Source organism: Balaenoptera musculus, chromosome 3, assembly GCF_009873245.2.
Source record: "Balaenoptera musculus isolate JJ_BM4_2016_0621 chromosome 3, mBalMus1.pri.v3, whole genome shotgun sequence".
In the NCBI taxonomy this organism is placed as follows: domain Eukaryota; kingdom Metazoa; phylum Chordata; class Mammalia; order Artiodactyla; family Balaenopteridae; genus Balaenoptera; species Balaenoptera musculus.
This window is the reverse complement of record NC_045787.1, coordinates 93832891-93977069: the sequence shown is the minus strand read 5'-3', so window position 1 is coordinate 93977069 and position 144179 is coordinate 93832891. Positions and strand designations below refer to the sequence as shown.

The following is a 144179-nucleotide window of genomic DNA, read 5'->3' as shown; positions in this document are numbered from 1 at the left end:
GCTCAGGGGTGTACGCGGGGTGGTGGGCAGTGAAAGAAACACCCCAACATATCATGGCCGATTTGTATTTTCTTCTGCTTACTTATCTCTATCTTACCATTTTGTTACCATTAAACAAAACAAAACAGGAGAAGGTAACATGGCTGGGCAGGTTGGTAACACTATAAACTCATGATGACCAGCCTCTGCTGGATCCTCAGTCCTACCATTTTTCTCTGTCTTGCATGGTCACTGTCTACCACAACTATTTTCACACATTCTCCACTCTCCTCACTTACAACCCTCCGCCTCCCCGTTACCGCCTACTTTACAGTGAAAATAGAAGTGATCACCTGGGAACCGCTTCAACTTTCCATACCAGCCTGACTTACCTGCGCCCTCACTCATCTTTTCCTCTGCCCTCCAGACACAGCAAATAACATGTGCTTCTGATCGAAAGTCAGTCCATCCACTTATGCTCTGAATCTTACTCTCTCATGTTTCCTTAGAACTCTGGTGCTATCTATTAATCTCATTCTCTCGGTCCCACTCTCTTACCTCGCCCTGGCCGTATCATTTTTCTTCCCATTTAAACATGCTCAAGTCTGCACTTTAAAAAAAAGAGAGCTATTCCTTTGGCTTCCTGTGTCCCTGCATTTATTATGCTATCTCCTCCGCCTTAGAGCAAAGCTTCTTTTAAAAGTTATGCGCTGTCTGTATTTTCTCACCTGTTATTCACTCTCCAAATTACCTCATTTGAAATTCCAAACTCATCATCTCCTGAAACTGCTCACTCTCCGGTCACTATTACGTGCGTAGTGCTGAATCTAAAGTTCTCACCTCACTTGGCCTCTCTGTAGCAGTCGTCATAGTCGGCTACTCTCTTCCGTTGACCCCTGGGACCCAGCTAGCTCTCCTTGGTGTCCTCCTCTGTGGCCCATCTTGATACCTTTGCTCAACCTTCTCTTCTCTCCAAATATTAAATATAGGAGTTCCTCAAGCCTTGGTCCTGGGCCCTATTGCCTTCTGATTCTGTGCTCTGCCTCCCAGAGTGATGTCACTCTGCCCCATAGGTCCAAAGATCCCACATCTTTGATGAAACCTACATTTGTGCCCGGTGTCTGTCGTCTTGATCCATGTCCCCTGCTCCATCTTCACTAACTGTCTCACAGTCTCCTCAGCCTGAACTGGACTTGTTCTTTCTCCCAACCTCTTGCTCCCACATCTGCTCCTCTTCCAGTGTTTCCTGTCTTGGGAAATGACATCACCACTCCCACCCCTAGTTGTTCAAGCCAGAAAATTGGGAGTTAGCCATGCTTCCTCCCTCTTCCTCATTTCTCACATCCAATCAATCACCAAATTTGGGTAGTTATCCATGTTTTCCCTTCTTCTGCACTCCTTACATCCAAGCAATTGCCAAGTTTTATCTGTTTTGCCTCCAAAACAGCTCTCTAATTTTGTCTCTCTAATTTTCTCTCTCTATATACCCTTCCTGGCCAGGATAACATCACCTCTGACCTGGAGAACTGCAAAAGCCTCTTAACTGGTCTCTTGGTATGTGATTGCTTGTCTGAGGCGTATTTTATCCACTTGGATGGACTGTTTACTCCATAAAGGCAAAGATAAAGACTGTCTTATTCACCACTTTATTTACAATTCCTATTTTACAACTTGGCATAGTATATGCCTAATAAATCTTTTATAAAATTAGTGAAGGAATATAAGATTCTTGAACTAAAATCAACTACTACATCACTTCAAGCCAACACATCTTTCACTCCATGCAAAATCCAAACGCAAGTATCTCCCAGTTGTGATAAAAATAGGTGTCACAGATTTAGGTGCTCTGCTAGCCAGCAGCCCTATGAAGATATTTTCAGGACCTGGAGACAGAGGGGACGAGAAGCCATGTGACTGGCCTGCATCACACAGCTGGTTGGTGGAGGAGTAATTACTAGAGCTCCAAGTTTCTGGCTCCCATTCAAGTCACTTTTTTCCACATTGCCACAGACAGGACCTATTAACACAGCATCGTACATAAAATGAATCTCACTGTCCTAACAAGTTTATTTATCTAGCTTTCCCTGGAAACCCTGGAATTTTTTGTAGGTTATAACCATAGTTCATGAGGAGCAGCAGATTATAAAATGGTAGGGGTGGGAATAGAAGCTAGCACGCTGAGAAGTAAGGAGATTACAGAGCCATCAAACATCATGCTTGCAAATATTCTGGAGCAAATTAAGTTACATGCAAACAGTTCAGTACCTTCATAATTCATTTGACAAATATTTATTGAGCTCCTACTGAATGTCAGGCATTGTTGTAGTCGCTAGGGACGTAGCAGTGAACAGAATAGCCAAAGTCCTGCCCTCAAGAAGATGACATTCTGTCAGGGGAAATAGACAGTAAACAAGCAAACAAATCAATAATATTGGGTCGTAATATATGTTTTAGAGAAATAAGAAGTCAGTAAAGGAAGAGAGTGGTGGAAGTGGGGCAGCTGCCATTTTAGACAGAACAGCTAGAGAAGATCTCTCTGAAGAAGTAACACTTGAACAAGTGAGAGAGCAACCATACAAAGATCTGGGAGGAAAGCATTCCAGGCAGAAGGAGCAGTAAGGACCCTGAGGCAAGAGTGTGCTCACTGAGTTTGAGAAACAGCAAGGAATGTGGCTGGAATAGAGTGAGAAGCGAGGGGAGATGGCGCAGTGGGCTGCCAGGGCTGGATCATCCAGGGCAAGGTAAGGACTCCGGATTTTCTTCTCTTTGTGACAGGAAGCCAGTGCAAAGTTGCAAGCAGGGGAAGGATGTAATCAGGTTCTGTTTTGAAAGGATCACTCCGCTGCTGATGGAGACCAGTTAGGAGACCATCTCAAGACAACACGTGATGGTATCTTGGACTATGATAGTATCAGTTGAAAGTGCTGAGAAGTGGTTAGATTTTGGTTACATTTTGAAAGTGGAGTCAAAAGGATCTGCTAATGGGAGGACGTGTGGAATATGAGTGAAAGAGACGAGCCAAGACTGACTCCAAAGCTCTGATCTGAGAAACAGGATAAATGGAAGAGCCATTTATTGACATCCAGAATTCTTGGCAAGGATTAGGCATGTGAAGGAAAATCAAGGGTTCTGTTTAAATCATCGATTTTGATATGCCCATTGGATACTCAAATGGAGATAATGAGTAGGCTGTCTGGAATTTAGGGGAGACATGGGGACTATACATATAAATCTGGGAGTTATCAATATTTGGGATCTTTTTATGGCTTTGGCCATGTAACTGTGTGAAATAATCTAGGAAAGATGTATGCATGGAGAAGAGATTGTACACTCCAGTATTCAGACTTTTATAAGATGAGGAAAATTCAACAAAGGACACAAAGGAAAAGAGGATGTCAGTGAAGGGGAAAACAAGATGAGTGTAGAGCCCTGGAACCCAAGTAATGAAGTGTTTTGAGAAGGAGAGAGGGAACAGCTGTGTTAGATGTGCTGAAGGGTTAAGGCAGGTGAGGACATGGATTTAGCTACAGCACATAGCGTCTGAGCATAATCCTATCATTGACTTCAGAAGTAAAGGATTTCAGTTCTTGAAGAAACTTAGAAATCAACCCCTAATTTTAAATGTGAGAAAATCAAGACCCAGATGAAGTGATTTGTCAAAGTAACAGAGTTAATTTGTTATAACCAGATCTCCTGATCCCGTGCTTTTTCTAATATATCACTACTCTACCTTCCAGATATTCAAAATGATTACCCTGAGTCATCCACATCCAAGTCAAAAGAGATTTAGCTATATTCCATCTACTTGGCTTAAGGAAGCTGAAAATGTTAAGATTTCCTCACAGAAATAGTTAAGAGTTTGGAAAAAAAACGTTTTCTTGGTTCTTGCCTACAAAATTTATTTGAGTAGAGCAGCTTGTTTTCTGGCCATACCCGATAAATTACAAGGTATTGTTTAAAGAAAAGAGCTGCAAATTTGATGAACAATTTTAAACAGTTCTGCTTTTTCCTCTATGTTCCACTCTATTTCCATGGAAATTATATCCACTAGCATAGAATCAGCTTCAAGAATGTTATTACTAAGATCAAGAATAATTTCCAAAAACTAGAAAGCTGGGGAAGATGAAATTATTGTATATAACTGAAACATTCAAATACAAATCAAATCTGTCTTTCAAAATAAAACCAAAGGTCTATGATTTCCCGTGCTTTTTGGCCATGACTATGTAACCAGTTTTCCAACTATTATCCGGTGGCTTTGTAACTCCTATTATAAGGCTGACTGTTGATTTACATTGCAGGTTATTAAAGCTTTTAGGTTTAGATACTAAGGTTCATTTTACCCTACCCCATTTTCAGCATAGTATAAATTCACCATTGCGTCCAACAGTCTTTTTCTTTTTGGAACTCAGGTTAGCTTTCCTGACTGTTCAGATAGGCTTGAGTTAGCAAGAATTAAAATTGTTAGAGCTGTACTGAGGCACTTAGTCTGCCATGCTGTTTGAAAGGTGGAGGTGCATCCAATCTTACAAAAGAGATGTTCAGATACTTCTGCATTGCCACGAACACATTACATTAGAGAAATATGTTGTCTTTAAAACAACCTTTTTTGGGACTTCCCTGGCAGTCCAGTGGTTGGGACTCCGCGCTCCCAATGCAGGGGACCCAGGTTCGATCCTGGTCAGGGAACTAGATCCCGCATGCTGCAACTGACGATCCCGTGTGCCGCAACTGAGACCCGACGCAGCCAAATAAATAAACTAATTAAAAAAAAAAAACACCTTTTTTGTCATAGAAGCCTTTCTACCTAATCTTTTAACTTCCTTTACCATCTCTCTTTGCATCTTCAGAACCATTCTGCTTATTTATTAACATTGGGAAAGAACATTTCAATGAAACAAATAAAAATTTTCAAGTGCACAGAATATACTCACTTTTTGAAATGAAGGTAACTTCTCGCTATTTTCAATTCTTTCATTCTCCATGTTGATCTTCTTGAACTGATCTCAGCCTTCCTTGAAGTTATCTGATTGCATGGTCTGTCTCAGCCTTTCTCCTCTGTCTCCAGTTACAGTATCAGCTCCACTATCTGCAGGGGTTGAGTTGGCTTTCTGTCACATAGTTCATCTGAAAGGGGCAGCTTACAGTATTCTATATTACCACAAGGGGCAAGAAACATACAAATGTTGTGTTCCTTGGCCCTTATAAGGGGGACAGTAGTCTTAACCACTGAAGCCTGGACAGTAAACAGTAGCAACTGATGATATTTAAAAGGACAAGTTAGATTTTGCATCTTTTCTGTGGAAGTTTAAAAAAATTGCCTCAATTAGACAACTCATGCAGTTTGTGGGAACATGACAATGTTACTAGTGACATCATTTATGTTGGTCTTTGCCATCCTGCTTAATCCTACCCAGGATCAGCCAGCCAGCCTGGCATCATTCTATCCCAACAGGGCTGCTCCCTTCCCTCTGTTCTTACCCATCCCCCAATAGCTGCTACATGGGAAACTGATTCTCCTCCAGTTCTTCTGGGATGTAACGTGAAGTTTACAAGGAGAGGGGCAGCAGCTGGTTCAGCTGGACCATAATGAAAGTCTAGGAGAAGCAAGATGAAAATAAGAAAAATAAAATGTTTTTTGTTTTTTTTTTTTATAAAAACAAAAACAAAAGGAGAAAACATCTCAGCAGAGAGACCCTGGTAAAAAGCAGTTTGCTCCACTGGCCAATGGTATAGCTTGAGAGAAATTTTGCCACAAGCATTTGCTAACTACTGAATTTAATTAAAGTAACCTTGGTGACCAAAACCACAGTCTACTATTAAAGGTTTGTGTGTAAAGTACTGGAACGGAGATCAGTATTTTATAATAACATACTTTTTAAAAGAAGAAATTATAAATATGGGAAAAGGGTAGCTGCTGTCGTCTTTGCCAGGGCGAGTTTCCTCTGCTAACCCCTCTAAAGCGGTTTCCTTCTTTCCTTAGAACTGGAAATTTCACTAGATCTTCTTTAGATGCAACTCTACATTTACTTATCCTTTCAGAAATACTTATTGATTACCTCTTATACATACTAGATTCTGGGCTAAGGAAGTTAAGACACATACCCAAATAATTATAATACAAGACAGAAGGTGATGAAGTGCCATCAGAGAAATGTGAACTCTCCTCAAAGCAAAGAAGGTACAAATGTACAAGGCGCTCAGCGGAGAAGAGCCCTCACTGGCTGCCAGGCCGATGGCATGAGAGGGCTTACTGCACAATAGCGAAGGGCACATATTCAAGCACCAACCTGGCTCCTCTGTTAATCAGCTTCTCCCTGGGACAGTTTTCAGCCTTCTCAAAGATACAGTTTCCTCATGCATAAAAAGGAGACAAGATGCTACTTACTTCAGAGGGTGATAGGCGAAGATTAACTGAAATCATCTAGATGAAGAGATTTGCACAGTGCCTGGTTCATAGCAAGGGCTGAAGAAACATTCATACTAGTACTATTGTGCTTGATGTATCCGTTAGGATTATCAGGTTTAATCAATAAAGTGTGGCTTTGGCTAATATAGGCAAATAAACAAATGAAAAGGAATGTGTTGGTAATTTAAGGGGATAGCTTATAGCCTCAAGAAAAGAGTTAGATATAAAGCAGAAACTAACACACCATTGTAAAGCAATTATACTCCAATAAAGATGTTATAAAAGGAAAAAGAAAAGAGTTAGAGAATCAGATCATGCACGGGACAGGAATTCAAGGCTGAGTCAGGGATCTACGTCATAGGAATGAATGAAGAGTCTTTGTAGCAGACCACTGTCACCATTTTTCAATCTGAATATCACTTGGCTCAGATTCCAGGGAGAAGGTACAAGTCTGGCCTACATGTTGGACACATGACTAGCCACACCCACCTCTTGGACAGGGGAAGGAAGGGTAAAGACTCAGAGAAGACTTCTTAGAAGCTGTGGTATTTCTTGGTCAAGGGGAAGAAAAGAGGGGACATTCACAGTGAGAACTCTAAGGCCCAGGAGGTAACACTGAGCAGCAACATCACTGCTCGTGGGAGGGTGGCATCTGCCTAAAGATGTGGTCAGGGAGAGGGGAGATTGCAGTGAGGTGAATAGGTAGGGCCAGATTTTTCAGGGGTACCTGGAAAGCCAACAAGAGGGGTTCAGACTTGGTGTGACAGGAACTTAGAAGTCACTGAAGGGATCTGAGGAAGATTGAACATAGGTTAACGTACATTTCTCACATAGAGTTTGGCAGGGTTAAGTAGTGTAATTCGGAAAGGGGAGAAAAGAAAGCAGTTTAGACTCCAGAATTCTGCATGAGGTGATGAAATTCTAGACTAGGATGGTGATATTGGGAAGGGACAAAAAGGTCTAGGCCAGAAATATGCTACCTTTTCTCAGAGAAAAACGATGTTTCAAAAGTCAACAGGATAGCTAGAATCAAATAGGCAATAACAAGAGTTGGAGAGGATGTAAAGAAAATGGAACCCTCCTACACTGCTGGTGGGAATGGAAAATGGTACAGCTACATTGGAAAATAGTCTGGCTGCTTCTCAAATGATTAATCTCAGAGTTACTATATGACCCAGCAATTCTACTCCTCAATATATGCCTAAGTAAAATTAAAACATATATACACACAAACAGTTGTACACGAATGTCTGTAACATCATTATTCATGACAACCAAAAAGTGGAAACAATTGAAATGTCCATCAGCTTATGAATGGATAAACAAAATGTGGTATATCCAGACAATGGAATATTATTTGGCCATAAAAAGGAATGAAGTACTGATATATGCTACAACACAGATGAAACTTGAAAACATTAGGCTAAGTGAAAGAAGCCAGTCACAAAAACCCACATACTGCATGATTTATTCATATGAAAGTCCAGAATAGGCAAATCTATAGAGACACAAAGAGTAGTGGTTGCTTAGGGCTGGGGGATGGGAGGGACAGGAATGGGAGAGTACAGAGGTGATAGCTTACGAGAACAGTTTCTTTTAGAGGTGTCGAAAGTGTTCTAAAATTGACTGTGGTGATGGTTGCACACATATACAACTATCCTAAAAACCTCTGAAATGTACATATTAAATGGGCAAATTGTACAATATCCAATAAAACACTTTAAAAAAAGTCATCAGGATGTGGCAATTTAGTATAATGGGGAATGAAGCAGAAGAATGATCTATGATAGTTCTAAGGCAACCTACTTGGGTCAGTGGGAGACTGTAGTATAATGACAAAGAGAAGGAAGACAGAAGGAACCTGGTTGGGTGGCAGAAAGAAATACTGCATCACCTGATACACATGTTGAGTCTGCAGTGACTGTGAAAGAGCCATGGAGGTTATGAAAGTGACCAGGAAACAAAAGGTGTGAGAATGCTCTTGGGCCAGCTGAAGTCCCTATTCCTGGGGACCTGGGCTTGTTTTAGAATGACAGAGGAATGCATCAGACCAGATTTCAAAAAGGCTGCAAACTCTGCACAAGTTTAGACATAGAAGAAAGATTTTCATTTTCTTCACAGGGCTAGATGGCAGGTTATGAATAATATAATGTTGCTGTTATTACAGCAATTCTGTCTGTTGACTGCAGGTCCTGGCTGGCTCATCTCAGTGCCTGCATTCCCCACCCCAGCTAGCTCACTGTCCTGCACTTAAGGATTACTCAATAATTCTTAGTAATTTCAAATTTAGATTTTCACTTCACTTCTACCAAATATTTGAAACATAAAGATAGTCCATATCATCAGCCCATACCCACCCCAGGTCCGTCTGCATCCTCTTAGAACTCTGCACAGATGTTTTGATTGCCTTTTTGTGATTTTGCATCCTCTAGAAGATTGTCCTTGTTGATTCTAAGATATTTGTATTTGTGAAACAGTATCACATATTTTGGATGACTTCATCCTATTTCTGGCATTTCTTCCCTCCTTGTTTCTGGTTTGCCTTTTTGGTGACAAAAATCCAAGGAAAACTAACAATTGATGATACCTAAAGAGAAAGCTGGTAAGCCCCATCTGATGATCTGAAGATGCTTTTAAAATCAGATCACTGACCAACCCTTACACATTGTGTCGAACTTGAAAACACACATCTATGTCAGATTGGGCCTGATACAAGAAAGGCTATGGTCATTCTTTCTGCTGCAGTGATTAAAAACTCACTTTTCTCTCTACTGAGGAATCAAATAAATCTGCACAGTCATAAATGTTTCAGGTCTGAACCTGGCACTTCACATACATTTTCTTATTTAATGTTCACCCAGATGAGGAGATAGGCCCAGAAGAGCAAAGGGATTTGCCCACGGTCACTTAGGTAGGATTTCTATTTACAAAGACTGGCTGGCAGCTAATAAACTACAATTGCTTCGAATGTTTAATACCCACCACTCAATCCACTCAATAATGTCTTTGGACAGCGGCGGTCTCCCAACTGAAGCCAGTATTTGCGTTGCACAATAGGTCTCACAGCTGGGGATTGGCCTCAACAGAACCAAATACAGAAGCTCCTTGCTGCTTGGGGATGGAGAATCCTGAAAGCAGGCTTGGTGCTCTGCCTTACTGTTCAAATACTTTAATATTGACCACCTCTCAACTGGATATTACCAAATAATTCATTCACTCCCTTTTTTTTAAAGACCATGCTCATTTAAAAGGAAATGTAATCCATATGTTTCTGGTTTCTTTACACTCAAGTCACCAACAATATGTTCTTTTGCAATAGCTACTTCATGTCCAAATGTCTTTGGAGATGATTTTTTTTTTTCCATGAGGGCAGGAAGCTGCATTTGGACAAGAGTAATCACCAAAAGGTTTAAGTTCACAACTTGCAAATTCAAACCCATAAGGTTTAAATTGTAAACTTGCCCACTTCATATTCTGAAAGGGCCTCAAAGAGCAATAATAGCAAGGATCTGGCAAGTATTCATACATGAACATCTGGAAAAGGGGGGTGGGGTGGAATGAGAGGAGAGGACAGTGACCAATGTGGATGCCATCAGGAAGCCAGGCCAGGGCATGGTCCCTTGACGAATCCAGGAGACACTGTGTCCTTGAAGTGCTGATGTTCTTGTTGTGAAATCAGCAGCCAGAAGAACACACCAGGAGCCGTGAGGGAATTTGTGGTCGGAAACAGAGCTAGCACTTAGATCCATATATTATATAAAACCAAAAATCTGTGGCTGGGCTCTGAGGCTCTTATTTGTTCAAATGTCATATGAAAAGGTCTGTACTTCTGCTGGGATACCGGTAAAAAAGTATGTAAAGCTAATTTTTCACAGTCAGTGGATTAAACAGTAACTCTCTTGATGAGATCTGTATAATGTAGTAGCTTATGTGTTTCTTTTTATCTTGATTTAGAAAGGACCAAGGATTTTCTCAATTGTGATAAACATCACAAAATGGAAATAAAATTTGACTAGATTGAAAAAAAGGAGTAAATGAATTGTTCTTAAAATTGTTGAAATGTAAATATTTTCTATAATTAATTGTAGGTAACAGAGAACAAAGACCGAGTACTGTATGAAATCTGACCAGATGGGCATTCTCTTGGAGAAAAATTAAAATTACATGATTCCTAGCTAAAGGACTAGGGGTGGAAGTAACGATGAAAAAATGCATGCTGGGTTTCTTCCATGACATCATGAGCCTCACAGAGACACAGGCGACATAGGAGAACATGAAATGACAGTCTCATAGGCAAATTCTACATTGATGAGCCCCATCTGTTGCTGCCATAAGCATCTACCTTACCCGCGCCTGCACTTTGTCTTCCTTTGGGTCTCATTGGCCTAGTTTCTTGTCAATTCACTGAGTTAAGACGGTGATCTCCCAACAATTCTCATTTCCACAAAATGAGTCAACAGTTAGGGCAGGACATGGAAGGAATTTCCAATACTGGATGTACACACACCACATCAGGTCTGAGCTCTGATATGGAGCAAACAGGGAGCTTCCTGTCAGTGTCTCTGCATCATTTACACTGCTTCTGGATGAAGCAACATGGAAATTGAAAGGAGATGGTTCTGACAGATGCTCAATTCTCAATCACCCTTTCCACTTCCTCTTGAAAGAAGGATATATTATTTTGATTGGGAGAGTAGACTGGCAAAGAGGCTCCAGGTACAGCTAGATGGGAGGAAGAATGAACCTCCTAAGGAGAGTGTGCTGGGGTATATGGGTGCAAGGGCACATACACACGCCCTGCATGTTCTGCGTGAGTCTCATTCATGGAAGAAGGCAGGCTGTGATGCTGCACAGGGCATCCCCCTCTGATGCCACCCTACAGTGTCCAACATGAGCAAACAGAATTAGGGATTGTCGGGGAAAATAGTCTATTACTGCCTATCTCCTCAACCTCCACCACAAAAGCTTCCCACTACTCCCTAAGACACTGTAATGCTAAATGGGGCCACCCTGAAAGAGCAGAGAGGGGGGTGGAAAGAAGGACATGGGGCTCTTTGCCTCCTACCTGGCCTAACACATATGGAAGCCAGGGCATCGGTAAGTAACCCAGAGAGGAAATACAAGGGCTCAGGTATTCTACAACCATCAAATACTGAACATAAATGTACCTATATGTCCTGGCCTTTAGATATAGCCAATCTTTAGATACAGATGAGGTCACCTATATGGTAATGCCCCAAAGACACTGTTTGGTACACTTAGTGGCAGAAATTCCAGTGTTTTCTGTCCAGGAGTTCTTTGGCCCCAGATATCTACATGTGGTGTTGCCAATATGAATCAGAAATTTACTGCTGTCACCAACACCACTGCTCCTGGAATAGACTTAGGACTAGGTCCCTTGAGGCCAGTGGGGGCCAGGGGTGGGTTGTAAAAACAAGTTGCACATTCTTGAATGGCCGAAATTTTCCAGTTCATTACACACATTTGACACATGCTGGGCGTGCAATATTGTAAGCTGGGTGGGTGGGTTCTCCAGAAGCAGATGCTGAGATGGGGTTTGGGATGCAAGATATCTATTAGGAATAAAACCTGTAACAGGAAGGGATGAAGCAGGATTGGGCACAGGGAGAAGTCAAGCTGTGGCACAGGCCAACCCAGTGGGGAGCTCTGGACTGAAAATTGCCCTTCAAAATTGACCCAAAACAAATATCTGGGGCTTTATAACCCTGAAATAAATGGCCAGCCCATGTTCAGTTACCGGATGCAGACTGCCCCTGAATGGGCATGACCCTGCTCAAAGCAAATCTCTGCAGCTAAGGCAGAGCCTAAAGCAGCTGACAGCTGGAGGCTATTTACTGATTGCACTTTTCACTGCTGGTCAGCAAATGCTTCCTTGAAGAGAGATCTCGATGGTCCCTATCACTGTCTACCATAATGATGGGTTAGTCCAAATCAGGGAGGAGGGTAAAGAGATGAGAAGATAAAAAGATGTAAATGGGACAAGAAGTGAAGAAGCCGGAGCCACCTACTTGAGGTCAAATCCACTCCCAGTCTTGGGCCTGGAAAGACCTGGAGTCAGAGGTCATGTCTCCCCTTCCAGCCTCCACTACCATGACCAACTCCATGGAGCCTTCAACAACCTGACAGGCCGTGCCTCTTGCAGCTCTTGGCTTGGGCTTCAATATCCTCAATGCTGATGAGGCATGGGACCCCTCAGTGCCCACATTTGTACAATCCAGAAGGGGGAGATGTTAAGGAGGTGGGCAGTTAATGCGTTATTTGACCAGTAGGAGGCAGAATATAAATTCTTCTATCCTTCTCTTCAGTCCTGTGAGATTGAGCAATCAGTTGTGTTTGGCACCAGCTGTGGAGCTGGTAATGCACTATCATACTGGATCTCGTACCTCCCCATCTCAGTCCTTTCCCCAACTCCTTTCCTGGGATTGCACTAGATAACAAAGCACATAAGCTTCTACCTCAGGCTCCACTCACTGAAGATCCCAGGCTAAGATGATTTGTTTCTTAGGTTAGGGCAAAATGTCTCAGTATCAAAAGTTACCACGCAGCAAAACAGCCAGTCATGTGCAAATGACATGGCTGGTCCAGGACCTCAAGACTGTTGCTGTGTAGAAATTCCCCACCCCAACCCTCCTACACTGTTGGTGGGAATGTAAGTTGGTGCAGCCACTATGGAGAACAGTACGGAGGTTCCTCAAAAAACTAAAGATAGAGTTGCCATATGATCCAGCAGTCCCATTCCTGGGCATATATCCAGACAAAACTATAATTCTAAAAGATACATACACTCCTATAGTTCATAGCAGCACTGTTTACAATAGCCAAGACATAGAAGCAACCTAAATGTCCATTAACAGATGAGTAGATAAAGAAAATGTGGTATATATATATATATATATATATATACACACACACACAATGGAATATTACTCAGCCATTAAAAAGAATGAAATAATGCCATTTGCAGCAACATGGATGGACCTAGAGATTATCATACTAAGTGAAGTAAGTCAGAAGAGAAAGACAAATACCATATGATATCACTTATATGTGGAATCTAAAATATGACACAAATGAACATATCTATGAAACAGAAACAGATTCACATACATAGAGAACAGACTTGTGGTTGCCAAGGGGGAGGAGGGGTGGGGGAAGGATGGAGTGGGAGTTTGGGATGAGCAGATGCAAACTAGTATATATAGGATGGATAAACAACAAGGTCCTACTGTAGAGCACAGAGAACTATATTCAATATCCTGTGATAAACCAGAATGGAAAAGAATATGAAAAAGAATATATATATATATATATTTATATATATATATATATATATATATATATATATATAAATATATATATATATAAAAATATATATATAAAACTGACTCACTGTGCTGTACAGTGGAAATTACAACACTGTAAATCGACTGTACTTCACTAAAATTAAAAAAAAAAAAGAAATTCCCCACCCCAACCCTCACCCATCAAAGGAAAAACGTAGATTCTAATTTTGCCCCTTCTCCACTTCCCCTTGTAATTAGAGCTTTAACACATGCAAATTTGCCCCAATCCCTTGCCTTTCCCTATGACCAAAAAACCAAAAATTCAGGGAAGTACTTATGTCATTTTTTTCCCCCAACTCAAAAGGCTGGGACTATTGAGTGTGCTTGTATTTCTTCTTTGAAGGTGGGGAACTCAAATCGAGAAGATAGAGAGTAAGAAATGTTTCTATGTCCTGAACCTTCATCTGGTATCTGGTGTCCAATACAGAAACATTGCTCCCACTGCTGAGTCGAATGTCCGGCCTCCAACACACCTACAAGAGCACTTTCAGATGTGCCTTTATGAGAAATTCCTTGGGGCCACAGTGGAACTGGGCCAAAGGAAAACTGAAGTCTTTTATACCAAGCAGTGCAGTTTACAATTCCAAACAGATTATTACCAGACTGATGTGATGCACCAAATGAAGCCTCTTGGCAACAGGGCTTATTTTCAAGTGTCACTCATAGCTCCACAGTTGATTTGCATCTAAATGTACAATAATATAGCTGAATCACCTGCTACAGATTAAGTACAGTAAGTCCCCTACATACAAACCTTCAAGTTGCAAACTTTCAAAGATGCCAACGGTGCGTTCACATGTCTAATCACATAAGTTAGTTCACGTGTCTGGCATACATTGTCATGTGCATGCATCCTCTACAAGTGGTTGTGCTTTTGTGTACTTTACTGTACAGTCTGTTCATGATTTTCGTGGATTTGAGAAGGCAGATGAGAAGTCCAAAGAGGTCTTCAGCAACTTAGTAACCCTCAACGAGAAGGTGGAGCTAGATCTGCCAGAGGACGACTTCACTCAACTCCTTGCTGTGCAACATGAGGAGCTTACTAATGAAGACCTGATGGAATTGGAGGCCCAGAGAAAGGACAAAGAGAGCCAAGAGGAAGAAGTAACTGAAGAACTGAAGAGTTTCACGACACAGGAAATGGCAAGGGGATTTTCTTTATTTGAGGAGGCACTGTTAGTTTTTGAGGCACACGATCTGAACGTAGAAAGGTACACGAAGGTTGCAGCAGCCGTTCAGAATGCAATCCAGTGCTAGCATGTCTTCTATGACGAGAAAAAAAGAGCCACTACCCAGACATCACTGGATCGTTTTTTCAAGAGGGTAGATAGAAGTGAATCCAGCAAGGAACCAGAACCTGTGCCATCCACATCAGGCGTGAGTAAAATTGCAGCTTGCCCTCCGTCTCCTATTGCTGACGATCCTTCAGCTCAGCCATCTCCCACCTCCTCTCCCTCCTCCAGTCAGTAACTCTTCTTGCCTGTTGACTCGATGCCAGCCCATGTGCCAGCTGTTGTACTGTACTACTGTACTTATCAAGGTACTGTACTGTAAGATTAAAAATGTTTTCTTTATTTTTTGTTTGCTTTTTATGTATTATTTGTGTGAAAAGTATTATAAACCTATTATAGTACAGACTATATAGCTGATTGTGTTGGTTGGGTACCTAGGCTAACTTTGTTGGACTTATGAACAAATTGGACTTAACGAATGCACTCTAGGAACAGAACTCGTTCGTATGTAGGGGACATATTCGTATGTATTTTTCCCCTCTTCACGTTTAAAACAGGGGGAAGTTCTGGGGTAGCTCTCCTTGGGACAGGGTAGGGTCCTATTGCTGGAAAAGAGGGCAGGATCAGACTTTTGGTGTCCAAGGTTGTTACATTCCCAGAACACGCCAGACCACTTCCAGGTCCCATGAGCCCTTGAGGCACCTGGACACCAGGGGGTTGGTTAGAACCCGCTGCTCCCCTCAGACAGAGGTCAGGAGTCCATACTCTAGGGATGAGCTGGGACCCAAGGGACAGAAAGCAGGACTCATCGGGACGGCCTGAAGCTATGCAAACCTTAAGCTCTGTTAGCCAACCCTGCAGTCCTCCAACATTGCAGAAACAGAAGCTTCCCCAAAGAACTCAGCATGAGGCTCAGAGGAAATAATAAGTGATCAAGAGAGCTTGTCAGAATTTTAGGCTGTCATTGCACGAAGGCAGAGGCCTGAGACAGCTGTCCAGATGTTTGAACTTAGATGTCTCTTTACTCTGGGCTCCCTGTGTTCTCTTCTTCTGCAGCCACAGCTACTTGCAGGATTCTGTGAACCTTATTTTGAAAGGACAGCTCTGCCAAACAGGTAGAAGAAATAAAAAGATAAAATGAAAAAGAAGAGGACTAGCTCAATTTGAATTAAATGGGGCTGGAGTAAGAGACAGTGTGGTGTGGAAGATTTCTGGGCTAAGAAAGAGGCCACTTGAACCCAGGCCATTGCTTCCCAGGGAGAGACATCTGCAAGTGCCACAGTAAGGCCCAAACCTCTTGGAACCACAGAATTCTTGTCTCTGAGAAGGAGGGTGTTAGCCTATATCAGAGATTTTCAAGCTTGTTTGTTGTGAAGCGTAACACTCTTTATTCAAAACAGACTTTCGTTTTTCTTTTTTTAAAGAACTGGTCTCGCTAAACTTGGAAACAATTGAAAACTCCTGGTCTAAAGGATTGCTGAAGGCCCTGACTGAAAATGCCCCCAGTACTCCTCCCTCACGTCCTGCACGTTCACCCACACAGATGATGTCTTGTCGTCCACACACATGCAGCAGAAATCCCCTTGAGGGAATGTTAAAGTTGCAAAGTGATATTCAAAGAGCAGAACTGTTATTATGTTCTGGCAGAAAAGAAGGTAGATGAAAAATGATCTCGGCCACACTTGTGACAGTTATTTGGAAATGGGAACAACCCTCAGTGACCTGGAAGAGAAAATATGTTGAGGAATTTTGTCCAGGTTGGTAGATCCTAGATTTGCCTGGGAGGAAATGGGATCCCAATAAATGGCCCTAGAGTCGAGATCCTTAGTTTGCTCAAGTCTTAGAGGGTTACCAAGGCCTTCCCTGCTCTGCAAGAGAGTTCTTTAGTCCCTGCAGGCCTCCTTTCTACCATTAAATACACCTTCACTCCATCCTGGCTCATCCCAACAGATCAAGAATTCAAAGACCCTCATAGCTGGATGTCAAACATCTCTAGCCTGTAAGAATCTCCTTTAGGGCTTCCCTGGTGGTGCAGTGGTTGAGAATCTGCCTGCCAATGCAGGGGACACGGGTTCGAGCCCTGGCCTGGGAGGATCCCACATGCCACGGAGCAACTGGGCCCGTGAGCCACAACTACTGAGCCTGCGCGTCTGGAGCCTGTGCTCCGTGCAACAAGAGAGACCGTGATAGTGAGAGGCCCGCGCACCGCAATGAAGAGTGGCCCCCGCTCGCCGCAACTAGAGAAAGCCCTCGCACAGAAACGAAGACCCAACACAGCTAAAAAAATAAATAAATAAATAAATAAATAAATAAATTTATATATTTAAAAAAAAGGTTAAAATGGTAAAATTTATAAATAAATAAAAAAAAGAATCTCCTTCAGCATGCTGCCGTTAGCTTCTGAGGGTCTGGTTTTCCTTAGACCCTGGGGAAGGGGTTAGGCAGATCCATTTGGTGCTCTTCATTCACCAGCTGATATTAAATACAGGTAGAATTCTAAGCATGCAGCTGGCTTGGAACCACTAATATACTAATCTGTAGCATTCCTAGTGTTATCCAAATGTGGAACAAAAGTTTTATACACACTTCTTGGGAAGTCAGTCAATCTGTCAGCACTGAATGAACTTCTTGGGAGCAAGGAAATATCCAAAATATTTACCAACTACTACCTCACATGAATGGACTTATCAGAATGGGTGAGGGACTGGAGTGAGTCTTGGAGTCCTCCTGTTGTGCCAGGTGTTGACCTTTAGTTGATAAGTTATCTTAGGGGTTGAATTGTGTCCTTCCCAAAATTCATATGTTTAAATCCTAACCCCCAGTACCTCAGAATGTGACCTTATTTGGAAATAGGGTCATTATAGATAAAATGAGATTATACTGGAGGAGGGTGGGTCCCTAATCCAATATGACTGGTGTGCTTATGAAAAGGGGACATTTGAACACGGACACTCACACAGGGAGAACACCATGTGTCACGAGGTAGAGATCAGGGCAACGTGTCTACAAGCCAAGGAATACCAAAGACTGCCAGCAAACTAGCAAACTCCCAGTAACTGGGGGAGAGGCCTGGAACAGACCCTTCCCTGAGCACCTTCAGAGGGAGCATAAACTCGCCAACATCTTGATGTCAAGACTTCGAATCTAGCCTCCAGAACTGTAAGAAAATAAATTTCTCTTGTAGAGGCCACCCAGTCTGTGGTCTTTTGTTATAGCAGTCCTAAGCAAACTGATGTGGATGGTGAGAGGGCCTGGGAGTTCCCGGGGCGGAGCCTGGGTGGCAGAGGGAGAACGTTTGAAGGCTTGCGGCAGTGCCTATTTTCCAGTGGGTACGAAAGCATTTCAGTATTTGAGCAATCAGTGTGGCTGTGCATCAGTTTACATACAAACTGATTACCAGGCCTGACTAGATGGCGGGGCGCTCACCGTCTGTCACTTCCGGTGATGTATAAGAGGAAAGAGAACTGTCTGTTCAGGAGAGTCAGAGAATGCACCTGCTTTAATAGGGGGTTGGAGAAGAAGATTGTTATTTAGGTCTATCTCAGCTGTGTGAGTACCTCAAGCTCCATTCTGTGTTGGGTACCTACTATGAGTTGCTTAGGTGGCCTAAGCATTGACAGAGGAAAGAGAAGTGTAAGATTCAGTCTCTGACCTACAATTTACAGTCTAGCTGGAAGGACAGGATTATGTCACTCGAAAGAGAAGCTTATATAAAGCAATCAAAACTAGAGTGCACTATGACACATACAAATTGTTTTTCTTATTATTACTAATAATTATGGTTATTTTAAGAACCAGCTCAGATGACTACACTAAATTAAAGATTCCCATCAGTCCGAGAGCTCTTCTGTGAGATGAATGGCTATGAAACGCTCACACTGATAGTTCACATCTTTTCCTTTTCTCCTTCTCCCCCTGCTCCAGCATACAGGTTGCTCCGAACGTTGAGATGTGAGCATCTCTCTTAGACTGTGGGCTCCTTCTAAAAGAATTGGAATAGATCCCCATGCTTTCCACATATAATGTCAATGTTCTCCTGACAATTTTTTTAGTCTCATTCTTGACATTTTAAGTCATTTTACATTCGGTTTCTGTGTCCATCCTGGTTGTGAAATGTGAGCGTGGTTAATTTGTGTTTCATTAACCTGCCCTCAAGCGTATCGAGATTTCTAGTCTGCTTAGGGCATGTGGATGTGGGCCAGACACACAAATAAGAGCTGTGCACTGACCCTTTCTAGAAAAAGCCAGGGGAAAGTTCTCCGTGTGGTGAGGAAAGCAGGTCTGACTGACAGGAAGAGGGAGGGAATGGGCGAGGCTGATCAGCAACAGGTCTTCCCAGAAGTGGCAGAATTCGCCAAGGGACATCCTGGGGTCCAAGGCCTGCCGCGAACACGGTGCCCTTTTTAACCCCATTTACAACAGGAGAGAGCACCACCTCAGCGTTATCACCTCTGAATGAGAAGGTGCATGAATGGAGATGACATGAACAAGTTCCCATCTCTCAGAGAATTATGGTTGGAGATTCTAAGGGATATAAGTCTGGCCACGCAATCCAGGAAGAAGCTCCAATATCTGCTCTGTCTCTGAGCCCAGTCTGGAGTCCACGAAGCCAACTGGCAAAATGTGTTATTTCCTCTGGCCAGAAACACAGTATCTTTAGAAATCTAAATTCACCTTGACTTTTCTTCCCTTTCCTAAGTCGCTTTTGTTATTGGGCTTTGTTTTTCTTCCAGTCTGATTTTCTTCATAACTACTTCAAACTTTAAACTTGGACACCCACTCAAAAAGAAAAATGCTGTCACTGCAGATTCTGTGAGGCTGGGAGACAGGAGATTTCGGAAGTGAACTGGGAACAGACGCATTTTGAATATCTGCTATTTAGAAATGTATCTAGGTGTTTTATAAACATTTGAATTGAATCTCCATGAAACTCCTGTTGGATCTGTCTGGATCCTTCCATTATCATAACTGCCTCAGGGATGACACTGGTGTGGTATAAGTAACGCTTTACTTTGATCATCTCTACCCCAATTATCAACCCTTTACAAATTATAACACTGAGGTGCACACGGCTGTGTTGCTGCTATAAACAAAGGATTAAATTATGTTTCCTTTTCATTTTAGTCCTAGTCCTAGAGTTGTACTATTGGTTACAAATTCTCCAAGAACTCTGTCAACCTGTGACTGTCTACAGGCAAATACCTTCTCCAGGGTGGAGCCTTCAGAAGAGTGTTGACTGATACTTAGGTAGGCTTTAACACTTCACTAGTAAAATCTTAACATGCTCCTTCTAAGAAGACAAACAGCAGACTCATGTTTAAACCTAGAATGTATCAACTTCAGTTATCTGGGTGAATTAAAGCACTAAGACACATACCTACCAAAAAGTAGAACTCCAAAATGAAGGCCAATTGAAGAGTAAAAGATTTAGATGAATTTTAATATTTTCTCCTTTCTAGTTCATTTCTGTGTAGGTTGGTTTATTTCCTTGGAAATCTACCTAAGTAAACACTTGATTTGTTCTAGCCAGATGTTTGTGGGCTCTTGGCCTGGTATACAGAAAGCAGTGATGGGGAGAAAGCTGGGGAGGAAGATGAGGGCACAAGGGAATGGAAGTGAGACTCAGACTGGGGTAGTTGCTGCTTGTCACTGGACTCTGATGATTTCTGAAAAATGTTTCCGTTTTCTATGTTTACTGAGGAGCGTCAGTTTCCAGGATAAATGTTTTCTTCAAGAACTTCTATTACTTCATAGTGGAGCTGGGGTCTCTTGCTACACTGCTTGTGGTGCCTAGCACAGAGCCTTGTACACAGAAGACATTCCAGGAATGTGTATTTGCTAAATTTACATGAATTCCTAAAGGTTGTGGGTAAATTCCATTTTTATAAGTTGAATCATACTTTAAGAATATATGGGGAACACATTTAAAGGAATACTGCATTAGATCATTTTGTAAAGTTAGTATCACCTCCTGATTTATTTGTTTCATAAGCAGAATTGTGTTTATCAGGTTTCCTTAAAACTGAGCACGCAGATCCTCTGTTCCTCATCTGCAACGTGAGGGGGTTGGACTCAGGGACTTCGAATATTTTTCTGTTTATTGAATACTTCTTCCAGTGCTAAAGTTTTAAGGTTTTAGAACCTACCTCCAAATAACATTAAATTTTAGAAATTGAGAGATTTGGCTGTCTTTTCTGTTTTGGGGGATAGGGAGAAAAAAGTCAAGTGATTCTTCTCAAGTTTTGTCTTCATTTATTCACAATCAACTCCTTATTGCAATTATATTCACCTGAAATAATTATTTGTATTATCCCAGCCCTACCTCTCCTATTAGGCAGAGCTCTACTCTGGATTAAATGCACTGTTTGCTTTTAGATATGCTTTACTTCTTGGCTACAGAAGAAATGAGCTCTACTGGATTGAAGTGGGAACAATTGAGCATTCCTCCCCCCTGTAGTGGCTGACTGTAAAAGACATGTATCTTAAAAGCAAAATCACACAATTAGGATCCCTTTTTTTTTTTTTTTTTTTTGGTGGGAGTTTCCACAGGAAAAAAGTTTAAAACATGCTATTTTTTTTTTAAGATCATATAACTAACGACATTTAAATGTACTGATGGATTATGGTAATTTAGCAAGCTCTCTCTTGGGCCAAATATCCCGTAAATTCTTACAAAATGAAAACGTATGTTGGTTCCTATCATAACTAGAATATTATCAAGTTCTTGAGGATTGGCACGTCTCTCTCCAACTCCATTTAAAAAAACATAGTGACTTTAATATCTTGATAGGAATAATACGATTATTAAGTAATTCAAGCAGTTCAGAACATCACCACAATTTTCACTAGTCAGATACAGTAATCCTTAAAATGTGGTGGACAAACCCTTGTGCACTGTTGGTGAGAATGTAAATTGGTGCAGCCATGATGGAAAACAGTATGGAGGTTCCTCAAAATTTGAAAATAGAAATACCATACAATCCAAAAATTCCACTCCTGGGTATTTATCCGGAGAAAATGAAAACACTAATTCAAAAAAAGGTATATGCACTCCCATGTTCATAGAAGCATTATTTGCAATAGGCAAGATATGGAAGCAACCTAAGTGTCCATCAACAGATGAATGGATAAAGAAGTGACATACATATAAACACACACACACACACACACACATATATATATATATATATATATATATATATATATATACACACATATACATACACACAATGGAATATTACTCAACCAAGAAAAGAACAAAATTTTGCCATTTGTAACAACATGGATGGGCCTGGAAGGTATTATGCTTAGTGAAATAAGTCAGAGAGAGAAACTCAAATACTGTATGTTTTCAGTTATATGGGGGATCTAAAAATAAAACAAATGAACAAATACAACAAAACAGAAATAGACTCACAGATACAGAGAATTATATAGACAGCCTCATAGATACAGTGGTTTCCAGAGGGAAGAGGGGTGGGGGAGAGGGGCAAAATGGTGAGGGGGGTTAAAAGGTACAAACTACTAGGTATAAAATAGCTATTACAAGGGTGTAATGTATAGCACAGGGAATACAACCAATACTTTACAGCAACTTTTTATATGGAGTGTAATCTATAAAATATCAAATTACTATGGTGTATACCTGAAACCAATATAATATTGTAAGTCAACTATATTTCAGTTTTTTAAAATGTGGTACACTGGTCAGAATGGCTGTCATCAAAAAGTCTACAAATAATAAATGCTGGAGAGGGTGTGGAGAAGAGGGAACCCTCCTACACTGTTGGTGGGAATGTAAATTGATGCAGCCACTACGGAGAACAGTATGGAGGTTCCTTAAAAAACTAAAAATAGAGTCACCGTATGATCTAGCTATCCAACTCCTGGGCATATATCTGGGAAAGATGAAAACTCTAATCTGAAAAGATACATGTACCCCAATGTTCATAGCAGCACTGTTTACAATAGCCAAGACATGGAAGCAACCTAAGTGTCCATCGACAGATGAATGGATAAAGAAGATGTGGTATATATATAAAATGGAATATTATTCAGCCATAAAAAAAATGACACAAAATAGTGCCATTTGCAGCAACATGGATGGACCTAGAGATTATCATATTAAGTGAAGCAAGTCAGACAAAGACAAATATCATATGATATCACTTATTTGTGGAATCTAAAAAATGATACAGATTAACTTATTTACAAAACAGAAACAGACTCACAGACATAGAAAACAATCATAGTACCAAAGGGGAAGGAGTGGGGAGGGATAAATAAGGAGTCTGGGATTAACTACTATATATAAAATAGATACACACCACTATACACACTAATATATATACACACTACTATATATAAAATAGATAAACAACAAGGACCTACTGTATAGCACAGGGAACTATATTCAATATCTTGTAATAACTGATAATGGAAAAGTATCTGAAAAAGAATACATATATGTGTGTGTATATACACATATACACACAAATATATGTGTGTGTATATATATATATATATATATATATATATATATATATATATATCTGAATCACTTGCTATACACCCAAAACTAACACAACATTGTAAATCAACTTTACTTCAATTGTTTTTTTAAAAAAGGGATCCATACCCTGCAGGAAAAACAAAAATGTGGTGGACAGCATTACAGGCAACTCTCTATGTACAAATACAGAAAGAAGAATTGATGGAAGAACAGATGGATATATGGATGGATGTACGGAAAGAAGAAAGGAAGGAAAGATCACACTATACATGCTTCTGGATTTTTTAAATGTGTTTTTAAATATTTTAAAATTTTAGAATAGCTTTAAATTTACAGAAAAGTAGCAACGGTTGTACAGAGGGTTCCCTTATACCCAGTGTCCAGTTGTCCCCACTGCTAATATCCTACATTAGTAGGATACTGTCAGTGAGGGGGGAATTTCCCGCCTACCTCTCTTGAGTTCTTTTGGCTGGTCTAGTAAGTAAATTGACACAAGACAGATAAAACAGGAGAAAAAAACAATTTAGTTCTTACACATGGAGTTCTTATAGAAATGGAATCCCCAAAGTGACCAAAGCAAGCTGTTTATATATCATTTTTAGACAAAGAAACAATTATTTGTGAAGACTTCACAAAACAAAGGGGCTCATGCTTGGGGTAGCAGACTAATGGAGAAGGAACACAGTTTGTTTATACAGCTTTCTTAGCCTTGAATTCCCTAACTGGTGATAAGGATGCTTTCTATCCTCCTGATATAGGGAGGATACCTTCACTTGGGAAATTTATTTCCTGCTTTCAGCAGGAAAGAGCAGGGTCAGAGTGGGTTTTTTTAAATATTTTTTTTCACCAGCTGCTTCTCAAGTAACTTTAGTTCAAAACAATCAATATGCTATTGAGGCATATTTTGGGGCAGCCTGCCCTGGGCCCCAACAATACATTTGTCAAAACTAATGAACTAATTTGTCAAGACTAATGAACATTATTATTAACTAAAGTCCATACTTTATTCAAATTTCCTTAGTTTTTAATTCATGTCCTTTTTCTGCCCCAGGATCTCATCTAGGATACCACATTACATTAAGTCATCGCTTCTCCTTAGGCTCCTCTGGCCTGTGACAGTTTCTCAGACTTTTCTTGTTTTTGATGAACTTGAGAGTTCTGAAGAATACAGGTCAGGATACTTTGTAGCCTGGCCCTCAATTTGGGTTTTTCTGATGTTTTTCTCGTGATTAGGGTTAGGGTGCTTGGGAGGAAGACTGCAAAGGTAAAGTGCCATTCTCACCGCAACATGTCCAGGGTACATGCTATCAACATGACTCATTGCTGATGATGTTAAACTTGATTGTACACTTGTGGCAGTGTTTGTCAGATTTTTCCACTCTTGTCCTCCTTTCCATACTGTACTCTTTGGATGGAAGTCACTACAGGCAGCCCATATTTAAGGGTTAGAGAGTTATGCTCTATTGATTTCAGAGTATAGCACCTACATAAATTATTTGAAATTCTTTTTTTTTTTTTGGCTGCACTGTACAGCATGCGGGATCTTAATTTCCCAACCAGGGATCGAACCTGGGCCCCCTACTGTGGAAGCACGGAGTCCTAACTACTGGACCGCCAAGGAATTCCCTTGAAATTCTTTTGTACGGGAGATTTGTCTATTCTTATTTATTTACCTACTCATTTATTTGTGTCAATATGGATTCAAAGATATTTATTTTATACTTTGGGTTATAATCCAATACTACATTATTTAGTTTGTTGCTCAAAATGTTTCAGCTTTGGCCACTGAGAGCTCTTTCAGGTAGCCCGTGAGTCCCTTTGACATACATCCATTGTCTTGTTTTTTGAGCATGTCCTTGCTTTCTGGCACCACAGGATGCTCCAGGTTCATCTTGTATATTCCCTGTCCCAGCCCTAGGATCAGCCATTTCTCCAGTGAGTCCTGTTCCCCTCTACTGAAGAATGGTATTTAGAATCCAAGATCTGGGTGCTGGGTGTGCTCTTTACCACTGGGGTTTAGCACTTCTTTCCTTTTCGCTTCTTCTAGACCCTCTCAGAGTAAAGAAATATTTCTGTGTATACTACCCAGTGTATATACACATATCTATAAATATTTCTATATGCATCCATCTGTCTCTATATTATGACAAACATGAGTCCATACTAATGTCTCCAAGTCTAGTCCATTACCACACATTTTTTAAATATTGCAACTGCGGAGAAATATAAAGCCAACCTGATTTTTTTCTCTTCTTCTACTTAACTCACTTCTCCTAGCAATTCTGCTTATCTTTGACATTCAGTAACTTCACCAGGCCCTACGTTAGATTTGATCATTTTGACTGGACCCTGGCTCCATGAGTGGGACAGACGTGTTCAGAGGACAAGACAAGGAAGCCACCTTCTCCACAACTTCTAGGCTAAGTCCCATGGTGGTGGCTCCAATCCTAGGATAAACAGTTCTCTTTGGCCTCTCCTATTGTCCAACTAGGGAAAAAACTCTTCCAGGGCAAGTAGCTCCAAGTAAGGATTTGTAATTTACTCAGTTTTAAAAATTTATGTTTAAATTTGTACAGAGTAAAAGTCACTGCCTGTGATGTGCAGTTCCATGGATTTTGACAAATATATAGAGATGTGTATCTATCATCACAGTCATGATACAGAACAGTTCCCTCACCCCGCAAGTTCCCTCCTGTTTCCCTTTATAGTCAACACTCTTCCCTTCTCCCCAATCTTTGTTAACCACGGACCTATTCGTCATCCCTATAGTTTTGTCTTCTTCAAAATGTCATATAGCAGGCAGCCTTTTGGGTCTGGCTTATTTCACTTAGCAAAAATGCATTTGCGATTCCTCCATATTATTACATAAAATCACATAATTTTAATATTAATATCCATGTACTATATCAGCATAGTTTAGATTTTTGCTCTAGTGAATCCTTTGAATGCCTCTATTAGTTTCCTTTTGCTACATAACAGATCAGTGCCATCTTAGGAAGTTAAAGCAACATCAGTTTATAACTCACAGTTTCCATGGGTCTGGAGTCCAGGCACAGCTTGAAGGAGTCCTCGATTCAGGGTCCCACAAGGCTGCAATCAACATGTCAGTCTGGGTTGCTATCTCATCTGAAGCTCACAATCCTCTTCTAAGCTCACCGCTGGCAGAATTCAGTTCCTTGCAGTTATAGGACTGAAGTTCTTGCCCTGCCAACACTTTGACTTTAGTGCTGAGAAATTGATTTCGGATTTCTGACCTCCCAGACTGCAAGAGAATAAACTTGTGTGTTTTAATCCCCTAAAATGTGGTAATTTGTTACAGCATTAGTGAGAGACTAATAAACTGCACATTAGGAGAGAAGTGTATGTCCAAGGGATATGTTAAATAGAATAGGGATTCTCAAACTCTTTTGACTGACAACTCTTCGTAAGAACTACATTTTACATTAATATCCAATATGAGCAAGAATTCACAGTTATATATATAATCCAAAGGTTTGCAAAGAAATATTTATTCCATAAAGTATTACCCTGACATTTTCTGTACTATTTTATTCCATTCCATTCTTCTTCTTGTTTTTTTAAATGCTAGTTGGGACCCACTAAATAGATTTCATAATCTCCTAATGAGTATCTTGAAAAACACTGGTGTTCAGGGAAGAGACTACCACCTAAGAAGGGTAGACTGGAACTCAACTGAGATGGGCTTTAAAGGTCAACCTCTTGACAGCATATGACAAATGCTTCTTAGTAGCTCATAGTTGGTGCCACTGCCATCAGGGACCTAAACAAACTACAGACAGTGTAAAGTTTTTCTCTGGAACTCTGAACGAATTCCCTACTTCAATGGTTCTCAACTGAGGGTGATTTTGCAGCCCAGGGGACATTGGGCAGTGTCTGGAGACATTTTTGCTGCTACAGCTGGGAGAAAGGCAGCTACTGGCATTAAGTGGGTGGAGGCCAGGGGTGATACTGATAATCAGTCTTCAATGCACAGGACAGCCCTCACAACGATGAATTATCTAGCCCCGCATGCCAATAGCGCTGAGGCTGAGAAACCAAGCTCCGGTTGCATCTTAGTCAGCTGTGTCCAAACCGGCTGTGTCAGTCTCTTTTGAAGCCCTTTCTAGGCCTATTCTCCCTTACCATGTCCTGTGGTCCAAAATTATGCATTTCCTACCTGGCATAAAACATTCACAAACTCTTGTGAATTACGTTTATGTTTTAGTCCATTTGGGCTGCTGTAACAAATACCACAAACTGGGTAGCTTATAAACAACAGAAATGTATTTCTCGCTGTTCTGGAGGCTGGGAGTCCGAATCAAAGTGCCAGTATGGTCGAGTGAGGGGTTCCTCTTCCGGGTCACAGACTTCCTGTTGTATCCTCCCATGGCGGGAGAGGAGAGCAAGCCCTGCAGAGCCTCCTCTATAAAGGCACTGATCCCACTCATGAAGGCTCCACCCTCATGATCTAAGTGCCTCTCAAAGGCACCATCTCCCGATAACATCACCTTGCGGGGGACAGCGGTGGGGGGGGTGGGGTTAGATTTCAACATGTGAGTTTTGCGGGGGACACATTCAGACCATAACAGCTTGTGATAAGTGACAGCTGCATTTAGAAGAGTTTATTAACCGAAAGAAGTGACTGGTGAAATGTGCACAAGATCTTCTTGGCACACAGCGTCTTACTCCAGGCTGCTGCTCTCAGTGAATTAAACAGCCACACCTGCAAATTGTTTCAAACTTTGCAAACTACAAAGTAGCTCATCTGGTCATCTCTATGCTTTATTAGATTTTACTACAGTCAGACTTAAAGTACATTTGCAAATCATCTGAATGGGACACAAGTAGCATTGGTCTACTGAAAGTTGAAGAGATAATGACTTCCACATTATAAAGCTGTTTAAGAAGTTTTCACTCTAAAAGTAATTTAACAGTGTCCCTAATTCTATACGTTCCATGGTGGGGCACCAGAAAGCAGCTTAAGGGTAGAAGGAACAGTCAACAACTACTTTCTGTTGTTTCTACAAGTAACTGGTATAAAATATACCATATATGTAGGAAATGACATCTAATTAAAGCCAATAGTGGTTAACTTTCTAAGGGAGGCCCAGGCCACATTCACAGGGCCAGCTCATTGGGATAGAGGTCAGTGGTAACACACATAGAGAAGGCAGTGGCGGTGCTTAGTGTAAATGGTGGATTGTGAAAATAATCTATTTTAGCCTTCATATTTGGGGTGGTCTTTAGGGAAAAAAAATACCACATGTATTGTTAATTCTAGAACAAATGGTTCCGTGGCTGGAGTATTATTCTCTTCTTGTTTCATAGAAACATGAAAGCACCTATGAAAATAAACTCCAGGAAGTGGACGATACATTACAAAGGGATTTAAACATAATAATTAGAATTCCTGCCTTCTGAAACTAAGACAGCTTTACTGTGGAAAATACTCTGATCTTAATTTCTGTGTTGCAATATGTAGCCTTTACCCAACCCCAGGGGAGGTTGGAATAGTAGCCAGGAGAGGTCTTAGCAAACCAAAATTCAAGAGCTTGAATAGTTAAGGAAGGTGTCCAAAAGAGAAAGTTCCAGAAGGCAGTGTTCCAAGCAGAACAGACCCTTGAAAGTGAAAAATATTCTTTACTAGCCAGTCAGGCTCCTTCGGTACTTGTAGGTATTTCCTCCGCCGGAGCAAAAACATGTTTTGTGTGTGTGTGTGCACGTGTGTGTGTTTTGGCTGTGTTGGGTCTTTGTTGCTGTGCACGGGCTTCCTCTAGTTGCTGCGAGCGGGGGCTACTCTATGTTGCGGCGGGCAGGCTTCTCATCGCGGTGGCTTCTCTTGTTGCGGAGCATGGGCTCTAGGTGCACAGGCTTCAGTAGTTGTGTCATGCGGGCTCTAGAGCACAGGCTCAGTAGTTGTGGCACATGGGCTTAGTTAACACGAACCACAACTACTGAAACCCGCACGCCTAGAGACCATGCACCGGTAACTACCATTTTACTCTGTTTTTATGAATTCAGCTTTTTTTAGATTCCATATTCAGGTGATATACCTAGTATTTGTCTTTCTCTGTCTGACCTATCACACTTAGCATAATACCTCAAGATCCATGTGGCTGCAAATGGCAGGGTTTCCTTCTTTCTTGTGGCTGAATAATTGTGTGTGTGTATGTGTATTTTTTTTTCCACACTCTCACCAACACTTAACCTCTTGTCTTCTTGATGACAGCCATTCTAACAGATGTGAACTGATAACTCATTGTGGTTTTCTTTAACCTCTTTTTTTAATTGAAGTATAGTTAATTTACACTGTTGTGTTAGTTTCAGATGTAAAGTGATTCAGTTATATATATATATATATATCATATGATTCTTGTCTTTGACTTACTTCACTTAGTATAATAATTTCTAGGTCCATCCATGTTGCTGCAAATGGCATTATTTCATTCTTTTTTATGGCCGAGTAATAATATTCCATTGTGTGTGTGTGTGTGTGTGTGTGTGTGTGTGTGTGTACATATGTGTATATATATATGCCACATCTTCTTAATCCATTCATCTGTCAGTGGACACTTAGGTTGCTTCCATGTCTTGGCTATTATAAACAGTGCTGCTATGAACATTGGGGTGTGTGTATCTTTTTGAATCAGAGTTTTCATCTCTTCTGGATATATGCCCAGGAGTGGGATTGCTGGATCATATGGTAACTCTATTTTTAGTTTTTTAAGGAACCTCCATACCGTTTGTTCTCCACAGTGGCTGCATTAATTTGCATGCCCATCAACAGTGTAGGAGGGTTCCCTTTTCTCCACACCCTCTTCAGTATTTATTGTTTGTAGACTTTTTGATGATAACCATTCTGACTGGTGTAAGGTGATATTTCACTGTAGTTTTGATTTGCATTTCTCTATAATTAGCAATATTGAGCATCTTTTCATGTGCCTGTTGGCCATCTGTATATCTTCTTTGGAGAAATGTCTATTTAGGTCTTCTGTCCATTTTTTGATTGGGTTGTTTGTTTTTCTGATATTAGGCTGTATGAGCTGTTTGTATATTTTGGAAATTAATCCCTTGTCAGTAGCATTGTTTGCAAATATTTTCTCCCATTCTGTAGGTTGTCTTTTCATTTTATTTATGGTTTCTTTTGTGTGCAGAAGCTTTTAAGTTTAATTAGGTCCCATTTCTTTATTTTTGTTTTTATTTCCATTACTCTAGGAGACAGATCCAAAAAACTATTGCTACAATTTATGTCAAAGAGTGTTCTGCTTATGTTTTCCTCTAGGAGTTTTATTATTTGGTCTTACATTTAGGTCTTTAATCCGTTTTGAGTTTGTTTTTGTATATGCTGTTAGAGAATGTTCTAATTTCATTCTTTTACATGTGGCTATCCAGTTTTGCCAGCACGACTTACTGAAGAGACTGTCTTTTCTCCAGTGTATATTCTTACCTTCTTTGTTGTAGATTAATTGACCATAAATGCATGGGTTTATTTCTGGGTTTTCTATCCTGTTCCACTGATCTATATGTATCAGGTAGATTGCTCATGTCCATGTCACTTAGTTCTTCTTCTGGGGTTTTATCTTGTTCGTTTGTCTGGAACATATTCCTCCATCGCCTCATTTTGTCTAAATTTCTATTTGTATTTTTATGTATATGGCAGGTTATGTTTCTCTACCTTGGAGAAGTGTCCCCCTGTAGGAGATGTCCTATGCATCCCAGCAGTGAACTCCCCTCTTGTCACCCAAGGGTCAGGGGCCAGCTGGTCCCAGGGTAATGTCTGGCCTGCCTTTGCAGATTTGGTCTATAGGCTGTTAATTGTTTGGCCTGAGGTGTCCCAGCACTGAAGCCTACAGGTTGTTGGATGGGGCCAGGTCTTGGTGCTAATGATCCAAGCAAGATGTCAGCCTCCAGGGGAGTTCATGCAGATAACCACTACTGATATATCCGCCACCAGTGCCTGTGCCCACAGGGTGGGCCACAGCCACGCCCCTGCCTCCCCAGGAGACCCTCCAAGACCACCAGGTAGATCTGGCCTAGAGTCCTATGAAATTACTGCTTTTGCCTTTGGTCCTGGTGTGAACGAGATTTTGTGCACGCCTTTTAAGAGTGAAGTCTCTATTTCCCCCAATCCTGTGGAGCTCCTGCAATCAAGCCCTGCTGGCCTTCAAAGCCAAATGCTCTGGGGGATCCTCTTCCAGAACCCCAGACCCCTGGGCTGTGGGTGGCCTGATGTGGGGCTCAGAACTCTCACTCCTGTGGGAGATCCTCTGAAATATAATTATTCTCCAGTTTGTGGTTGTCCCATGGGGTGGGGGTGGGGGCATATAGGATTTGATTATATTGTTAGTCTGCCTCTCCTACTGGTCTTGCTGTGGTTCCTTCTTTATGTCTTTAGTTGTAGATCTTTTCTGGTATGTTTCAGACTTTTTCATCGATGGTTGTTCTGCAGATTATTGTGATTTTGGTGAGCTCATGAGAGAAGGTGAGCTTAGGGTCCTTCTACTCTGCCATCTTGGCCACTTTCTCCCTCATTGTGGTTTTGATTTGCATTTCCCTGATGATTAGTGATGCTGAGCATCTTTTCATGTACCTGTTGGCCATCTGGATGTCTTCTTTGGAAAAATGTATATTTAATGTTCTTCTACTCATTTTTTAATCAGGTTTATTTTTTTGGTATTTAGTTGTATAAATTCTTTATATATTTTGGATATTAACCCCTTATCTGATATGCAGTTTGAAAATATTTTCTCTTATCCTGTAGGTTGCCTTTTCATTTTGCTGATTGTTTCTTTTGCTGTGCAGAAGCTTTAAAATTTGTTGTAGTCCCACTTGTCAATTATCACTTTTGTTGTTTGTGCTTTTGGTATCAAAAACCATTTCCAAGACCAACATTGAGGAGCTTATTCCCGTGTTTTCTTCTAGGAGTTTTATAATATCAGGTCTTATGTTTAAGTCTTTAATCCATTTTAATTTTTGTGAGTGGTTGGAGAAAGGGTCCAGTTTCATTTTTCTGCATGTGCTTATCCAGTTTTCCCAGCACCATTTGTTGAAGAGACTGTCCTTTCCCCATTGGTTTTTCTTGGCTCCCCTGTCAAATATTAGTTGACTGTACATGCAGGGCTTTATTTCTGGGCTCTTGATTCTGTTGCATTGGTCTATGTGTCTATTTTTATGCCAGTACCATACTGTTAATTACTATAGTTTTGTAATACAGTTTGAAATCTGGAAGTGTGATGCCTCTGCTTTTGTTCTTCTTTCTCATGATTCCTTTGGTCTTTTGTGATTCCACTCAACTTTTAGGATTTTTTTTTTTCTATTTCTGTGGAAAATGTCATTGGAACTTTAATAGGGATTGAGTTGAATCTATGAATGGCTTTGGGGTTGGGGGTTGATGTCAGCATCATGGTGGCATGAGTTGTCCCTTTTTTCTTTCCCCTTTTATTTGCAACAAATTGGTTATTCACAACCAAACAAACGTGCTTCTTCACATTACACCAGAACACAGAGGGTGGGGTGGGGGAGGGAATGTGAGACTAGTGAATGCAAAACAAGGCAGACATGCAAGGGAGACAGAGAATTTGTGGAAGTCCAGACAGGCTAGCAGGAGAATCAGGCATGCCATTGGACCAGGAGAGAGACCAATTTGGAGGCAGAGGAAAAGGAGAATCTCAAGAAGTCAGCCCTCCTTCCCCAGGGTGACATGACATGCTCTGGGCTTTCCCAGCAGTAGCAATAGTGACTTCCCTCACAGAGGAGGTGGAAAGCAAAAGGGTGTGAGTGACTGACCACTGGGCTGCACAGGTCACAGGAGGATGGATCTGTTTCTCTCCAGCAGCATGGATTTCTGAGGAAAAACCTCTGTGACTGAGGGGGGCGGAGGGGAGGAAAGGAAAAGAGGCAGACAAGTATATCAAAGGCCATTAAAGGAACAAGTGCCCTGCTGTCGGCTTCAAGACTTCAAGGGGCTTCCCTGGTGGCGCAGTGGTTAAGAATCCGCCCGGCAGTGCAGGGGACACGAGTTTGAGCGCTAGTCCGGGAAGACCCCACATGCCGCGAAGCAGCTAAGCCCGTGAGCCACAACTACCGAGCGTGCGCTCTGGAGCCTGCGAGCCACAACTAATGAGCATGCGCGCCTAGAGCCCGTGCTCTGCAACAAGAGAAGCCACCGCAATGAGAAGACCGCACACCGCAATGAAGAGTAGCTCCCGCTCGCTGCAACTAGAGAGAGGCCACACGCAGCAACGAAGACCCAATGCAGCCAAAAATAAAATAAAAAATAAATAAATTAAAAAAAAAAAAAAGATTTCAGCAGGAGGTTCAACCCCAACTTGAGGAACTCCCTACTGGGCAATGGGCACCCAGAAAGCCCCAGGGGCTAAGCCCACACTACACCCTACTCTGCTGCTAGCTTTTTCTAAGCCAGTTTGTTTGTTTGTTTGTTTGTTTTAACCAGGTGCTCCCAAGTGCAACCCCAGAGCTAGTTCAGGTGAAGGGAGACAAAAGCTTGACCAACGGCGCCACCGTGTGGAAAACAAAAGTTTCTAATTGCCCATCTGTTAAACTGAACAAAGTAAACAAGAAAGGTGTGTGGTGTTTCAAATGCAACAGCAGAGGCACATTTCATCACTAAGAAAAATCATGGTAATATGGTGTAACAAAAAGAACAATAATTCTCTAGCAACTGAACCCAAAGGCACAGGCTATTGCAATCTAATTGATAAAAAATTCAAAACAGCTGTTATGAAGAGATTCAATGAGCTACAAGAAAACTCAGAAAGGCAATTAAATGAACTCAGGAGTAAAATGAATGAATAGAAGGAGTTATTTACCAACGAGACGGACATTTTTAAAAAGAACCAGACAAAAATTCTGGAGCTGAAAAAGTCAATGAATCTGATAAAGAATACATTAGAGAACTTAGGAAAAGACGCAGAAAGATCAAAGAGGAATTAGCGACCCACAGGATAGAAACGTAGAAATGACTCAGAAGAGTAAAGACAAACTAAGATTTTTTAAAAGTAAAGAAACCCTATGAGAACTATGAGATATGATGAGAAAAACAAATAAAAGAATAATTGGTCTACCAGAAGGAGAAGAGTGGAAGAAGGGAGCAGAGAGTTTATTTAGAGAAATAAGAGCTGAGAATGTCCAACCCCTGGGGAAGGAATTGGACATACAAGTCCAAGAAGCTAATAGAACACCCTATTATCTCAATGCAAAAATAACTTCCCAAGATACATTATAACGAAATTGTCAAAAATCAATGATAAAGATAGAATCTTAAAGGCAGCCAGGGGAAAAAAAGAAAGTAACCTACAAAGGAACTCCCACTAGGCTATCAACATATTTCTCAGCAGAAATGCTACAGGACAGGAGAGAGTGAAATACATATTCAAAGAGCTGAAAGGTAAAAATTGCCAGCCAAGAATACTTTATCCAGGGGTTACCCTTCAGATATGAAGGAGAAATACTTTCCCAGACAAACAAAAACTGAGGGAATTCATCACCACTAGACCTGCCTTGTAAGAAATGCTGAAAGGATTCTTCAAGTTGAAATGCAAAGATGCTGGGACTTCTCTGGTGGCACAGTGGTTGAGAATCTGCCTGCCAATGCAGGGGACACGGGTTCGATCCCTGGTCCGGGAAGATCCCACATGCCACAGAGCAACTAAGCCCATGCGCCACAACTACTGAACCTGCACTCTAGAGCCCGTGAGCCACAACTACTCAAGCCTGTGCACCTAGAGCCCATGCTCTGCAACAAGAGAAGCCACTGCGATGAGAAGCCCATGCACCGCAACGAAGAGTAGCCCCCACCTGCCACAACTAGAGAAAAAGCCCGTGTGCAGCAACAAAGATCCAACACAGCCAAGAAAAAAAAAAAAAAGATGCTAATTAGTGACATAAAAGTAAATCAAAGTGCACTATACTCTAGCAATGGTGAAAAATAAACAGTCAGAACATAGATGACTTTTTAACAATTTTAATTTTTCCAATCCACAAACTTCCAATTGTTTGTGTCTTCTTCAGTTTCCTTCAACAAAGTCTTGTAGTTTTCAGTCTACAAATCTTTGACTTCCTTGATTAAATTTATTCCTAGGCATTTTATTGTTTTTGAAGCTTTTGTAAAAGGGATAGTTTTCATTTCTTTCTCAGCTCTTTAGATTTTTAGTGTATAGAAATGCACCTGATTTCTGTATGTTAATCTTACATCCTGCAACTTAAATGAATTTGTTGATTAGTCCCAACAATTTTTTCATAGAGTCTCTGGGATTTTCTATATATAAAATCATATCATCTGCAAATAATGTCAATTTTACTTCTTCCTTTCTGATTTGGATGACCTTTCTTTATCTTGCTTAATTGCTCTAGCTAGGACTTCCAGTACTATACTGAACAAGAGAGGTGAGAGTGGATATACTTGTCTTGTTCCTGATCTTAGAAGAAAAGCTTTCAATTTTTCCTCCATTGAGTATAATATTATAATGTTACCTGTGGATTTGTCATATATGGTCTTGATTATGCTGAAGTATGTCCCTTCTATAACCAATCTGTTGAGGGTTTTTACCATGAAAAGATGTATTTTGTCAAGTGCTTTCTCTGCATTTATTGAGATGATCATGTGATTTTTATCTTTCATTCTATTATTGTGGTGTAAAACATTTATTGATTTACATATGTTGAACCATCCTCACATCCTAGGGGGATGAATCTTACTTGGTCATGTGTATAATCCTTTCAGTGTGTTCATGAATTCATTTTGCTAATATTCTGTTGAGAATTTTTGTATTTATATTCATCAGGAATAATGATCTATAGTTTTCTTGTCTTGTAGTGTCCTTACCTGGCTTTGGTATCAGGGTAATGCTGTCCTCCTGTAATGAGTCTGGAAGTGTTCCCTCCTCTTCAATTTTCTGGAATAGTTTGAGAAGAATAGGTGTTAAGACTTCTTTAAATATTTGGTAGAATTCCTCCGTGAAGCCCTCCAGTACTGGAGTTTTGTTTGTTGGGAGGGTTTTTGTTTTGTTTTGTTTTGTTTGTTTTATTTTATTTTGTTTTTACTAACTCAATTTCATTACTAGTAATTGGTCCATTCAGATTTTCTATTTCTTCCTGATTCAGTCTTGGGAGGCGTGTGTTTCTAGGAACTTATCTAGGCTGTCTAATTTGTTGGCATATAATTGTTCATAGTAGTCTCTTATGACCTTTTGTATTTCTGTAGTACCAGTTTTAACATCTGCTCTTGCATTTCTGATTTTAATTTATTTGCGTCTTCTCTCCTTTTTTTTTTTTTTTTTTCTTGGTCTAGCTAAAGGTTTCTTTAGTGTAGCTAAAGGTTTGTATATTTTATCTTTTTGAAAAGCCAGCACTTAGTTTCATTGATCTTTCCTATTGTTTTCTCTGGTGTCTATTTCATTTATTTCCACTCTGGTTTTATTATTTCCTTCCTTCTGTTAACTTTAAGATTAATTTGCTTTTCTTTTTCTAGTTCTTTGAGATGTAAAGTTAGGTTATTTATTTGATCTTTCTAATTTCTTAATGTATGCATTCCTTGCTATAAACTTCCCTCTCAGAACTGCTTTTGCAGCATCCCATAGGTTTTGGTATGTTGTGTTTCCTTTTTTGTTTGTTTCAAGATATTTTTTTATTTCCCTTTTGATTTCTCCTTTGACCCATTGGTTGTTCAGAAGTGTGTTGTTTAGTTTCCACATATTTGTAGATTTTCCAGCTCTCCTTTTGTTATTGATTTCTAATTTTATACCACTGTGGTTGGAAAAATAGTTGGTATGATTTCAATCTTCTTAAATTTGCCAAGACTTGTTTTTGTCCTTTCGCATGGTTTATCTGGAGAATGTTCTGTGTGCACTTACCAGAATGTATATTCTGCTGCTGGATGGAATGTTCTATATATGTCTGTTAGGTCCATTTGGTCTAACATATGGTTCAATTCCAACATTTCCTTGTTGACTTTCTGTCTGGATGATCTAGCTACTGCTGAAAGTGGGGTATTGACATCTATTATTGCATTTGTTGTCTCTTTCTCCCTTCAGACCTTTTAGTATTTGGTTAGTATATCTAGGTGCTCCAATGTTTGGTGTGTATATTTATGACTGCTATATCTTCTTGATGTATTGACACCTTTATCATTATATAATGACCCTGTCTCTTGTTACAGTTTTTGGCTTAAAGTCTGCTTTGTCTGATATAACTATGGCTACTCTACTTCTTTTGGGTTTCTCCTTGTATCTTCTTCCATCCCTTTACTTTGAGCCTATGTGTGTCCTGAAAGCTGAAGTGAGTCTCCTGTAGGCAGCATAAAGTTGGGTCTTGTGTTTTTATCCATTCAGCCATTCTGTGTCTTTTGCTTGGTGAATTCAATTCATTTACACTTAAGAGTAATTAAAGATTTGTAAAGACTTACTATTGCCATCCTATTGATTGCTTTCTGGTTGTTTTGTATTTCCACTGTTTCTTTTTTCCTTCTGTTTATGCCTACATTTGTAAATTGGTGATCTACTAGCTTTATGAACTTGGATGTCCAAGTCTCTCCCCACGTTTGGGAAGTTTCCAGCTATTATTTCTTTAAATAAACTCTGTCCCCTTCTCTATCTCTTCTTCTGAAACACTTAACTATTCTAATATTTGCCCTTTTGATTGAGTTCCATAGATCATTCAGGCTTTCTTTGCTCTTTTTTATTATTTTCCTTTGTTCACTTCCATGTTGTTTCTAAATTCCTACCTTCTAAGTCACTAATTCTATTTTCCACCTAGTCTGCTACACATGCTCTTTATTGTAATCTTTTCATTCACTCTCCTGCTCCAGAATTTCTGTTTGGTTGTTTTTTTTATCATTTCTATCTCTTTGGTCAAGATCTCATTTTGTTTGTTCATGTATTTTCCCCCTAATATCATTGAACTATCTTTCTGAGTTTTCTTGTAGTTCACTGAATTTCTTCAAACAGCTATTCTGAATTCTTTATCAGCTAGATCACAGTTTTCTGTAGCTGTGAGCTCAGGTGTTGGAGAATTATTCATTTTAGGGGTGAAATATTTTCTTGGTTTTTCAGGTTCCTTATATTTGTGTGTTGCTGTTTTTCCATCTGAAGTAGAAGACAACTCCTTAAATCTTTATTGGTTGCCTTCAGATGGGGCAGTGATCACTGGTGCTGCTATATCTGGGGTTTCCTCAACTTTTGAGGGTAGACCTGCTCCACTCTCTTGTTCCCTCTTGAGGTGGCAGAATTCTTAAGATTTTACATCTTTTCTTACTCCTGTAACTCACCAGGCTGACTGCTGGAAACCTCTTATGTCTTCCGGAAGGTGGCGCTACAGCTCTAGTTTGTAGTTTCTCCCTGGTCCATTTTTCTAAGAGCACTCTGATTACTGGACCTGCTCTCTCACCTCTGTACTCTGGAGCACCCATAAGGATCCATCCACAGAATGGCGGGGGGGGGGGGAGAGGGAGGGGCACGGGTAGGAGTGTGGGTTTAGCACTCCAGGTGATGGGGGTGCCCACGGACCCAGTGGTAGGATTTTCCAGTGGGATAATCCCAAAAGCTTGAGGGTGACTTCCTGCTGAAGTGCTGAAGCAGTCAGCAGGAACCTCCTTAATGCCTTTTGATATTCTTATCTGCTTCCTTCCCTTTATCCTCCTCTCCCCAGTCATGGAGGTCCCACCTCAGTACTCTGGGTGCTGCTGGAGAGAAATGGGTTTCTCTGGATGTAACCCACAAAACTGGGGTAGCTGGGCACTCACTCACAGCTTTCCACCTCCTCCACAGGAGAGGTCACCAATACTTGACAGCTTAGCCCTATGTAGGCATTGCCCTGAATGGGGAAGGGGGCTCTGGGAGAGTTCCTTCCTCTCCACTGTGTACAAACTCTTATCCTTCCCGTCTTAATGGTGTACTGGCATCTCCCCTCAGACGGTCTGGACTTGTACAAAATCCTCTTGCTCCTGGGTATCTGAATAGGCCAGTACTCTCCAGGTTTTTCCCCTACTGGAGCGAGCAGGGGTGGGGCAGGCTCGCTGACTCCCTTAGGTCTGCAGCCCTTAACATGTCTGTTTGTCTATTTTTGGAAGCACAGGTAGGTGAGAGTCCTCCCAGGTCCCCTGGTGTAGGGTGGTAGGTCCCACAGCTCCCCACGAGGCACTTTTGTTCATGGAGAGATGTCTAATTAATTGCTAAAAAGCGGGGAGAGAAAAGAGCAACATCTTACATTGCTATGATGCTGACGTCACTCCCTATCAATTCTTAGGTATCGATCTATTACAGAAGGTAATTCTGACATAGAAATTATGTTCTCCAATTTCTGTGATCTTACATGGGTAGTAACCACACCTCTTCTTCACCTGCAATAATTGGTTACTCTTCAGTTTGATCTCTCTCTCCCTCTCCACACACAAAATACATATATATTTTAACATCTGGTTTTGGAGTCACACTGAGTGAGCTGTGCTAAGTCAGCAGCTGCAACACCAGCAACAGAGTCCTAATGAAACCTATCTCCCAAATAGCTGTGATTTTCACTATACGAGTCATGATAGCTATTATTTTTGGTGCTCTGAAAGACACTTTTTTGGGTCAGACTTCAATAAGCTATGGAGGAATGGAGGATGAGGACTCTTTTCCTTGCCAACAAGATCTTTTGATATGAGCATCCTGAAATGAATGGAGGGCTGCTGTAGATTAAAGGTGAATACAACTCTTGTTGCAACCCTGGAGGAAGCATTTCTGGGATCCAAGACCTCTGTACCATAGATCCTAGAGTTTGTGATGACAGGAAACACAAATTCCCCTGGTGGGTCACTGGGAGTGGTGTAAGTCGAGCCACTCCTACTTCTACCCATTGGTGCCTGGACCCCTGTGGTCTACCTGTTGGGAACAGAGCACCATATAACGGTTGTCAATTTAGGCACCTAGTGCCTCAGGTATGCCTTTGTAAAAGACCATTACATTGCCCTATCAGTCCAGCAGCTTCAGTTGGGCAGCATATAACAAGGTCAGCTGACTTCATGGTTCTGCATTAATTGCAGCACTTCCTTTACTGGATTCCTTGGTCCTTTGTGATGCTATGTGGGCTCCCATGTAGGTTGATCAAACCCTTTGTAAATCCTTCAATAGCGATGTTGGTTGAGGTTATGCAGCCAAGAAACAAAAGCTCATATCCAGAATATGTGTCAATTCTATCAGGATTAATTCACTCCCCTTTCTAAAATGGAAGAGGCTCAAAATTAAATACCTGCCACCAAGTGGCTGCTTGGTCTCCTCAAGGGTAGGTGCTGTATCAGGGGCTCAGCATTGGTCTCTGTTATTGGTAGTTAGGACATTTGACACAAGCAGTAGCTGAATCAGCCTTGATGAGTAGGAGTTCATGCTGCTGGGCCCACGTGTAGCCCTCAACCCCTGGATCTTCCATTCCAGCTCCTGTTGTGTCAACACTGAGGCCAATAACAGAAGCACAATAACACTGTGCTGAGTCATTCTATTTGGCAGTATAGTGTCTCTTCAGATGATTTCTATAGGTAACACATGATTCAAAAATCTTCATATTTTCATGCTTATTCCTATATAGGTCTATCCACATGCCTCTTCCCCAAACCTTGTCCTTGATCTTCCAATCTTTCTCTTTCCCAAGACTTTGGCTAACCAACCAAGTCATTAGGTATTGCCTGTGAGTCCTTGGGCCACTTTTATCTTCACATAGAGTGGATGCCCACATATATAACCCAAAGTTCTGCCCACTGGATTTCTCCACACTATTATCTTTCCCTGGAGCTGAAGGAGAGGCAGTGGTCAACAGTGGAGAATGAAATTGGGATCAGGACTTGTGCAGCTTATTTATGCCCTCTGGCTCCATTCTTTCCCATGTATCACTTGCATCTTACTACAGATTGTTGCTAGTTCTGCCAAACCTTATGACTTTGTGACTTTGACAGATCCCAGCTCAGTTCTGGATGTATGATCACTTCTATGATCAGATGCTTGTCTCAACCAGGGCCCAGGAGTACCCGAGGAACTGTTTTTCAAATTACGTGTTAATTTTCCACTACAGGTGGCATTGTCTGACTGCAATGGGGTTTATGTTGTAATTGTTCAACTGGGGCATGCCATAAGCAGCACATGGCATCTTTTGCCATAACTAACAGCTCTGATATCATTGGGTCTGTCAGGGAGTATGGTTCAAGAGGGAGGGACACTTACATTGCAGGCTGGACCTGCTGCAGATCCCTTTCCTGTTCTGGGTCTCACTCAAATCTAGAAGCTGTTTGTATGAATGGGCTGGAATAGTGTTCCCAGTATAAAATATGCTGCCTCCAGAACCTGAAGAGTCCCACCAACCTCTGTGTTTGCTTCTGAGTGGGGGAGCTGTGAAATACAATACTTTGTTTTTTTACTTTGAAAGGGATAGGTTGGCGTATCCTAGATCATTGGATTCCTAAAAACTTCACTGCTGTGGTAGGGCCCTGAATCTTCACAGGGCTTATCTCCCACCCATGGAGGGCATGTATCTTACCAAAGGCTTCGATGTGCTTGCAACTCCTTGTTCATCCAGTTCAAGTAACACAATGTTATCAAAATGTGGACCAATGTGATAGTATATCCAGATGACCCAGATCCTTTCTGACTATGTTATGTTCTGAGGGCAAGTTAATATCCATAGTACACTGCTGTGTATCCATAATGTGAACTTTCTGGTCCTCCCACCTAGCAGGGATGGAAAAGAAGGCATTTAGCAGATCAATGGCCATATACCATCTATCTGAGGCCTTGTTCATCTTCTCTAACAAAGACATCACATCTGGTACAACACCTACAATTAGAGCTACAGCTTGGTCCAGTTTGCAGTAGTCCACTGTCATCCTCCAGGATCCACCTGTAGGGAACTGGTCAATAAATGGGTATGTGATGGAGGCCACCATTTTAAAATCTTTTAAGTCTTTAAGTGTCGTACTAATCTCTCTCCTCCCCAAGACGCAATATCGTTATTTATTTCCTATCTTAGCTGTGAGTATGGGGGCAGTTGCAAAGCTTCCACTTAAGTCTTTCTTTCTATAATAGCTCTTATGCCACAGATAACTGTCCATGCCACTTATATTTGGGGATGGGGAAAAATGACCAATAGGTGGATTTGTAGACCTGGCAGACTCACTATGAGCTATACCTGGGCCAGGACTAAATTTATTACCTAGCCCCCATATGCTCCCACTGTAATGGGGGCAGGGACCAAATGATGATATTTGGTCCCTAGTTATCAGTGTCAGCTTGGAAACTGTGCCTCAAAATCCTCAAAACATTGGGTATTTTCCATTTCCCAGTGTATGGTTATCCAAGTAAATAAATCCCTTTAAGGAAGTAGTTGAAAAATCATTAATATTATGCACTTGCCATGGTATGCAGGGTCCTTCCTCCTGGAGATTTGGTCCTTCTGTCAATCAAGGAGTTCTGGGTCTGAGAACTGGCTCAGGACCAGAAACTGGAACAAAAGTAATGACTTTATTGCGGTGGCTGCTCTCAACCTCCTGATCATCCATTTTTTAGTTCTTTAGATTATCTAGATCGGGCAACGCCCTTACTGCCTGACCATCTACCTTGTACCTACCGAAGCTTCGTACCATTAACCATCTCTATAGCTCTCTGTGGGTCAGGATCTTTGGTTGCCACTCTGACCCTGCAGTTCATTAAGATAATGAGCCCACTATGCACCTCCTGGTTAAGCGTCACAACCTGGCATCTATTATTTCACGATCTCATCATCCCCACTGTTATCAGGGCACCCAGCTCTGTGGCAGCATTTCCTACTATAAGTCCTGGCCTTCAGAAGACAGCCACTACCGAGTTTCTAAATGATGCCGGTGTCCCTGTAAACAGTGACGTATTCCTTATTGCTTTGGTAAATGGAGGAACTTCCGGGCTGTCTTGCCTTACACAGTATATTCACTTTAGCCCACACACTTCTCTAAGGTTTGTAATCTCTTCTTCCCCTTGTCTGCTTGGATGTTCTGTTATACTTCACTTAGCTGGGCCAAGTGTAGTGGCTCAGCCTTTCTCCAAGCTTCCAAGAACTACCCTAGCAGTGTATCAGCACTGTCTCCTCAGGTCCCTGCCAGAGTGTTAAATGTTCTATCATTGGAGAGCTTACATATAAAACACTCTCCCTCATCCAGCTTTATGTTCCTTCCCCCTTAAGCCAGAACCCTCAGGATCCAGGCCCAAATATATTCTCTTGGCTCTTCCAGGTTTATTTTGGCAAGGTTCTGCAACAACTTTGGCAGCCCTAGCACTTCCCTGGCCCAAATGTGTTGTGTCTCGACCCGACTGGCTTGGTGATCAGAGCAGGTGAGGCAAAACCTGAGGAGGGTGCATGTTAACCTGCAAGGCAGAAGCTTCTGTATCCTCTCCAAGCAAGGAGGAGGAAGGGAGTGAGTGGTAGCTTAATGGGAAGAAGTGGGCTACTTCTGTAGGTCCGTATCCAAGATTTTTGTCCCTGACCTTGGCTTAGCAGACATGATGAGGCTGGAATCCAATCTTCTCTTGAACTTTGCCAATCTTACAGTTAAGGCCTGGGCCTGATCCTCAGCTTTTTCTGTCCTCCAGCTGCAAGAGATGAAAGTCTTTTTATACATTGTTAAGAAGCCCTTCTGGCCTTCATACATAGCCTTTAATTGGTAATTAATCACTCTCAGCATTTCTCTAATGGAATGAATGCCTGCAAGAACAGCCATCCAATTCCATACTCTTCATAATTACATAATTCTTCTTATATTTCTCAAATGCCTGAGACACTGTGCCTACCAAGGCATTCCCGGTTCACCATCAGTGAGAGTTTCAACAATTACACTGCTATGGCATGCTAGTGGCGAACCATGCTCCATCTGCCACCGGTAACATGGTCTTCTGTTGCCAGCCTGCCAGAGGGTGGTCCAGCTCCAAAATCTCATTTTGGAATCTGCTTCCTCAGACCATTCTTGGCTCTAACTGTCTTAGGTGGGCTTCCCTGAAAACCAGACTGAGATAGTGATTTGGATGCAAGCTAATCACTGTGATACGCCCTTGGGATCAAAGCCTGAAATCGAAAGGAAGTAGGATGAGGCAGAGGGAAGAGTTAAACTGCAGTGCAGTCATGACAAAGGCCTTAGCCGATCCCATGGGTAGCACTGGAGCTGGGATGGCCTTTCCGAGTTGTCCTGCCTTAGCCAAGTGGGTTGGGCTTTTATAACTTGGATGTAGGATGTCTTTGGAGAGGAGTCGTGACTTCAGGTGAAGTAGCTCCCTTCGGCTGGTGGCAATTCTCAGCAACTCAGCTGAGTGCTCTTAGCCACCAACACTGCCAGCAGCTGAGGAAATGAGTGCTTCAGTCCTAAAGGATGCATGCCAGAGCATCTACTACAGGCACCGAGGCACCTTCTCCTCTGCTTTACCCCAGAGTCCACATGCACAGCCTCGGAATTCTAAAATATCACCAATACCAGGATTACAGAAAACAATTTAAGTTGGGGGGTGGGCAGGGAAGGTCTTTTTGTCTTTAGTGGTGTATAGTCAAGAGTTTTAAAGTCATGTGAAGCAGTCCCCCTTTGGGTGATTATGCCACCAACTCATCGCATAGTTCAATTTATCTGCTTTGCTTTTAATTTTTAGGGGTTACTTTTTTAAAATTTAAGTTCGATTACTAATTACTTAAAATAGTTACAGGGTTTCAAAACAAGGTACATTGCAAGAAGTCTAGCTTCTATCCCCAAACTTCTGCCCTGTTTCCTCCTTCTCACTATATATGTATGTTGTATATATGTGTGTGTGTGTATGTGTGTATATATATATATATGGCTTATCCTTTCATTTAGAAGTACACACAACACACACACCACTCACTCTCCCTTTTTCTTAGATAACTGGTAGCATACTGTGATGGTTAATTTTGTGTGTCAACTTGACTGGGCCATGTGGGTGCCCAGACATTTGGTCAAACATTCTGGGTGTTTCTGTGAGGGGGTATTTGGTTGAGAGTAACATTTAATTCAGTAAACTGAGTAAAGCAGATTGCTCTCCCTAATGTGGATAGGCCTCACTCAATCAGTGGAAGGCATGAATAGAATTAAAAGGCTGACCTCTGTCCAAGTATGAGAAATTCCTCCTGCCTGACTGCCTTCAAGCTAGGACATCGGCAGTTTCCTGCCTTCAGACTTTGAGTTGTATAATAAATCTCTTAAACAAAATCATCAACTTGATGATTTTATTTAAAAAGATTTATTATAAGGAATGCACCCATGTGATTATGGAAGCTTATAAGTCTCAAGGTCTGCAGGGTGAGTTGACAAGCTGGAGACCCAGAGAGCCTAAGGTGGAGTTCCAGTCCAAATCTGAAGGCTGGAAAACCAGGAGAGCTGATGGTATAGTTCCAGTCTGAAGGCTGGCAGGCTTGATACACAGGATGAACCCATGTTTCAGTTCAAGACTGAAGGCAGGAAGAAGCCAACATCCCAGTTTGAAGGCAGTCAGGCAGGAGGAATTCTTTCTTACTTGGATGAGGGTCAGCCCTTCTATTCTATGCAGGCCTTCAACTGATTGGACGAGGCCCACCCACATTAAGAAGGGCAATCTGCTTTACTCAGTCTACTGAGTTAAATGTCAGTCTCATTACACACACACACACACACACACACTACTGGTTCTGAAGAACCCTGACTAATACACACACCATCAATATACTTTTTTCCATCTTGATTTTTTTTCACTTAACATTATATTCTAGGGATCAATTTTCAGCAATATAGAGAGATATTTTTCATTTTGATAGCTTCATAGGACTCCATAATGTGGATGTAATCCAGCTTTTCAACCAATCTCCTTCTAATGGACATTTGGGTCATCCCAGTCTTTTGCTATTACAACTAGTGTGGTAGCTACAATAACTTATTCAACCATTTCCTTACTGGTGGGCATTTAAGGTATCTCCAGTTTATTATTATTATTATTTTGCTTTAAAAAGTTGATGAAATAATTACCTTTGTATATAAAGATATCCAGGAATGCTAAGAGAATAGAGAGTTCCCAAAGTGAGTCACAGGGTATGTATGATATGTGTATTTTTGATTTTTAAAAATTTTCACAGAACTTGGCATATTATTTTTTTTTTAAGTTACAGTAAATTACATTCCCATGAGCAATGTATGACAGTTCTCATTCCTCACATCCTCTCCAACACTGAATACTGTCACCCCTTCTAATTTTTGCTAATATGACAGGTGAAAATAAAATCTAATTGTCCTTTAAACTTGCATTCCCTGGCTACTAGTGAGATTAAGCATCTCTACATACTTAGCGGTCACTGAGATTTAGTTTTCTATGACTTGCCTACTTGTGTCATTTGCACATGACTGGGTTTTCTTTTTCATACTAGAATATAGTAAAAGATGAAACCCTTTTGACTATTTCTTGAGGTTAAAGTATGATCCGGCCCAGAAGTTTCCCTAATTTTGGTACATTCTAACCAAATCAAAACTTAAATCTTTCCATAATCCACCCCCACCCCCCAAAAAAAGGGAAAAGAGAAAAGTGTGGTACTGCATATATGTCCATGAGGACAGGGACTTGTTCACCTGGCACATTCAAATGACTGAAGACCAGGGACCTCCCTGCATGTTCTGCTTAGCATAACCTTACTCTAGGACTTTTATACATCTCTGAACTGATGGAAATCCCAATAATCACAGACTGAGTTTCCTGTTGCCTCAGTAGGATGGGGCTTAGAGTCAGATTAATTTTATTTAGGAAAAATAGTGACTTTTCTTACACCCCAGAGCTTGGAGTAAAATTCATACATGCCACACATCTAAGGAAATGTTTCAAAAAATAGTATTTGGGGAGGGAGGACTAGAACTAGAAGGAAAACCTTAGTCTAACTGGAAGAAGAATCCCACTCATGGATCCCAAGATAAGATTAAATAAGGAAATGTGGGCAAATTATGAGAAACCAGAATACGAGAGTATTAGGACTTAAGAAAGTTTTGACTTTGGGATGAAACAAGTGGGGCCCCAAAGGGGTTTGTTTGTTTTTTTTTTTTAATTTATTTATTTTTGGCTGTGTTGGGTCTTCGTTTCTGTGAGGGCTTTCTCTAGTTGCGGCAAGCGGGGGCCACCCTTCATCGCGGTGCGCGGGCCTCTCACTGTCGCGGCCTCTCTTGTTGCGGAGCACAGGCTCCAGACGCGCAGGCTCAGTAACTGTGGCTCACGGGCCTAGTTGCTCCGCAGCATGTGGGATCTTCCCAGACCAGGGCTCGAACCCGTGTCCCCTGCATTAGCAGGCAGATTCTCAACCACTGCGCCACCAGGGAAGCCCCCCAAAGGGTTTTGTGTTCAAAAGCAACTAAGTATTTGCTATGAAATTATTTTTCATCATCTCAGCAAGAAGGGATCAGATGCAAGACTTAAACCTATGTGTATAAAACGGATTTTGCAATTTCTCAATATGGATTTTAGAAAAAGATTTGTCATCTCCCACTCCAGATCTCATCCTACACAGTATACTATGAGATACACTACTCTTGACTTGTGAAATTATTGAGTTTTAGAATAATGAGGTTCTGAATATTAAAAATATAAGTATAAATTAAATAAATCAACATTAACAGCTGCTTAACAGTGATAAAATATACTTTTATTTACTTCGTTGAGTCAGAGGGTCGTAAAAAAAATTATTGCTAAAGTAGATACCAGGCAAACAGAACGGTGCTTTAGAAGTCCAGTTACCTTGGAGTTTATTTAAACTAAGAGAAAAAGGTCATAATGTTTTCATGCAATACATACTTCGTTCTTTAAATAACAATTCTGACAAATAACAGAAAGAATTAAGGAATGTTGTATTTTAGATCCATATAAAACACCAACATTTTATGTTATACATAATTTAAAGAAATGTCCCAAACACTTTTCAAAATACTGTAGTAGCCAGTACATAGAGGCATGCCTTAGGTGGCCATAGGAATGCAGTTTAGAAAATAAAGAAAAAAATCACACTGTAACTACTCAATTTCTTCAAAAATCACTGAGCAAGAAAAGCAACAATGAACTTCCATACTGATTTTACATAACTTCTATACAGTACCTTGACTTAAATCCAAGAGCAAAAGTTAAGACTCTCCTCCTCTATTTTTGGTAAACAACTGCATGGTAAACTTAGATGACTTTTCCCCCGGATTTTACCTGGGAGTGGCCTTTTAAATTTTTTATTTAAAAGAGGGCAGGTTTGGCACTTTTATACTGATGTCACCAATGTTAATATTTCTTGGGATCTCAGGAAGATTCATATTCTTTACAGCTGATACAGCACGGGCTGGAGCTCCCGCTAAGCCAGCCTGTATACAGAAGCAAATAAAAGAAAAAGAAAATGTACAGCTCAGGTGTAGCCCATCAAAAAACACTAAAACTGGAGGACAATGATAAAAGAGTTTCATATAACAAGCTTAGAGACCAGATGGTAGTTTGAATTGGTATGGAATGGTTACTTTGAAATACTAATCTATAAAGAGAAAACAGTTGACACCTTAAAAAAATACAGTGAATACATGCAATGATAACAATGTAAAGATTTAAATACAAATTAACCTGTACTACGGAAACATCACACACAATATTCAAATGACAAAGCTAGATCTTCACCTATATTTTGATTTAACTGACTTATGATATAAGCATTAAAGCATATTTTACATTAGTTTCCTTATTAGACATCTCTTGCAACAACTGTGATAGATTTTGGGTTTTTGCTTTTCAACTGTCATTTATTATTAATATATGCTGTGAAATAAAAACTGAAAGTAATAAATCATGTTCGTTTAGTTTCTTAGGGCTAAACCCTTAAAACATTTCAAAACAATAAAGTTTTTAAAAATTATTTTTTAAAACTGTAGAGGCTCTTCTAAACTTTTCTAGGAAAGTTCTAGGACATTAAAAAAAAAAAAAATCAGGCTTTTAAACTGAAGCCTCAGGACTTCCCTGGCGGTCCAGTGGTTAAGACTTTGCTTTCCAGTGCAGGGGGTGCGGGTTTGATCCCTGGTTGGGGAGCTAAGATCCCACATGCCTCGCAGCCAAAAAACCAAAACATAAAACAGAAGCAATATTGTAACAAATTCAATAAAGATTTAAAAAAAATAAAGTGAAGCCTCAATCCAAAGAGAACGGTTCTGCCTAAAAATGAAACTGCAAGAAGAGGATCAATCCAACCCTTCAATGAATTAGTAAAAATATAATGATTAAAATTATTTTGTCATATAAAGTAGATTCAACATATGTTCGGTTTACAATATACAAATTTAGAGAAAGAATAGCATAAATGCAAAAGGTAGGATATATATATAAATAAATGAATTCTAAAATTTCCAATACCATTAGTGTACAATATTTGGCTTTCATCTTAGTTGGAAAATTTATAATTTGTGAAATAATTTTGCGAGAAAATATGCTTAAAAATAAAAGAAAAATGCATATATATCACTTTTCTCAAATAGCTACATCAACAGTCTTCATATTTTTACGATTTAATTTATATACCAATTAGATTTCATCAATTTTTATTCAGGTTATGTAATAAAGCCAACGAACACATGTGAATTCAGTGTTATATATTATCTTGCACAAAAGCAATTACGTAACAAAAACGAATCTTCTACTTTGCTTAGATTACATATATGAGACAGTGTCCATGTAATCAGAAAGATTAGTTTTAATGTCCCTTTTTGTAATTTAGTTTTTTTCTCTCATGTAATCCTACCTCTTTCGTTAATTAAAAATATAATAATAATAAAGCTGTTACCTGAGAAAAATCTTGAGTGATACAAAATAGGCCAGTGTAAACTATTTGCTGAATAAAGGATACAAACATTGTTAAGCAATGAAATAAAAGCCATGGATTATCAAGTTAGAATTGGAAATAATAGAAAAATCAGTAAAATAGTATTTAATAATATATATGGTCCACACAGGCAATGATAAGGGTGATATGGATGAAAAACTCCATACCCAATTAAAGACTGAATAGGGTTGGAGAATTCAATTTTTATAATTTAATGGAGTGTAGTTGTTTTTTGATGTATAACTAAAAATTTGATTGACCTCTACATTTATACCTACCTGAAGCAATGCAGTTTTTGTTATGCCCAACCTCTCTCCAACAGCCCCCAAAAAGATGTTAGAGATATAGATGAATATTATTTAGGGTAGCATGAATCATATTCAAAAGGATCTTTAACTTGATGTTTTCAAGTTCAGTGTTTAGCTACCAAAATTTAGAATGGTTTAGAATCAGAGAAGACTCTAATTCAAAGAGCTTCCTTTTGCTAGGAAGTATGTTGTTTCCAAGGGAACAAAAATTATTTTACAAACTTATAGACAACCTGGAACTAAGTATCATTTTTCCAGTAGAAGGATTTTATAATTTTTCTAACTAAAAAATCAATTTGCCACTATTTCTACTTTGGAATTTCTATACAGGGTGCTAATTATGAGTAGGCTGTAGAAAAGTAATGACAAGGTATTTAACTATAAACATTTTAAAAGGCATGAATTATTAGAGGATTTTATTATTGAGAAAAAGAGAGAAAAGGTAGGGTGTGTATGTGTGTGTCCGTCTGTCTGTTTTACTGGATGCTATGGTTAACATAAGTAGTAAAAACACTTTTTTTCGTATAAAATGTCATTGTCAAGAAGCCTTCTTTTCCATAATACCCTGTACCATGAGCAGCTAAACTAAAGAATAAAACTTCATCCTGTTAAATTTCATTAGATTAAGTCGTTTCTTTGTGACCACAGATGGTGTTGACTGTTAGCTGCTAATGAGAATACATAAAGTCAATATAGCAATTGATTTCAATAGCATACATGTGCCAAATTCATATTATGTAAAACCAAAAGAAGTTTCTAAGTCAACAAACTACAATTTCTCTAAACATAAGCAGCAAGCCATAGACATGCAAAGGATGGTAACTACTCAGAACACGCAAATGAATTAAGAGAATCAAATTATTTCTCAAGCATGTTCAATACTTTTGTGTAGTATGTCACAAATTTAAATGATAGGAAATTTAAAAATTGTAATGTGTACTTCAATTAAGTTTTAATTAAACTAACATTTTAAGAAATCAGATTCTGTAGAATATAAAATGTAAAGAAAAATATGAGAAGGACTGTTGATCGCTACTCAGATGCTTACATGAGCTGTCAATGTTTATATACAAAAACTCAGGGCTTAAAAAAAAAACCACTTCATGTCACTCAGGTAGTTAACACCAGAACTGCTATAAAACACATTTCAGTTTCAGACTTCCGTGAACGTGAAGTCTGAAACATTTTTATTAAAGAATAAAATGTAAAAGAGGTAATTTGCCATTAGGAAATCAGTTTGCCAACACAAAGGTATAAAGGAATTTTCATCTTAGTTAAGATTTTTTTTTTAGTAAGATATACTCAAAACAACAAGATAACATTTATTAAACACAATTCTTTTGAACACTAAAATTTACAGAAATTAAGTTTACCTGACTTGTTAGTGGTATGTACAATTTAAAATGTAAAAATAAGATACTTCTGACAGTACAGCATAGTTCTTATAGATTTAAGATTACACAGTTGACATAAAGCAGAAATAAAGAGAATGAAACCCTACTGGAGAAATAACTTGTTTCCATCTATGTTGTTATACTCGAGCACCACCATGGCAGGTAAACTGCAGCAACTCCACTAACAAAAACAAATACATGAATCCAAAGCAGTTAAGAGTATGAATCGGATGGAAGAATGAAGTACAGTATATAAAAGAATGGTCATGTTTTCTCTCCCATGAGATTAAATAAATTAACAGAATTAAGAGAAAGAAAACAAAATGAAGTCTGCAAGTATACCAAAATGAGGCCAAACAGAAGACTTATACAGACATACTCTCAGAAATTTCAAGCACTTGAATCACAAAGATAGTAATGGATGGATATGATTTGTTTTTGATTTTGTTTTTAAATTGCCAGACCCAAAAATAAACAAAATATGTGCAAGCGAAACTGAAAAAGCAGCATTACTAAAATATATTTCAAAGAATCTGAAGACTCCCTTTTCCTCATGCAATAAGCAATTAGCTTTCTCCAAGGGAAAAGGAAAGAACCTAGATATTTACTTCATCTAACACATAAAATATCCTACCATCTTAAAATATTTTTTCAAGCTTGATATATAGCATAATAAGATGGTAGTTGAAATAATTTGTACATACTAAAACCTTTACCCACCCATCCTGCTGGAAGTTGCTATATGCACATTCATAATTTTGACCTAACAGCAAAGTGAAAGAACATCAACATTAATAAACACAGTATTAAATGGTTTCAGACTCAAAATCATTAATAAAATAATGGCAGATTTTGAAAGCATGCTTTGAGCAGAATAGAAAATGTCAATATTTTAATTTCTGAATTTAAGGCAGAATAATTTTTTTTTTCAGAATAACTTTTAAACTGGGGACAGGCTTGCTCTTTGCTTTAAAGGCAGTGCTTTAATACTGCAATTATAAACAGATTAGAAATGCTGATGACGGTCCTCTAGTAAGCAAGAACTATGGCATTTTATGAAAATTTTTACCAAAATGAGAATATTTAAAAATTTTTAAACCTTTCAGTACTAGTCATTTTATGTAATCTTAAATTATAGTTTTAATTTCTAGCATAGGATTTACCTGTGTGAAATAAATATAGCAGACTGATGTCATTTATGGATTTAATATAAATAGTTTTGACCCTCACAAGTGACCTCAAGGGTCCTCATCATAATTTTGAATAAGAGAGTAACTGTGCATGTCAAAGTAGAGGGGCAGAACCAACTCACAAGCTGACTTTCCAACATCTGTATCTTAGGGCCGCTTTTCTTGTTCTCTATTCTTTGAAAATAGAAGCAAATTACTAGTTCTAGTGATGGAAGTTATAAGACCTAAGTGATTGATGGTTCTTTGGTAGAAAAAGCAATTTAACATAAATTAAAGACTGGACATAGAAACTGGCAGTGACTGAGATCAATGGAGTAAATGAGACCATTACATATTTTCTATTCCCAGGATAAAGCAATACAGATGCAGGGTCCAAAAGTGGTGTCCCTAGCTTCATAATACATAGCCCACTAACTCGGGATAAGAAATTGTAAAGCTACCTGTATGTTGCTGCTTCTTAAACACATCCAGAAAGTAGTAATTTAGTGTCTAAAAAGCAATGCCAAATTCCCAGTGGCATTTTTCTAATTACTAAAGTGGTTAATCTAGCTTGTTAAGTTTACACATTTTTTCCCTGCATGGCACACAATAAACTATTTTCATTTTGAAATTTTTAAATGGAAGTATATGAACATTTTCATTTTCTTGTAATGGCTTTGTACAAAAAAGTTGTTCATCACCATCTCTACATGGAAATGTTTAAAGAGTAATTCACACAGGTAACTTATGGTGTGAAAAATGCACAGGAACTAGCAGATAAAATTTAGTTTTGTAGGGCTAGGAGTCTATTTAAAACACTTCCAGTTTTTGCCAATATGCTTTGCAAAAATTTTCAGGGTTTACAATACCTTATTGAGTCTTAACTATGATATGTTTGGATATCAGAAGGTTGCTACAGTGAAAATCCATTTTATTTTGGTCAATATACTTAATTCCATGTTTTAGAGTATTTATTTCTATTTTAGAAGATTTCTGATCTTACTTTTTGTTGGCTACTTCTAATATTCACCTGTTAGTCAAAACTGCAAAAGCAATTGTTAAGACTTTGGAACTGAAAACCATTAGGTGGGGGGAAGGGGACTATTTAACAGTCACTGTTCTAAGCCTTTACCGGTTCCCACTTTGTATGCTAATCTCTAAAGGTTCAGCTTTTGGTTTTTAAATTCACAGCTTCCAAAACCCAGCATGCAATTTTATGTTAGAATCCTAATTTAGAAACGTGGGGAAAAAAAATCTGTGAGAGTTAAATTAAGGTTCTGCCATATGATGCTCAAAATAAACTCTGATTTACATACAAAGTAAATTGTCATTTCTACAAATGTAATTTGTCAGTTAAATGACAATGTTTTAAAAAAAAAAGAACAAAAAATTTAAACTTTCCTTTTACAATGCAGGCAGACAAAACAGAACAAACATGACATCAATGATATACTAGTAAAATACACTAAGTCCAATAAAAGATGAATAAACTACAAGGAGAAACTAGAATGGAAAATAGGCTACAGGGACTATATGGGTTCATTAACACAAAGAATTTTTGAGTCTGGCCTAAATAATTAATTGCCTTTGACATCATTTTGCTTTCCCTTTGTTAAAGTACATTTTTCTCAAAGTCAGCAATACCTTGTCTACCTGTCCTGTCTGGGAGATTGAAAGATAAAGGTCTGTAAGAGAGAAGAATGGAAAGAGCTAGAAAGATCAGGATGTTCGGAAAAAAGAGGACTGACTTTTAAAAAGTAGTGACTAAATTCAGACCCATTTATTCATCTTGAAAATCACATGAAATACATAAAAGCTAACAAGTCTCCCCAACCCCACCCCTCTACCTCCACCCCCAGGGAGTCCTTTTACTCCTAGGCAGATTCCTGAGTGCCTCTTACACTTCCCCCAAATCCCACCAACCTCCCAGCTTAAACCCTCCTTTCCCAAGATCCCAATGTTATAGTAAACCATTTATCTATCAAAGCAGGATAGATGAAAATATATTCAGAGCATATCTTTGCTTCTCATCTCTTTAAAGATCTGGGTGATCTTTGCTTCTACCTGTCTAGGTAATGGGAATTAAACTGGTTCACTTTTGACTGTTACCGGAAATATACTACTTTTAAGATAAAATAATAAAATCTTTGATTTCTGACAAAGTAAAGGCAACTCGATACATCCATGTTATATTTTAAAAGCTGTATCTTAATTATATCTAGGCTTTTTAAAAGATAAATGATATTCTAAACATTACTTAAATTAATTTTTAAAACATGATAAACAGGTCTTTTCATCAATCATGGTATTCTGAACTTTAAGATTTGCTTTGTAACTTTTTGCTTACATAATACATTTTAACTAAAATTTTGTAAGAGTAAGATTAATAAAAGCTTATAGCTTGCTCTCAAATAATTTTGGATTATTCTGCAGCCATATATTTGGTAGCTATAACCAGTTTAAATAACATGGAAAAGGAACCCATATGAAAACTTTTGACATTTCACTGCGTCTGGAATAAAGCTGGTAGCCTTCCCAACATACTTAAAATATATGAGAATTACTGAAAAATTACACAAAGTCAACATTATTTCAACACAATTTCTTAAAGTATGATCAGAAATATATGGCTTCACCATGACTCAAAATCCTACTTTATGAGGAAAATACTAGCAGACATCACATATAGAGAAACACTTGATAAACATATGTTAGTTTATCCATCAGATTTAAAACATACTTTTTTTGTAAAGGAGAAAAAGAAAAACTAATTTGGTAGCAGATAACAATTGATTATACATGTTAAAAGACAATCAGTGGATGAAAAACAAATATTCACCAGTATTCAAAACCATTTTAAATAGCATGTTTAAATAGCATGTTTCTGTTAAAGGACTTTAAGTTATAATGTTCTTATAACTATTTCCACTGAAAATGTAAATTCTGTATTTTACTGCTCTTTATAGATAAAAAAAAACTGGCTCACTAACAAAGTTTTACTGGACAATCAAAAAGCAAATATCCATTATGTAATTATTACAGGTCCTTCATGACTTCTGTCAATATTATATATAGCAAACTAAGGAGGAAAAGGGGGTCAGGCGGGAGGAAGGGCACCACCAATGGAAAGGAGTTAAATACCTGGAAATGTGATAATTCCAGACAAGAGGTAGATATATTTTTACAGATGATTACACGGAATTCACAAATTACCACATATCCACTCATTTTAGACTAATTATTAATGGATTGTATCACTGTCTGTCTCTTGGCATTTAAAATCTATATCCATACAGTTTTGTAAAGCAAGGTTTAACAGACATAAATTTCAAGTTATCATTTTAAGACTTTAAAAACTATAGCTTAGAGTTTATAGTAAACCTTTTGCCATATTGAACAATACACTGCAAGCCAATTCTACTAAATAATATTCTTAGCCCTTTTCCTTGTCCTAAAACAAAATTTTCTCTATTAATCTAGTTTGTTTTCCCTTTTCAAAAACCAGTATTTTAGAAATTGGCTGTAGAACACACAAAATATATACAATTACTTAAAAAGAGTCATAATTTTAAGCTCTTCCCCATTACAACCCTCTCCTTTGGGAAACCAAGAAGGATGATAACTTGAGATAAGGAGAAATGAAGGACTATTTTAATTTAAAACAGAACATTGGAAAATGTTTTTATACAAAACTTCAACTGTTTCTAATCCTCAGATTTCAGATTTATCCACCATCCTGTGTTTCGTTCCATTCCAATGAGCATAGCATTTTAAGCTGATCCTTTGAAGAGCCAACAAGATAAAAATTCTTCAGAACTCACCTGTTGTAAATTAATGCTAGCATATTTTTAATATCTTTCTGCTTTTATAGTAACATTTACTTTAGATCAACCAAATAACTGTACTAATAATTATAAATAAAATTATTTTCTGCATTATGACTATAAATATCAAAGGTAAGAGTATCCTCAAACATGTATAGTATTGAATGAGATATCAAGACTATTCATCTTTCTAAATTTCTGTATAGCAATAAGAAACAATCAAAATTATGTAAACTTGAGTGGCCCAGCTACAGCGCCTGTTACTGATATTTCAGCCTTGTTACTGAGGGAAGAGTCATACAATTCTAAAGTAGAGTTTTACAAAAGGCTAAACTGCTGGTTGGTCCTCATTCACTCAATTTAGCAGCACAAAGTTAGCTGTATATAACTAACCAAATCTTTCTCTTCTAGAATGCAATAAAAGCCACGAATACATGTATCATTATATGGAATGTATGATTTAGCTAACTTGTCAGTGACCTTTGGGAAGGATCCAGAATTAAAAGATTAGAGCATTGAATTTCTTTTTTCAATGTGCACTCAGGCCTACTAAGCAGCCATTATAACATTACTTCCTTATGAGAATTCCATTTTCTCTCCTTTCCTTTTACAGAAATAGTTTTATAAAACACTAAATTTATATATCTTTAGAAAACCAGTTCTAAGACTTCCTTGATAATTAATGACTAAGGTTTAATAACAAATATTGATTCCATTATTCATAATTTCTTTTTTAAGCAACTAGAATTGGGAATTTTATTCATTACCCAAAGCAATTACGACTGTGGCTAAAAGAATACACAAAACTATTTGGTGGATAGTGGTCACAGAACATTTAACATACTAAAATGTGTATATTCCACTTCTTTTTAAAATTGAATAAGCATACCAGCTGTACCTAAAGGGTGATACTGAAGGACAAACAGTGGAAGCTACAAATCATGCATAATTTATGATCATGCTTACTACCTTCATTAACTAAAGCACTTTCCATTCTTACCTCAGATTTCTCCAGTTTATTTTGTGCATCAATTTGTGTAACAATCTCATTCATGTTGGTCTCCAATACCATTCCCCCCATCACCATTTCTGCAAGAATATTGTGAACCTAAAGAAAGAAAACTCACTGTAAGAATGTTTCATGATCCCAGTAATTTTTCTTTCAAATACTGCTCTGTTTTATGAGCTGTAAAATAAAAATAATTTGGAGTGAAGACTCATAATACACTTATGTCACTACTGTGAAGCCTTAGGCAATTATACAAACCTCTTTAAATCTTAGTTTAATGAGCTGTAAAACAGAGATAATAATAGTATCTCCTTCATAGACTGATGAAAAGATTAAGTGAGGTCAGTGACCATGGAAGTGCCCCAAACAAAGTAAATAATCAATAAACATTAGCTACCATTATGGTATCAGGATTAATGCTAAAAAAAAATGACCTATAAGGGCCTTTTATACCTGATTCTTAGTCAGTAATTATTAAGTTGTTTTATGCTCAAGGTACTCAATGAGGCTATGTGGCATTCCTACAAGCTCTAGATTTAAAATGATGTGAAAGTTTCTTTATATTATAGGTACTTTAATAATGCTTTTACCCCAAAGCCCTCTCTATATATCTAATTACTCAGATTTTTTATGATCAAATACATCTTACAATGACAAAAAACAACATTTTCCATTGGGGAGAAAAACTATAACCCAGGTGTTTTGTCATAAGGTATTTACTGGATCAAAAATCACCAAGTCAAAGCTGGAGTGTCACAGAACAGTATACTGTGCTATAATTTTAAAAAAATAATGTGGCAGCATTAAGAATGGAGACTCTGAAATTAGATAGGTATAAATACTGACTCTATCACTTATTAGTTGTATACCCTTCAGAAGTTAGTTACTTGACCTCTCTGTTACCTTATCTGTAAAAGAGAGGTAGAAATAGTATGGGTACCTCATAGAATTATCATAAGGATTAAATAAATTCATGTAAAGCACCACAGCACAGTACCTAATAGGTTTTTTAAACAAAAACGTTTTTAAATTAAATATATAATTACACTGTTCGATTTTCATTCCTTTTTAAGATTTCATGCAAATGTACTCATGATTTTTAAAATATCCTATTATTTATTAATGTTTCATTTTGGAAAGATGGACACCTCACATACCAATTTTGAAGAATTACAGAAATTACTTTTCCTTAGCAAACAAAACTAGAAGCTACAATTGTTTTAAACAATAGTGCTAAATATCATCACTTCTACTACTATCTTTTCTGTTACTAGATACCATTTATTAAAACTCTGTTTTGATGCTGCACTTACAGTATCTGATTTAATTCTCACATTAACCTTTGTTACAGCTGAGAGAATAAACCAGCTTACTCAAGATGCATAAGCTAATATGTGGCAAATCAATGACTCAAACCTAAATCTGAGTGATCCATGTCCAATACTTTGCTTTCTTCTGTTAACAATAATAAATGAAATTGATGCAGCAAATTACTTTTTAGTCATAATCTATGAAAATTCAATTAAAGTTCAAGAAGATAACTAGGTGATAAAATAAAATTACCTTATAATAGCTAATAGGTACTGTATGCATAAAAAGTGTTCAGAAAGAAAGGCCATGGCCAGGGGACAGAGATTCCTTAAAACTTCTGTTTTAGCAGTGGAAATTCCTCTTTTCTTTTTAAAACAAATTCTTATGCAATAGCATGACTTGTAATGCTGATAGAAGTGTAGCAACTACACCACCCCCATTTTGCTCAGGCTTCATCCCTACATATACATTGTACTATTGCCTTTCGAAACATCTCAGAACACAAGCACTAGATTGGTGGAAACTATAGATTTCAGTAATACTGAAACATCTACCAACTTTAGAGGTAACAAAATATGAGCAGCCTACAAATGTGGGTCGTATGCCAGAAATTCTAAGAAATGTATGTAAATTTGTCCTTAAAGTAAAAATAATTCCTATGAAAGCAAATTCAGATCCAGAAGAGACAGAAAATACAACTGAAGGGCCTGTGAGCTAAATTCTTAAACATAACCTCACTTATTATAAAGATAATAAATGCCTAAAAGACTGTATTCTCAGTGAGGAGGTACAATACCTTATGTAGAAATTTAAGGAGAGGACTTCCCCTGGTGGTGCAGTGGTTAAGAATCTGCCTGCCAATACAGGGGACACGGGTTCGAGCCCTGGTCCGGGAAGATCCCACATGCCGCGGAGCAGCTAAGCCTGTGCGCCACAACTGCTGAGCCTGCGCTCTAGAGCCTACAAGCCACAACTACTGAAGCCTGCACACCTAGAGCCCATGCTCCACAACAAAGAGAAGCCACCACAATGAGACGCCTGCACACTGCAACAAAGAGTAGCCCCTGCTCGCTGCAACTAGAGAAAGCCTGCGCACAGCAACAGACCCAACGCAGCCAAAAATAAAAAATAAAATAAATAAATGTATTTAAATAAATAAATAAATAAGAAATTTAAGGAAATAAACATCGTGGGAATGAGAACTATTAATTGGGAGGCTACTCCAATACTATTCAGGTTATGGTGTCCAAAGTAAGGTATGTCACATGAGGAGGGGAAATTAAGAAGGTGAACATGTCTATTGATAGAAAAATTCATGTTCCAAGAATTGAGAAGAATTTTTGGCAGACTTAATACGAGAAAGAGGATGATAAAGCTCTGCTTTTAGCTTAGCCCTAATTCATATGGTTGACATATTTCAGTATTCTGTTTTATAAATTTTACTTAAAACAGATTTTTATGGAAATAAAAGGGTAACAATATGCTTATAATACAACTCATCTACTAAACTGCTTTGATGTTCACCTGAAAGTTCAACGAGTTTTCACTCTTATGAATTTTTATAGGTATTTAAGTGTTTAAAAAGTGGCAAATACCACATTAACAATGTATTTTTGCCCTTTTTTTTTTTTTTTTTAAATATATGCCCTATCTATCCAACCACACAGCTTCTTCTGGACATAGACCGTAACTTCTAAACTTCATTTATTTTTTTAAAATCACAATATAAGCCATACAGAAACTTATATATAAAAATAGTCTCTACCATCCTCTGCTTCTGTTATTAGGTCCCTCTATCTAAAGATAATCACAGTTAATTGTATCTTATATATCCTTCTAGAAAATTTGTTATGCATATACTTGTTATATGTGTGTGTGTATATATCTAATGTACACAAATGAGATCACATTGTACACATTATTCCCACAGTTCTACAAGAAAATAAAGATTGAATTGTCGGTGCTTTGTGACCACCTAGAGGGGTGGGATAGGGAGGGTGGGAGGGAGGGAGACGCAAGAGGGAAGAGATATGGGGATATATGTATATGTATAACTGATTCACTTTGTTATAAAGCAGAAACTAACATACCATTGTAAAGCAATTATACTCCAATAAAGATGTTAAATGGGAAAAGAAAAAAAAAAGAATGACAAAAAAAAGAGACTGAATTGAAAGAGGCAAGAGAAAATGAGCATATGAGTTAATAAAATAATAAAAGTTACTGGAGCCAGGTATATGTACAAGAATGATCAATGAAACTGTTGGTAAGAGCAAAGAAAAATACAAAACTAAAACAGTGAATCTACACTATTAATTATCACACACCTAAAAATGAGAAATATACAGATTCCTCAGAAATATTGGTAAGTTATTAAATGAACAAATGAGAGGGACAGAACGATATCTATAATATGGTCCCATTGAGGTATACTAAAAAAATTACACACATACACACACTTGGATATACCCAGAAAAATTCTGGAAAGGCACGAAAATAATTAGAAAAAAAAAAAAAAAGACTTTATTTTTTTAAGAGCAGTTTTAGGTTCACAACAAAATTAAGAGGAAGGTACAGAAACTTTCCCATACATACAACCTGGCCTCTGACATGCACAGCTTACCCAGAGTGGAAAATTTGTTACAACTGATGAACCTACACTGACTCATCATAATCACCCAAAGTCATAGTCTACCTCAAGAGCTCTCTTTTGGTGTTAAACATTCTATGGGTTTGGATAAATATGATATATATCTATCATTATGGTATCACAAGAGTATCCTAAATATTCTCTATGCTCCACCTATTCACCCATCCCCCTCCCTCCCCAAGCCTGACAACCACTAATCTTTTCAGTATATGCATAGTTTTACCTTTTCCAGAATGTCATATAGTTGGAATCATACAGTACATAGCCTTTTCTGATTGGTTTCTTGCACTTAGTAATATGCATTTTAAGGTTCCTCAATGTCTTTTCATAGTTTGATAGTCCATTTATTTTTAGCACTGAATAAAATTCCATTGACTGAATATAACACAGCTTGTTTATCCATTTACCTACTGAAGGACATCTTGGTTGCTTTAAAGTTTTGGCAACTATGAAAAGAGTTGCTATAAACATCCATGTGCAGGCTTTTGTATAGACATAAGTTTTCAACTCTTTTGGGTAAATACCACGGAGCACGATTGCTGGATTGCATGATAAGAGTATGTTTAGTTTTGTAAGGTATCGCCAAACTGTCTTCCAAAGTGACTGTATCATTTTGCATTCACACCAGAAATGAATGAGAATTCCTGTTGCTTCACATCCTTACCAGCATTTGGCGTTGTCAGTATTCTGGATTTTGGCCATTCCAATAGGTATATAATGTGCTGCAAATATTTTTTAATAGATAGTAGTTGCCTAAACAATGGGACTGGAGAACTGAGGAAGAAAGGAGACTTAGCTTTCTTTCATAGTTTTTGTTTGTTTGTTTATTTGTTTTGAAAACTTTTAACACAAGCATATATTGCTTAAAAAAAAAAAAATCTTCCTAAAGAGTAAGAGAGATCATTCAGAGGAACAATAGTAAAGGCAATGGCCATGTACCTATTTAAGTTATTTAAGAGGTAGCTCAAAGGTGTTGAATATTTGTTAGTGATAAGAGAAGCATGCCACTTTTTACATGTGTTAAACAATAAGTCTTTTTATGTGTCAGTGCAGAACCTGAGACTTTTGCTTAAAACTACTGTAACATACAAGATTAAGTGGTCTCTATATTATTTTATTATTATTTATAAGATATTATAATGCACATTGTTGGCATCTAATAAATATTAGATGCCAACATTTCTTTCTTCAAAATCATTTATCTCAATTATCTTAAAATTCAAAAGTTAAAAGAACACAGCATTTTTTGTACTTAGTTTAACTACCCCATCAGTAAACCATATTTATTAAATATTTATATACAGTGTTTACGGACAGCAGCATCTTGGTTGAGTAAAGCCTACATAATCATTGGAGAGTAAATGAAGATTAAATCAAACACATTTCACTTTTCACTGTTTTTTTTTTTTTTTTGGTCACACTGCACAGCATGTGGGATCTTAGTTCCCCGACTAGGGATCGCACCCGCCCTCCCTGCTTTGGAAGCATGGAGTCTTAACCACTGGATCACCAGGGAAGTCCTACATTTCACTTTTTAACAGTTACAGGTCAACCAGGCAGAACCAAGCATCTAAAAACAAAAAAAATGAAAGGAAGTCAAATTACATAGAGTCCTTTCTATGGACTGTCACTTGTTTTCAAAGCATAAAGCTACTTCACTATAATTTATGCTAGAAATGAGGTCCTTTGCACCAAACATCTTTTAATTTGACTACATTAATATCTTACTACAGGGATGGTCAAGTAAAATATGGCATATACGTTCTACACAATATTTCACTTAAGAATAAAGCTGATACATATATATTGATATGGAAGGATCTAAAGAGAGATGAAGTTAATAAAGCAAGGCATAGAGCATTATGTGAAATAAAAACATGCTTTATCACTCACTGAACCAAGAGAACTATGCATATCTTTGAAAACATATAGAAAGAAAGTCTGGAAGCCTACCTAGACAAACTATTAAGAGAAATTACTTCAGGGAAGCAGTGTGGGGTAGTGGTGAATAGGTATAAGGAAGGGGACAAGGTAAGAAGAACTTTCATGTTTAATCATATAGCCTTCAGTATTATTTGACTTCTTTGTTTCAAGAAATTTAAGTATTATTATTGTAATTTTAAAATAATAAAATATATGAATAACACTGTAATGTTAATGGCGTGTGTCTGTGAGACAGACAAAGACACAGACACAGGCAGACATATACCACACATCTTCCTAAAACAATTACCTGAGGACTGGGGTAAGGACATATTCTTCACATAACCCTGCAAAGTGTTAAGCACTCAATAAATATTTTGTAAAATGTGTTTTGCAAGGAACACCTCCTTCTTCTCCTCTTGCAAAAGAAAACTGAACAGGAGTTTTAAAAAGGGGTGAAGGGGAGGCAAAGCAGAGTTATAAGTCTATTCTACAGACCATAATACTGTAAGAAATGATTTTTTTTATTATTAAGAAAATAGCCAATTTTGATGAAATGACACATTATTTAAAATATGTTAGCAAATTTCCATTTATGTACTTGTGGGTCATACTCTTACTAATTTGATAATAAAATGTTAATACATGTATTTGCTAATAAAAATTTAAATAATGTACCTAAAGTAATCTATTAATACCTGTATTTATAATTCTAAATGGTCTAAATCTCATTCACATTTTGATATTTCTTCAAATGTAAGTACAATTGATCATAAAAAACATCATTACTTTACATACCACTGAAAAGGAAAAATGCTGACAATTAAATTATGACAAGCAGCCAGCCCCGCTGCCTCAACCCCACCAGGGTAGCGGCCAAGCAGAGGGCGGTTGGGGGCGAGGTACGCATGGGGGCTTCAGACGCCCGCCTCCCACCCACCCGCTGCTGCCAGAGCAGCAGGAGGACAGAGCAACCTACTCCACTGCTCTAGGGACTTTCCTGGTGGCACAGTGGTTAAGAATCCGCCTGCCAATGCAGGGGACACGGGTTCGAGCCCTGGTCTGGAAAGGTCCTACATGCCGCGGAGCAACTAAACCTGTGCACCACAACTACTGAGCCTGCGCTCTAGAGCCCACGAGCCACAACTACTGAGCCCTCGTGTCACAACTACTGAAGCCCGCGTGCCTAGAGCCCATGCTCCGCAACAAGAGAAGCCACCGCAAGGAGAAGCCTGCGCACCGCAATGAAGAGTAGCCCCCACTTGCTGCAACTAGAGAAAGCCCGTGCTCAGCAATGAAGACCCAATGTGGCAAAAGAAAATAAATTAAAAAAATAAAATGTAACTATCAGAAAAAGTAAAAAAAAAAAAAAAAAAAAAAATTATGCCAAGCTATAGAATTGTAAATGCATACTCATCTCAAAAATGTTAAAATGTGAAAGAAAATCAGCATTTTAGAATCAACGAAGTATATTTTCTTGTCATGCTTTAGCTCTACAGGTATTTATAAATAAAATAAAAGCTATAATGAAAAAATTTAAGTAAGAAAATGGATGTCTTTGGGTTTTACTGGAGTCACTACCAACATTTAAAAAAAAAAAGCTTAGCTTCAGAAATACATCCTCTCAAAATATATTTATCAGAAATTCATTAAATCTAAAAATATATTAAATTTTTGTATAATTATTCTCCAACAGGATAGCTGATATATCAAAGTGTTATATAAATCAAAACTTTCACCTAGGGACTTCCCTGGTGGCGCAGTGGTTAAGAATCCACCTGCCAATGCAGGGGGCACCGGTTTGAGCCCTGGTCCAGGAAGATCCCACATGCTGTGGAGCAACTAAGCCTGTGCACCACAACTACTGAGCCTGAGCTCTAGAGCCAGCGAGCCACAACTACTGAGCCCATGTGCCACAACTACTGAAGCCCATGCACCTAGAGCCCGTGCTCCACAACTAAGAGAAGCCACTGCAATGAGAAGCCCGTGCACCGCAACGAAGAGTAGCCCCCACTCGCCGCAACTAGAGAAAACCCGCGCACAACAACAAACACAGCCAAAAAATCAAAACAAAACAAAACTTTCACTTGATAATGTCATTAACCTGAAGAAAGTGTTTGCTAAGGAAATAATCGGTTCTACAGGTATCTGGTTAATATTATCTTGAGATTGATGCAGTTGAGCAGGTTCTGCTGGTGAAGAGCATAATCCCCACACAAACTTCTCTCTTCTTTAATATTACATCATGAAAGAAAAGTCTAAAGTATGACAATTTTGAAAGTAATTTTGAAAGGAATTAAGAGTACATTTTGTTAGCCCACCAAAATTTTGATAAAATTTTCAAGACAAAATAGAAAGGTTAAGTATATAACATACTTTAACATAGTATAACATACTAATAATAATGAAGACATTTGTTAATTGTTGACCAATGGAAAGCAACAGTGGTATAGTAATTTAAAGCAACAGGTAAAGGAATTCCCTGGTGGTCCAGTGGTTAGGACACAGCGCTTCCACTGCAGGGGGCACAGGTTTAATCCCTGTTCGGGAAACTAAGATCCCACAAGCCGGCTGTGTGGCCAAACAAAAAACAAAAATAAATAAATAGAGTAATAGGTAAGAGTAATTCTATTTTGTTACACAATGCATTTTATACTCACACTGAATATGAATGTTTCAAATTGGAAAATTCAAAATATTCAAGTCTGAAAAACTAGAAAGCTGTTCTACTCGCTATTCTATATTTCGGGTTGATTATACAGAAATCCTTTTTAAAGGCTGCTTATCATAAGGGTCACGGATGCTCATTAAAAGACCTTAGAATACTCCTGGCTTATGTGATATTGCTGACTTGTATTTTAAAGGCTGCTTATCATAAGGGTCACGGATGCTCATTAAAAGACCTTAGAATACTCCTGGCTTATGTGATATTGCTGTCTTGTATTTTAATGCTACAATTTTTTTTTTCATTTTAATCTCATAAGTACTTTAACAGTCAATGTTCTTTTATCCTTACCCACAAATTTACTTCTTTCTTTGCTCTTCTTCCCTCTTCAACTCACTCCTTATATTTCAGATTTCTTTCTCTGTAAACTGCCCTCTTCAGAATTTCCTTTAGTCCAAAGGCTTGCTGGTTGCAAATTCCCTCATTATTTCTCAAATAATGTTTTTATTTCACCCATAATCTTGAAAGATGGTTTTGCTAATTTTAGAACTACAGTTGACAGTTACTTTCTTTCAACACAACATCTTCTAACTTCTGTGGTTGCTGCTGAGAAGTCACTTCCCAGTCTGACCACTGCTCTTGTGAAGGTAATATGTCTTTTATTTCTGGACGATTTTAAGAGCTCTCTCTCTGCTATTCAATTTTACTATCATTAGTCTATGTGTAGATTTCTTTTTATTTATTCTGCTTGTGATTCTTTTATCTGTGGATTGGCGTCTTCCATTAATTCTGGAAAATTCTCAGCCATTAGATACTCAGATATTGAATATGCCTCGTTCTTTCTCTCTTCTTCATTAGATGTTTCTTGCTCTATCTTCCCTGACCTGTAAACTATCTTTCACATTTTCAGGCTTTCTTGTCCTTTTATGTTGCATTATGGACAATGTATTCTACCTTTCTATTTACTCAGATATGTTTATGATTAAAGCCATCCACTGAAAATTTTAATTTTGACTTTTTTTCTCTTCTAGAAATTTCATTAATTTCTTTTTCAAATCATCTAAGTTTTTAAAAAGTACTTTTATTTACTGCAATTTTTTAATCAGGTTTGACTTTCTAACAACTTGCTCAGTAGAAGGGGGGTGCCAAGCATTTGACTAGTGCTGGCAGGGGAGGGTGAAGCCCGGCATGTCTGGTTTTGAATGGCCCAGCCAGGAGCTGGGTTATAGAAAGGAAGGATTAAGCAAATTAAGTAAATGCATCAACAATAATACAAATAATAGGAATGAGAATAATCTCTCACTGTCAGACAAGCAAAGTGCAGATATGGAAAAGATGAAGGCTAGAATAAATTCTGTAGTGTTGCACTAGACTCTGGGGTATTAAGAAGAACTCAATGATTTTTAATATATATAAAGATATAGAAATAGGCAGGTGTGTGTGTGTACATACATCTATTTCCTAGCTTGGTTCACTGAGAACCAGAAGTAATATTCACACCTCTACCAACAAGCATACATGGTGCTAGGACTGTCATTTCTATACATCTTCATCCACTAAAAGGAACCTTACAGAGAGAAGATTAACATGAGGGCAAAGGCAAAAAATATATAAGATGCTCTGTCCATAGAAAAGGTGGAGAAACAATGATAAGCCTCATAATTACAAGCACCTCCAGACTATGGTTTCTCCATACCATTTCCCACTAAAAAAAAAAAAAAAAATCAGGACTCCTAGAAGGAATGACTGATAACATATCTAGAGCAGGAAATAAACAAATTGAATCTGGAACATCTAGTTGTACCAGAACACAAAGCAGCTATCAAAGTCCATGGAGGGGGAGAGGGGTCATGTCAAAAGAACCCAGAAGACAACGTGAAGGGGTTCCCCCACTGGCCAAAGATAGGGCAATTTGAGCATCAAAAAAAATAATATCCACAGTGGATTAAAACAAATCAATTATGATAAAATTTATATGTCACAAGGGTACTAAAAAGGAAATTCAATGATCACTTCTGGTGACTACTAGGGAACCAAATGTTATGGAAACTGGTTAATAAAGGGAAATACTGTAGAATTTATCCTGTCTTTCCTACATAAGCTGTACCTTTTTAAACCCATCATCTCTGACTTTTAATGGATTGTTTCATTCAATTCACACTTACTATACTGAATAATACATCTATTTTAAATAATTTCCCTTTCCCCCAAAGTTGGTTGGCTTGATCAGATTTTATTTATATTATTTCCCCCTTTTAAATCAGAGATTCTACTGTTTATAATTTTTATTAATGAAAACTATCTCTTTTCTTGCTCTTTTAATCAAACAAATATGACTTTATTCTTATTTGTAAAATATCAAATCTTTCTACCACTGAGATGCCTTGTTTTCCTACTAAATGCTCTGTTATTCCCTACTCTGCTTTCCCTCAGTTGGATAACAGCTTCAAAATACTTTTATAATACATGCTAAATACTTCATATTCTCTTATCTTTTCCTTCGTGTTTTCTATCTCTTAATCTTTCAATTATATGCTTTGAGATTATTTCCTGCATTCATCTTCTAGCTGTAATTCAAGCCTCAACCGTGACCATTCTCTTCTTTAAACTCTATAGTTTGAAAACACATTTTTAAGCCCCAGGAAGACCTTTTCGAATTGCATCTCCTTAAGCACTTTTTACCATTTTAAAATTTCAAGTGTTCACTGATCTCCTCTAGTAGTTCTTTTTCATGGAGCATATGTTCTGATTGTTCAGCCTGTTCCTCATCTCTCTTGTTGAGATGGCATTCTTTTTTCTCTGTCGGCTCACTGGTACTTAGGTGTGGTTGCTGAGATACTCCTAATGGTTAGATTTCTTCAGGTGGTGAAAGGAAAAGGAGACTCTCACTCTGTGTCCTGTGGTTTAACAATAGGCTATCAAACTCCTTAAGAGGGACTGGGCTAGAGGAAACCACTCCACTCTCACTCTTAATTCTTCATTCTCCTGGCCTGGAGGGTAGGAAAGACACTGAGGCCTCCAATCAGATCTCCCTTAACCTGATCTTTTGGGGGGATGGGGGAATGCAGGGAGGAGTAGACAGAGCACTTTTATAGCTGTCAATACATGTCATACATGCTCCAAACCAAGCTCTTTATAAATCTTTAGCTCCTTCATCTTTGCCCTGGGATTTGATGCTGTGCTGCGGTAGTGGCGACAACCTGGGGCCGCCCAATTAAAGCCACAGTGTTCAGGAAATGGGCAGGTAACACAGTTGCGCAAATAAGCAGACCTTCCCAGCAAACCCACAGTGGCCATGCAGTATAAGTAAGAAATAAACCAAGTTACTCATATTTTATGTGTTATTACCACAGCATAACTTAGCTGTAATAAAGAGTCTGACTCCATTTTTGATGTCTGCCTGCTGACAGCTTTCAAGCCCCACTGTTCTCCCTTCCTCTTCTGCCCACATGTGGGCAAGTTGATAAGAAAGTCCAGGTGCTCCTTCCTTTGCACATGTGGAAACCCTCAACCCAGCCCTACCCCCTAACCACATAAAACCCCAAGATAGTCGCTGTTCCTTGTTTTCCCCCAAAAAGCTTATTATGTGAACGATAAACCTTTTCAGATCAGATCCTCTTGGTGTACATGTGGTATCTTCAGTCTCTACATCCAAATCAATTTTGGGCAGGGGGTGCTGTTCCACTACTTCAGAGTGACTACAAATATTAGCTTATGTGACTGATACACAAATTAGTACTTGAAGGTTTGCAATGAGAAACTGGTAACAATCACAATAAAGGAAAAGACACTGACTTAAGGGTTGGGCAGTAGGCCACATGGAAACTATGATATTGGAGGCTAGAAAGTTAGTGATCCATGCTTGTAGTGGCAAAACATTTGGCAAATCTATCATGTGTGATAGTTTGAAAAGCAGATAAATTTACCCATGAAAACTCTTTTCTCTCTGACATAAAAACTGATGATTTTCCAGATACTGGCAGCTTTGTCACCATGGATTCCAGACTGACAGCATGTGGGACATGATAAACATACTGTGTGAATTAGAAATACTCTGATATTGTTACTGCAGCATAAACTAGCCCATCCTGACTGATAACAAAAGGGGTATTCTTTACAACTTCCTCCTTCCCTCTATCCAAGTGTAGTATAACAGCACACAGAGGATTGTGTACAAAACTCTGTATTTGCCCCTAGGAAGAAATGAGTTGAGCTATTTAGGAGATCTCTGACTGTTGGAAGGTCCAGGGCTGCTTGAAAGTTGAAAACAAGCCTACTTTCATAGAAGGGCTGAAAACAAGACTAGTATTGTTTTAGACAGAGAGTACAGGGACAGGAAATGTCTATTTTACTGGTCTCTAACTCTTGTTATACTGAAGCTTTTTTCTCATTGCATTGAAAAAAAATTAAAACAAGAGCTTAGGCCAGCTAATTTTGGCAGGTTTCAAAACAGTGATACACTGTTGTGTGAAATGTACAGGCTATACAGACTACATATGTGATCCTATTTTTGATTTTTTTAAAGACATATTTGTTTCAGTACTCATTTGTACAAAAACGTCTAGAAATACACATACTCTAAAATGTTAACCCTAGTGTTAATTAAAAAAAGAGGCGATTAGACTGAGGCAGTTCTAATACATTAGCAGTCTACATAAGCAAAGCACAACCTCAGCCTAAAATGCCTCAAGGTTAAGAAATCAAAACCTAAGAACAACCAATCACAAACAGCCAACTTGGCTTTCCCAAATAATACAGGTGCTTAAGAAATAGCCAATCAGATAATTCCCTTGCTTTGCTTCTGCCTCTTCTCTATAAACGTCTTTCCCCTAGCTCCTGTAGGTGGAGTGTTCCTAACCACTTGCGGTTTGGTGCTGACCAATTTGAATCAATTTTTACTCAAATAAACTCTTAAAATTTTTAGTGTGCCTCAGTTTATCTTTTAATACTAGGCAATCTCTGAAATTGAGATAGCATCTATTTATTTTCCTCTTATTTATATTTTCTGATTTTTCTAAAATGAACATATATTAACGTAAAATAGAAGTTTTAAAAACACTGTGTATCATGTATGGAAGTTGTATATATGTAGAGCTTAATTTTCCTATTAAGGAAAAGTTTTATTCTCTGCTACAAATGTGACAACTTTACTCTTGCTACAATATTTTACAATAGAATCTTCAATTTTCTCAAAAATTTGCTAGATGCAACATATAAGCTAGTGATCTTTGAGCAGTCATTTTAAAAATAGAATTTTAAACATTTTAACCACGTACCAAAACTTACTTTAGAATATTGTGAACCTTAATGCCTAAAAATAACAGGAGTCTTTGTAAGTGCGAATAGCGTAAGACAGATAATAGAGAAAAGCAGTAGAAAACTAAAATAATTCTCTTAAAAATATCAAGTTTAAGTTCTATATCCAAAATGAGTCAATATATGACATTAAATCATTTAGTAAATGAGAAATATGATCTAAAGGACCAGCTAATAGTAAATGTATTCTTTTGATGTTCACAAATAATATAATGCATTCCTTGTGCTGTATCTTGATTGTGGTAATGGTTACATAACTAAATGCACTTGCCAAAACTTAGTAAAATGTATGCTTAAAGCTGCTGAATTTTCATGTGTGTAAATTACACTTAAATAAAGCTGATTTTTAAAAATCACAATTTTTTGCTAAAATTTTCAGATTATTTCCAGACAATTTTATTCAATGGCTTAACCATTCAAAACAGTCTGTTACATTATATGAACTTACAGAGAAAAAAAAAAAATCTATATATAGTAAAAGTGGAATCTCTTCCTCGTAAATTTCCTATCCCCAATACCCAGTAATACTGGCTAGAGAATTTCAGTCATTCTTCCTTTCTCTCACCTCCTTTCAATAGGCCATCAGGTCCTATCAATTATATACTTTCTTTCATCCCTACTCTACTGCCTTAGTTCATTTCTTTCTGGACTACTGCAATAGACTTCTAATTGATTTCCTTGACTTTATTCCCCCACCTACCAATCCAACATCCTTAACACAGAAAAAAATTATCTTGCCCCCCCCCAAAAATGAACAAATAAAGCAACAATAATGTTAACAGAAACTTGTTTTAAAAAAGTAAATTGCTTCAGAATGAAGCCCAAAATCCATGTCACTAAAGGTACTTTAAGGCCTCATGATCAGTATCAAATCCTCCCCTCACAAAAAGCATGTATTTTATATCTCTGCCTGCAGAGTCATCCTCTCCTTTTCTGTCTGTGAAATATCTACTAATCCCTAAAAAAATCCAGTTTAAATATAATTTTCTCCGTTCCCATTGTCCTCCTCTAGATGTGAATTCCTCTAGGCAAGGGTCTGAACCTTCTTCACTAAGCACAGTGCCTGGCTCACAGTAAATATACTTATGAATTGAATAAAGGAATAAAAACAGTATTATTCACTAAATCTATTTTTACTTTGACAAATACAAATTAACTTTTTTTTCTAAGATAAAAAGCTTAGAAAATTTGATAATGTAGAAACTGTACCTTGTCTACATGGAAAATTAAATCCAGTTCACAGACGTTTTCAAAACACTTGTCTAATGTTTCCACAAATACCTAAAGAAAAGAAAAAAGGTTAAAAGCTTTTGAGAACTGAATAAGTTCATTCAAATCTATTACCTATAAGGCAGACAATTCTTAATTGTGAATTAAAACTTCTAACTCTATTATCACATTTCTGTTTTTTAAATAAAAAACTGTATTAAGTGCAAAAGGAATAATTATAGCCTGTACATCTAAACTATTTTTCAATACATTAATAAACAAAATACAATAGACAAAATAAACTTCACTGAAAATTACTAAGACCTAAAAATTGTTAGCACCATTACTTACAAAAATACTGAAAAATACTCAAATCAGGCTCCCTATCTTCATATGAGGAAAAAAGAAAGCTTGTCATAAGTATCTATCAAGCTAGATGGGCACAGTCCAAATCTCAACCACATCTAATATAACCAATAATTTTTAATTAGCAAATCAGTATAAAAGATCACTAAAAATTAAACTTATGGAAAGAGCACAGACTTTGGAATCAGACTTACCTGGACTCAAACTCTGGCTCAAATACCTTGTGTGGGAAAGGGTTAACTCAGTAAGCCTGGGTTGTTCAACCCCTATAAGTTCCCCAAAATGGTCTGTTTTCAGACTAGCCTTTGGCTAGTTCCTGGGAACTGAGCTCTGAACCCTTGGAAAGTTCTGTCTGATAAGAGTGTTTCTGCATGCTTGAGGCCCTGGGCCACACTGTACCAGTGTGAGCAGACAGTTTATGCTAACAGTGTGATTTACAATGAACATATTTTTTCTCTGAGGTTCTGGAGCTTATGTAACCAAGGTCAGTCATGGAGGTGTCACATGCCTATGTGACTGACCCCCAATAAAAATCCTGGAAACCCAGGTTAGGGTGAGTTGCCTAGTTTGGAACACTTTGCACATGTCATCACATATCACTTCTGGGGGAATTAAGCACATCTTGTGTGACTCCAGTAGAAAGGGACAACATCTGGAAGCTTGCACCTGGTTTCCTCCATAATTCCCTTCATGTGGCTTTGACGGTTTTACTCTGTATACTTTCACTGTAAAACCCTAACCATAAACATAGCAACTTCTGAGTCCTGTGATTCCTAGCAAATCACTGAGATGGTCTTGGGGACCTCTGATACAAACTTTCAAAAATTAATTTCTTAAATTCCACTTTGCATAGTTGTCACTATTCTATCACTATTTCTGTATCCACTACCCTTCTCAGTGGTAATTTAGATAGAATGACCATAAGTTTATCATCCGAACTGGAGGGTATTAAGAGTAAAAGAGAGCATCTATTAATTATTATATTATAATAACAGTATGCAATGTTATTGTACTATAATAATAACCTGGAACAACAGATGTAAACCAGGACTGTTCCAAGCAAACTGAAATGTATGGTCACTGTATTCATAGGTGATCCTATCGGACAGAGTAAAATCTAAACAACAGGCTTCTTGCTATAACTACTCAAATCTGAGGCTAATTTACACAGATCCACAATCCAAGGCTCCTTCCTGGCATCAATGTAGATGAATAAGACAGGTGAAACAATGTATTTAACTATATGACCATGATCAACATTGTCTTAGACCAAGGGTTGGCAAACTTTCTCTGCAAAGGGCTAGAGAGTAAAGATTTTAATTTTAGGCTTTGTGGGCCATACAGTATAGCACAAAAGCAGCCACAGACAATACATAAACAAATGAGCATGGCTCTATTCCAATAAAACTTTATTTACAAAAACAGGTAGCAGGCTGCATTTGACCTGCAGGATGTAATTTGTTGATCCTTGACTTAGATCAGGAGAAATAAAAGATCAGTAGTAACCAAGAATATACAGTTCTACAAATAGTTTCATTTATGAGAAGGCAAGTTATTAAGATGACCAAGTGTGGGGCATACAAAGGTCATCCTCAAGTGAGTGCCTAGTTTATTTCAATTGTGTGGTAAGTAGAAAATAAATATTGTTGAGTATCTATCCAAACTCCCAACTTCATCTATTTCTCCTCAAGGTCTTGGTGACATGGTCCGTGAAATGACTTTATTCATTCTATTTCTAATTCTGACTCACTTTTCTTCTTCTTATAACACATTCTTGTTATGAGGATAGAATGGGATAATGCTGCTTGAACAAAGAATAAGCATTTAACAAATACTGACTTCTTGAGGAGTCAAAAAGAGAAAATTTTCCCATTGAGAAAGATGAATTTATTTTTGAAACAGTATCTCTAACATGGAAGTGGTCTGAATACATTTATAAACTCATAGTTAAATAAGTTACAGGAAATAAAACCATTTAAGTTCTGTCCTTCAGTAAATTTTTACTGAAGTATAACATATGTACAGAAAAGTACACAACACTGTTCGTAGGAATGTAAATTGGCACAGCCACTGTGTAAAACAGTATGGAGGTTCCTCAAAAAACTAAAAACAGAACTACCGTATCATCCAGCAATTCCACTCCTGGGTATATAGCTGAAGAAAACAAAAACACTAACTTGAAAAGATGCATGTACCCCAATGTTCATAGCAGCATTATTTACAACTGCCAAGATATGCAAGCAACCTCAGTGTCCATCAACAGATGAATGGATAAAGGCGTGGTATACACACACACACACACACACACACACACACACACACACACACACACACACACACAGAGGAATACTACTCAACCATGAAAAAGAATGAAATTTTGCCAGTTCCAACAACATGGAGGGTATTATGCATAGAGAAATAAGTCAGAGAGAAAGACAAATACTGTCTGTTATCACCTTCATGTGGAATCTAAAAAATAAAACAAACGAATGAATATAACAAAACAGAAACAGACTCACAGATATAGATAACAAACTAGTGGTTACCAGTGGGAAGAGGGAAGGGGGAGGGGAAAGATAGGAGTAGGGGATTAAGAGGTACAAACAACTATGTATAAAATTAATAAGCTACAAGGATATATTATACAGCACAGGGAATATAGCCAATATTTTACAATAGCCAATATTTTATAACTTTAAATGGAGTATAGTCTATAAAAATTGTGAATCACTATGTTGTACACCTGAAACCAATGTAATACTGTAAGCCAACTATACCTCAATAATAAAAAAAAGTACACAAGTCATAACAATGTACAACCTGATGAATTTTCACAAAGTAACTATACCTGTACAACCAGCACTTAATATTCAGGTGTTAGACTATTACCAGCACTGTAAAAGCCCGCTCATACTCCATTAGGCAACTATCAACATCAAGGGTAACTACCCTGATTTCTAACATTAAAGATATATTTTGCCTATTTCTGAACTACTCATTGACCCTTGAACAATCTGGGCTTGAGCTGTGTGGGTCCAATGCTGCGCGCATGCTTAGAAACAAGTTTTTTTCAATAAATATAGTACTATACTACCCATGGTTGGCTGAATCCAGGGATGTGGAACCCACAGATACAGAAGGCCAACTGTAAGGGACTTGAGCATCCATGGATTCTGGTCATAGCAGGTCCTGTAATCAATCCCCAGCAGATACCAAGGGACAACTGTGTATTTAAATGGAATCATACAGTATGGAAACATATGAGTGGCTTCTTCTATTCATTGATTTGTTTGTGAGATTCATTTATTTTTTTACATAATATTAATATAACAGTTCATTCATTCTTGTTGTTATACAGTGTGCTACTGCAGAAATATACCACAATGTATTTATCTATTCCACAGTTGACAGAAATTCGGGTCCGGCATGGGGCCATTACAATTAGTACTGATACTAATTCTCATATAAGTTTTTTAGTGAACATACATACACATATCTACTGAATGTATACCTAGAGTAGAATCACTGGGCCATGGAGCAGATAGGTTTTCAAAGTGATTTTCAATAGATTTTCAAAGCAATTATAAAAATTTACAATCCAGGGACTTCCTTGGCAGTCTAGTGGTTAAGACTCCATGCTTCCAATGCAGGGGGTGCGGGTTTGATCCCTCTCAGGGAACTAAGATCCCGCAAGCCGCGTGGTGCAGCCATTAAAAAAAAAAAAAATTTACAATCCAAATCATAGTATATGGGAGTTCCCATAGTGCCACATCCTTGTCAGCCCTGTATGTTGTCAATCTTTTTTTTTTTTTAATTTATTTATTTATTTATTTATTTTTGGTTGTGTTGGGTCTTCGTTTCTGTGCGAGGGCTTTCTCTAGTTGCGGCAAGTGGGGGTCACTCTTCATCGCGGTGCACGGGCCTCTCACTATCGCGGCCTCTCTTGTTGCGGAGCACAGGTTCCAGACGCGCAGGCTCAGTAGTTGTGGCTCACGGGCCCAGTTGCTCCGCGGCATGTGGGATCTTCCCAGACCAGGGCTCGAACCCATGTCCCCTGCATTGGCAGGCAGATTCTCAACCACTGCGCCACCAGGGAAGCCCTGCTGTCAATCTTTTAATGTTAGTCATTCTTATGAGTGTATGGTGGTCTGTCATTGTGATATTCATTTGTATTTCCCTGAAGCCTAAAGAAACTGACCACCATTTCATATTTATCATTTTGATATCCTTTTTCATGATGTCTATTCAAGACTTCTGCTCATTTTTCTGTTCAAGACTTCTGCTCATTACCTGTCATTTTCTTATGGATGTATAGAAATTCTTTACATAGTCTAGATACAGTCCTGTCATACACACATATTACAGATATCTTTTCCTACTCTGACTTGCCTTTTCATTCTCCTAATAACGTTCTCGGAAGAACAGAAACTTTAAGTTTCAATATAGTCCAACTTATCAGCTTTTTTCCTTTATGGTTAATCTTTGTTTTGGTGAAATTTAAGAAATTTTTGCCTACAGCAAGGTCAGGAAGATATTCTCCCAGAAGAAAACAAAAGCTTCATGGTTTTATTTTTCATGTTTGGACCAAATCTATCTGGAATTGATTTTCGTATGTGGTATGAGGTGGTTTTTCTTAATTTAAAATCATTATTAAACTTACTATTCAGAATAGTTTCCAGTATGGCTTAACTTTTTTCATGTTTACTTTTTCCAGATCCACTGGTTTGATTACCCATATACTATAGCCATTCTTTCTTAACCATCAGAAGATGACTATCTTGGTGAAAATGCTGTCTGAATAGTTTCCCTTCACTTATGTATTACTTATGAAGGATCAGTGGAACCCACTGAACGTAGACAATATTTGACAAAGAGAGAAAAAAATTTCTTGGTAGCATTGAATGTGCCACTGGTGAACTATAGTGTGCCAAAAATATGAGCTGTCTATAGAGGCAGTATAGCAAAGTAGCAAGGAAACCAGAAAGACCTGGCTTCAAATTCCTCCTTAACTACTACCTAGCTATGTGAGCCTAAGCGTCACTTAACTGCTCCAAATATCAGAACTATAAAATAGTCATACAACTATCTACCTTTCCGGATTATCTTAAAGATTTAGTTAAATAATTTAGATAAAGTGCTGAACACTGCCGAAAACACATCTACTAAACAAAAGCCAGTACTATTTATCTGGCTGTTCGAAACATATGATTACAAAATTAAAACAGAAAGAGAAAATTCTAATGCTGCTAATAAACACTGATATAAAAGCAAGGTAACTACATACTGTGGTTTCCAAGTTTTTGGGATTTGCTTACTAACTTAGAAAGAAAAAAGGTTGTCAATATTTAAAACAGAACAATACCAAGTATGAACAATGTAAATACTTTTTAAAAAAGTGCCCTGCAGCAAAATATCATTACAACTACATGTTCTTAACTTAGGGAAAGAATTCTTAAGATTTAAGGCATTCAAATGCTAAGTTTGGTTGAAAACTTAACAACCCACTTCAAAAAACTCTCCATTAATTTTCTTTTGAGTTAGCAAGAATTATTTAACGTAATTAGAATCTAGAGCCCCAAAGTAGATATACACTGCTGATTCGTTACATGGACAAGGTCAATACAAAACTAATAATCTACAAACTGAAGTTAAGAAATTAAGAAAAACAAATTAATGGGCCTTGGGGGTTCTAGCCAGGACAACCAAAAAATAATAAAATTGCTGTTGCATTGTATTTCACAAAGAGAAAGATAAAAAGACTAAAAAACTAGAAGTAACATGGTACATGGCACCCTCTTGTGTTTCATTTTTAAATGATAAAAGTTTAAAGTCAATTTCAATATAACTGTTATCTACTAAGTAGCTACTCATTAATCTCTGGCCTTGGGAATTCAAAGGCTGGTGGAAGAAAAATTACTTTTAATTTACTAAGAATAATATTTTAAGTTTTCCTTCATTTTAATAATTACATAGTTTTCCAAAAATAAATATAAAAGATAGAGATATTCAGAAAAATGCCACATCCACATATAAACAGAGTCTCCCTTCCCTGTGCCCTTCTATCAACAAAACTTCCTTGTGTTTCCTTTATCTTTAATTACAAATCTATATGCCTGGATCACAAAGGGTAACAGGAATCTATTCCAAAGCAGCTTAGTACTTAAGAGTACTTAGTACTCTACTAAAATTCCAGCTTAGCCTCTGACTATGAAATCTAGGGCAAGTTATTTAATTCTAAGGCTCATTTGGGCATAATAATAGTGCCTATGCCACAGAGTTGTTTTACTGATTAAATAATAAATATAAATGGCTTAGAACAGTAACTCACCAAAAAAAGTACTCAATATATTTTAGCTAGTATTATAATACTATACACAGATGCAAAAATAAAAATGTGCACTAGATAAAATAAATGCCACAAAAATATCCTTAAGCAATATCACTTATTTGGCAGACTCTCCTTTAGAGTTTCTAGGTTAAAAAAAGAAATTTTTTTTCTGGGTTTGGGGAATTCTGTTAAATTTCAGGAGGAATTGCTCTTACTGTTTCTAATCTATAATATTAAATAAAATATGTAAATGTTAAACTGACATGTTATAAGACAGGAAAAGTCTTAAGCCCAAGAATAGAAGGCATAAATTTAAGAATATGCCAAGAGATCTAAAAAAATTTTTTTTCAGTCAGCAGCAAGATGTTCTAGAGAGATACTGGCTTAGCTCAAGTAAGGAATCAAAAAATACCACTAAAAATGTACCAAGAAAGCTAGGGAACACAGACTGAACTTAAAATCAGATTAATTAGCTTTGAAGAACAACTATGAATACAGCACTGTTGCATATAATATTCAGAATCTTTAATGTATGGTGTTTAAGGTGTGTTAGTAGCACTCGGGCTAGCCTATGACTGGATTCTGAACCGGATTTCCACTAAACCTGACCTAGACACTAATGTGCCAGTGATGACGGATATTTTTCTAACAGTAAAAATAGAGACATTTATTGTGCATTTACTATGTACCAGTTAATTTAGACATATTAAACTCTTGACTTCAATATGGAAAAATTAAGAGTTGATGAAAGGACTATCTGTCTTCTATATTGATGTCATAATGATTCTTTAAGAGTTCTTAAAGAACTCAATGATTCATATTGTGTGATTTATTTCTTTCTATTTTTTTAAATAAAAATTTTTTAAAAATTTAAAAGCTAACAATGATAACAGCACTTATTGAGTATATACTATTATGGCACTGCTATTGTTCCAAGTGCTTTCAGTAGATTATTTTATTTAATCCTTCACAGTAATCCCATAAGGCAGGTACTTTTTATCAACCATCTGCAGAAGAGTAATTTAAAGTACAAAGTTAACTAACTACTAGCAAAGTTAGGTAGGAGAGTCCTCACTAAAATCCAGAAAGTCTCATGGCAGAACCCACACTCTTATTCACTAGACATACTCCCTCCAACAACAACAAAAATCATCTTTTATTTTTAATGTAGTAAGAAGTGATTATTTAGAAAATTTAGAAAACACATAAAAGTGTAAAGCAAAACTTTTAACTGTCCATACTTTTATCACCCAAATTAACAACAGTATTGTGCAAAGCAGACTTCTTGTACTATAGGAAATTTAATTACATTGTAGTCTCTCCATTAAAGTGACTTAATATGATTTGTATGTTGGATTTAGACACCTAAGGAAGAAGTAGGGTTTTGAATTTGTAAGGCTAACATATCAAATATTAATTTAGAATATGAAAGTAGCCTCTGAATTATTTCTTTTGGTGCACAGAAGCTACTCCAAGAACATTTAAAAAACTCATAGTGACATCAATTGTTAGAACTCCATTTAAACTTCCAAGCAAAAGTTGATTTTTTTAATGGTATTTGGCCTTGAAAGATATTCTCTTGTGTATAATTGAATATGGTACAATTGGTATCTTGAACAGACTTAAAACAAAATAAAATGAAAAAATAATCTTAGCTTTTCCTTACAGAATATCAACTAATAAGTATAGAAATCATGATGGAAAAATCACTATTTGGCAAACACCACAATAATTCTTTCAGGCAGGAATCATCAACAGATGCTAAAACTAATGACCAAATTATGATTAGAAAAAGGATATTTATATACTCAAAATTATTACCCATATGATACTTCTAAGCACAAAGGGAAAATGGAAGTTTAAGTAGGTAAACCTGGCAGGCACCTCATTAACCAAGGAATCAGAATAAATATCACAAGTAATGGGGCAAAATGACATCATGTATCTCCTGAATATGATGCACTGAGAAGGACATAACATCACTTGTGATATTTGAAAATACATAATCCGAATTTAATCATTAAGAAACATCAAATCCAAACTGAGGAATACTCTACAAAATAACTGGCTAGTACTCTTCAAAGGATCAAGGTAAGAAAGACATGAATGGAAGACAGATGAAGAACTATAACAGAGTAAAGGAGACTTAGGAGACAAGAAAACTAACACTATATGTAACCTGAATTGAACTCTAAACAAGAAAAATTACATTAATGGGACAACTGGCAAATTTTAAATAAGATCTGCAGATTAGATAATAGTATTCTATCAATGTAAATTTCCTGATTTTAATTACCTACTTGAGGTTATGGAAGATGTTAAATTTGAGGAATCTGGATGAAGATACGGTATGCAAAAATTCTTTGCATTATATTTGCCACTTTTCTAAGTCTGAAATAATTTCAACATGAAAAGTTTTTTTTTAATTTTTAAAGAAAAAAATTTTTGAAAAACCAAGCTAAAAAGGAACTCTTCTCCTCTATATCCAATCCCTCCCTGAAACCTACTATTCTACACTGAGAAATAAGGAATTCACCATAAACCAAAGAAAAATACCAACATAACCTGAGTTTTTCACTCTCTCAAACCTACTTTGAACGGGAAAAAAATAAATTTTAAGTTACTTCTAGCTCCAAAATTCTGACTTTAAGTACTTGAGTTCCAAAATACTTTCTTCACCACTATAAAGTAAGTAATAACAATGTGTCTACTATCTTCTAGGCCCTGTGCTGACTGCTTTATATACATTAGCTCCAATTCTTATAACAATGCTGGCAAGGTAGGTATGAATATCAACATTTACAGACAAGAAAATTGGGGATGAATAAGACTAAGTAATTTGCTCAAAGATATAGAATTGTTAGATGACACAGCCAATATTTAAACCCATACCATCTAACTCCAAACACAATAATGCCTCCCAAGAGGACTGCTGAGAGGTCAACAAAACATGTAAATTAGAATGGTAACTATCATCAAATTGTTACCTGGGTTTATCATTAAGAAGAAGCAATGTAAATAACTGAAAAGTGAATTATTACAATTCCAATGATTGTAAATCAGACTTTTCAACAATGAAAATAAGATAGGAAAAGGATTTTAAGAATGCTGAATCGGGCTTCCCTGGTGGCGCAGTGGTTAAGAATCCGCCTGCCAATGCAGGGGACATGGGTTCTAGCCCTGGTCTGGGAAGATCCCATATGCTGCGGAGCAACTAAGCCTGTGTGCCACAACTACTGAGCCCGCGTGCCACAACTACTGAAGCCTGCGTGCCTCCACAAGAGAAGCCACCGCAATGAGAAGCCCACGTACCGCAACGAAGAGTAGCCCCTGCTAGCCGCAACTAGAGAAAGCCCACACGCAGCAATGAAGACCCAATACAGCCAAAAATAAATAAATTAAATAAATAAATTAAAAAAAAAAAAGAATGCTGAATCACTCTAACAGTGTCCAATTCAAATTGTTTATAGAACTATTTTTTGGTTTCCTACATATGTAAGAAACAAATCTTATTAAAAACAGAAGTTTTTAATACTCTGGTAACACAGTATGGTGTAGTAAACACCATAGAATTTTCCTAAAATGATCCTGGGCATTCACTCTGGATTGCCTGGAAAATAAACAAATTGGGCCAGGGCTCTCTCTTTCTCCAGCAGGAGGAACTGCACCAGAACTCATCTCTCCATGGGACCAGGGGTTTATCCCACTCAGTCCTCCAATAGGTGAGCTGCAACTTCCCACAGTCCTCAAGAGCTGGTCAGCGAGTTTTCCCAGGCAACTCTTAAAGACACGTGGCACCTAAACGTGTGTAGCTCAAAGCTTAAGTAATGTATATGCCACCCCACTGACAAGGATGCTTTCAATGAGCCTACCCTTGTAATAAAAGAGAACAATGGGGCTTCCCTGGTGGCGCAGTGGTTGAGAATCTGCCTGCCAATGCAGGGGACACGGGTTCGAGCCCTGGTCTGGGAAGATCCCACATGCCACGGAGCAATTAAGCCCGTGAGCCACAACTCCTGAGCCTGCACGTCTGGAGGCTGTGCTCCACAACAAGAGAGGCCGGGATAGTGAGAGGCCCACGCACCGCGATGAAGAGTGGCCCCCACTTGCCACAACTAGAGGAAGCCCTCGCACAGAAATGAAGACCCAACACAGCCAAAAATAAATAAATAAATAAATAAATAAAGAAGTTCCTTTAAAAAAAAAAAAAGAACAATGATGTGGAGTGGGAGGGGTGAGGCCTCTATTGGCAAATTATTCTATGTTTAGTAGTATCTACATCCGCACAGCTTCCTATGAGATAGTGGGAAGATCAGGGGATCTTTCTTAAGTATTCTTGGCTTACAAGTTTCCTCAATTAAACCTATTCTTATCATGTAATTCTATCACAATGCAGAATTCCTTCAAAGCCATCAAAGAACATATAGGATAAAAAGATTCACAAATTCTTGTAAAAATGAAAAAGAAAAAGAAAAGGACTTCTTTACCCAATTCAGTTTGGAATATATAATGAAATATATATATAATGAAATATATATATAATATATAATGAAATTATATGCCTTCCTTATAAAATATATGCTTTAACGATAATGTTAGCTAAAAACCACTGACTACTTCAGGTCAGTCATTTAGTGACAGGCTTCACATACACTATCTTTTTTTAATGCTTTCACATGTTCTATGAGTTGGTATTATTCTTATTATTATTATTACCTCCACTTTGCAGATGAGCAAAATCAGGGTCAAAGAGGTTAAATAACTTGCCCAAAGTTATATAGCCAGTACAGAGAAGGGCCTGAATGGTTTTAACCACTACTACTTTGCTTTAATTCACTGATATTTCTAACAACTCATGAGGTCTATAGGCAGCATACTGAAACAGGCATACTTTACAGGTGAAAAATGCAAGGTCTATTAACATTAAATGACTTGCTCAGTATCATACTAAATTAACACTAATAGCAATAAGTAAAATAACTTCACAAAACTCAGTCTAACACTCAGTACTGTAGTACTGACAAATGCTATATACAAAAAAAAAAAAATGCTATATACATAACAGCTCTAATTTATATACATATTCTAACACCATGGTCAAAACATATCTTTCTAAACCTAAAGATAAGTTTAGTTGTTAGTCCTCAATTTTTTCCTAACTATAACTGAACAAGGCTGATGCTGATATAATTGCTACATGTGATACAGAAAACTGTTACAAAATTTGGAATTATCTAGTGAACTTTTATGCCTCCATATCAGCGTGGCAACTAAATTAATTGAGGACAATATGACTGCTTATAAATAACTCAAACAACCAACATTAATATTTAATTAACTTCTACTCTCACTCTGTAAATATTTTAACACTTCCAATGACAACATGCTATAACAGAAAGGACTTCAAAAAAGGCTAGCCATCAACTCTGAAACTAGCTTATATTGTAATCAATATCACATTAAAATAGTACACACCAGAAACAAAAAAAGATCACCTTTTTTTCCCCAACTAACAAAGAATTAAAAGAAAACAAAACAGAAGCTGATTATTCAACTTGGTGATATACTAGTATAATTCCCACATGGAATTTACTAAGAATTCCTTCTCTCAGATTTTATATAAGGTAAAAAGTCAAATCTGGGACAATACATACATACCTTAGAAACACAAAACCTCTGCATAAAAATATAAGCTTCTAATGATCATTTGAATTATATCATTTTTAATGTTCAAAAAACCAAAATGATAAAATTCAAAAATTCAAAAAAATTTTTTAAAAAGTTTTAATTCTGGATGATAGGAATATAGGTATTTATTGTTTTATCCTTTGTGTTTTTCTGTATTTTAAACAGTTCTAGAAATGTAAATAAAAGTAAAACACAAACATTCAAAAAAAACCAAGTGAAACTATGTTTAGTCATCACATGTTGATGTTTACTAAGTTTTCCTGACCCATTCCCTAAAGAAAATACAAAACCAAGAGGCTTTGGTCTAAACTCTCTTGATTAATAATTTTCCACTTTTATTATATTTCTCAAAACTAGAGGATGGACGAAGCAAGAAAATCAGTTCTAAATAAACTCTGAATAGCTGTTTCATGCAACAGAAGCAGAAACAATAAGCTACTCCCTTCCATCTTTGTTCACTCAACCAATGTTTTTAAAGTGCCTGACTTACGCATGCTCAGCACTCCCTCTTAAGTATTTAATGATCTGTAATAACCACAGGGGAAAGACAGCAACTACAGAACTTCCAACATGTTCAAGGTAGTGACAGAATTCATCCCTGTAAGGTAAATTACAGAAAGTTTCTTTTTTTGTGACATGATAGATCAACATGTAATAACTCAATAGGATCTTCTTATAAAAACAGCTCAAGCCTACGTTAGAAACGGGACAATAAGACAATCCTCCTGAAATTCTTTTTTCTGTATCTTATTTAGTATCAAGACAAATTACCAACATTTCAAATAATAATGGCTAAAAACTTTTTCCAAAACACAAGACATAGTTTCCATTTTCCACAAATACATGATAGAATTTACTTCAGATATGATGTAGGATATTTGTTTTTTGACAACTCCCCATATAATTCCCTTTTAAGATGTAACAACCATGCTATCGTAACCATTAAGACCAGCAACAGCATCAAAATAATAATCGATGAGGGAAGAACAATCTAGGTAGAAAGATCAGCAAGTACAAAGGCTCTGAGGTAAAAGCATGCTGGTATATCTGAGGAACAAGGAGGACAGTGCCGATGGAGCAAAGGGGAAAAGAGTAGAAAATGAAGTAAGATAAGTAGTAGGGTTCGGCGAGGGGAGTCAGATCATGTGAGGCCTCATGGGTCATTTATAAGGAATTTGGCTTTTACTCTTAGTGAGAAGGGAAGCCACTGAAGAACTCAAAATGGAAAAGTGTAAAATGTAACATATTTGAATAGTATCACTCTGGCTGTTTTACTGAGAAAAGACAAAAAGGAAAGGACAGTGGAAGCAGAAAGACCAGTCAGAAAACTACTGACATAGTCCAGGCAAGAGCTGATGGTGGCGTGGACCCATGTGGAGGCAGTGCAGAGAGCAGTAAGTGGATTCTGCATAATCAACAGGATTTGCCAAAGAAGAAGACATAAGGGAGATCAAGAAACTAAAATGAAGCAACTAAAGTAGTAGGATGCAAACCAGGTATCCTAGAAGCCAAGTGAAGAAGATATTTCATGAAGAAGAGAGTAATAAACAATCTTAATCAAATAAAGGAGGACTGATGAGAACCTTTGGATTCAGCAACAGTAGAGCTGAAAAACCTGATTAGAATGTGTTCAAGCAAGAATGGGAGAAGAAAAATTTGAGACATTGCGTACAGAAAATGTTTTTAAAGTGTTTTGCTATAAAGAGAGGGAAAGAAATGAGGCAGTGGCTGGAGAAGGAAGTAGGGACAGAATTTTTTTTTTTAAAGATGGAAGAACATATTAACATATTATAGACTAGCGGGAATGATCTAGAAGAGAGGAAAAAATGATACTGAAGAGGGAAAAAAGCTAGAGCAATGAGGAAGAAGTAAACTAGTATATAAGTGGGTGAGTTGGCCTTAACTAGGAGCAAAGTTCATTCATCTCTTACAGAAGAGAGTACAAGGACACAGATACAGAGTCTGTAGAAGTTCCCTTCTGATTGCTTCTGATTGCCTAGTGAACTTGGAAGCTACACGTTAGAAGTGCTACAGGTTTGAGAGGGGAGGAGAATGTATCAGCAGTTGTCTAGGAGTGTGGGAGAGTGAAATGACCAGGGAAATGTAATGTGATTACTGGGTAGCATTAAGGAATCACTGAGGTCACAGATCATGAATTTAAAGTGAGGCCAGCATGTATGGTTATCTTTTTTTTCTCTAAGTATGTTCAGATGTGTGGATTCAGGCAAAGAGCTGAGTATATACAAGCCTATGATTATCATGACTGACCACGGAGTTTAAGCTGGGCAAGGAGAGTAAGACATCAGGAGGATCAGGGACAGTGAGAAGATAGATTTAAAAGAAGACAGAAGGTTCCAAAGACACACTGAAAAGATATAAGGAACACAGAAAGAGAATACAGGATTCTGGATATAAACATGTCTATTATTCTAAAGCTGCCATTTATCTATTAATAAACATTGAACAGTTCAAAAATGTATAACTATACCTAGAAAACTGTCAATAAAAATTTTTATCCTCAAAAAAAAACCAACAAAAAAAGGGACTGAAGGTCCCAATGGGCTCAAAGAACTGTTGGAGTAACAGTAATTGTGATAAGAAAAGATAAGAGATGGTAGCAGAGAGTGGAAACTGTGAAATTAAGATGATGGAGGGACTTAAGTCTGGATAAAGACATGGTCTAGAAATGAATAGTGAAGTTGGGTAACAGGCAAAATTCATTGGAGAAGAGGAATTCCAGTTTGAAGATACCAGTGTACTGAATGAACTATCCACATGAACGTTGAAATAACCAAGAATTATAACACAAGTAGTACTGGAGTGAATGTCAGTGAACTAAGAACTAAAATCTGTTAGGAGACAATTCTCCATGGGTGTTCCATTCCTGCACATCATGTGAACAGAGGTACTGACTGCCTTTATTGTGGATTATCTTTTCAAGCAAGCTTGTATAGCCAACAGCCCTGGAAAATAGATAGTGTTTCCCTCTAAAGCAAAGGGTAGGTTTAACTATACTTTGCTTGGAAGATATTCTCTTCCTCCAGGACATGGGCAGATACGCTTAGTGTCCATTATAAAAGATTCCAGTTCACTAAGCTTGGGCTTCCTCTCCTATAACCCAATCCACTGTGTGTGCAGGTCTTACCTGCACCTTATCAAGTCACACTTTAGCAACTGGGACTTGAGTAACCAGTGTAAGCAAATGCTGTCACTTTGACTACTGCTTTGGCTGTCAGAAATAAAGTCCTTTGTTTCTGGCCCCAAAATCTCCCATCTTCTGTCAGCATACATGAAACTGTGGTAGTTAACTTGTTAGCTTGCAGGTAGAGTAAAATCTCAGACCACTGAAAAGTTTTTGACAAAATCTCCAATCAATAGGGAGTGGGAATGAGAGATTACTGCAACCGGATTGGTAGAGGTAGGTATAGTTTGAGAACATGAGATAAAGTCTGGAGATGTTTTAGAAGAGAAAAATGTCTGGAAAATGTAATGAGAAGCAAAGAGAACACCCTCCAGACTCAATGGTATGAAGAAAGCAAAAGAGAAAACTGCTACTACTTGAGAAGGTGGCAGGTAGTGTCATCAGGGAAGCCAGATTTAACCTACAGCAAAAAGGTGAAGATAATATTAACAGAAGAGGTTGAAGATAAGGAGAAATTTGCTGATGACTGACCTTGGGTTCCGGGGCCACTATGAAAGATTTTCAGGAGATAGAAAGGGGTGGGTTTGGGGGTTAGACCTGGATACATATAGTAAAAGACCCACGAGCGTTGGGGTTCTTGTGGTGACTTACATGAACAGGAAAAAAGGGCATGAGGAAATTAGTTGCAGTTAGTCTTAATTAGATTAAATGACTCTGTGCTTCTACATCCCTCATCCCTCTTTTATCCACCCAACATCTACTATGGAACACTTATTTCTTACCAAACAAAACATCATTTTAGAAAATTTAGAACACAGAAGTTTTAAAAAATTGAAATGCCAAAATTGTTGTTTAAGACAGTAAGAGGCAAGTGTTAACTTACTTGAATTAGATCTAAAATGCCAAGTTCACTTTCTGAAGAATCCACACAGAAGACAAAATATAATGTTGCATAATGTCTATAAATCAGTTTGTTGTCAGATCCTCCAATTAATCTAAATGACAAAACAAAACAATTGGAATGTTATAGCTACAAAATGAAAAACATTTTCATTAGTTCAAGAAAACTGACAATTTGTTTAAAACCTTCTATAAAATGAAAGGTAACATTTAATGACATAGCATTCAAGTGAACTAGATGGTTGTTTTCTTCAGAGAAGTCAAGTAAAAGATGCCTATGCTTAATATTAGTTCATTCATTCATTCAATTATTTACTGAGTACTTACTATGTGCCAGGTACTGAGAGTGGGTAAGGAGCAATAAACAAACAAAGAAAATATTATCAGAGTGGAAGGTGCTACTTAGAGAATCAAAAGAGGAAGATGCCACATTGATGGATTTGCTACTTCCTATTGGGTGTTAAAAGAGTTGATGTTTAGGCTGAGATCTAATGATAAGGAACCTGCCATGAAAAAATTTAGAGAAGAGCATTTCAGGCAAAGGTGAACTAATAAAAAGGCAATTTCATCAAGAACGAAGTATCTGTGTTCAAGAAAGAAAAAGAAGGCCTGCGATCAACGAAAGATTAGTAAGTGATTAGGTCAGAGAAGTAGGCAGAAATGAGATCATAGGGCATTTTTAAGTGCTTACTAGATTTAACTCCATAGGTCACAGTAAGTTACACAGCTTAACACTGATTATCAACTAGGAAAAAAAAATGACATTTCTTCTTAAGTGTTGGACAGATTTACCATCAAGATCTTCTCCAAAAACACATTTTGTTTTGGAATATAAGTGCAAGAAAACTGAGCTATGAGATACTCAATCCTCTTGCCAAATATTTTTATTTATGTTGACTGGAATTTCAGCATTTTAAAAATAATAATTCAGGGATCATTACAAACACCTCTTATTTTTCTAAATATAGTTTAACTGTTCCATAGCTAAGTTTACAACAATTCATTCACCTTCTCAAAAGACCCTTTAACACTAACGAAACATAAAAAAATCAAGGCTAAGTGTAATCAGAGCTAACTGAACATTCAAACAAGACAAAGGAAAATAACACCTATTTCTTTTATTTTTTTTTTTGGCCGCGCTGGGCAGCATGCGGGATCTTAGTTCCCAATCAGGGATCAAACCCATGCCCCCTGCAGTGGAAGCATGGAGTCTTAACCACTGGACCGCCAGGGAAGTCCCTATTTGTCACTCAATAAAAGTAATACTAAATTCACAAGTTTTGTAGAAACAACTTCTCTAAGTATACATCATTATTTTTTATTACTTTATATCCTCTAATACCAAAAGTGAAAATGATCTTTGACAATAATTAAAAACTCCTACTATCTAGAAAAGGTATGCAATTTAAAAATATGTACAAGCACTTTAAAGATTCTCTGAGTTGTATTTATAGACTATCATTGCAACTGTTCCTTGAAAGGGACAAAAAGCACCAACAGCAGACTTTACTTCATCCTGAATCTGCAATTTAGTGATTATCTTAAATTTTTGTTTGGATCTGCTTTAAAAGAAGAACAAACTTTTGAAAACTGTAAGTTTCAAAATGGCAATTAAAGTTATTAAAAGAAAACAAAATATTAATATAAGTACACTTTTTGTTATAATTTCATCTTTATACTATAGTACAATACTGATTCAAATTCTTGTATAGAATGCAATACACGATATAAAAGCTACGGAATTTTAGAAATCCTTAGTCCAAATATCTTATTTAACATAAGAGGAGAAAACTGAGGTACAAAGAATTTAAGTGACCTAACCAAGAAAACCAGCTTGTTAGTAACAAAACTAGGACTAAACCAGATGTGCAGCCTTGTCTCTGATGCAATATTTGCTTTCTACTTTTTGTAAGGTTGGAAAAGAATAATTACAAACTCAAGTCATACTTCCTAGTTCAAACAGTGCCCTGGTTAGACCAATCAATTTCTTGCACTGTGCTGGGTGATTAATTTCCTATGAGATTAGAAGATTAAGGAGCTGAGATAAAGGGAAACGATGGTAATGGCAAACACAACTCAACTACAGTTTAAGAGAGATAAGTAAAGTACAATTAAAATACAAAAACAGAAAGCAAGTACATCTGTCTCAACTATTAAATTGGAGGCCTCGAGTTAACAGCAAAATTTACAAATCATAGGTGTGTATTTGCAAATTTAAGAGCAGCATGACATAACCTTTTAAGAAATGCAAGTAAACTTTCTACATGATAAAAAGTAATTTATAGTCAGGTAAGAATGAATTCTTTATTATGAAAACTATTTTTCATAATATGCATCACACATCTTAAAAATACAGAGAAGTGTAGGTTTCTCAGACTAATCTCTGATTATTCATAATGAGGTTCAGCTAAAGTTTAGTTTTTGAATTGTCACTGAGGAAATATCTCGTTAAGAAATTAAACATATAAACACGGGAAGGAACGTTTATGAAACTATTTGAGAACAAATTATTTTCATGAAACCCATTAAATTAAAACTATTTACAATAGTTGGCAAACTAATCATAAGCAATTTTTATTTATTCATTTTAAAAATAGAAAAGTCTTAGCTGAATTCAAATCTATCTAGACACACACATATATTTGAAAAGCAGACGTCAGAATTGATCATAATATAAAATAAAGGGTGCTATCTAAATTCATGAAAACAGGTCCATTCACCCTAAGGAGTACTCTGTAGCCATTAAAAAGAATAAGATTGCTTTAGATGGGTTTATATGCAGAGTTTTTCAAAATATAAGTGCAAACAAGCAACACAAAAACCAGGATACATGTGTGATCCGGTAAGTAAAAAGTTTTAAGGTTATACTTTTATATGTTAGTGCAAAATTAATTTTCTAGAAGGATACACAAGAAACTGGGAAGAAGGACTAAAGCTGGAGGAGGAAGACTTGGTCTACATTTTATACTTCCATGTAATGTTTGAATTTTTGCCATATGAATATACTACCTTTATATAAAATGCCTTTATAAATTTTTAAAAGAAAAAGATTAAATATCTTCAAAAAATTATTTAAGTTAGATTTATAGTTAACATAAATGGCAATTAATTCCCCCAATCCAATTAATCAAATTAGGAAATTTTAAGATAAAACGATTAAACAGTATATATTTCACTCATATAGTCAAAGATTAAAAATGTCCATGAAATGCTTTACTTACAATCCTCCTTCTAGGAAATTACAAACATTTTCATCTCTCTTAGATACCAAATGGAATGTCTCCCTGATGATTTGCTGTTGTGTATCTTCACTCTGAGAAAGAATAATTCATATATGTTAGGATCTAATTTCTAGGTTTAACAGCATTATAAGAATTTGAAAAATAAAAGGTAGTAGTATCTGTCTGGGAAATTCATCTAAGAGTGTAGTCCTTGGAGAACTAACCTATCATACCTTAAAAGAAACAAAACCCAACATTTTTAAATTGAAAACAAAACAAAAAATCAGCACTTTATACTTTACCACTTCAATAAAACTTATTTCTCAGCTTCAAAAACCAACGAGAAAAATATCAGACACATGAATTATTGACACTAGTAAAAGGGACACTAGATATTAACTAGTCAAAGCCCGTTGTTTTACAAATGAGTAAACTGAAATAAAGAGATGAAGTTATAAACAATTCACGTACCTAATCTATATTTTAATGGAAGAAAGTACAGAAGTTTGGAGCTTCCAATTAAGTAAGTTTAACTAAATGCAAATTGAAGTAAGAGTCTATCCATCTTACTCATTTTTATATAAGCGCTGCCTAAAACCAAGAATTGATTCACTAGTATTTATTAAATTCACCAAGCAATTCATATCCCAGTAAAAAAGAGTCAGCTTCTCAAACACTGCAATAGAAAACTGGGCAAAATCATGAACAAGAATTTCACAGGAAAGAAAATATGATGGTCCATAAACAAATAAAAAGATGCTAAACCTCATTAGTAATGAAATGAAACACAAGTTAAAGTAACAATGAGATAACTCCACATGTACCATATTAGCAAAAATGTAAAATTATGACACTATCAAATGTTGACAAAGATGTGGAGTCAAAGAAACTCATCCTACCAGTGGGAAGGTAAGTGGTATTACCACTTGGGCAAAAAGTTTTACAATCCAGCACTCCACTCCTAGGTACAATGATAACCCATATGAAACCATTATTTTTGAAGGTCAAAAACAATAGAAAATTGGCAAGTACATATACATAATAAATTCTTAACCTGTATACCAAGAAGCACATAGAAGAATGTTCATAAAAGCACCATAACAACAACAAAAAGCTGAAAACAACCCAAATGTCCACCAACCACATATAAATTACGGCACTCTTTTATTTTTTAATTAATTAATTTATTTATTTTTGGCTGCATTGGGTCTTCGTTGCTGCGCGCGGGCTTTCCCTAGTTGCGGCGAGCGTTGCGGTGCACAGGCTTCTCATTGCGGTGGCTTCTCTTGTTGTGGAGCATGGGCTCTAGGCATGCGGCCTTCCATAGTTGTGGCTCGTGGGCTCTAGAGCGCAGGCTCAGTACTTGTGGTGCATGGGCTTAGTTGCTCCACGATATGTGAGATCTTCCCGGACCAGGGCTCGAACCCATGTCCCCTGCATTGGCAGGCGGATTCTTAACCACTGCGCCACCAGGGAAGTCCCTGTGGTATGCTTATAAAATAGAATCCTATAAGCAATAAAAATTAAATCGGTATATTATACCCATCAATATGAATGATTCTCAAAAGTTTAATGTGGAGAAAAAGAGTTACCATAGCTCAAGTTGCCATTAAAAAAATACCACAGACTGATGGTTTAACTAACAGAAATTTATTTTCTCACAATTCTGGAGGCTAAAGGTTCAAGACTGAGATGCCAGCATAGTTGGGTTCTGGTGAGTGATCTCTTCTTGGCTGGAAGACAACCACCTTCTCATTGTGTCCTTACATGTCCTTATGGGGAAAAACAGCAAGAACAGGTTCTCTGGTATCTCTTCTGGTAAGGGCACTAATCACATCATGAGGGCCCCACCCTCACAGTCTCATCTAAACCTAATTATCTCCCAAAGTTCCAATCCCAAACACCATCAAATTGAGGGTTAGGGCTTCAACATGTGGATTTGGGGGATACACAATTCAGTCTACAGCAGGGGAAAAAAGTAAGTACCAGAATGATACGTAATCATTCCATTAGTATAAAATTCAGAAACAGGCAAAACTAAATATTACGTATTGACAGAAATTTGGGGGTGATAAAAATAAAACTGTAAAAAAAATCATGGAAATGATTAACAAATTTCAAAGGATTAGTTTCAAAGGAAGAAACAAAACAGTCAGTCACAGATGAAAAGATTTTCCACATAGAAAATCTAACATAATTTACACAGAAGTGTTGTAATTAGTAAAAGGTTTTAATAAGAACACAAAGAAAGACATTATATAAAATTCTACTGTCATTCTAACCTTCTGCAAGTATGAGTTGTAAAATATAATTTTAAAAAGATACCATCAAAAACCATGCCGTACCTAGGAATAAAGGAAACAACAACAACAAAATAATGCAAGATAAAATGTAAAACTTTACTGAAAAAATTCAAGAATTCCTAAGTAAATAAAAAAATGTACAATGCTTATAGATTGAATGATTCAATATTATAAAGATGCTCAATCTCCCCAAAACGCTCCAAAGACTTAAGGCAATTCTAATCAAAATCCCAACAAGGGTGTAGGGGGAGAACTTGAAAACCGGATTATGACTCCAAATATGACTCCTCTCATGACTTACATATGAAATCAGAGAACTAGAATAACAAGACACTCTCAAGTGGAATATAAGAGGACCTGCTGACCAGATTAAGAATTATTGTAAAGCCACAGTAATTAAGGCAACATATTGGTGCAGAAATAGGGAAACTGACTGATGGAACCAGAAACACACCCACATATAAATATAGTCATTTAATTTAAAACAGAATACTCACTGCAGATTAGCAAGGATGGAAGGGCATTTCCATAAATGGTGCCAGGATAAAAATTTTTCTTTTTGTTCTAATACAATGAACTTCTAGCTCTCACATACTCAAAAATCAATCTCAGGTTGATTAAAAATAAATGCCAATGGTGAAGCTACAAAAATTTAAAAATATAATACAGAAGAATATCTTTATAACATTGTAATAGTGCTGAACTTTCAAATAAGACACAAATAATGATAACCATAAAGGAAAAGGTTGGCAAATTTGATCACATCAAAAGTAAGCACTTTTTTAAAAAACTTTATTTATTTATTTCATTTTTGGCTGCATTGGGTCTTTGTTGCTGCGTGTGGATTTTTCTCTAGTTGCGGCGAGTGTGGGCTACTCTTTGTTGCGGTGCATGGGCTTCTCACTGCGGTGGCTTCTCTTGTTGTGGAGCATGGGCTCTAGGCGTGCGGGCTTCAGTTGCTCCGCTGCATGTGGGATCTTCCCAGACCAGGGCTCAAACCCGTGTCCCCTGCATTGGCAGGAGGATTCTTAACCACTGCGCCACCAGGGAAGCCCAGTAAGCACTTTTAATGCTCAAGTGACACCAGAAAAAAGAATTAAGAGAGCTACAAACATGACAAACATATCTGCAATACATAAAAACTGACAAAGGAATAGTTGCTAGCATACATAAAGAACACTTAAATGCCAGTAAGAAAAAGATAAAAATCCCAATAGAAAAATGACTTGGCAAAATATAAGACCCGGAATACATCAAACTAAAAAGTTTCTGTATAGCAAAGAAAACCATCAACAAAATAAATAGGTAACCTGCTGAATGGAAGAAAATATCTGCAAATCATATACCTGATAAGAGGTTAATATCCAAAATATATAAAGAACTTACACAACTCAGTAGCAATAATACAGAAGCAATCCAATTTTTAAAATTAGGACAGAAAATCTAAATAGAGATTTTTCCAAGGAAGACATACAGATGGCCAAAAGGTACATGAAAAGATGCTCACCACCACTAATCATCAGGGAAATGCAAATTAAAACCACAATGAAGTATCACTTCACACCTATTAGAATGATTATTATAAAGATGCCAAAAATAATGAGTATTAGCGAGGAGGTGGAGAAAATGGAACCCTTGTGTATGTTGGTGGGAATGTAAATTGGTGCAGCTGCTATGAAAACCAGTATGGAGGTTCCTCAAAAAATTAAAAATAGAACTACCACATGACCCAGCAATTCCACTTCCAAGTTCTTATCCGAAGAAAATGAAAGTACTAACTTAAAAAGATAAAAACACTCTCATGTTCATTAGAACATTATACACAATAGCCAATATATGGGAACAACCTAAGTGTCCATCAGTGTCCATGGATGGGTAAAGAAAATAAAATGTGATGTATATAAAGGCAAACCTTGGAGATATTGAAGGTTTGGTTCTAGACCACAATAAAGCAAATATTATAATAAAGGGAGTCACATGACTATTTTGGTTTCCCAGTGAGTATATGTTATCGTTAAGCTATACAGTAGTCTACTAAGTGTGCAACAGCATTATGTCTAAAAAAATGTACATACCTTAATTTAAAAATACTTTATTGCTAAAAAATGCTAACTATCATCTGAGCTTTCCATGAATCATAATCTTTTTCCTGGTGGAGGGTGTTGCCTCAGTGGCTGCTGACTCCTCAGGGTGGTGGCTGCTGAAGGCTGGGGTGCCTGTGCCAATTTCTTAGAATATGACAATAGTGAAGTCTGCCTCGCTGATGGACTCTTCCTTTCATAAAGAAGGAATCATGCAATGCTGCTTGATAGCATTTTACCCACAGGAGAACTTCTTTCAAAATTGGAGTCAGTCCTCTCAAACCCTGCAAATACTTTATCAACTAAGTTTATGAATTATTCTAAGTCCTTTGTTGTCATAACAACAATCTTCACAGAATCCTCAACAGGAGTAGATTCTATCTCAAGAAATCACTTCTTTGCTCATCCTTAAGAAGCAACTCCTCATCCACTCAAGTTTTTTATCATGAGACTGCAGCAATTCAGTCACATCTTCAGGCTCTGCTTCTAATTCTAGTTCTTTTGCTATTTCCACCACAGCTAGAGTTACTTCCTCCACGAAAGTCCTGAATCCCTCCCCTGCAAGTCATCCACGAAGGCTGGAATCAACTTCTTCCAAACTCCTGTGAAACTCCTGTGAATGTGAATGTGAACATCATGAATCATAATGTTCTTAATGGCATCTAGAACGGTGAGTCCTTCCCAGAAGGTTTTCAACTGACTTTGCTCAGATCCATCAGAGGAATCACCATCTATGGCAGCTATAGCCTTACAAAATGTATTTCTTAAAGAAGAAGAGTTGAAAGTCAAAATGACTCCTTGATCTGTGGGCTGCAGAATGGACACTGTATTAGCAAGCATGAAAATAACATGAATCTCACTGTACGTCTCCATCACAGCTCTTGGGTAACCAGCTGCATTGTCAATGAGCAGTAATATTTTGAAAGGAATCTTTTTTTTCTGAACTGTAGGTCTTAACAGTGGGCTTAAAATAAATTCAGTAGACCATGTTGTAAATAGATGTGCTGTCATCTGGCTTTGTTGTTCCATTTATAGAACACAAGGAGAGTAGCACAATTTTAGCATAACATTAGCATAATTCTTAAGGGCCCTAGGATTTTGGGAATGGTAAATGAGCACTGGCTTCAACAAGGTCACCAGCTACATTGGCCCCCAACAAAAGAGTCAGCCTATCCTTTGAATCATTAAAGCCAGGCACATCCTAGATGGCATCTTCTTCCAACAGAAGGCTCTTTTGTCTATACTGAAAATCTGTTGTTTAGTACAGTCACCTTCGTTCATTATCTTAGGTAGATCTTCTGGATAACTCAATGTAGTTTCTACATCAGCATTTGCTGCTTCACCTTGCACTTTCATGTTATGGAGATGGCTTCTTTCCTTACACCTCTGCTAGCTTCAAACTCTTCTGCAGCATCCTCACTTCTCTCAGCCTTCATGTAGAGTTGAAGAGTTAGCGCCTTGCTCTGGATTAGGCTTTGGCTTAAGGGAATGTTATGGCTGGTTTGACCTTTTATTCAGACCACTAAACTTTTTTCACATCAGCAATAAGGCTGTTTCACTTTCTTATCATCTGTGTGCTCACTGCAGTAGCACTTTTAATTTCCGTCAAGAACTCTTCCTTTGCATTCACAGCTTGGCTAACCGGTGCAAGAGCTAAGCTTTCAGCCTTCCTTAGCTTTCAACATGCCTTCCTCACTAAGCTTAATCATATCTTGCTTTTGATTTAAAGTGAGAGACATGCAACTCCTCCTTTCACTTGAACTTAGAGGCCACTGTCGGATTATTAACTGGTCTAATTTCAATATTGCTGTGTCTCAGGGAACAGGGAGGCCCAAGAAGTGGGAGAGAGATAGGGGATTGGCTGGTGAGTGGAGCAGTCAGAACACACACATTTGGTTCGCTCTCTTATGTGTGTGCGGTTCGTGGCATCCCAAAACAATTACAACAGTGACATCAATGATCACTATCACAGATCACTATTACAAAGATAATAATAATGAAAAAATTTGAAATATTGCGAGAATTACCAAAATATGACATAGAGGCACAAGTGAGCAAATGCTGTTAGAAAAAATGGCGCCAACAGACTTGGCTTGAGGCAGGGTTGCCACAAATCTTCAATTTGTAAAAAATACAGTATCTGTAAAGTGCAATAAAGCAAAGTGCAATAAAATGAGGTATGCCTGCAAATTTGCATTGTTTTTAAGTCACTGAGTTTGTGGTCATTTGTTAGAGCAGCAGTATAAGTGAATACCAGGTCATACTGAAAACAGAGGGGTTAAGAAAATGTCAACAAGCCAGATGTTGAAATCCCTAGTCCTTTTCTTCAATCAGTTCCCAGAATTCCTACAGTTAGGCCTTCTTCACCCTCTGGACTGAAGCCTGGAACAAACTTCTCCAGGAACTGTACCTAGATCTAAAGTTAATGACATTGGAGGTTCCAACTTTGGCAGAAACTGTTATCTGTTCACCAAACTCTACTTCCCAAGCACACAATTCAAGAATATTTTCCATTCTCCCTTGAATTTAAGGGAGCCATACAACTCAGTTTTGGACAACGTGATGTGGTAGGCAGTTGCAGTGGCATACCAGAGCTGGCACAATTGAAAACCAACAGTGCGTATCTCTTCCCATTTCTGCATTCAGTCACATGATGTCACTATATCATGCTGGTAGCATGAAACTGACCATAATGGAGTACTTACATCATGTAGCCAATACTACAAAATAGAGTTCTTTCCTCCCAGGTGAGTCAGTTGTTAAAAATACACTGTCCATGTACCTACTGGTCATCTGTATGTTTTCTTTAAATGCAAATCAAAACTATAGTGAAGTACCACCTCACACCAGTCAGAATGGCCATCATTAAAAAGTCTACAAATAACAAATGCTGGTGAGGGTGTGGAGAAAAAGGAACCCTCCTATAGTGTTGGTGCCAATGTATTGATAAGCTGGTGCAGCCACTATGGAGAAGAGTATGGAGGTTCCTCAGTAAACTAAAAATAGAATTACCATATGATCCAACAATCCCACTCCTGGGCATATACCCGGACAAAACTATAACTCAAACAGATACATGCACCCGTATGTTTATAGCAGCACTATTCACAATAGCCCAAACATGGAAACAACCTAAATGTCCATGGACAGATGAATGGATAAAGAGGATGTGGTACATATACACAATGGAAAAATACTCAGCCATAAAAAGAATGAAATAATGCCATTTGCAGCAACATGGATGCAACTAGAGATTATCATACTAAGTGAAGTCAGAAATAGAAAGACAAATGATATGATATCACCATATGATATCACTTATATGTGGAATCTAAAGTATGGCACAAAGGAACCTATCTACAAATCAGAAACAGTTTCACAGACATAGAGAACAGACCTGTGGTTGCCAAAGGGGAGGTGGGTGGGTGGGGGAGGGAAGTACTGGGAGTTTAGGATTAGCAGATGTAAACTACTATATATAGGATGGATAAACAAGCTCCTACTGTATAACACAGGGAACTATATTCAATATCCTGTGATAAACCATAATGGAAAAGAATGTAAGAAAAAGAATGTCTACATGTGTTTAACTGTGTCACTTCGCTGTACAGCAAAGACTGGCACAACATTGTAAATCAACTATACTTCAAACAAAACTTCCTTTAATTTTAAAAATATTTTTAAAATTAAAAAAAAAATACACCATCTAGGGGCTTCCCTGATGGCGCAGTGGTTAAGAATCCGCCTGCCAATGCAGGGGACACAGGTTCGAGCCCTGGTCTGGGAAGATCCCACATGCTGCGGAGCAACTAAGCCTGTGTGCCACAACTACTCAGCCTGCGCTCTAGAGCCTGTGAGCCACAACTACTGAGCCCACATGCCACAACTACTGAAGCCCGCATGCCTAGCCTGTGCTCTGCAACAAGAGAAGCCACTGCAATAAGAAGCCTGCGCACCGCAACAAAGAGTAGCCCCCGCTCGCCGCAACTAGAGAAAGCCCGCATGCAGCAACGACGACCCAATGCAGCCAAAAATAAATAAATAAAATAAATTAAAGAAAACAATACACCATCTAAGCCTCACTCATAAAAATTCCTGCACAATCTTCCATGTTAACTAGATGCAGAAGTTCCATTGACACCATCTCAAGAATGACAAATAAATGCCCACAAAGAAGGTTCTAGCTGATCAGAAACACCAATACTATACTTTATGTGAGTGAGAAATAAACTTTTTTTGTGTTAAGGCACTAAGACTGGGGGGATTGTTGTTACAGCAATTGTTACCCTCGCTAAACTGCCTAGCCACAGTGTCTCAAGTAAAGCTCATATAGATAACCTCTACTCATGGATTCAGCGTTTCCAATTAGTTTTCAGTATCCTATCTTTACACAGAAGTCAACCAAAGATTAGTGGACATCTGAAGACAGCTCGAACATAAAAGCTAAGGACAAAAGTAGGGGAGAAAAGCAACGGAGAGGAAACAAACCAAGTAGGAAGAAGAAAATTTTTAAGTATATATAATTAATACCAGAGAGATAAGAAAAGATAATCCAACTATGAAACAGGAACAGCATACCACAAAACAGTAACATTCAGAAATTTTTTAAAAAGAGTTCACGTAAATTAAAAATATACGGAGAAATTTTAAAATTTGGGGGAAAGACTGGAAAATAAAGTGAGAAAATCATTCAAAAAATAGGACCAAAGGGCGGAAAGATAGAAAATAGAAGAGAAAGGATAACAAAAGTAGAACAACAGTCCAGAGAAATGCTGAATAAAAGGAGATTCAAAAAGAGAAGAGAGCAAACTGAGAAATTTTTCAAGGAAAGAAACAAGAACTGCCAGAATTAAAGAGCCCATCAAGGATCCAGCACAACTAATGAAAACAGACTCATAGCAAGGGTCTATGAAACTTTAGAAATTGCTGACAAACAGGACTCTACATATTTTCTGGACAGTAAAAACAGATCATACACAAAGAACAGGTAATCAGAATTGCATCAAGCTTTTCGATAACAATACTGGAAACTAAAAGGTAATACAGCAATGCCACCAAAATTCTGAGGAAAAGTTATTTCCAACCAAGAATTCTATAGGCAGTCAATGTAAAGTTATACTCTTTTCAGACATGCAAGATCTCAAAAAAAAATCTACCTCCCATGACCTTTCTCAAGAAGTTACTGGAGGATAACTCCTGTAAGCTCCACCATGGTAAGGTAATAAACCAAAAAAATCAAGCAACAAGGGATCCAACACAGGAATAGGCAAAAGGAATACCTAAGATAACAAAGATCCTAATATGACTTCCATAAAACAGGTCCAGGTTGGACCTAGTCAAAGGATTCCAGGAGGGATTTCTTCAGGAACATGAAACTGATAGAAGATGTATATGACTGAGACAAATGGCAAAGACATGAATTAGTGATAAGTAGATAAAAAACTTGATCAAAGGAAAAGGCGACTGTATCTGCAAGGAAAATGAAATGTCAGGAAAGGAAAAACTAAGCACAGTTTACAACATGGTTCAGCTGAGGATGTTTACACAAGAAATTAATGTAAACACCAAATACTGATCTAATCAAAATTATGAAGTAACTATGAAAGGACTGGTAGGATACAGATGCTGGGCGGGAGGGGTGGAAAAAGAGCTAAATAATCATTTTCAATAGCAGAAGTCAACAGATCATGCCCACAAGTGAAAAATCAGGCAACAAAACAAGCATGTTATTTAGAGACATGTAATAATCACCGAGTTATCAAATAAAAGTATGTACCTGTGGGAAGGGGGAAATGAGAGCATGTTGTTTTTTTCTTATAAACCTTATAGAACTATTATATTCTTTAACCTATGCTAATGTATAACTTTGATAAGCAAACTAAAAATAAAAAAGGGAGGGAGGAGAGTATGGATTCTGCAACCAGACTATCGGGGTTTATTCCTGAATATGGTCTATATTAACTGGGTGACTTTGAGCAAGTTACTTAACTTCTCTGTGCCTGAGTTTTCCTCATTTGCAGCAAGAATAACAGTATCTACCTCACAGAGCTGTTGTGAAGATTGAAGATGGAGTTAATATACATAAAGCTCTTAAAAACAACAGCTGGCACATAATAAGCATGGATTAACACTGACTTACTTTAGAAAATCTACCTCTAGGCCTTGTTAGAATTCTAATGATAGTGTAAAGGTCTTAGAGGAGTTCTATTTTAAGGAAAGTTATCTTTTTGCATTATATTATTGTTTATAAACAAATAACAGGTTAAATATGCTAAACCTTAATTATGTTTCACTATTTTAACAGTGAAAAGAATTTCTCATATGAACTTCAAGACTGCTACCTGGAATCATCTTTCTTAAAATACCAAGCAATACTCAACTAAGAAAATCAATACTGGTTAAGAAGTCTTGAAATTTTAATCAAATAACCAGTCTAAGTTAAGATTAAACAAATTAAGTCTCTGCTTACATAAGACAACTTCCCTTTCTTTAAAAATCAATTTAATTTAACAGCTTTCATAAAGAAGCCTGGAGCTTGCCTCGGGCTGTTCAGATTTCCTAACACTATGTTTCATAACAAAGGTATACATACATTTAAGTCGGTCACAACTCCTAAATTACATCAGTCTAAAGACAACTAGAGTTACATAAAGGCAACAACTTTTATTATTTTAAATACTTCTTAATGTATACTAAAAATTAAATGTTAAAAATTCAGTATCCCATTAATAAAACCTTATCTTTTCCTATGTTTCTTCCTTGTTCCTACACATATATCATAAAAGGCAACTTTAAAACCCAAACTTTCCTCTAATCAAACAGTAAATATGTCATTATCCTCTTCCCTCCCTCCCACACACGAAGAATTTTTTTCTTAAAATGCATTCATTCGGGCTTCCCTGGTGGCGCAGTGGTTAAGAATCCACCTGCCAATGCAGGGGACATGAGTTCGAGCCCTGGTCCGGGAAGATCCCACATGCCGCGGAGCAACTAAGCCCATGTGCCACAACTACTGAGCCTGCACTCTAGAGCCCGCAAGCCACAACTACTGAGCCTGTGTGCCACAACTACTGAAGCCTGCGTGCCTAGAGCCCGTGAGCCACAACTACTGAAGCCTGCGCACCTAGAGCCTGTGCTCCACAACAAGAGAAGCCACCACAATGAGAAGCCTGCGCACCGCAACGAAGAGTAGCCCCTGCTCGCCGCAACTAGAGAAAGCCCACGAGCAGCAACAAAGACCCAATGCAGCCAATAAAAAAAAAAAAAAAAAAAAAAATGCATTCATTCACTCCACTGAATGTTAGAATATCAAGAATTACCAAGATGAAAGAGAAAGTTTCTTTTCCCAAAGAGCTTAAAGCAAGAAATAAAATGAATATAACTACTTAATATTTTTATCTCATGTTCTATATCTTGCCTTTTTTATATTTCAAAAAAGAAATAGATGTCTTTATAATAAAAGGGGGCAACACCTGACATAAGAACAGCACAAATAATATACTATAAGAAGGGGAACAAATGATTTTCAGCAGCAAGATTATTTTCAAAGAAAAGTGACAGATATCTAGGAACTGCCTTAAAGAACAGATAGAATTCAGAAATGCAGAGAAGAGGGAATGTGAAGTTTCATGATACTGGAGGCAGAAGGAAAAGTTTGGGCCAAAGCATGGAATCAAGAAAAGCGAGAAGCATATATGAGGAATAATAATTAGCTCATTTTGCAAAAGGAAGAGGACTGTCTTTTTCCTAAAAGGAAGAGAAGTTTGAAAACTAAGCCTCAGAGCACTCCAACATTTAGGAATCATGAAGAAGAGAAGGCCCCAGCAAAGAAAATTCAGTGGTTTTTTTGCCAGACCTCTCCCAAGTAAGAAGTCTGGCTGGAGACTTGATATACGTGAGTAGACTTCACTTTAGCCTGAGTGTATAAAGAACAAGCAGTCATCATGGGGCTACCCTTAAATCCCAAACAACAAGGAGGGAAGAGGGCACCTGCAACATAAATTATATTAACACTTGCCCAGATATTTCATTAAATTTCTTTGAACTCTCTGGCATTTTCCCCCACAATGCATGAAAATGTATTAAAAATACTTAGCACAAGAAAGAAAGCACTCAATAAATGACAGCTATTATTAACACTCTAAAATTAACATCTACCATGCTAAAATGTTTCCCACTTTCAGCGGCCAAAACCTTATTATTTAATTTAAATAACAAACAGCTGAGAAGGTGATAGACTGAGAGTTTGAAATATTTAAAGAGAGAGCCTGAACCGTGGTGGAAGCTGAAAGGTCTGAAAACTCAAAAACAAAGTAAAATTTGGGGAGGAAAGTTGGAGTAAGGTATCTAGACAATTCAATGGGAAAAGAATAGTCTTTTCCACAAATGGTGCTAGGAAAACCGGATAGCCACATGCATAAAAATAACGTTAATCCCTAGCTCACACCCCGCACAAAACTTACTCAAAAAGGATCACAGACCTAAGTATAAGAAAACTACAAAACTCTTGGAAGGAATTATAGGTACTAACCTATATGACCTTGGAGTCGACAAATCTTTCTTAGATGTGCAAAAAAACACAGGCAAAGGAAAAAATAGATAAATTGGACGACACCAAAATTAAAAACCTTTGCACTGCAAATGATATCAGCAGGAAAGTGAAAACAACAAAACAGGAAGAAATATTTACAAATCATACATCTGTAAGGTACCTGCATCCAGAGTATATGAAGAACTCTTACAAACTCGATAACGAAAAGACATATAACCCGACTTAAAAATGAGCTAAGGATTTGAATGGACTTTTCTCCAAAGATATGCAAACAGCCAATAAGCACATGAAAAGATGCTCACTGTCAGTGTCATTAGGAAAATACAAACCAAAATCACAATGAGATACCATTTGACATTCACCAGGACGGCTAGAATCAAAAAGACATATAATAAAATAACAAGAGTTAATGAGGGACTTCCCTGGTTGTGCAGTGGTGAAGACTCCGTGCTCCCAATGCAGGGGTCCTGGGTTCAATCCCTGGTCAGGGAACTAGATCCCACATGCATGCTGCAACTAAGAGTTCACATGCTGCAACTAAGGAGCCCGTGAGCTGCAACTAAGGAGCTGGCAAGCCACAACTAAGGAGCCGGTAAACTGCAACTAAGGAGCCCACCTGCTGCAACAAAGACCTGGCACAACCAAATAAATGAATAAATAAACAAATATTTTTTAAAAAAAAGAGTTAATGAGGATATGGAGAAATTAGAACCTTCATATATTGCTGATGGGAATGTAAAATGGAATAGACAATCTGGAGAACAGTCTGGTAGTTCTTTAAACAATTAATAAACAAAGTTACTGTATGACCTAGCAATTCCATTCCTAGATACACACCCAAAAGATGTGAAAATACATGTGCACAGAAAAATTTGCACATGAATGTTCACAGCAGCACTATTCATAGTAGCCAAAAAAGTAGAAACAATTCAAACATCCATCAACTGATAAAGGGATAAACAAACGTGGTATATCTATACAATGGAATATTACTTGGCCATAAAGAAGAATGCAGTACTGATATGTGCTGTGACATGAGTGAATCTTGAAAGCATCATGCTAAGTGAAAAGAAGCCAACCACAAAAGACTACATATTTCATGATTTCATTTATATGAAATGTCTAGACTAGGCAAATCTAAAGACACAGAAAATAGATCAGTGGTTGCCAGGGGCTGGGGGGAGTACAGATTGGGGAGTGACTATTAATGGGTATGAGGTTTCATTTGGTTTGATGAAAACGTTCTAAACTTAGATTATGGTGATAGCTGCACAACCATGATTACCAAAAAAAAAAAAAAAATCACTGAATTGTACACTTTCAATGGGTGAATTTTATAGTATGTGAATTATAAATTATATCTTAAACTGTTTTTTAATGTTAGGTAATTCTTTAAAATTAAAAAAAAAAAAGCTGGGCAAGTTTTTTAGCTAACTTTCTCCTTAAAACATCTCTCAATGAAACTCTTCTCTGGAAGAATCTTGTAGGACTTTGTATTATGTAATAAGAAGGAAGTTCATTCCAAAACAAGGTCTACAATTCATTTTGAGGAAATAAGAGTATCTGAGAACAATCTCTGGAATGTTCTACAGTCCCTAAGTTATATAATTTTCCAACCAAGGATAGGAATTAGAAAGAAGTAGTAATAATAAAAGTAATAATAATAAAAGTAGTAATAAAAGTTATTATTAATTTAGGTAACAAGTATTGAGTCTTTATTATGCATCAGGTTTTATAAGTATTTTCTTATTCAATCTTCATTTAAAAAAACATTTTTCAAAATAAAAGTCCACAGTAGAAGTCTGGTTAAATAAATTATGATACACTATACAACAAACTATTATGTAGTCATTAAAAAATTATTTTCTGGATATGACACCAAAAGCACAGGAGAAAAACAAAAAAGGTAAGCTGGACCTCACCAAAATTAAAACCTTTTGTGCATCAAAGGACACTATCCTTTGAAAAAGGATACCATTCCTTGGGTGAAAAAGCAAACCACTGATTGGGAGAAAATATTTGCAAATCATATATCTGATAAGGGATAGATATCCAGAATGTATAAAGAACAGCTCAACAACAAAAAATCAAACAGCCAGATTATAAAATGGGCAAAGTACTTAAACAGACATTTCTCCAAAGAAGCTATACAAATGATCAGTAACCACATGAGAAGATGCTCAACGTTACTAGTCAGTAGAGAAATGTATCCTATGACCCGTGTTCACAGCAGCATTATTCACAACAGCCAGAAAGTGGAAGCAACCCAAGGATCCACTAACAGATAAATGGATAAACAATGTGTGGCACGTACATATATGCAACGGAATATTATTCAGCCTTAAAAAGGAATGAAATTTTGACACATTTGACAACATAGTTAAACCTCTGAAGACATCATACTAAGTGAAATAAGCCAGTCATAAAAGGACAAATATTGTATAATTCCTCTTTCATGAGATTCCTAGAGTAGTCAAATTCATTGAGACAGAAAGGAGAATGGTGGTTACCAGTGGCTGGGAGAAGGGGAGAATGGGGAGTTAAGTGTTTAACAGTGTACAAAGTTTCAAGTGGGGAAGATGAAAAAGTTCTGAAGATGGAGAGTTAGTGATGGTTACACAACACTGAGAATTTACTTAATGCCACAGAGCTATATACTACCTAAAATGGTAAATTTCACATTACATATATTTTAGCACCATAAAAAAATTATTTTATAACAATCACACTCAGATATATTGATGACAGGAAATGGAAGAATATATGTGTGGTGGGATGAACTATATATATTGATGACAGGGTCATCAGATATGTTGATGACAGGAAATGGAAGAATATATGTGTGGTGGGATGAACTAGCAATCTTCCCCACTTAATTAGACAGCACATAGTAATCAAAACAATTCAGTGGGTCTGACATACAGATAAAGAGCCCTCTCCTTCTGGGTAACAAAGGGAACAATGACTGACAGCTACTGATTCTTGAATTACAAGGCTCGAAGCAAGGCAGGAAGGATGTAAATGCTTCTCCGCACAATATTAGAGGTGGTTTAGTGGGCTTCACATAAACTTTGCTCATCTATAATTAAGGCTGTGAGATGTCTGGGAAAAATAAATGCTTTTCTTCTTGAGTTGTATTACTTCACAGGTTACTTAGGAAACGAAACCAGCTTGATCACTGGTCTCATTAGTATAGAGGCTGCACAGAATTGAGCACTCACTTTTACCTTCATTCACTGGGCTAGCTCTCCTACCTCTCCAAACCAGGTAGAGAAGAAAATAATTGAGCAGAGTCTCATTACTGAGCATCACTGACTCTCCTGCAGAGGCCAGAGGCATTGTTCAATTGTGCAAAATACAAGTGGGATTCAAGGAGAAATACTTCTTGTGGAGAGCGTGTTAGGGATGATGTCATCAGACTGAAAGATTCGAAGAGACTGTGTGATTTGGCATATGGGCATGATCTGTCCCTATCTTTCTCTCTGACTTCATCTCTTGCCACTCTTACCTGTGATCACTCAACTTGCCTTCTTGTTATTCCTCAACACAAATTTTGGACCCATCTGAGGGATCCTGAACCTCTTTCTGCCTGAAACATTCTTTCCTCAGCTGTTCTCAAACACTCCCTCACCTCATTCAGTTCTCTTCTCAAATGTCGGGTTTTTAAAGAGGCTTTCCTTGATGATTTTATTTAAGAGAGCCTCTCCCCCATCATTCTCTATCCCCCTACACTGTTTCATTTTTTTTCATAGACTAATCACAGTTGTTACATAATTTGTTTATTGCTTATTTCCTATCACTAGAATGTAAACTCATAGGGCAGGAAGGACATCAGTCTTACTCATTACAATATTAGCAGTGCTTAGAACAGGGGCATACAAACAACAAATAGATATCTGTTGAAGGAATATGGGCAGAGGAAAAGAGCATAGAGAGTGCAATGGACAGGTCAGATAGTATCGAAAAAGGCCGCTCCTACTTTCAAAGGACTAAGTCCAGATGTGCCTCCCCTTGGAGACTTAAGAACTTGACACCTGATAGCTAGAATACCGGCCTTTACTCCTCCTACACTGCAGTATTCTTGAGAGTTGCCTGATCCTTCAGTAAATAAAGTTGTTTGTCTGTATTGCAGTTCAAAGGATTTGGTAAGCGGAAGGCTGATAGGGCTGAATGGGCAAGGAAAAAACATGTGTAATTTATCCTAATGTGAGAGTTTTACACAACAAGAAACTGGAAGGGGACTGGCTCCTCTCGGTGGTCTACAACTCAGAATCACCTTGGCTTAGCAGCAGCAGTGAAGAAATCCTAACCCAAAAAGCACAAAGACAACTCCAAGTGTTAAAGAATGAATTCTTTGACTTTATAACAAAAATTAGCAAATATTGCCCTTTGGGATCAAAAAAGGGAAGGTCCCTGATACACTCAGGTTACTTACAGAAGTTAAACTATGTGGGGAAAAAAAAAGATAATACACAGAGAAAAAAATACATGCAAATTATTAAAGTGCAATTAACATACACTATTGTATTTTTAAACATTTAACAACAGAACAGCCAGACATTAACCAGATATTTGGTTATCTTAAAGCCACAAATGTTCCATAAAACCAACAACAGCTTCAATGCATTCTTTGTGTTAGTAATGTCTAAAAGGTATATACTCTTCATTGAAATATTCTGGAAGAAAAAATTTAAGAAAAAATAAACAAGAAATACAATATCAATAGTTATCGATGGGTGGTGAAATCAAGGATGTCCCTAGTAATCTTTTCTTTTTTTTTTTTGGTCACGCCATGTGGCATGTGGGATCTTAGTTCCCCAACCAGGGATCGAACCCGTGCCCCCTGCAGCGTGGAGTCTTAACCACTGCATTGCCAGAGAAGTCCCCCAGTGACCTTAATACTTAAATATTTTCCATGTAATCACAATAAAGAAACTTATTTAAAATTAAAACAATAAATAATTGAACAATCAACTTTACTAAAGAAACATAATACAGCCACATTATACAAGACCTTTCTCAGTCCTGAAAGGCAGAGGAATGAACTATAACGCTGTCCTATTTATAACCTTTTCCCCCAAACCAAAAAAAATCACTGTAATGGTGAACATTTTATTTCTTCCTTTCAATACAATTTTCAACAGGTTTATTCATCTTAATTTTTTAAAAGCAAGTTTTCAAGCATACTACCCACAAAAATGGTGATTATATTAGAATTTGAATTTTTCAATGATCCATTGGTGTAAGGAATACCTTGAACTAAGTAAGATCTTTTGTGGCACATGTTCAGAACCACGTATTATCAAGAACCATTCCTGATAGTAACATCCTCAGAAGCAATCTAAAATTACAGACGAAGAAACTACCTATTCAAAAGAAATAACATGAGCTAATGAAGAGAGAATAGTGGACACTTTTTTGCCTACCCACATCCACTCTTCTCTTCCACCTTTCCAACAGAATACCTATTTTCTTCATGTTTCCACCCTCCTCAGCTACAAGGGTGGATCCCCATTCGTATAAGCTGTTACTGGTCTTGGGTAGAACTAACCAGGCTGAAGGGAAAGACACAGCCCAGGATTACAGGAACAGATCACTCTCTCCTTGTGCATTTTATTGATTACAACTGATTTCAAGGAGGAAATCAGCCTTTGGACATCAATTTTGTGAGAAGGAGGGCAGAGAAAGAGAAAGAAACTGAATCTGTGATGAAATCATTGATTTGCTGAATCAAATAATTTTGTAGTTTGTCTACTAGTCTGCACTTCCTATTCTGTATCCTAACAAAGTTCTTTTTAAGCAAATTTGAGTCAGGTTACATACAACCCAACTTACATAGCCAAAAGCATCCTAACCCATATAGAAGGAAATCAAATCATTTTGAATTATCTTGTTAACAAAAGTCGAATACTATATGTTAATATGTGTTAATACCTTAATTAATACTTAGAACTGTTGACAACTACATCTCCATCATAAAAATAAGTTTAAGTATCCCATCTGTCACGTTGTCTTAATAGCTACCCAAAAAAGACATCAGTAAACACCAATGCATCTTTCTTAAAGATCTTTTAAAAAGAAAAAAAGTTATACATACTTACACTTTATATTTTTTATGTAAATACATTCAAAAAAAAGGAAAGAACAATCAGAGTTCCTTCTAGGGCTTGCATTTGGTTGACAAACAGCTTAATAATCAGACATAGTTTATAAGAATATTGAGACAACTCGTGTATGTAAGAGTTTGAAAACTTTCCTGTTTGCACTTTGTGTGCATGCTTATACATACACAATTTTTTATATGTGTAGACACAACTAAGATAATTAATGTTAAAAAAAACACTTTTATTTTATTACAGATATTCACCAAAGGATACGCCATGGTGCATTAATAACATGAGAATCATAACCCAAGAGCTTTTTTTTTCTTGCTTGATGGCTATGTAAAAATATATCTGGCATATGAAATATCAATCTCCTTAGTCATTTACAGTAATACACATATATTGCCAAGCAAATATAAAAACACTAAAGTTTACTGTTGCCAAGTTGCTATGGCTAAATATCAATTAAAGAAACAAACCAAGAAAAACATTTGAACTTCTGCAGTCATAGCTCAAGGATACCGAAGGTAAAAACAAAAGTGGATGCATTCTGATGTAAATTGATACAGCCACTATGGAGAACAGTATGGAGGTTCCTTAAAAAACTAAAAATAGAACTACCATATGACCCAGCGATCCCACTACCTCAGGCATATACCCTGAGAAAACCATAATTCAAAAAGAGTCATGTACCACAATGTTCATTGCCGCTCTATTTACAATAGCCAGGACATGGAAGCAACCTAAGTGTCCATCAACAGATGAATGGATAAAGAAGATGTGGCACATATATACAATGGAATATTACTCAGCCATAAAAAGAAACGAAATTGAGTTATTTGTAGTGAGGTGGATGAACCTAGAGTCTGTCATACAGAGCAAAGTCAGAAAGAGAAAAACAAATACTGTATGCTAACACATATATATGGAATCTAAGGAGAAAAAAAAAAAAAAGGTCATGAAGAACCTAGGGGCAAGACGGGAATAAAGACGCAGACCTACTAGAGAATGGACTTGACGATATGGGGAGGGGGAAGAGTAAGCTGGGACAAAGTGAGAGAGTGGCATGGACATATATACACTACCAAATATAAAATAGATAGCTAGTGGGAAGCAGTCGCAGAGCACAGGGAGATCAGCTCGGTGCTTTGTGACCACCTAGAGGGGTGGGATAGGGAGGGTGGGAGGGAGGGAGATGCAAGAGGGAAGAGATATGGGGATATATGTATATGTATAACTGATTCACTTTGTTATAAAGCAGAAACTAACACACCATTGTAAAGCAATTATACTCCAATAAAGATATTTAAAAAAAAAAAAGTGGATGCATTCTGAGTCCATCCTTGAAATCTTAACGTCTGACTCTAGCAGAATGAATCAAAAACTTCATTTTAGAAAAACTGGTGTGACTTCGTATGTCCCTCACATAACAGCAGGTTGGAGGCACAATCAAACCTAAAAATCTATTACAGTAGGAACTAGAAATCTGTACTATTAAAGGGTAAAGATGAACATATAAATTGTTGTATCATGAGAGAGGATAAATGAAAAATGGAAATCCAATGCAGTAAGGGAAACTGGTTGGCAAATGGTTAAATAGTTTTCAAACTCCTCAGTGTCAAATCATTATTGTTGGACTCAAACCTCAGCATCCTATCAGAGTACAGAACTGGTACCTCAGCCACACACGTAGATATCCCTTAATAAATTAAACTAAAAACTGTCAATATTATTGGATATCTACTTCTTAAAGACTTCTTTCAACTAAAAACAGAAACAGTTGCAGTTACAGCTATTTCATCATTACTTCTGTCCTAAAGGCATAGATTCTTAAAACTTCTAGTTAATAAAGGACTGAATTTTAAGAGTTGGAAGGGGGACTTCCCTGGTGGCACAGTGGTTAAGAATCCGTCTGCCAATGCAGGGGACACGGGTTCGAGCCCTGGTCTGGGAAGATCCCATATGCTACGGAGCAACTAAGCCCATGCACCACAACTACCGAGCCCGCGAGCCACAACTACTGAGCCCGAACACTGCAACTACTGAGCCCATGCGTTGCAACTACTGAAGCCTGCACGCCTAGAGCCCACGCTCCTCAACAAGAGAAGCCGCTACAATGAGAAGCCCGCACACAGCAACAAAGAGTAGGCCCCGCCCACCGCAACTAGAGAAAACCAGCGTGCAGCAATGAAGACAAACGCAGCCAAAAAAAAAGAGTTGGAAGGAACCTTAGGAAATCATTTCTAATCCACACTCCATCTCAAGCTAGGAAACTCTGATGAATGCATTTAGCAAAGATGTATGGAGTTCTTTATATTCAAGGCTGAATGTTGATTGCTGGGGGTAACACAAATATATCTAAAACCTGATACCTTCCTTTAAGGAATCTATAGGATGCCCCAAGGAATTTTGGGATGTGAAATAGAATATTGTACCATAATACAGATAAAAATAAAATCCTAAGAACCAAGAGGAGTCTTTAAGCAAGGTAAAAGGATTCAGTGGATGCTTAAGTGATGTTTGAGTTAAGCCTGGAATCTACTAGACATTTGGCAGTGGAAGGGAAGGACATTCCAGGCAGTGAGAATAGAATAAACTCTGATGCCCTGTACATACAGACTTCATTTCCAACTCCTCTTTCCTTACATAGTCTACTATTGCCAGGCCAGTCATCTTGGCACCTATTCTTCCAATAAGACAGCTTCTTCAAACAGGCATTCCCTCCGCAGGGCCTTTGCATCTGCTGCTCCCTCTGCCTGGAAAGAACTTCCCCCAGATACCTGCAAGGCTGGCTTTCTCGCCTCCTTCAAGTCTTTGCTCAAATATCACCCTTCTCAGTGAAAACTTACCTGACTACCTTATTTTAAAGTGTCATCCTTGCATTCCCTATCACCCTTCCCTGCTCTATTTTTCCCACAGCACTTATTATTATCTAGCATGGTATATTATTCTACTTATTAGCTTTGTCTATGCTCTTGCTGAAAGAGCAGAAGTTATCTGTTTGTTCACCTCCAAATTTTAAAACACTGCCTGCACATGGTAGGCATGACATCAACATTTGCTGACAAACAAATGGAATAAAGAGTGAATAAATGAACTGACTGAATGAAAAAGATTTCTGCCCTCAAACAGTTTATGATCTATCAGAGAAAGCAAATATATAAATAAATTATCTTAAATTATTCCTGAATGACAAAAATAAATACACAGTTGGCAAAACTCAATTTATAAAAGACCAATAACAGTTCCTAGCACCCCCACTTCCACACGACCAGCAACCACTAGATTCTTCTTTTTTACATGTCTTAGCTCTCTGCCCCCAGTAACACTGTCATGTAGCAATGACCAAAAATGACACCAGAGCTGCCACTGCTGCAAAAACTGTCTCTTCCCACATTAACCTTCACTGCTACCTACTGAGTAAAGGTAAAAGATATTTCTGTTGCCATTGTTGGACAAGAGAAAGATGTATTCCTGGATTTCCAAATTCAATACATTTTTCTGTACGTGGTTAAATTCTACACTACAGAAGTGGTTACACTGATACTATAGATTAGCCATGAAACCTTCTACTTTGAATAGTGCTTAGTTATTAAGTGGAGATATGGAAAAACACATTTTAAAATTGTTTCACTATTGGAACACACTGTTTCTACACTGCAAATGGATGGCACAGGCAAAATGACTAAAAGAAAGATTTCTTCAATAAAGGCTAGTACAGTACTATATTTTAGGCAGATAGGTAACAATGTTAAAGTCAAGGGGATTTTTTCCACTCTGAAGAATCAACTAGAATTTTATCCTGGATTAAAGAATGATGTAGAATTCTTAGAGCATTAGTATTTAAATTATGCTACACTAAAACCAATCAGGAGTAGTAGAAAATATTCTTTATCGCCAGCAAAAGCAAAACTACTTAAGGAAATGAGCTCAAGATTTCTCACTTCAGCTAACACCTCCACAGACTGCATTATCATTTTAGGCAAAGTGACATTTCACATTTAATTTTTAACAGCAGGAATGATTTCCATCTGGGATTTATCCGCATAAAAGTGTTAGCCTTGGCACACTTTCAGTATTTAACTGAAAGCTCATTTTTTGGCTCTAAGCAAAATGCCCAATACTACGCAATAGGTATTATCTCTACATTAATCCCACCACTGAGAGCCTAATATTGTGTTCTACATAGTGGTGAATTATGCCTTCAGATAAGCACATCTGTCTGTAACCCTCCCTCAAACGCTGTTAAATTACTTATCTTCACTACCTTAAAACCTTCTGCATTTTTCAACAATATTTACACTTCTAAAAGAGTTTAACAAATATTACTATTCTTCGTAAGGAGAAAGAAAAACTATAAATTAGGGCAAACTCCCTTGCGTAGAAAAATGCCAAACCAGCCGCTGAAATGGTAACTTTCAGGTATAGCATCACAGTTCTAACTGGTCAAACTACAATCCTCGCCAGTTATTGCAGGAGTAGATAAATTGCAGCCGCTGGGGGGAAAGCCACACAAAAACGTTAGGTCCTCACTTATCTTTTTCGTTAAAAAGGAGACACCTGAAAGTCAGGGGCAGTCGATCCCGTAAGGCAACCTACTGGAGAGACTGTCTGGGCGTGCAGGTCTCCAAACGCAGGAAGCCAAAGTTCCTGCGTGACGACAGGATGGCAGCGAAAACCAGTAGCCCATCCGTCCACAAGAGAAGAGAAAGAAGTCCACCAGGAAAGGCTGGGAGTCACGGAGGTGGGGCTGCGAGACCTGCCGGCTCCGCGCCGTCTCCCTCGGCTGCTAACAGAATCCGCGGGCTGCAGATCGGCGAGAGCGCCGGGTGGGCTCGCGGGCACAGGGGGGCTGCGGCTGACCGACTGGCTTCGGCCCCGCACCGGGAAGTCTCCAGGGCCTCGCCCGCGCAGCCGGGAAGCCACCCAGCCCACAGACAGGCGGAGGAGCCACCTGGGCAGAGCCACGTCGGAGGAAGGGAGCGCGGCGGGAGGTGGGCACCCGGCACACCCACCGGGAGGCTGACAGCCCGGAGCGCGAGACGGCTGGGGCGCGAGAAGGGCCGCGGCGCGCTTGAGGGGGTCGCCCTGAGGGCGCCGCCGGCCGCCAACGACTCCCCCTAGCCCGAATCGGCGGCAGCGGGGTACTCACGTAGGGCTGGTAGAACTTGGAGAGCCGCGGCTTCCCGTGGTTGTTAAAGATTAGGATCGCCTTGATCATGGCTGAGCCGGGCCGACCGGGTGGGAGCTGGGGGCCAGGGCGGGGGCGGGAGCGCGAGCGCGAGCCTCGCCTTGGGATCTCGCTGGCGATCCTTCCCCACCCGCCCCCTCCCGCACACGCGCGCGCCCCCGCGCGCGCCCCGGAGCTGCGGGGCAGGGCTTGGATAGGGCGGGGCCTGGGCGGGGTCGGCGCGGAGGGAAGCGGAAACAGCTCCAGGCCGGAGCTCGAAGCATAGGGGCGCCTGCGCACCCGGCGGCTCACTGGGACGTTGCCTACTGACCTTTTCCGGAAACTTGCTGTTGGGGGGTTGGGGGGGGGTTGTGGAGAAACAGTAGTTGGTCTATCAGCGATCAGGGGACTGCAACAGGTTCGACGCAGAGGACCAACCTGCAATTCCGACTTTCAGTGGTGGGTTGGGTTCTCCCCGCCCCTACTCCGGCGCCTCCCAAGCGCCGCTCTCCGGCACAAAGCCCGCCCACTGCATGCGCTGAGCCACCACTTCCGCCCTCACCTCCCTCCAAGCAAGATGGCTGAGGAGCCGGAGTCTGCGCTGCAGCTCCCTCCCTCAATTGCTGCTGAAGGTGAAGGACCCACGGAGGTCTCCCCAGAAACAGCCACTCCGGAGCCCCCATCTTCCGCTGCAGTCTCTCCGGGAACAGAGGAACCTGCCGGTGACACCAAGAAGAAAAGTAATTTTCAGAGCAGTTTCACTGTGGGCAGAGGCGGGAGGTTGAGGTTGTCTTCGAATAGGGATGGCGGCTAATAAAGAAGCAAAATTTAGAGGAGGGCCGGTTCCAGACGAGGTTTTTGACCAGTCACGAGAGAGGAAGTATACTTTTCGGCTTTTAAGACGTTTGAGTTAAGTGCCTCGAAAGAAAGCTGTCTCTGGACGCACCTTCGCGGTGTGGTACCCAGTTTTTGAATGTCACGGCATTTATTACGCTGTACTCTCATCTTCCTTTGAAATGACCAGACTGAGAGCTCTTTGAAGGTGGGAACTCTGTGGGAACTTGATAGCTCCAGGTACTTAACGCGGGATCTAATTATTTGAATAATAATTTTAGCTAATAAGGATGGTCTGCGGCAAATCTGAATTAGAATCCACACCTTCCGACTAGGTCGCTGTTTTTTATACCAAATGCGTGTGATTTCACACCTTGGCCCAAAAAACGGGGGTTTTACCCAGCATGAAGACTGCTAAGGGAAAACTAAAGGCAGAGGCATCGCCTTTTTAAAAAATAAAAAAAAAAAAACACCGTTTTGGAATCTTTGTAAATGAATCATTTCGTTGCTTGAACTGGACCCTTTATTGCTTGAGAATTAGTCCTCAACCCTTTATTGCTTGAGAATTAGTTCGCCATTGTAAAATACAGTAATTCCTAAGTAGAGCACTCTATGTAGAGTTGCCTATGAGAAAATCAGGAAGTCGTTTTCTCACGTTGTGCTCAGTGATCTCACGCCCTTTCATCCATCATCACTTTCTGCTGCTGTGAAGGATAATTGTCTCTGCCAGCACTGTCCGCCTTTTAAGTCAGACTGCCTCTACATTTGGGGGAAATCTTTTCTGTCATTTACACATTATTCACCAATAGATAAACAAAAAACTATAATTATTTCTGTAGGTAACCACTAGACTCGTTCTTCAGATGAATCCCATGAGTTTTAGAGATTCTTTTTCTTTTTTATTGGAGTATATAGTTGGTTAACAATGTTGTGTTAGTTTCTGCTGTACAGCGAAGTGAATCAGTAGTGTTGTTCCCTTTTTTTCCCTTGCAATTTACTATAAGCAGAAACAGACTTTCAAAGAGTTTGTCTTAATATCTAGCAGTCTTAGTCAACAATTAACTACGTACTTGACCCTGAAGATTGCTGTGTAATACTGTGACTAAAAAATAAGGCCCACATTCCCAGATATGGCCTGAGGTTATATGGCATGTTTTCTTGAATCTGCACAATTTATGATTTTTAACCATCATTTAAAAATCGAATTTTCATCTTCTGGCTCCTGTGAGCATTTGAGTTAGCCTCTGTGATAGAAAACTTACTTTCTAGCTATTGAATGTCTACCCTGAAGTTGTCATCCTTTTTTGAGGACCTTTTCTCATGGAAAAAGCTTAAATATTTCATATGCTCCACCTTTGGTTTAATCTACGTATTACTGAAGCAGACCGAGCTTGTTAGTTATGGCGGCACTTTAGGATCACCTGAGGGAGCTTCTAAACATAGCAGTGCCGAGGCCCAATTTCCAGAAGATTCTGATTTAATTGATGTAGACATCTGTATTCTTATACATGTTCCCCCAGTTGAGTCTCCTGTGTAGCTAGAGTGGAGAACTACAAGCAAATCACCTTTAGAATTAAAAAAAGTAATAATAAAGTACAGCTATCATTATAATAAATATTTTTCCTTCTCTAGCTTCTTGCTCTCGCTCTCTTCTTCAGTAATTCTTCACTTCACTTTCTTCTTCACTTTCTTGCAATGCCCAGTTGCAACTGACTGATAGCCCCAGGGGATTGAAGGAACAGAGACAGGGAGGTATGGAAGGTGAGTTAACCAAAATCTCCTTAGTTATCTCCCAATTCATCTCTTTTGCTTAGATAACTGAGGGTAGGATTACTAAATGGAAGAAGGAAGATAAACTTTAGTAGGAAGATAAACTGTGCGTTATGTGTTCTAGATGGCTCCATTCCAGGGGTAAACATCAGTAAATTGATCTCAGTAACCTCATTGGGACCCAATTTTTAATACCAAGGAATGGGACAGGAAGGATGTAATAGAATAGAGTTGACTTTAGGGGGCAGCAGAACACCTCTGCTTTCAGTGTTTCCTTTGATTGTGGATGTCTTTTTAATTTTTTTAAATTGAAGTATAGTTAATTTACAATGTTGTGTTAGTTTCAAGTGTACGGCAAAGTGATTCAGTTATACATATATGTATATTTTCTTAATCAGATTCTTTTCCATTATACGTTATTACAAGATAGTATATTTCTCTGTGCTATAAGCAGGTCCTTGTGGTTTACCTATTTTATACATAGTAGTGTGTATATATAAATACCAAATTCCTAATCTATACCCCCATCCCCCCCATAACTTTGTTTTCTGTTTGTGACTCTATTTCTGTTTTGTAAATAAGTTCATTTGTACCATTTTTTCAGATTCCACATATAAGTAATATCATATGGTAATTGTTTTCCTCTGACTTCACTTAATATGATAATCTCTAGGTCCATCCATGTTGCTGCCAGTGGCATTATTTCGTTCTTTTTATGGCTGAATGATATTCCACATCCTCTTTACCCATTCATCTGTCGATGGACACTTAGGTTTCTTCCATGCCTTGGCTATTGTAAATAGTACTGCTATGAACATTCGGGTGCATATATCTTTTCGATCATGGTTTTCTCCAGATATATGCCCAGGAGTGGGATTGCAGGGTTTTATGGTAACTCTATTTTTAGTTTTTAGTTTTTTAAGGAACCTCCATACTGTTCTCCATAGTGGCTGCAATTTACATTCCCACCAACAGTATAGGAGGCTTCCTTTTTCTCCACACCCTCTCCAGCGTTTATTATTTGTGAACTTTTTAATGATGGCCATTCTGACTGGTGTGAGGTGATATTTCATTGTAGTTTTGATTTGCATTTCTCTAATAATTAACAACATTGAGCATCTTTCATGTGTCTTTTGGCTGTCTGTATGTCTTCTTTGGAGAAATGTCTATTTAGGACTTCTGCCCATTTTTTGTTTGGGTTGTTTGTTTTTTGATACTAAGCTGTAAGAGCTCTTTGTATATTTTGGAAATTAATCCCTTGTCTGTTGCATCATTTGCAAATATTTTCTCCCAGTCTTTTCATTTTGTTTATGGTTTCTTTCACTGTGCCAAAGCTTTTAACTTTCATTAGGTACCATTTGTTTACATTTGCTTTTATTTCCATTACTCTAGGACACTAATCCAAAAAAATATTGCTGCAGTTTATGTCAGAGAGTGTTCTGCCTATGTTTTCCTCTGGGAATTTTATAGTATCCGGTCTTACATTTAGGTCTTTAATATATTCTGAGTTTATTTTTGTGTATGGTGTTAGTGAATGTTCTAATTTCATTCTTTTACATGTAGCTGTCTAGTTTTCCCAGCACCACCTACTGAAGACACTGTCTTTTCCCATTGTATATTCTTGTCCCCTTTGTAGTAGATTGCTTGACCCTAAGTGCGTTGGGTTTATTTCTGGGCTCTCTATCCTGTTCCATTGATCTATGTATCTGTTTTTGTGCCAATACTGTACTGTTTTGATGACTGTAGCTTCATAGTATAGTCTGAAGGCAGGGAGTGTGATTCCTCCAGCTCTGTTCTTCTTTCTCAAGATTGTTTTGGCTATTCAAGGTCTTTTATATTTCCATATAAAATTTAAAAATATTTGTTTTAGTTCTGTGAAAAATGCCATTGGAAATTTTATAGAGATTGCATTGAATATGTAGATTACTTTGGGTAGCATAGTCATTTTAACAACACTGATTATTCCAACCCAAGAACACAGTATATCTTTCTATCTGTTTGTGTTGTTTTCAATTTCTTTCATCAGTGTCTTAGAGTTTTTGGAATACAGGTCTTTTGCCTCCTTAGGTATGTTTATTCCTAGGTAATTTATTCTTTTTCATACAATGGTAAATGAAATTATTTCCTTAATTTCTCTTTCTGATATTTTGTTGTTAGTATGTAGAAATGCAACAGATGGGACTTCCCTGGTGGTCCAGTGGTTAAGACTCTGCGCTCCCAGTGCAGGAGCACAAGTTCGATCCCTGGCCAGGGAACTAAGATCCCGCATCCCTCACAGTGCAGCCTAAAAAAAAAAAAAAAAAAAAGGAAATGCAACAGATTACTGTACATTAATTTTGTGTCAAGCAACTTAACCGAATTCATTGAAGAGCTCTAGAAGTTTTGTATCACATTGATTGATTTGCAGATATTGAAAACTCCTTACATCCCTGGGATAAATCCCACTTGATCATGGTGTATGATCCTTTTCATGTATTGTAGGGATCAGTTTGCTAGTATTTTGTTGAGGATTTTTGCATCTATGTTCATTGGTGATACTGGCCTACAATTTTCTTTTTTTGTGATGTCTTTTTCTGGTTTTGGTATCAGGGTGATGATGGCCTCAGAGTAGTCTCTTATGATCCTTTGTATTTCTGTGGTGTCTGTTGTAACTTCTACTTTTTCATTTCTGATTTTATTAATTTGGGCCCTCTCCCTTTTTTTCTTGATGAGTCTGACTAAAGGGTTATCAATTTTGTTTATCTTTTCAAAGAACCAGCTTTTAGTTTCTTTGATCTTTTCTGTTGTTTTCTTCATCTCTGTTTCATTTATTTCTGCTCTAATCTTTATGATTTCTTTCCTCCTGCTAACTTTGGGTTTTGTTTGTTCTTCTTTCTCTAGTTGCTTTAGATGTAAGGTTAAGTTGTCTGAGATTTTTCTTGTTTCCTGAGGTAAGCTTGTATCACTCTGAACTTTCCTTTTACAACAGCTTTTGCTGTGTTCCACAGGTTTTAGATCATTATGTGTTCGTTTTCATTTGTCTCTAGGTATTTATAATTACCTCTCTGATTTCTTCAGTGAGCCATTGGTTGTTTAGTAGCATATTGTTTAGCTTCCACGTGTTTGTGTTTTTTGCAGTTTTTTTCTAGTAGTTGATTTCTAGCCTTGTAATGTTGTGGTCGGAAAAGATGTTTGACATGAATTCAGTTTTCTTAAATTTACCAAGGCTAGCTTTGTGTTGCAGCATGTGATCTATCCTAGAGAATGTTCCATGTGTACTTGAAAAGAATGTGTATTCTCCTGCTTTCGGTTGGAATGTTTTGTAACTATCAGTTAAGACTGTCTAACCTAATGTGTTGTTTAAGGCCTGTATTTCCTTATTGATTTTCTGTCTGGATAATCTGTCCATTGATGTAAGTGGAGTGTTAAAGTCCCCCACTATTGTTGTGTTACTGTCAGTTACTCCTTTTATGTCTGTTAACATTTGCCTTATATATTGAGGTGCTCCTGTGTTGGGTGCATATATATTTACAATTGTTATATCTTCTTCTATTGATCCTTTCATTATTATGGAGTGTCCTTCTTTGTCTCTTGTAACAGTCTTTATTTAAAAGTCTATTTTGTCTGATATAAATATTGCAACTGTGGCTTTCTTTGGAGTTCTGTTTGTGTGGAATACCTTTTTTCCATCTCCACACTTTCTGTCTGTATGTGTGTCTAGATCTGAAATGTGTCTCTGGTGGGCAGGAAAATATATGGGTCTTGTTTTTGTATCCATTCAGCCAGTCTGTCTTTGGTTGGAGCATTTAGTCCATTTTCACTTAAGGTAATTATTGATATGTATGTTCCTATTGCCATTTTGTTAATTATTTTGGATTTATCTTCGTAGGTCTTTTTTTTCCCCTTTTCTTCTTTTGTTCTTTTCTCTTGTGATTTGATGACTGTCTTTAGTATTATGTTTGGATTCCTTTTTCTTTTTTGTGTGTGTATCTATTATAGATTTTTGTTTTGCAATTAACACGAGGTTTTTGTATAGGAGCCTATATCTGTACGTGCTTGTTTTAAGTTGCTGATCTCTTAATTTCAAATGCACTTTAGATACCCTGCATTTGTACTCTTCTCCTATCAATATTACTGTTTTGATATTATATTTTACATCTAATTGTTTTGTGTATCCTTTAACTATTATGGATATAGATGATTTTACAATTTTTGTCTTTTAACTTCCCTACTAGCTTTGTGTGTGGATGATTTCCTGCCTTTATTATATGTTTGCCTTTACCAGTGAGCTTTTCTGTATCATAATTTTCTCATTTCTATTTGTGGCCTTTTATTTTCCACCTACAGAAGTTCTTTTAGCATTTGTTATAAAGCTGGTTTGGTGGTGCTGAATTCTTCTAGCTTTTGCTTGTCTGTAAAGCTTTTGATTTCTCCATCAAATCTGAACAAGAGCCTTGGTGGGTAGAGTGTTCTTGGTTGTAAGTTTTTCTCTTTCATCACTTTAAGTATATCATGCCACTCCCTTCTGACATGAAGTGTTTCTGCTAAAAAATCAGCTGATAGCCTAATGAGAGTTCCCTTGTATATTGCTTTTGATATTTTCTCTTTATCTTTAATTTTTGTCATTTTGGTTACAATGTGTCATAGTGTATTTCTCTGTGGGTCAATCGTGTATGAGACTCTCTACACTTCCTAGACTTGGGTGACTGTTTGCTTCCCTAGGTCAGGGAAATTTTCAGCTATTATCTCTTCAGATATTTTCTCAGGCCCGATCTCTCTCTCTTCTCCTTCTGGGATATAATGTGAATATTACCACATTTGATGTTGTCTCAGAAGTCTCTTAAACTGTCCTCATTTCTTTTCATTCTATTTTCTTTATTCTGTTTGGTGGCAGTGATTTCCAGTATTTTGTCAGAAGAACTGATACATTTTTCTGCCTCATTTAGTTTAATGTTGATTCCTTCTAGTGCACTTTTCTCTTCAGTTACTGTATTTTTCAATTCCATTTGGTTGTTCTTTATATTTTCTAATTCTTTTTAATGAAGTAACTTCAGGAGACAGATTCATAGTCTCTCTGTTTGCATCTTTGTATTTTGAATTATTGAAACCTTTGATTTCTCAGAAACCTTTTTGGCCCCTAGTTTTTGTATTTTCTTTTTAATAATTTTTATTGTTTTCCTTTATTTAAAAGTTTACTGTAGAAAACTTGGTGGTTACAAAAAGCACAAGTAAAATCAAGTGATTATCACCTATAATATCCCTACTGGGAAATATCATTTTGGTGCATATTCCACATTTATGTGAATATGTGCCTGTGATGGTTTTAATGAAATTGAAATCATATGCTGCTTTATATTTAGTATTTTTTGATAATTTTTTCATACTATTAAATATGCTTTTATAGTATCTTTAATGGCAGCTTAATTATTTTAAGGTTTAATAAGTGAGTTATTACCTGGTACTGTTCTAAACACTTTATATGTATTCATTTAATCTTCATAACAGTCTTATCAGGTTCCTGCTATTATCCTCATTTTACAAGTGAAGAAAATGTGGTACAAAGAGATTAAAGAGCTTATCTAGATATATGTATACATACTTAGCAAGTGGCAGAGCCAGGATTTTGAACCCAGGAAGTTCAGAGTGTGTGCTTTATATCTTTACTACAGTATATACATCCTACCATAGAGTATAATATCCTTTACTTAACCAATCTCCTCTAAATATCTTTGTTGGAAATTTAGGTTTACCATTGTTTTCAATAAAAATAAATGTTTCGATGAAGGTGAAATTCTTCTAATTGAATCTTTTCATATCTTCCATTTATCATCTCAGGCATACTTCCAGTATCATAAATACATAAACTGTATGTTGATTGAAAGTTTAAGTTTTCTGAAGTCTTTTATATCACATTCTCTTTAGATGTTTCAGTGTACTTGTCAGTATAGTTTATCATTGAACAGCATGGGTTTGAACTAAGCAGGTCTACTTACACATGGACTGTTATCAATAAATATGTACTAGAATACTACATAATCCATTGTAGGTTGAATCCGTGATGCAGAACTGTGGATCCAGAGGGCTGAGTGTAAAGTTATAGGCGGATTTCCGACTGTCTGGACATTGATGCCCCTAATTCCTGTTTTGATTGTGTCAACTGTATTTTTTTTTTCCTTTACAGTTGACATCCTGCTAAAGGCTGTGGGAGACACTCCTATAATGAAAACAAAGAAATGGGCTGTAGAGCGAACCCGAACCATCCAAGGACTCATTGACTTCATCAAAAAGTTCCTTAAACTGGTGGCTTCAGAACAGTTGGTAAGAAAACAATGGTGATCATTTCCCTACAAAAATTCACAAAACATTTGTCTCTCAGTATTCAAGGGGGATTTCAGGAGCATCCTTTGCAGATGCTCAGGTTCCTTATATAAGATGGCATATTTGCGTATAATCTGTACATATTCTCCCTTATACTTTAAATCATTTTTAGATCATTTATGATACCTAACACAATGTAAATGCTACATAAATAGTTGCTGGTACACGGCAAATTAAAGTTTTGCTTTTTGGAACTTTCTGGCATTTTTTTCCCCAAATATTTTCCATCACATTTGGATGAATCTGAGGGAGGATGCAGAGCTCATGGATACAGAGGGGTTACTATAGCTCCTAGGCAACAATGAATAACTGTTGTATATAGAAATACATATGGAGCCACATATGTTACTTCAGTAATGTCCTTTTATTTCTTTTGTTAGTGGAATTTCTGTGCTTTATTGAAGGATTCTCTGGAGAACCCTGAAAAGAAATGAATTTTAGATTTGCTTTTAAATGTGGACTAATTTTTTTTTTTTAACCTACCATATTGGTTGTTTTCCTCAAAAAGTCACTGAATGCCCATGCAGAAAGATCTATCATAGAATACTGGTACAGAAAGTTTTGGGTTTTCTTTGTTTTGGTATTAATGTTGCTTCCTTCCCATTTTTCTCAAGGTAATCAATATACCTTTGCCATGTGCTGTGGAAGAACTAAGAGGTATACAGTTGACCCTTGAACAACATGAGTTTGAACTGTGGCAGTCCACTTATACGTGGATTTTTTTCAATAAATACATACTATACTACTACACAACCTGCAGTTGGTTGAATCTGCCTCGTACACAGATTTTTGATGCAGAGTGTGGGCGCCCCAACCCCCTCGTTTTTAAGGTTCAGGTGTACTTATTTCATATGATACATGTTAAGCATTTCACGGTGAGTTGTTAGGATTAAAAATTTAAATGCCACAGGTTTTTAATTTGGCCACAGAAATTTAAATGTCTACATGTATTTGACATTTTGTCACATGTTATGTTAATATATGGAATGCCTTTATCTTCAGACCACAATCTTGGTCATTGTTAACTCAGGTAATGTATATGTGGATAGATAATTGAAGAATCACTAAGTATTTTTTAAATACAGTTATGTGTAAGGATTGGGAAGGGCTATAGTTGATTGTGAACACAAGAGTGAGAACTGGTAGAATGAATGAAGTGATTTTTTATGAAAGTGAGGTGTGTTGGAATTTATTTTTTGTCAATGAAAAGGAGGAAACTACTCTGATCTAAGATTTTGGTGGTAAGTGGCTTTCACAAAAGTGTCATGTCATGGGTGCAAAAGTAAGTGCAAGATAGGTTAATCACTAGAAGTTATTTGAGGTAAGGATAACATAGAACCAGGGATTCCTCCAAAGGAAGTTGTAAGGGAAAAGTGATGGGGATTTTTGAGTTTTACAGGTGAACATCTCTGTTTTTGATCACTCGGAGTGAGAAAAGATCTGTTTTATAAGAGTGCCGTGTAGAATTTAATTAAATTTCAGAGATGGGCAAGAATATTATAGTGCCATCCACTTGCATATGGTAGCTAAAACCTGAGGAGCAGAGGACCTTGCCTAGAGTCCAAGTCTAAATGGAAAAGTTAGGGTGGTGAGGACATACACTTAAGAGAAATGAGCAGAGGTTATCTCTACTAAGGGTATACCATGAAGAGTTGGAGAGGTAGGTAACCAGAAGAGTACCAAGTAATTAAGGCATTACTTTTAGAAATTTGTGGATATAAGAAAAGGTGAAAGAATGTGTTCTGTGTTCTATGTTAATGTTAGAGTTTTGACATTTTGTATTGCTTATATTCAGTAATCTGAAAGGATGTGGTTGAAGTCAATATATATTAGGTTGAACCATGTAAAACTGTCATCAATCAATCATTTTAACCAAAAAAACTCAGCAATTTCATATGGTCCAACTTTAAACCTTTGTAGCAAATCTGATTATCTCTTCCCATTTAAGCAATAGGAAACATAAACAAAAGTAGTCTTTTTTGTCACTTTTCTAGATTAAACTAGAACTCACATCTTCTGGCTTCATAGAGCTATACCCTACATTATTTTCACAAAATAAATGTCAAAAGAAAAAGTAATGCTGGGGATTCTGGGAAGATAGCAGTGGTGTCAGAAGGCATGAATTCCCACAAAAATATACTCAACTAGAAAGCAAAACCAAAACCCCATGATCAGTATACTTATAACAAAACTTAGATGACAAGTATCCTCCTGAAACCTAAGATTCAAGTTGGTGGGAATACCCACCAATGACCACAGGATCTGCGTCCTATTAGCAAATGTGCTGAAAAAAATAAACAGTAGGATTGGCATCTGATAACACTGAGAAAGGGAGAACCTGGAAATAGCTAACAGGCATTCACTGGAAAGTACAGTGGGCCAATTTAAGAATAGTAGCTGAAATTGAGAGCGTTTGATTCTTTCCAATAGCAGGTGATTACAATATATCTGCACTAAGGAGGACTTAAGGGACTGGAGCAGTCTATCCCCTGAGAACTCTCAAAACAGACTCTGGCTCCCTTCCAAGACAAGATACCACACTGAAGAGGAACTTCTGGAAGTGAAACACATTTAAGCAGGGAAAGGAAGGAAAAAGAAGGACCTGGTCAAAATGGAGAGGAACAACCTGGAAAGCTCAGAAAACAGAGCTGCGGGACTTCCCTGGTGGTGCAGTGGTTAAGAATCCGCCTGCCAATGCAGGGGACATGGGTTTGATCCCTGGTCTGGGAAGATCCCACATGCCGCGGAGCAACTAAGCCCATGCGCCACAACTGCTGAGCCTGCGCTCTAGAGCCCGTGAGCCACAACTACTGAGGCCGCGTGCCACAACTACTGAAGCCCGCACGCCTAGAGCCTGTACCCCGCAACTAGAGAAAGCCCACATGCAGCAACGAAGACCCAGTGCAGCCATAAATAAATAAAATGTTAATTGTTAAAAAAAAGAAAGAAAGAAAGAAAGCAGACCTCCATATTGTTCAACACTATACAAAAAACAACAGTAGAGGGAGCTCTGTGGAGTTAGAAAAACTACACTAACCCATTTCATTCTAAAAGTTGAAGAAAACTGATTTCATATACAAGTAAGCAACAGAGGAGTATCAAGGTCAAATCCTGCACAATGTTATAAGGAAGCAAAATAAAGAACAGAGTAACATCCCTAAAGACAATGAAAGCATGCCAGAGAAAAATGTGCCTACAAGCAAGTCAGTAACTGATTTATTATGTCAAAACAAGTGTCAAAAGGAAGGTGATAGAAGACGCGAAATAACAACATAAATCAGCAGTAGGAAAACTTGAAGTGACAGAGCTCAGGAAAAGAATTATAGGTTAAAAGTTATTTCAGAAATGAGACTAAACTAGATGGAATATAAGAGCAAATAAACAACAGGTAATGGCTGAAGAAAAATAGAAGAAAAAAAAAGAATTTTCAAAGTCAAAAAGATATACCTAGGAATAAACATACCTAAGGAGGTAAAAGACCTATACTCTGAAAACTATAAGAAACTGATGAAAGAAATAGAAGATGGGCGGGTCTGGGCAAGATGGCGGAACAGTAAGACGTGGAGATCACTTTCCTTCCCACAGATACATTAGAAATACATCTACACGTGGCACTGCTCCTACAGAACACCCACTGAATGCTGGCAGAAAACGTCAGACCTCCCAAAAGGCAAGAAACTCCCCACGTACTTGGGTAGGGCAAAAGAAAAAAGAAATAACAGAGACAAAAGAATAGGGACGGCACTTGCACCAGTGGGAGGGAGCTGTGAAGGAGGAAAGGTTTCCACACACTAGGAAGCCCCTTCGTGGGCGGAGACTGCGGGTGGCAGAGGGGGGAAGCTTCGGAGCCATGGAGAAGAGTGCAGCCACAGGGGTGCGGAGGGCAAAGCGGAGAGATTCCCGCACGGAGGATCGGTGCCGACCAGCACTCACCAGCCTGAGAGTCTTCTCTGCTCACCCGCCGGGGCGGGCAGGGGCTGGGAGCTGAGGCTCGGGCTTCAGTCAGATCCCAGGGAGAGGACTGGGGTTGGCGGCGTGAACACAGCCTGAAGGGGTTAGCGCACCACAGCTAGCCAGGAGGGAGTCCGGGAAAAAGTCTGCAACTGCCGAACAGGCAAGAGACTTTTTCTTGCCTCTTTGTTTCGTGGCGCTCAAGGAGAAGGGGATTCAGAGCGCCGCCTAAACGAACTCCAGAGGCAGGCGCGAGCCGCGGCTATCAGCGTGGACCCCAGAGACGGGCATGAGACGCTAAGGCTGCTGCTGCTGCCACCAAGAAGCCTGTGTGCGAGCACAGGTCACTCTGCACACCGCCCCTCCTGGGAGCCGGTGCAGCCCGCCACGGCCAGGCTCCCGTGATCCGGGGACAACTTCACCGGGAGAACGCATGGTGTGCCTCGGGCTGGTGCAACGTCACGCCGGCCTCTACTGCCGCAGGCTCGCCCCGCATCCGTACCCTTCCCTCCGCCCCGCCTGACTGAGCCAGAGCCCCCGAAGCAGCTGCTCCTTTAACCCCGTTCTGTCTGGGCGGGGAACAGACGCCCTCAGGTGACCTACACGCAGAGGCGGGTCCAAATCCAAAGCTGAACCCCGGGAGCTGTACGAACAAAGAAGAGAAAGGGAAATCTCTCCCAGCAGCCTCAGAAGCAGTGGATTAAAGCTCCACAAACAACTTGATGTACCTGCATCTGTTGAATACCTGAATAAACAACGAATCATCCCAACTTCAGGAGGTGGACTTTGGGAGCAGGATATATTAATTTTTCCCCTTTTCCTTTTTTGTGGGTGTATATGTGTATGCTTCTGGGTGAGATTTTGACTGTATAGCTTTGCTTTCATCATTTGTCCTAGGGTTCGGTCCGTCTTTTTTTTTTTTTTTTTTTTACTTAAAAATTTTTTTTTCTTAATAAACGTTTTTTAATAATTTTTCTTTATTTTCTATTTTTAAAAATTAAAAAAAATTTTTTCTTCATAAGTTTTTTCATATTTTTTGTTTTAAAAAATTAAGAAAATTTTTTTCCTTAAGAAATTTGTTTGTAATAATTTTTCCCTTATTTTTATAATAAAAAATTAATAAATTTATTTTTAAAATTAAAAAAATTTTTCTCTTAACTTTTTCTTAATTTTTTTTCTTATTTTTTATTATAATAGCTTTATTTTATTTTATTTTAGCCTCTTTCTTTCTTTCTTTCTATTTTTTCTCCCTTTTATTCTGAGCCGTGTGGATGAAAGGCTCTTGGTGCTCCAGCCAGGCATCAGGGCTGTGCCTCTGAGGTGGGAGAGCCAACTTCATCTCTCAGAGATCTCCATCTCAACATCAAGACCTAGCTTCACTCAACGACCAGCAAGCTACAGTGCTGGACACCCTATGCCAAACAACTAGCAAGACAGGAACACAGCCCCATCCATTAGCAGAGAGGCTGCCTAAAGTCATAATAAAGCCACAGACACCCCAAAACACACCACCAGATGTGGACATGCCCACCAGAAAGACAAGATCCAGCCTCATCCACCAGAACACAGGCACTAGTCCCCTCCACCGGGAAGCCTACACAACCCACTGAACCAACCTTAGCCACTGGGGACAGATACCAAAAACAACGGGAACTACGAACCTGCAGCCTGTGAAAAGGAGACCCCAAACACAGTAAGATAAGCAAAATGAGAAGACAGAAAAACACACAGCAGATGAAGGAGCAGGGTCAAAACACACCAGACCTAACAAATGAAGAGGAAATAGGCAGTCTACCTGAAAAAGAATTCAGAATACTGATAGTAAAGATGATCGAAAATCTTGGAAATAGAATAGACAAAATGCAAGAAACATTAACAAGGACGTAGAAGAACTAAAGAGGAACCAAGCAATGATGAAAAACACAATAATGAAATTAAAAATACTCTAGATGGGATCAATAGCAGAATAACTGAGGCAGAAGAACGGATAAGTGAACTAGAAGATAAAATAGTGGAAATAACTACTGCAGAGCAGAATAAAGAAAAAAGAATGAAAAGAACTGAGGACAGTCTCAGAGACCTCTGGGACAACATTAAACGCACCAACATTCGAATGATAGGGGTCCCAAAAGAAGAAAAGAAAAAGAAAGGGACTGAGAAAATATTTGAAGAGATTATAGTTGAAAACTTCCCTAATATGGGAAAGGAAATAGTTAATCAAGTCCTGGAAGCACAGAGAGTCCCATACAGGATAAATCCAAGGAGAAACACGCCAAGACACATATTAATTAAACAATCAAAATTTAAATATAAAGAAAACATATTAAAAGCAGCAAGGGAAAAACAACAAATAACACACAAGGGAATCCCCATAAGGTTAATCCCCATAAGGTTAACAGCTGATCTTTCAGCAGAAACTCTGCAAGCCAGAAGGGAGTGGCAGGATATACTTAAAGTGATGAAGGAGAAAAACCTACAACCAAGATTACTCTACCCAGCAAGGATCTCATTCAGATTTGATGGAGAAATTAAAACCTTTAGAGACAAGCAAAAGCTGAGAGAGTTCAGCACCACCAAACCAGCTTTACGACAAATGCTAAAGGAACTTCTCTAGGCAAGAAACACAAGAGAAGGAAAACACCTACAATAACAAACCCAAAACATTTAAGAAAATGGGAATAGGAACATACATATCAATAATTACCTTAAATGTAAATGGATTAAATGCTCCCACCAAAAGACAGACTGGCTGAATGGATACAAAAACACGACCCATATATATGCTGTCTACAAGAGACCCACTTCAGACCTAGAGACACATACAGACTGAAAGTGAGGGGATGGAAAAAGATATTCCATGCAAATGGAAATCAAAAGAAAGCTGGAGTAGCAATTCTCATATCAGACAAAATAGACTTTAAAATAAAGACTATTACCAGAGACAAAGAAGGACACTATATAATGATCAAGGGATCGATCCGAGACGAAGGTATAACAATTGTAAATATTTATGCACCCAACATAGGAGCACCTCAATACATAAGGCAAGTACTAACAGCCATAAAAGGGGAAATCGACAGTAACACAATCATAGTAGGGGACTTTAACACCCCACTTTCACCAATGGACAGATCATCCAAAATGAAAATAAATAAGGAAACACAAGCTTTAAATGATACATTAAACAAGATGGACTTAATTGATATTTATAGGACATTCCACCCAAAAACAACAGAATACACATTTTTCTCAAGTGTTCATGGAACATTCTCCAGGATAGATCATATCTTCGGTCACAAATCAAGCCTTGGTAAATTCAAGAAAATTGAAATCATATCAAGTATCTTTTCCGAGCACAACGCTATGAGACTAGATATCAATTACAGGAAAAGATCTGTAAAAAATACAGACACATGGAGGCTACACAATACACTACTTAATAACGAAGTGATCACTGAAGAAATCAAAGGGGAAATCAAAAAATACCTAGAAACAAATGATAATGGAGACATGACGACCCAAAACCTATGGGATGCAGCAAAAGCAGTTATAAGAGGGAAGTTTATAGCAATACAAGCCTACTTCAAGAAACAGGAAACATCTCGAATAAACAACCTAACCTTGCACCTAAAGCAATTAGAGAAAGAAGAACAAAAAATCCCCAAAGCTAGCAGAAGGAAAGAAATTATAAAGATCAGATCAGAAATAAATGAAAAAGAAATGAAGGAGACAATAGCAAAGATCAATAAAACTAAAAGCTGATTCTTTGAGAAGATAAACAAAATTGATAAACCATTAGCCAGACTCATCAAGAGAAAAAGGGAGAAGACTCAAATCAATAGAATTAGAAATGAAAAAGGAGAAGTAACCACTGACACTGCAGAAATACAAACGATCATGAGAGATTACTACAAGCAACTCTATGCCAATAAAATGGACAACCTGGAAGAAATGGACAGATTCTTAGAAATGCACAACCTGCCGAGACTGAACCAGGAAGAAATAGAAAATATGAACAGACCAATCACAAGCACTGAAATTGAAACTGTGATTAAAAATCTTCCAACAAACAAAAGCCCAGGACCAGATGGCTTCACAGGCAAATTCTATCAAACATTTAGAGAAGAGCTAACACCTATCCTTCTCAAACTCTTCCAAAATATTGCAGAGGGAGGAACACTCCCCAGCTCATTCTACGAGGCCACCATCACCCTGATACCAAAACCAGACAAAGATGTCACAAAGAAAGAAAACTACAGGCCAATATCACTGATGAACACAGATGCAAAAATCCTCAACAAAATACTAGCAAACAGAATCCAACAGCACATTAAAAGGATCATACACCATGATCAAGTGGGGTTTATTCCAGGAATGCAAGGATTCTTCAATATATGCAAATCAATCAACGTGATACATCATATTAACAAATTGAAGGAGAAAAACCATATGATCATCTCAATAGATGCAGAGAAAGCTTTCGACAAAATTCAACACCCATTTATGATAAAAGCCCTGCAGAAAGTAGGCATAGAGGGAACTTTCCTCAATATAAAGGCCATACATGACAAACCCACAGCCAACGTTGTCCTCAATGGTGAAAAACTGAAACCATTTCCACTAAGATCAGGAACAAGACAAGGTTGCCCACTCTCACCACTATTATTCAACATAGTTTTGGAAGTGTTAGCCACAGCAATCAGAGAAGACAAAGAAATAAAAGGAATCCAAATCGGAAAAGAACAAGTAAAACTGTCACTGTTTGCAGATGACATGATACTATACATAGAGAATCCTAAAGATGCTACCAGAAATCTGCTAGAGCTAATCAATGAATTTGGTAAAGTAGCAGGATACAAAATTAATGCACAGAAATCTCTTGCATTTCTATACACTAATGACGAAAAATCTGAAAGTGAAATTAAGAAAACACTCCCGTTTACCATTGCAACAAAAAGAATAAAATATCTAGGAATAAACCTACCTAAGGAGACAAAAGACCTGTATGCAGAAAATTATAAGACACTGATGAAAGAAATTAAAGATGATACAAATAGATGGAGAGATACACCATGTTCTTGGATTGGAAGCATCAACATTGTGAAAATGAGTCTACTACCCAAAGCAATCTACAGATTCAATGCAATCCCTATCAAACTACCACTGGCATTTTTCACAGAACTAGGACAAAAAATTTCACAATTTGTATGGAAACACAAAAGACCCCGAATAGCCAAAGCAATCTTGAGAACGAAAAATGGAGCTGGAGGAATCAGGCTCCCTGACTTCAGACTATATTACAAAGCTACAGTAATCAAGACAGTTTGCTACTGGCACAAAAAGAGAAATATAGATCAATGGAACAGGATAGAAAGCCCAGAGATAAACCCACGCACATATGGTCACCTTATCTTTGATAAAGGAGGCAAGCATATACAGTGGAGAAAAGACAACCTCTTCAATAAGTGGTGCTGGGAAAACTGGACAGGTACATGTAAAAGTATGAAATTAGAACATTCCCTGACACCATACACAAAAATAAACTCAAAATGGATTAAAGACCTAAGTGTAAGGCCAGACACTATCAAACTTTAGAGGAAAACATAGGCAGAACACTCTGTGACATAAATCACAGCAAGATCCTTTTTGACCCAGCTCCTAGAGAAATGGAAATAAAAACACAAACAAATGGGACCTAATGAAACTTAAAAGCTTTTGCACAGCAAAGGAAACCATAAACAAGACCAAAAGACAACCGTCAGAATGGGAGAAAATATTTGCAAATGAAGCAACTGACAAAGGATTAATCTCCAAGATTTGCAAGCAGCTCATGCAGCTCAATAACAAAAAAACAAACAACCCAATCCAAAAATGGGCAGAAGACCTAAATAGACATTTCTCCAAAGAAGATATACAGATTGCCAACAGACACATGAAAGAATGCTCAACATCATTAATCATTAGAGAAATGCAAATCAAAACTACAATGAGATATCATCTCACACCGGTCAGAATGGCCATCATCAAAAAATCTAGAAACAATAAATGCTGAAGAGGGTGTGGAGAAAAGGGGACACTCTTGCCCTGTTGGTGGGAATGTAAATTGATAAAGCCAGTATGGAGAACAGTATGGAGGTTCCTTAAAAAACTAAAAATAGAACTACCATACGACCCAGCAATCCCACTACTGGGCATATACCCTGAGAAAACCATAATTCAAAAAGAGTCATGTACCAAAATGTTCATTGCAGCTCTATTTACAATAGCCAGGACATGGAAGCAATCTAAGTGTCCATCATCGGATGAATGGATAAAGAAGATGTGGCACATATATACAATGGAATATTACCCAGCCATAAAAAGAAATGAAATGGAGGTATTTGTAGTGAGGTGGATGGAGTTAGAGTCTGTCATACAGAGTGAAGTAAGTCAGAAAGAGAAAAACAAATACAGTATGCTAACACATATATATGGAATCTAAGGAAAAAAAAAAAAAGGTCATGCAGAACCTAGTGTCAAGACAGGAATAAAGACACAGACCTACTAGAGAATGGACTTGAGGATATGGGGAGGGGGAGGGGTAAGATGTGACAGGGTGAGAGAGTGGCAGGGACATATATACACTACCAAATGTAAAATAGATAGCTAGTGGGAAGCAGCCACATAGCACAGGGAGATCAGCTCGGTGCTTTGTGACCACCTGGAGGGGTGGGATAGGGAGGGTGGGAGGGAGGGAGATGCAAGAGGGAAGAGATATGGGAACATATGTATATGTATAACTGATTCACTTTGTTATAAAGCAGAAACTAACACACCATTGTAAAGCAATTATACTCCAATAAAGATGTTTAAAAAAAAAAGAAATTGAAGACAACACAAACAGAAAGATATACTGTGTTCTTGGATTGGAATAATCAGTGTTGTTAAAATGACTGTGCTTCCCAAGGCAATCTACATATTCAATGCAATGTCTATAAAATTTCCAGTGGCATTTTTCACAGAACTAAACAAATATTTTTAAATTTTATATGGAAACATAAAAGACCCTGAATAGCCAAAACAATCTTGAGAAAGAAGAACAGAGCTGGAGGAATCACACTCCCTGCCTTCAGACTATACTGTGAAGCTACAGTCATCAAAACAGTACGGTATTGGCACAAAAACGGATACATAGATCAATGGAACAGGATAGAGAGCCCATAAATAAACCCACGCACTTATGGTCAAGCAATCTACTACAAAGGGGACAAGAATATACAAGGGAGAAAAGACAGTGTGTTCAGTAGGTGGTGCTGGGAAAACTGGACAGCTACATGTAAAAGAATGAAATTAGAACATTCACTAACACCATACACAAAAATAAACTCAGAATATATTAAAAACTTAAATGTAAGACCAGATACTATAAAATTCCTAGAGGAAAACAGGCAGAATACTTTGACATAAATTGCAGCAATACTTTTTTGGGTCAGTCTTCTAGAGTAAAGAAAATAAAAGCAAAAACAAACAAATGGGACCTAATTAAACTTAAAAGCTTTTGCATAGCAAAGGAAACCATCCACAAAACAAAAATACAACCTAATGAATGGGAGAATATATTTGCAAATGGTATGACCAATAAGGGATTAATATCCAACATATATAAACAGCTCATACAACTCAACGTCAAAAAAACAAACAACCCAATTGTAAGGTGGGCAGAAGAACTGAAAAGACATTTTTCCAAAGAGGAAATGCAGAGGGCTAACAGGCACATGAAAAGATCCTCAACATCAGTAATCATCAGGGAAATGCAAATCAGATCCACAGTGAGATATCACCTCACACCTGTCAGAATGGCTGTCATCAAAAAGAACACAAATAACAAATGTTGGCAAGGATGTGGAGAAAAGGGAACCCTTGTATACCGTTGGTAGGAATGTAATTTGGTGCAGCCACTGTGGAAAACAATATGGAGGTTTCTCAAAAAACTAAAGATAGAACTACCTTATGACCCAGCAATTCCACTCCTGGGTATACATCTGAAGAAAACAAAAACACTTGTTCGAAAAGATACGTGCACCCCTGTGTTCATAGCAGCATTATTTACAGCTGCCAAGATACGGAAGCAACCTAAGTATCCATCAACAGATAAATGGATAGAAGATGTGTACACACACACACGCGCGCGCGCACACACACACACACACACACACACACACACACACAATGGAATACTACTCAGCCATAAAAAAGAAAGAAATTTTGCCATTTGCAGCAACATAGATGGACTTGGAGGGCATTATGCTAAGTGAAGTGAGTTAAAGACAAATACTGTATGATATAACTTTACATGGAATCTAAAAAATACAACAAACTAGTGAATATAACAAAAAAGAAGCAGACTCACAGATATAGGGAACAAACTAGTGGTTTCCAGTTTGGAGGCGGGGGGGCACAATATGTGGGTGGAGGAGTGGGATATACAGACTGAAGGATGCAAGATAGGCTGAAGGATGTGTTATACAACATGGTGAACATAGCCAATATTTAGTAATAACTGTAAATGGAAAGTAACCTTTAAAAATTGTATAAAAAATTTTTTAACTTAAAAAAAACGTTAAACTGCAGCATTTGGTTGCTCAGGCTCGGGGATGGGACCGGGGGTAGAATGAAAGGTAAAAAGAATTTGAGAAAATGACAAATACTGAGTATGAACAAAGGAGAGTAAACACAGAAATAGGAGTCCCTGAAGAAGAAAACCAAAGCAAAGGAACAAAACAAATACTTAAAATTATAATTCAAGGGAAATTTCTTCTAAAAGATTTGAAACTACATATTAAAAAAATGTACCAAGATCCTGAGAATACCACCCAGTGTAACAATCACCCGGGACACATTCTGGTAAGATTACTGGATGTGAATAAAAAGAAAAATCCTTTGGACATCTAGGGGAAAAAGGACATGGCTTAGGAAATTAGGTTACCATCAAAGTTGAGCAGCAAAGATACAAAGAAAGTGTGAGATAAGGATTTTATATACTACAAAACTGACTTTTAATCAGGGCACAAAACTTTTAGCAGTGTGCAGGAACTCAAGAGAATGCTGTTCCCATGAACCCTTCCTACAAAATCTCAAGTTTATAACAACCAAAATAACTAAAGAGACATCTATATAAAGACTGGTGATTTAAAAACAAATCATTATTCTTTAAAATTTTATCCTCCTAAGCTCTAGCATTTAGCTAAAGATTGGGTTTTGAAATTTTTACCTCCATGGAACTTCCATTTAAACTACCTTAATTGCTTTTTTTAAATTAAAGTCACTTTCAGTTGCTAACTCCTGTTACAGAATTTTATTAAGTTCTTATAGTTCTCTACTGTATCTGCTGTACTGTCCCCTCAACACTCACATCTTACTTTTGTTTCTTTTGCCTGCAGAGTCCTAATTATTACTCTCTGCACCTAGTTAAGTCCTAATTTGTTCCTCAATTTTTTCTTCCAGAAAGCCTCTCCTGACCAAAAGGCTAGGCTAAACTAATGCCCCATCTTTGTGCTACAGACCTTGTCAGATGCATTTTTCCCATCTATATTCTTATCTTATTCAGGTATGTTTGCTTATTGAGAGGAGAGATCATATTAATCTTCATAATTTCACACCTTGTGCATTTCCTAGCACATAATAGACACTCAGGGATCGTTTGCTGAAATAAACTAAATTGTTGTCCAGAGCCCTTTTCCTAATTTAAAATGTTCCAAAGAGTAAAATCTATGTTCACTCATAGTTAAACTGTCAGGAACTAAACACAAATTATTATATCTGTATCACAGGAAATTCACATTAAATGCACACTGATTTCTGTTGTTTCTGAAATTGTGTTAGAACCTTACTCAGCCTTAATAATGAGTTGATATTTAAGCATGAACTATTTTTAAATAATTTAATAAGTCTAACTAATGTCTATTGAGTACATATATCAAGCACTTACACTTGATGTGTACTGTCTCATTTTATTTTTCCCAGCAGCTTCAAGAAGTATAGGTCCTATTATTTTCTGTATCTACAAACAAAGACACAGTTTGAGAAAAGTTATTTGTATTTATAGCCGGAATTCAAACCTAGATCTCAGTAGAGCCCCTACTCTTAATTACCACACTGTATTGCCTGAAGGAGAAATATAAGTGATATTTATTTTTGTTCTAGCTGGTGTCCCAAATAGTATCTATCAACCAACTATTCTGATAGATATATATTTTTAAGGACTATGTGAAGCCCAGGAAATTTGTCTTAAAATTTGATTGTAGACAAGGAAAATTGAATATGTTAACCTGCAAATAATGTTTTGTTTTCTAAAAAGAAAACTATCAGAAGTCACTTTGACACTGTGATCTTTTGTTTCAGTATCTTCGGGAATTTTTTAAGTACTATAAATGTTTTAGTAGAAACAGACTAAACTGAAACATTGAACAGTGAATCCTTTAAGAAACAAGGTTGTAAGGACATTAGGTTTCAATTATGCTACATTTTTGCTACTTCATTTGGCTGCAAGTGACTTTACAGTGGTCTCACCCAGCCTGAAATTCAGTACTTCTGAGAGTTTTCAGAGGTGGTAATGGTCAAAAAAATCCAACCGTGCATGCCATTTACTCAAGAAAAATGTACCAATTATCTCAATTATTAGATGTTTTTATCTGAGGCTGTGTGTGTAAAATTTTGTTAGGAGAAATTCTGTCTTTAATTATAAATAAATGAGAAAATTGATATTTTTACTAATGTAATTTCTTGGATAAACCTTCAAAAGCTGTTTGTAAAAACAAAAGTTTCTTAGTTATAAAAAGCTGGGAACAAAAATTCTGTTATTCCTCCAGAGGAAAGACATGCTCTTCATAAAGATCTCACTAATTGGCTAATTTATGAGAATTAGAAAGAAGGGGTTTAGGGAAGCTTTCTTCAGCTCTGAAGACAAACAATTTGAAATAGCTGGCTGATTGGCACCCAGAAAAATGCAGATTAATCTGGATACCATTAAAAATGAATCACCATAATTTTCTTCTTTCTTGCAGTTTATTTATGTGAATCAGTCCTTTGCCCCCTCCCCAGACCAGGAAGTTGGAACCCTCTATGAGGTAAAACATTACTGCTTTATCTTCTTCATGGAATATGCTCATCTGTGTATAGTATGATCATTAATTCATATCATTTAAAGAGATGATAAGCCATTCTTAATTGTCTATCAAGAAAAGAGATTACTTTCTTGTTCTCTGTTATATCTCTAACACCTTGAACTTAGTTGGATCTCAAATTATACAGTGATTGAAGAATTAAAGAATGAATAACACAAACAGAAGATGACTGTGAAATATGACCAGAAAGTAAGATCTCCTTTTAGAAGATCCTACATGTAGTATCTTCTACATTGTTTTTATAATCAGTAATCCAGATCTCCCTCCAAGAAATTGAAAAGGAGACTATGTAAGAATGACTTTATTCAGCATTCTTATAGCACCATTACTAGAAAATAGTACATACATTATAGTCAGATGTAGAGAAGGGACAAGGTTAAAATATGTGTGCTTATCTATGCTTAAGGTGCTTAAAGGACAAGTTTTATTAAACATTTATGATTACTAATATGTGTCCAATAGTAGCTTGCATCTGTTGAAAGAAATAGCCTTATAGATACATGTACATGTATTAGGATGTTTATGATCAGTATAACATTCTTTTTCTTAGTTTCATCTAAGAATAACAAAAATTGAGTTTAATTTATTGCCGTTTTTCTTTTTGTAGTGTTTTGGCAGTGATGGTAAACTGGTCCTGCATTACTGCAAATCTCAGGCATGGGGATGAGCTACAGAGGAAAAGATATTGCTAACTTAAAATGAAGTCTTCACAAGGAAAAGCTCTGAAAAGTTTTGATCTTGTGGCAAGAGACTTGTGGATGTGATCTCTTCAGCATGCATCTACTGTGACCATGTCTATACATTTAAAATATCCACAGAGTAGATGGACTCACAAAAATGTGATTTGTATTAAAACACAAATCAGCATAAAAGATGGACATTAGGGTTTACCCATTACTACAACTATTGCTCCCAGAGCTGCCTCCAAAGTATTGAAAGGAGACTAAGATTATATAAGCTGCTTTTGTACCACTTCTCAAAATGACTGAAATTGTTTACTTGAAAAATTAGCACTCTGCTGATTCCCCCCACCACCCATAAAAGTCAATTTATTAAAGAATTCTTTTGGGGCTTATTCAGGGGAGTGCAATTTGTTTGAGGTATGTGATATGCCTTTTCTCGTTTACATTTCTATCTACAGTGTTACGTTGTGAAACAAAGTTGCATTGACCTGCTGGCTTTATACCTTGCATAGTCCAGTAGAGGGCAACCCAGCTGGCAGGAAGAGTTAGGCAGTTTGGTTTTACCTCTTTGCCAGAAGATAATAGCTATTCCTGCTAATTTCTAGCAAACATCTAGCCAAGAGAGCACACATGTTGACACACCGGAAGATGCTTTAGAGAAAAATTTGTGGTTTCAGTTTAACTGTTTTATTGGGAAACAAGGAATTTTACAGATTTTGGACAAATGAGTCATCTAACTATTTTCAATCTTATCATGTAATGATTCTTGAGTCCCAGTGGTTATAACTGTGGTATTAATCTCTCTCTTACTTTTACAGTGTCGAAAGCACTCAATGAGTAAACGAGGCAGCATCTTTCAGTTTTTTATAATGAATTTTCCAACTTGAAAATACCCAAAGAATAATTGGAAAATAGCTAGATTTTATGTGTATTTCATGCCATGACTAAAAGTACCATTTTTTACTGATGCTATTAAACTGATAATTGCTTTAAATAAGATTTAACCTTTTTTCTTCATTCTGTATTGTATTTGTAAAACAGCATTTTTTTAAAAAATCCAATAAATTGAATGGAATGTTCAAACAGGATCTAAGGTGTATGCAAGAATTCTAAGTGTTTATTTTCGAAGGTGATGAGAATGATATGATTTTGTCAAAGGACTTTGAACTACACTTATGTCCTTTAAGTCCCAGAATGTACTTTATGGTTAATGATCTGCCATACATTATCATTAAGGGATGCTAAGGAAAGTTCAGTTTAAGGTGATGAAATCACTGTTCAGTTCTCATTCTTCTGCCCGAGAACAAATTGCTCAGTCCCCTTATAATGATGTCCCTGTTTAATAAATTAATGCAGCTAGTATTTAGCACTGAAATAATACAGGTTTGAATTGTGTAAAGGCTAAGTAAGAAATTAGGACGGTATGTTGAAAGCTGGAAAGAATATTATTTTCAGGTCAAATAAGTTGAATATGGGAAGGATCTGTTCTCTAGTTTGTGCTCTTACAGTTTACTGAAGGATATGAATATATTTATATGCATATATATTTAACAGATAGCAAAAATGTGTTTAATCTATGTTATCTTATGTTTACTGCTAAGGTTTCAAATGATAGACTATTACTTACTTCACAGTCAAAACTACTTGAGTTTGAATTTGTGTCATCAACTTAATTATTCTTTTTTGATTCTAAATAATTTATTAACTATTAAATCTGAGGTTAGCTAAATATGTATACTTGTTTTTTTCACCCACAACCTTTAAGAATATGTAGGGCTTTACATTTTTAAAACTGTATTTACATTATTCTGTGCTGACTTTACAACATTTACTCATAAGCCTGGATCCCATAAGTTATTTGGTTATTAGAAACCTAGAACGCAGTTCACAAAATATTTTTGCAGAGTCTGGTTTAAATTGAGCTTGGGGGGGTGGGGAACTAAACCCTCAGGTTATATTTTAAGTTTTCCATATTTATGAATGAGAAAATCAACATCAGTAATGCCACGCTTTATCTTACTGTGCAAAGATGACCCATTCCACATACAGTGTATATAATGTTAGAATAGTGTGCTTTGCATCTTTGAAGCTGCCTATGCCAAGGCCTTCACAGTGAGTTCCCCATATTTAGGGTGTAAGGTAAGCTAAGAATGTTTATCTGGAATCAAAATAAGATTGAATACTTCCTGGAATCTATGATTTCTGTAGAAGTTTTAACCCTGAAGGGACCTTTAATATCATCTACTCTGATATTAGAAAACTCAAAGAAAAGTGCAGACCATGCTTTAAATTATATAGCATTAGTCAACCAGTTCAGTTGTGTGTAACCCAAAGCGGGAAAGTGCAGTAGAGGTATGATAATGAAAATCACCTTTGTGCAGCTTCTGCTTCATTTTCCAAGGATTGTAATATACTTAGTAAGCTTCTGGCACTAAGGGAATTCA

At 37.7% G+C, this 144179-nt stretch overlaps 2 protein-coding genes across 4 annotated transcripts; one reads left to right on the top strand and one right to left on the bottom strand.

Annotated features, from left to right (window-relative positions):
• Nucleotides 1-48131: 48131 nt before the first annotated feature.
• AP3S1 (adaptor related protein complex 3 subunit sigma 1) lies at nucleotides 48132-117161 on the bottom strand. 3 transcript variants are annotated; one of them, XM_036846933.1, is made up of 7 exons: nucleotides 116961-117153; nucleotides 92770-92861; nucleotides 89532-89643; nucleotides 73125-73196; nucleotides 58042-58149; nucleotides 54862-54902; nucleotides 49583-50355 (listed from the first exon to the last, which is right to left on the bottom strand). In XM_036846933.1, the coding sequence occupies exons 1-6, from the start codon at nucleotides 117027-117029 to the stop codon at nucleotides 54867-54869; spliced, it is 489 nt and encodes a 162-aa protein (XP_036702828.1). In that variant the 5' UTR covers nucleotides 117030-117153; the 3' UTR covers nucleotides 49583-50355; nucleotides 54862-54866. The 3 variants fall into 3 exon arrangements, with proteins under 3 accessions (XP_036702826.1, XP_036702827.1, XP_036702828.1); XM_036846931.1 differs by lacking the exons at nucleotides 49583-50355; nucleotides 54862-54902 and adding an exon at nucleotides 48132-48850 and having other exon boundaries at nucleotides 116961-117161; XM_036846932.1 differs by having other exon boundaries at nucleotides 49582-54902.
• Nucleotides 117162-117248: 87 nt separating this feature from the next.
• Nucleotides 117249-143312, top strand: ATG12 (autophagy related 12). Its single transcript, XM_036846934.1, has 4 exons — nucleotides 117249-117718; nucleotides 125743-125879; nucleotides 140933-140995; nucleotides 141660-143312. The coding sequence occupies exons 1-4, from the start codon at nucleotides 117556-117558 to the stop codon at nucleotides 141717-141719; spliced, it is 423 nt and encodes a 140-aa protein (XP_036702829.1). The 5' UTR covers nucleotides 117249-117555; the 3' UTR covers nucleotides 141720-143312.
• Nucleotides 143313-144179: the final 867 nt, after the last annotated feature.

What these genes read in the sequence shown, in the direction of transcription:
- AP3S1 (XM_036846931.1), bottom strand. Translation starts at nt 117,029, where the DNA reads ATGATCAAGGCGATCCTAATCTTTAACAACCACGGGAAGCCGCGGCTC. An exon ending in CCAAGTTCTACCAGCCCTAC is followed by an intron (nt 92,862 to 116,960) that starts GTGAGTACCCCG and finishes ATTCTTTCTCAG; the next exon opens with AGTGAAGATACACAACAGCA. An exon ending in AATTTCCTAGAAGGAGGATT is followed by an intron (nt 89,644 to 92,769) that starts GTAAGTAAAGCA and finishes TTTGTCATTTAG; the next exon opens with ATTAATTGGAGGATCTGACA.
- ATG12 (XM_036846934.1), top strand. Translation starts at nt 117,556, where the DNA reads ATGGCTGAGGAGCCGGAGTCTGCGCTGCAGCTCCCTCCCTCAATTGCT. An exon ending in TGGTGGCTTCAGAACAGTTG is followed by an intron (nt 125,880 to 140,932) that starts GTAAGAAAACAA and finishes TCTTTCTTGCAG; the next exon opens with TTTATTTATGTGAATCAGTC. An exon ending in AAGTTGGAACCCTCTATGAG is followed by an intron (nt 140,996 to 141,659) that starts GTAAAACATTAC and finishes TTCTTTTTGTAG; the next exon opens with TGTTTTGGCAGTGATGGTAA.